The sequence below is a fragment of the Anolis sagrei genome, chromosome 1 (genome assembly GCF_037176765.1).
Source record: "Anolis sagrei isolate rAnoSag1 chromosome 1, rAnoSag1.mat, whole genome shotgun sequence".
Classification (NCBI taxonomy): Eukaryota; Metazoa; Chordata; class Lepidosauria; order Squamata; family Dactyloidae; genus Anolis; species Anolis sagrei.
Genome location: NC_090021.1, coordinates 276,090,342 through 276,212,237, shown reverse-complemented (window position 1 = coordinate 276,212,237; position 121,896 = coordinate 276,090,342). Strand labels below are relative to the sequence as shown.

Genomic DNA, 121,896 nt, shown 5'->3' with positions numbered 1-121,896 from the left:
GCAGTTGTACGTATATGAGACTAATTGGTCCAGAAATGTTTAAATTAAAACAAAACAGCATCATCCTCTCAAAACTCCATATTCATGGTGTTGGAAAGAGCTTTAGAGGGCAGGTAATGTGCACAACAGATTCTGCAATGCAGAATGCAACTCCATTATCATTGAAACACAACTGTCTAGACAGTTCAGTTGCAAACACTTTTCGCAACACTTTAAAGTCTCACAATGCTCTTAGACCCCCCTGTCTCACTTTTTATTATTTTATTCCAGGTGAATAACTGCTTTCAATGTGCCCCACGGCATCTACAGGAATAGCTGTAATACTAAAAGCACACCCTCCCTGACCCCTGGAAAATAGCCATATATCTCTATATGGAATCTAGAAGAATTGTTGCCACTTTACTATGCAAAAGGAAGATTTTTAGATATTTAATGTCTGTGAGGACTTATTTAAAATGAAAGCTTGGAGAAACATTTACGGTGGCTAAGATTTGAGCAGAGAAACATGTGAGCCCACCAGTCATTTATATAAAAATATGGGAAGTGTACACAAATTAACAATATAATCTGGGAAGAAATCACGCACATTATCCTGTTAATATGTAAACTCTTCTGGTTAACAGACTTCATTCTCAGAGAACCGAGCTCTACCATGTTCTGACTAGGAGTGCCAGGATTTGATATTGCGCTACCACCCTCTAGTGGCCTACTATTAGAAAAGCATTCCAACGACAGACAATATTACATTTATGACTGTCTTATAGTTCAATGTCTTGGTCAGATTCCTTCTTTTTGTTTTTTTATACAAAAGTTTAAAGAAGAGGTGTTTTTCTTTAATCAATTACTATCTTCTGTAAGTTGTCCAAAACGTACACATTTTTATGTCTGGTTCAGACATTACTTCTGAATAGGCAATAGCACATGGCCCCAACATCCATGTATATTCCATCCATCAACTTCATGTATCGAGCATCATACATAAAAAGTAGGTGCTAGAAACAATATCATATGAAAGCTTACTGCCACAACCTGGGGATCACAACCAGATACAGTGAAGACATCTGCCCTTGCACTTTGCTACTCTGCTGCTGAGTACGCATGCCCAGTGTGGAATACATCTCACCACGTTAAAACAGTGCATATGGCTCTTAATGAAACATGCCACATTATCACAGGATATCTATGCCCAACACTGCTGGAGAAATTATACCTTTTAGCTGGTATTGAACTGTCTGACATCAGTCAGGAAGTAGCAGCCAGTAATGAAAGGACTAACTGACATCTCTGGCCCATCCTCTATTTGGATATTAGCCAGAAAGGCAACACCTTAAATCAAGAAATAGCTTAATAAGATCTATAGAGATACTTGCAGGAACACCTCAGCGAGCGAGAGTCCAAAAGTGGAATGCCAAAAGCCGGAACTAGAAACCTCCATCAGTGGCTGATACTGAATGAGAAACTCCCCTCTGGGCACAGAGAAGACTGGGTGACCTGGAAGGCACTGAACAAGTTGTGCTGTGGCACCATGAGAGGCACAGCTAATCTTAAGAAATGGGGCTTCAAAGTGGAGTTCACAGCATGTGAGTGTGGAGAAAAGCAAACCACAGACCACTTAACTACAAGGCAGCCTGAGTTCTGCCACATGCACAATGGAGGACCTTCTCACAGCAAAACCAGTGGCACTCCAAGTGGCCAGCTTCTGGTCAAAGGTCATTTAGTATAATGCCAACTTTTTAACTTTGTTTGTGGGTTGTATTGTTTATTATATCTGTAGTCTCAATTCACTTCTGACATGATAAATATTATATATGTATCAAGCAAGAAAGTCCAAAGAAAATTCTACATACAGCTGCTTGTTACATATCACTGCAACTGAATTTTTGGCTTGCTTAGATTTCCTAGCCATGCAGAAGTTTGTACATGCCTTCAGCTGGACAGATATAGAGGCCCTCTTCAGGCAAAAAAATGGGTACCTGATATAGGAAAGTTGGGGTGGAAATAGAAAGATTGTGGGGGCACTGAAGTGTGGCCCACAGTCCCCTTCATGCCGTGCTTAAGGCATAATTTTATGGTTTAAGCAAATCCATAACCCCCAATATACAAACTAGTTCTGTTTTTGAAAAGAAGGTATAAGCAAAAATGTATTGTGTTAGTTTCTATATTGCAGAGTCTCATTGGTTTTCTTAACATCGTTCTTTTTTTTAAACAAATCTTCTAACTCAATTCAAAAACATTCAAAAGTAGAAAGATACAGAATCTGCAAGCATTTTTTTTTAAGCAAATATTTTTATTACTGAAACACCCACCCATTATTTGTTTAAATCTGTACATGCATTTCTTCCATTTGGAAGAGGTTTCTAAAAACAGGAAGAAATCCAGAATGGGCTCAGCTTTGCTTCTGTTCTGAGCTGAATCCAAGAGAACAAGAACCATCGCATAAACAGCTTTTCAGTGAAGCAGCTTATCAAATGAAGCACAAGAGGTGAATATAAAACCTAACTTTACAATCAGTTAAAAAAAAAACACCAGGCTTGAGGGAGGAAAAATAAAGAGCAAAATTTAAACACTCACTTCCAAGAAAATCCCTTTTTCCAACCTGATTTGCCAGAACCAGAAGGGGAAAGGAAGCTAATGATGGATCAAACATTTTCCATGACTTACCCATTCTTCTTACTTCAATATATTCTAGCATGATAAATTCTTAAAAAGTGACAATTTCTTGCATTTATTACAACCACTTTGCAACTCAAGAAAGAGTAGCATGAGTACTGTGGATAAACATATATATTGAAAGAGAGAACATTTTCTTCACAGTTACCTCTAGAATTACTACCATAGGACTGTTGAATTCTTCACTCAGGGCAAATTGTCTGATTTTCTTCCATGTTGTACCAGGATTCCAGCTACAGTGCACAGGCTTACCAACCTGCATGCTGGAGGAGGCTTATGAAAGAATATGATCATTTATCCAGATTTAAGGATTTCCATATCTGCTTTCTTAAAGTGGAAGCTCTCCTTACAAGAGTCACTGCTATATGGTCAGTTGCTGATTGAAACGTGATCCCTAATTTCCCATAGGTATTTCTCTCTTCCTAAGGAATTCTGTTTGCAGGACTGTACTGCCCTCTCTGCAATCACTCCACAAAGAGAACTTGCTACAGCTGCTAGGTTCAAAAGCTTCTCCATTAAAGAGAATATCATAGGAGACATATGTCTCTGGATCTGCTGGCAACTGCAGCAATTTCCAAGACAAGGTGCAAAACAACAGGGAAGATTCACTGCTTTTATCAGCAAAGGGAATCTAATGCTCCAGAAGTGCTGCCCACCATCCACAGTACAAGACATCAACTCTAGAGATCCTTTCACCATGACAGAGAATAGAACTACAATAAGAATCATACGGGGACAAAATATATAATCTCAATTACTGCTTCTATAAAAGTTGGCAACCCAAGAACATATACTGGTGAACCTGTGCAGACTCACCCATGCTATACACATGCAGTTTCTAAAGTAGTGGTTCTCTACCTGTGGGTCCTCAGGTGTTTTGGCCTACAGCTCCCAGAAATTTCAGCCCATTCACCAGATGTTAGGATTTTTGGAAATTGAAGGCCAAAACATCTGAGGACCCACAGGTTGAGAACCACTGCTCTAAAGTGTATCCAAGAAAAAGAAAGGAGGAAGTATGTGGCAGAGAAGAAAGAAATTCAACATTCCCAATGGGCCACACACCCTTTGACCCTAGGATAGCGGATGTAATCTTAAAGCTTGTGTCTGGATCAATACTTAACCTGACTAATGTCAACCATTGAGCAGTTGGTGACTGAAGATCTTTGCTCTGTGTGTGTGTGATGGGAAAAATATAGCCAACAATGCAAAAGCAATTTCAAGAGACAACTCAATAGATTCAAAGAAGTGACAACAAACCAGGCAGCGAGACATCAGATTAACTAGACTAGTGGTTCTCGCCTGTGGGTCCCCAGATATTGTTGGGACTACAATTCCCACTAACCCTAACTATCAGCTGTGGGAGTTGTTATCTAATAACATCTGGGAACACAAGACTGAGAACCAGAGAAAAGATTCTCCTTTCTACCATGTATGTATTCACAAGAAAACCCCAAGCCAACGAAAGTACCCACAGCCCTGGAAAAGAATTAGTTATGTACACATATCAATGGAAGCAAAGAGCTTCAAAACAAGAGGGGAAAAGAAGTATTCTGAGACATCTCACAATGGTCAGAAGTGGATAAAAATAAGAGGCTATCTCTAAGCATAGTGCTGGCAGTACAATTGCAGGGTATCACATGAGTAAAAGAAGATTTAAATGGCCTGCTTCATAGAAGAGTCAAAACTGACAAAGGGACTGGCCCAAGCCCCTGATCCCTTAGAGAATCCGTGTCTGCAGCACAGCCCAAATGATCTGCAGCAATGTTGGGTGTCAAAAGAGGAATGGTGAATGACGAAGACAGTCTGAGTATGAGAAGGAAGGAAATGTTGTGTTTGCTCTAGGGCCACTCGCTAGGCCAACAGTCTCTCAGTACTTGGGCACTTTGGTGTACTCTTCGGTGTGTATATTCTTGCAGAGGCAGATAGAGAGCACCATACCCAGGAGCTGTGGAAAAAGGAAAAAGGAGAAAAGATTAAGCAAATTATGGACAGAACACAGTCTTATAGTGAGTCCTGGAACTGAATCCTTTAACTCGCACCCATAACCAGGGCCAACCCAAGACATTTCACTGCCTGAAATATTCCAAATACAATGAGAAGGATATATAGATATAGATATATAGTAATTTTTTAAACAAAAATAAAAGAACTTGGAAGATTATTTGAATCTGTGGGGTTGGGGGTTAAATCAGTACAGAAAGAAAAAAAAACCCCACTCCTTCCTAATATTTGGCAGTCTTTCAGTGAGAAAAAAAGTACTGCTTAAGGAAATTACATGATTGACATCATGGTGGCAACATCACTAAAGACAGGATCTTCTGGCTATACAAGTAAGACAAAGACTTCAAAAGAGGTGTGAGAGAAATGATGGCCCTGAGAATATTAGTCTATATATTTTCCCCAGTTCAGGACTCAAGGGAAAAAAACAGACCTAACAAGATAAAGAGGAAACATTCAAAGGAATCCCAGTTACCACTACAGATGGGAAGGCCTGAAAAAAACCCCAGAAAAAATGGGAGAAAAAGAGGTTTCTTCTCATTTTTCCAAAGCCATTTTTTCCAGAAAAATTGGAAAAGAAATGTGTAAAAACAAAAAGTATCAGGAATCTTTCGTTAAGGTCTTCATGTTATATATTTTGAATACCATGTCACAGATATTTTATTTATCATTGGAAAGGAATATATTCTATACACTTTTCAATTTTTCCAGAAAAAAACAGCTTTGGGGAAAAAACGGGGGGGGGGGGGGGGGGGAGGGGGCGGACGACTGTTTTTCCCCCTATTTTTCTATTTTGTTTTCCAGGCTTTCTCATCTCAAGTTACCACACAATAGTTGCATGCCCCTGGAGGCAATAGGCAAATGGGGCTATTTATTTATTTACTTCTTACATGAATATGTAAGGAAGAGCATGTCAGCATCACCCCTTCTTTGTGTTTCTATCATTCCCTTCACTTTGGGAAGAAAAGTGGCTACACATGTAGGAGCTTTATGTGATTCAGAATCAGCCCAAGATATTGTATGTAAAACAAAAGGAAAAACAAAGCATACCTCAATGACAGCAACGCCTGTGCAGACACCAAGAATGATGCCAAGGTTCTCCTGTAACCAGTTCTGCACACCTTTCATACACCCCTGGGAAAAAAAGAAGTATAAAATGATGACTTGGATATGAATCCCCAAATGGGCAAAATGCCTGAGAACTAAAGCCAAAAGTAAAGCTTCTCTTTTGAAGACTGATTGTTTTAGATATGATCCACTGTCTTGTGCCACTAGTTAATCTAGCACAATGTACTCTACTCTGGATGTTTTTGGAATCACACAGACCATTCTTCATGTCTACTTGACAGGTGATACTTCTAAAATGGGAGATGCAAGGTCTACTGAAAGCTAAGGACTTTCTGAAAGCTAAGGAATCGCACTACTACTATGCAATGGAAATCTAAAACCATCTCCCGTGTTTCGTCTTAAAAACAGACCCCACAACTTTATCACACAGCATCTCCCTGCCCCATATCAACCCGCCTACCACAACAACCTTCAGCTTTGTTTGTATGGCATTCTGATGAAAAGCTCCTTAAAGCCTATTTTGTGCTGACCTGGTTAATAAACAATTATCTTAATATAGATTTTGATTTCTTTTTAAGAAGAGCTCTTGATTCTGGGCTGGTTGCTCTGGTAAATTAGGTGCATATAGAAAACAAGATCTAATGACGTGCATGTTCCGCTGTGCTTTTGAGTAGACAATTCCCCAGATAGCTAGGACCCCAAATTTTGTCCTCGCACTTTACTAGTGTACGGTACCCAGTTATAATACTCTATCTTATACTGCCCTTTATCTCTACTGCTGCCATATGACCTATGCACTTTATCCATCCATCAGCACTATCCTCACAATTGTTTTTGCACCAGTCCGCCCAGCAACTGATCATTATCACAGAGCTCATTTATTATTGATTTGATGTTTTCCTTTTATATATTGTTATAACGTTATTGTTTATATAATTTAATGTGCTATATTTTAACCATGTTGATCAGGCTTGTTCCCATGTAAGCCCCCCTCAGTCCCTTTGGGGAGATGGAGGTGGGGTAAAAAATAAAGTTGTTGTTGTTATTGTTCTATCACAGCAGGACAGAAACATGGACAGTCATTTGTTGACATTTTCCAACCCAACTGGAGTTTCCAAAGGGGACTCTACTGATTTATGGCACACTCACCTGCTTTCTAACTGGCCAGCCCTCAAATGTGGTGGTGTTGGAAGTGTTTTCCAAAGGGCAGAAGCCCACCTCTGAGTCAACTGATTCATTGCTACAAGAGCAAGGGTAGGATGTCTCATTTTTCTCCTGGAGAATTGTATTGTTTTTCCAATTTTCTGGTCCGACCCATCCGCAACAAGATAGCTATAAAAAAAAATCATAAGAATCAATACATCACAGTATAATTTTGCTTGTATGAGTTGTTCTTGAGTTTGCTATATTTTTCCAATATTCTGTTTAATTTATTGGAGCGCTTTTCAAATACACACCTCCTTTTGATACAATTCTCAGGGAAATTTATAATTAAAATGTTAACAGATTAGCTGAAAAGAAGGAAATAAGATACCCAAGAGAAAAGAGGAACAATTAAAAGCAATAACAAGAAAGTGTTATAATGAGGAAGGTTATCCAATTTGGATGGGTTTGGGTTACAAAGCTAATGACCATAGAGGAACAATATCGGCATTCAAACATATGAGCTCCCATCTTCCATCTAAAGTGGTACAGCCCAGACACGGGATGTTGCTCAGGGATGGAAAAAGTATGGACCTTTGGGGGTTAGTGAACTTGAATACTCATCATCCCTCACTATGTTTTTAAGGGCTGATGCAGTTAAATAACATTTGGAGCACCATACTCTCATTATGCCAGCTGGTTGCCTCAGAGAAAAAAAGAAGACAGAAATTTTTATTTAGTTGCTGCCTCAATAATAATAATAATAATAATAATAATAATAATACAATGGTTTTAATTCTTCTCTCCCACCTCAAGACTATTTTGTTTCACTTCTACAAGTCATGGTAAAATCCAAGTTGCTCAACACTTTATTGATAAAGCTTCCTCTGTGGAGCTGTAAACAATAATTCTATTTAACATACATTCAATTTATACAGCTTATCTTGCTTGTAGAAAGATTACTTCCTCAAAGATTCAGCAATGTCTATAATATAATATTACTGGCTGCTGAGAAAGACATGAAAAAACAAAACTTCCAAGTCTTTATGCTACACAGCAGCTGAATTCCTCTTAATGTCTGTAACAAATGTAACAAACTAGGATCTGTTACTTGGGAGTGGGTTGCCTCTGTTCTGGTTAGATCATTTATTTGGTCCTCCAGTTGTTTCAGACTTTAACTCCTAGAATCCCTAGCCAAGTTGGTGAATGAACAGGAATTCTGGAAGCTGAAGTTCAAAAAATCTGGAAGATTATTTAGGAAATGTTGCCCTAGAGGTGCTTTGAAGCAAGCTCATCTCACAGCTCTTAACGTCAGCTGTACTGCAATGCTAGGAGAGAGGTTGACTTAATGTCCACCTCCAAGACATCTCCATGTAGGCAAAGTCTATCAAGGATGCTATATACAAAATTGAGCTGTTTCACTTGGAGCAATTATTCATGCATACATTTTACAACCGACACAAAACTCTCCATAGATTATTAGCATGTTGCATATTTGTAAAATGTATATGCTGCCCATCCCTGTAATGATTGTGGTAGTTAACAATAACATTGCTTCTGCTGTTGTTGTTGATGCTCCATGTCTTCACGGTAACTTTGTAGTTATCCTTGCATAGGGTTTTCTTGAAAGGTTTGCTACTGAACCAACATTCAAACCACTGCACCACATTAGATCTTTGAAAGTAATATACAAAGTGAAAAAGGTAATAATAAACCTTGCAATTGAAATACAAATAATTAACAACCGAAACCATCACAAAACATATACATCAACTAAATAATAGACAATAAAATATATCAAATAATTGTGCCCTATTAAAATTGTGTGGGGAGGCCTATGAAAATAATAATAGGCTTTAAACATCATAACCACAACTTTGAATTGCGCTGGAAAACAAACTGACAGCCAGTGAAGCTGCTCTAACATGGGGCTGTGTGATCCAGTTGTACACTTTCATTTGCAGAAGGAGTTATAAAAGGTTTGAATCGCAACTGACAGAAACATACCATTGGCAAAATTTATTCAGCTAGTTGGTATCCAGCATCAGTCCAATGCTCTGAATTTCCAGAATGGTGGCCATTGTAAATGTTATCAGGGAAATAACAATAGTTGTTCAGTTTAATGCCAAGTCAGACTAGTTTCTTAGCACATTAGTGCAAAGTATCAATAACAGTAAATCTCCAAAAGATGGAGCTCTTGTATTCATCTCCTTTTTCAACAGTTAGCTGAACTGTGGAATAAGCAGAGCTTGGAAAACTTTTAGCCACAACTCTCATTGGCCTTACTGATTGTGGGATTGTGGGAGTTCTATTCCAAAGAGTAACAATCCCAAACTCTGGAAATCAATGACAGGGAGAATACTTTGCATTTGTGGAGAAAGGCAAACTAGCATCCAGATGGGCTGTCATAATTTATACCAATTAACTGGCTGGGTTGCTGTGAGTTTTCCAGGCTCTATGGCCATGTTCCAGAAGAATTCTCTCCTGACGTTTCACCCACATCTATGGCAGGCATCCTCAGAGCTTGTGAGATTTGTTGGAAATTAGTCAAGTGGGATTTATATATCTGTGGAATGTCAAGGGTGGGAGAAGGAACTCTTGCCTGTTTGAGGCAGATGTGAGTGCTGCAACTGATGGCTTGATTAGCATTGAATAGCCTTGCTGCTTCAAGGCTTGGCTGCTTCCTGCCTGGGGTAATCTTTTGTTGGGAAGTGATTACCTGTCCCCGATTGTTCCTTGTCTGGAATTTCCCCGTTTTTGAGTGTTGTTCTTTCTTTACTATCCTGATTTTTGAATTTTTAAATACTGGTAGGCAGATTTTGTTCACTTTCATTAATTGGCTGGTAAATTAATTTGAAGGACTATTATTGGGAAGCAAGTACTAACTACATCAGTAGTTCCCAACCTGTGGTCTGTGGGCCACCAGTGGTCTGCAAGAAAACTAAAATACGGACCACTAGCTGGCCTCGCGAAACCCTCTTATAGTGCTGTATAAATAAATTTTAAATATGGTTTTCTGTGGGCGAGCAGATGGTGACTTCTGGATGGCATATGTTCTGTATCAGAAACTAGAGTGATGTGGTCTAGCCAATGCAATTTTCTGAATCAGCACCCCAAACAACCAAACCGAATCTAAAGCTGACCACAAACTAATCTGTAACCTTTTTACTATTAATGCTGGAGAATGGTCCCTGATCAAAGTGGTCCTTGGTCAACAAAAGGTTGGGAATCACTGAACTACACAAATCAACTGCAAAGCCATTGAAGTCTAACAATCAAGCCACAGTTTGGTTGCTATGAATATGCTTCATGTATGGAAGCCTCTTCAACTTCTTTTTTTGCTGGTTTTCATAAACTATAATTTTCATTTCTGGGTTGGAAGCAACCTATGGCTTTTGCATATTAGGATAAAGATAACTATTCTTTTAAGCTGATTAGCTTCTTTTGTAGCTTTTCTCAAATTGGACCTGCATTTTCCCGATCATTTGTAATTTGAGAATGAGAGTCACAAGCACTAACTTTATGACTCTGATTGCAAATGATGAAGGTCTGGTATCAGTGGACAAAAGTTCTAACATACATATGCAATGAAAGCTTGAGAGTTTAGAGGATTTTACTGTGAGCCTGGAGAAGTTCAGATTGTATTGGCAACAAGAGTAGAGAAAGTGAATTTCTGGTGTTTCTGGTGTGACTGGCATGTAACTTGAACCAGGACAATGGTTTGGTGACTACCCTCAGTACCAAGACCTAATCTACATAGTTTAAATGGAACTTACTTGAAGAGACTTAGTTACAGAGATTATTTTAGTCACAAGAATAAAAAAAACCCTGTATAAACAGTATGAAAAAGCATTCAGACCAGTCAAAATAACTACATATTCAAGTATAGCTATTTCATGCTATTTTAATTGTTGTGATACCATTTTATGAAATCCTGGGATTTGCCATTTTCTGAGGTACTTAGCACCCTCTGCTGCTTTGGCTCAGGGAAATACTGGGAGTCTCTATTAGAGAGCACCAAGTATTTCACTAAACTACACATCCCAGGATTCTGTGGAATTGGGATTTGGTAACTAAAGTGGTATCAAAATATAGTTTGTAGTGCAATTAACACTGTGTGTCTGTCAACAACCAAAGAAAAAATAGATATACACCCACACAACCTAATCTCAAATGGTACTGCCAAAATGGGCTGAAAAGTACCAAAAAAGGCAATGAGTTAGAAGAGGTTATTTTGCAGATATTCATCAGGATGACTGTATGCTGCCTTAGAACTAGATGTTTTCTGGGAACTGAGTGGGTATCAGAGTAGATAAAGAACTGAGATCTGACTTCAGAAAGAATCACTTCAGCATCTTCTCTATCAAGCACACTTTCTGAGATAGGAAGTGAATAAGTTCAGGCTTGATTTCCTCTTTGGCATAATATTTGATCATTTTGGAAATTCATGGTATTCATAACTTTTCTCCAGCACGTTTCAAATGCATTGATCGTCTTCTGGTCAGCTTTCTTCACTGTCCAGGCCTGAAGGATACCAAATAATGGCAGAAGAACAAACTATCCTCATCCAAACATCAACTTCGAGATTATTTCTTTATTTATTTCCTATATTTCTATCCCGCCCTTTTCACCCTCAAGGGGGGACTCAGGGCGGCCTCGCGAAAGCATCATAGGATGCTGAACATCATAAAAACAATCAACAATCAGCAATGCATAAAAATATTAAAAAACAGTAATTAAACAATAGATTAAAAGCACGCCTGTTAAAACCAGAATCCAAAATCCAATCCAAGGTCTAGTCCGGATCAATTCATTATCCCAAAAGCAATACCTTAGGATTAATATGAAAAGTACAAAGACATATGTTTTCAGCAGCAGAGCTAGATGTAACAAACAAGGATCAATATATCCAGGTAAGATTTCCAGAGCTTTCCTCATATTAATATTCTGTCCTTAGTTATTCAAAAGCCCCGTTCATAAGGGCTGGCCCCTCCATATAGGAGCTGTCCTTAAACTGACAAGAGACTGAGCAAGAGAAGGTGTGGAAATACATTGACTTAGACTTACAAACCGGAAACCTAGTTTTCATAGTGCAGGCCGAAAGCAGCAGGATTAAAGAAGCTAACCCCCAAATGAACTCAGCTCTTAATTCCAATTCACAGGTTACATAAACCATTGAGAACTTTAGCCTACTGACCTGTCTTGCACAAAGATCTAAGCCAGGCCGGCACAGCTTGTGACCTACCAGGCCTGCTTATGGAGATCACAAATCATGGATGTCAACCCAAATGCCCTCTTTCTGCAAGTTTCCTGCCAGCCAAATCCCATGATCCATAAGAAACTTCAAACGCACAGAGGGGATACACCAAACATCTGACAAATCAGATGGCGAGGCATGTTCAGCTTGGTGAGTCCCAAGTTCTGCAGAAAACTTTTGCCACGGAACCAGATGGCAGTCGATACTTTCTGCCTTCTGAAATTAACTCTCCAGTTGCAGAATATTTAAATAAATGAGTTCCAATATACCCAGAAGTGAAAAAGTAGGCCTGTTAACCCTCAAAATCAATATCTACATTTAAGCACCTTACTCTAAAAGAGTAAACATCTTCCAGCATAACAAATAATATTCAAAAGATGAGTTAGAATCACAGAACATGAAAATTCAGTCTTCAGCAGCAGAAAAGAAACAAAGGACTGCTTCACATACATTTTGCTGGATTTATAACTGCTTCATGATCTGGGGGCAATCCATGCTACTCTTCAACCCCACACATTTCTTATGCAGAAGTCTCCTTCATTAGAACTGGCACCTCTTCATCAGGGCTGCTTGCTGTCATTTGCAAAACCATGGTGCTCAATACAGGCATTCATGTTCATGCAAATGGTGGTGGCCATATGTACAATCTCTATCCCCATCAGTTCATAAATCTGGTGCCTTCTAGCTTTAAGCTCAGTGGTAGATTTGTGGTCCCAAATAGAAACCACTGGCTTATGTACCAACCTACATTAAAAATACGACATAGGTTGCTCCTGAAGTATTGTAAAAGATCTATCTGCCTGTGGGGCTAAACCAATGATGGGAAATAATGCATGGGAGTCATAATTAGAGAGCTGGTATACAATCAATAAATATATACAAGTGGAACACATATATACAAATATGCTTTCTTAAAAGTGTTACTATGCAGACATATGATGGCTTTCATTTTGCAGCTCTCAGAATAGTTTTCTTGTGTAGGTTGTGCACATGCTAGTGTCCTTTCATAATTGTCCTCGCATAACAGAAAACACATATGCCATCTCTAGAGCCAAGGTAATCACAACTGCCAACAGGTGAAAAGAAGAGATGCAAGTAAACAATAAATTAGGTGAAATGGATCTAGTTCAGCATTTGCAAAGTTCACAGCGCTACATAGGGGAAGCAAAAGATAGTCTTATCACAGCATGTCAATTCATTACTAAGACCCCACTTTAAACTGCAAAATGTTATGTTTTGTTTCAAGTATAATTGGAAAGTGGTGTGTAACGATCATGTGAGGACACTACTTTACAATTCACTTCCACCAAAACATACCCCTTGTAGTAAATTAATACTATTATTCAAATGGCAGTATTAATTGATAAATTTATGTTAGTTGACATAACAACAATGCTTTCTGAGCAAGTACTAATATTACACCCTTTATCGCCAACATTTGCATGGCAACTTACCTGTGTCTGGACATAATCCCATGCAGTCTCAAGGTTCCTATTGCTTTCATCATAAGGGTTGTAATTCTGGATGAGGTTACCAACAATCTCTGACATTTCTGTTTTGAGCTGATGAAGAAGACACAAACAAGCTTAAGTACTGATTTTTCAACATTTATAAAAAAAAACCTACTCACTGCTGAACACTACAAAGAGAAGCATATACTATGTAAGAACTTCAAAAGAGGCAGATGTCTATGGTTTTTGTTTCACCATGATAATCAAGACATATTATGGTTGCCAGTCCCTCTCCAAGCACATTCTACTTCACTTTCCATGTCCTTTTCCCAAGGAAGGACCAATGGACAATGTAGTTGGGGGGGGGGGGGGGGGGTGTCACCTATTTTGCAGATGTTCAAGGCACCAGAATCCTCACATCCTACTGCTTTTCCCAAGTGAAAGACAAATGGAGATTCATTTGAAGGTATTTTGAACACTCTCGGGCAATGGCATCCAACCCTCTCCATCCCCTTAGCTCTGCATGACCAAGTCTCTCCAAGCACTATGGTCACACCGCTGCCAACAAAACCCCAGAGTTCCTCCAAATGTGGACAGTCGTACAGATTAAAAAAAGATTCTCCAGCTTTGTGGATTCAAATTTTGGACAAATACTAGCTAACTGTCATATTCAATCTTCTGGTGGCACCTCTCTGACTATGGTGAGTATAACCATTGGATTTTATTTAAAATAAATTATTAAGATTCATATTAATCCAAAGAACAAACCTAGCTTACATTTTAGCCAGCACAAAACATGGGTTCTTGTCTTTTGTGTTCTCATCAATATGTGTGAGCTTGGGTTCTACCTTTGTTTCACAGGGAATTTTTAAAGGAAATTTCAACCTATAGTAGTCTAAATTTAACTTGCTCCATCATAAAATCAACCCAATGCACAATGGGCCTTGTCCGTTGCGGTAAACAAGTTCACTGCTTCCATAGAAGGAAAAACCTATTGTTTGACAACAGCATTCCTCTATGCCAAGGGAGTCATAAGATACTGTGTACAGTTCTGATTGCTGCAGAGCTGCAAATGTGCAGAAAAGGGTCTGCCAAAATGACAAACGGTTATAGAAACTTTCACACACAAAAAAGGTACAATTGTTAGGACTGCTGCTTAGCTTTGAAAAAACAGCAAGCAAGGAGAGCAAGGATGGTGCACAGTGTGAATATTTTATTTGGGCTTGTGAAAGTTTTCTCCCTGTTTCATAATATTAGACTCCAGTGTCACTTGCTGAAACCAAATGGCACTGAAAAAGCACTCAATCTCACAGCACACAGTTGAACTATGGAATTTGCTCCCACAAAATGCAATGATGGCCATCAACTTGGGTTGTGGTGGCTATATTTTGCTTCCAGTATCGGAGGCTGTATGCTTCCGTAGGCCAGTTTCTGGGGAATATGTGTTTGTGTTCATGTCCTGCTGTGAGTTTCCCATTTCCATCTGGTTGACTACTGTGAAAATAGAATGCTAGACTAGGTATGTTTGTGGTCTGATGAAGCATTGCTCCTCTTATGTTTGTGCACAAAGAGGCTGCCCTTTGTTAGCAATGCACTTGGTTCACAGGTTTCTTCAACCCTTTGCGTCCCAGTCTCACACTGACATTTATTCCAGTAAACAGATTTCTCTACCCCTGAGCTCATTAAGTCAGATGACTAATTGCTCTTAACTATCGAGCCAGCATGTTCCTATTTAAGGAAAGCTCTTCTTCCAATTCTTCAAAACTAACTGAACAATTCAACAGTCCAATGCAAACAGAGAACCAGGTAGTGGTGAAAGAGTTGCTACCCTCAGCGACTTTTCACAATTAGACAAAATTTCCAAATGCAATCTTTAGCATTTGGGGATTTGCTCACAGCCTTGATAAACCTTCCACTTTGCCTAGGCAGACAACTGAGCAATATGAATTTACCGTGCAGACTGTTTCACAGTAAAGCTGCTCTGAAGGAAGCTACAACATCTGCTCATGAATTCCTACTAGCAAAGCAATTGGATGGAAGGAAATTATACAGTAGCTCCCACTCCCCACCTTCTTATCATCACAGCTGACATCTAGCCCTCTTGGCACTCCATTTGTGTAGCTAACCCCCCCCCCCCCCCCCAATGAGGGTGAAAGGGATGAGAAGCGAAGCAACTTGACCTGGTTCCTGCTGCTAACGTGATTGGTCTTGGCTGCCTTTGTCACAAGTCATAGAAGGCAGTAAGCCAAGGGGCTTTTGTTCTCCTTCGCTGTGTGGTGGGAAGAGAAGAGTGGTTTCTTTTGCAGGCAAATCTAAAAATGCTGTTTTCAAAAATGTCAGTGGGAAATGGTGTTCCCCACCCAGTTTAAAGTATAATGCTCAGTATGATTGTTTAAGCATGGCTGACCATGGATTACTTTGTGGTTGGGTTCACCAGAGTTTAGTCCCTCAAATCTATTTTTCAACTGTTATCGTCGAATCATGTGAATTAGAATAGGGTATTGAACTACAAAAGAGTGCCATTTCCACATAACTCGAGCCAGTTTCCACTCTCTTACACACAGATGCTCCTCATGCTTGGACAGGTGACATGTTTTCCACATGGATGAAGTCCTGTCTCTTCTAATTAAGTACTGTCATAGATGGGACTTGCTTCCTTTAACAAGTATAAATATTCCATCAACCACATCCCTTATGTACTAGCTCAGAGCTTTCCAAACTCTGTGTTACAACATGTTAGTGTGTTAGCTGAAGCATGTAGGTATATTACACAAATGCAATAAGAAATGACAAAAATCTTGGAAACGTATATTTCCTTACAAATCTTAAAAATATAAATTAAAGGTTTTCATGAAATATGTTGTGTTCTCATGCATTTTGTCATTACAATTTATATAAGTTCCATATTTCTAATAAGGGGTTGGTTCAACCTCCTGTTTGCTAGTAAAACTGAATTACTATGTCACAAAATGATACATGTCTAAAAAGTGTACCAGCAATATTAAGTGTTTGGAAAACTCAACACTAGCTACCATGGTGAATTTCTAAAAGTGTATCTCTTTGACACACACACACACACACATCTCTAGTGCAAAGTCTCTTTAAGTAATTTGGCTTATAGTTCTCTTTAAAAAACTTTTAAAAAACCCCTTCCGTTAAACAAAGAACATACATTGTGTTATGCGTACGAACTTTGTACCTGCACATTTCCTCTCCCACCCAACTTCATGGGCTCATATTTTCCTGGCTTCCTATACTTATTTTCATTTATTTGCCATATTTATACCCCACCCTTCTCAACCCTGAAAGAGACTCAAGGCAGCTTTACACATAGGCAACTATTTGATGCCTTAAAACAGCATACAATTAAAATAAACATTTTAAGATAGAATTTAAAACACATTAAAACATATAAATCATTACGTTCACTCTTAACCATGCTATAACTTCCTATAGGTTTAGAACCACATTGTTGTGTTGCTTCAGTAGAAATGGAACAAGAAATCACAGCAATAGATATACATGGAACTTCAAGTTTTTACAATTTTATCATCCAGATAATGTGGAGTTCTGAAAAAAAGGAAGTGCTCCTAATGGTGAGTTGAAAGAATTAGATCCAGTATTTTAATGAACACCTAAGCAGTGGGGTACTTATTGGTGGCAGAATAACTTGGGAGCATATGTTTTGGATTGTAACTTGTAGAATCCCTTCAACCAGAATGGCTATGATGAGCTGGGGGATTCTGGGAGCTACAATCCAAGATAACGTCTACTCTCTGGATGATATTTAACAGAGCAAAAATATAAGTGCGGAGAAAGTTCAACTAACCATGAGCAGGTCCTTCCTGTAATATGGAGCTATTAAAGTGAAGAAAGATGGCACCCAGACCTAACCCAGCCCACAGAGATTCCTCATCTGGGCCAAAAAGAATTCACAGAAGCCTCTTTCTAGAGATTTATTCCACACACTCTTCTAACCAGAAAAGTCAATAAGTGAACCCTGCTTATCCTCTCTTCAGCAATATTAGTTAGATTCTTGGTCTGACTTTACCTGTCCCCTCAACAATTACCAAAAAAGAAAGTGACTGAGTGTGGGTCTAGAAAGCAATGAAATTTCAGGGCTCAAGCAGAGCAGAGCTTTTAGAAGGTACTAGGTATTCCCTGACATGCAGCGTGGTGTAGAGGTTAGAGTGTTGAACTCGGACACAAGAAGACTAGGGTTTGTATCCCTGCTGGCCATGGAAATGCATGGGATGATGCTGGGCAAATCACATTTTCAAAGGAAGAATTCTGAACAAATTCTGCCAAGAAAACACCTTGACAGGTTTGGCTTAGGGTTGCCCTATGTCAGAAATGTCTTGCCGATAACAGCAGCAGCAGCAACGTGCTATTTTATGCATTAATTTGATAACCCAACAAGTTATTACATCCCAGTTCCTGCAGGCTACTCAAGTCATTCACTGAGTTGCTTGCTAAAAACAAGTACCATTACTTTTGCTACTGTACTATTGAAAAATATAAGAAAGAGCTCTCTGGTTCCTCCAAACAGTCAATTCACTTCTTTCAACAAAGTGCAAAAAAATCACAAAGCAATCCTGTCCAATGATTGCATGAGGAACTCATGTGATCTTTCCCCTAGACTCAGACTGAGACAGAAAGCACACTTGGTAATCTGTAACAGACATGCCTTCTGCTAATAAACAAATAAATAATAATCATGGCTATCATAGGAGAAAATGACCTTGATTCATTACTGCAGAAAGGAACTACTGTAAACTCATTAGAAAAACATGTCCCACAGCAAGCTTAGCCTGTGTCATTCTGATCCCAACTGGAGAAAATACAAAGCAGGTAAAACTGGCTACATTTAGTCAGCCAAGAGCCAATGGCATTTAATAAGGCAACTTGGCATCATTTGGGCTATAGAGGAGACCTGTTTCTGTACTCAGTCATTGTTTCTCACTCCTTTTCTATAGGATACTGCCAACAGGTAGACATTTCAGAAAATGCTAGCCTACTTTCTTTTTCCTAGTTCATGTCAGTGGAAGCAGACCCCGCCCCCTGAACTACTCAAGCCCAAAAACTGTCAAACTAGCAAAATGCCAACCTATCTCATAAACTGTGTATAATACAAATGCCTGGGTTACTGTCTCATGGCCCCAATTATAAAGTCAGCTAGAAACAGGGGAAAAGTTTCATAATTTCCTCTTGACAAGAGCCTGTGCACTTTGGAAAGTGACATAGAGGTCAATGTTTCTGTTTAGAGCTAGCTTACTGGATTACAAGTCAAAGTTCAAGAGCTTCTGTTTCTATTTCTGGTTCCTTTGTCTTCATGTCTTCACAGTTATCTGTTGACATGTTGTGATACCCCAAATTTCATAGGGCTTTCTTAGGCAAGGAATACTCAGAAGTGGCTCTTCCATTTCCTTCCTCTGAAAGAACATGGCATTCGTTGGCAGTCTCCCAACCAAGTACTAACCAGAGCTGACTCTGCTTAGCTTCCAGGATCAGACAGGATTTGGTGCCTTTGGGATATATTTAGGTACTTGTAATAAATATGTCAAGTTAGGTATCTCTTAAAACTTCCATATGGACACATAGTTAAAATAACTCAAATCATGTAGTACTACAGGGGAGCTTTGAGTGGAGAGACCTGGGTTCAAATGTCAGTTTATAACATTAAGATTATATGAGATTAACACCCATACATAGAGAGTTAGCTCACAGAGAATTTAACTCCAAGAGAGTGGAATGCTAGTAGAAACCCTGTGGAGAATTCTACAATTCATGAGTCTATCCACTCATGGAACATAGTTGGAAGGTATAACATTTTCAAGACAAGTCTCATAGATGGTAGGTAAAAAAACCTAATACTAAATATAGACATCTGTAATAAAGCCTTTGTTTGAAAGCTAGAATTTAATTATGGTACAAACTAAAGGAACATTGCCTTTTCCCCATATTAACACACTGAGCTGTGGAATGTTGTGACTCAGACCTGTGGAAGAAAGAAGGGGATAAGGATGACTTTCTCTTGTAGCAGACAGAATTTTAGCTGGAAGTGAGCCCAAGTGGGGAGTACAGATTGGTGTGCCAGATTTTTCCTGCCAAGAGGAGCTCTGTGGTGTTTCCAAAGTTGCTTCCCTACTATATGCAGGAAAAAAACCCCTAAGCTTCCTGACCGACCCCTGTTACTAGAGCAACCCTGCAGCAACATCTGCACATATGGGTCTCTATCTTTACCACATGGAGGAAAATATGACAAATGAAATGAAAATGAAAAGTTCTGCAAAAGAGGAAGGGAAGGGAGACTAGTTTCACAGAACCTCTTAAGGCCTACTGCACTTCAAAGACTTTCGAGACAGAGAAAGAAAATGCTCAGAAAACAGCAGTAATAAATGAGTTTACTCACGATAAAGAAAATCTATTGCTGCTGAAAGGAATAGCATGTGGTGGCTCCCTGCCTTTCAAATTAAATTAGGAAATTAAATTAGTACTCTCTCTTCAGGCCTTCCAGGTGAGTCTAAAAACATGGCTCTTCAGACAGGCCTTTGATCCTGAGTAATCCATGGCCAGTGTGATCAGTCATTGGTAGTACTGGCCTGCACTTTGTAGGAATTTTAGGAATTTTATAATTTTCAATTTTTTATAATTTTATTAATTAGATTTTTATGCACTGTTATACTTATGTCATAGTATTTATACTTACGTATTGTTGTCTGCATGTGGCACTTGAGAGTGCTTCTGTGAGTCACCCCAAGTCTCTTTGGGGAGATGGTGACAGGGTACAAATAAAGATGATGATGATGATGATTATTATTATTAAGTTCTCCCGGGATTGACTAATCTCTTACTTTTGCCTTCCTTCTCAGAGAAGAGAATGGCTCCATTTTCAACAAGAGTTAAGTACAAGGCTTGCATTGACCTGTGGATAATTCAACCTCACTTTGGGAGTTGATTTTTTTAGCTAAAGTCTCTAGACTTATACATGAGTATATAGGGGGTTGTTTGTAAATTGTTGGCCATTGAGCCTAAAATCTCACAAAAGACTATCTGCATTCTTCCAGGTTTAAATATACAGTGGTAATTGGTGTATGCAATCTGCCTGTGTTTCCAGTTCTATCATTTCTGTTGCTATTGTGAAGGAGTGGTTAATCTGCTGCCACCAATTGTAAAGAAGACCGTTTTAATGCCACCGAATGCCACCAAATGTGAAGTTGCGAGTGGTAAAACACCCACTGCCACCTAATCTATGAGAGAAGCCGGGCAACGATCTATATCAACCTAGGAGCTATCTTATAAAGGGACTGTGAATTACAGAAGGCTTTGTTTCAGTGATAGCGTAGCGCAGGGGTCCTCAAACTTTTTAAACAGGGGGCCAGTTCACTGTCCCTCAGACCATTGGAGGGCCGGACTATAGTTAAAGTAATACATGTAATAACAATAGAGAAAAGACTGACTGGGGAAGGGGGTGAGAGAGAGAGAATGGGAATGGGTGTTAGAAAAAGTGGGAAAATGAGGTGAAAGGGTGATATCTGGAAAAGCACAACAGATTAGGGTGGGAAGGGGGCAACTGGGGAAGGAGGAAAGATTGAGATGGAAAAGGGGGTCTGGAAACTAGGAAAGGTTGGGATACAAAGGGAGGCTCAGGCTGGAAAGTGGGAAACTGCAGTGGGAAAGGGGGCAAGACTGAAATGGGAAAGAGAGGCTGGAACCTGGGAGAGGCTGGGATGGAAAGTGGAGTGAGAGGGACTGGGGAATGGGGGTAGTAAAGACTGGGATAGGAAGGGGTAAACTAGAAAAAGGGAATACTGGGGTGGGAAAGGGGTGCTAGAAAAGTGGGGGGGGGACTGAGGTGGGAAGGGAGGAAGGTGTTGTCTGGCTCAGCCAAGGAGAGAAAAGCCTGGGGTCGCCTTCTCCTCCTCTCCCCCATCCCCAGAAGGGAGACCTGGAAAGCAGGGGGGCAGCTGCTTGATTGTGGGAGGGGGCTCTCCTCCACACTTCCATTCCCCTCCCCACTTTCCAGGTCTCCCTTCTGGTGGGCAGAAGGGAGAGAGGAGGCGACCCCAGGTAGCTGGTGGATCACGGGAGGGAAATGGAAGCACTGAGGAGACTCCCCCTCCCGCGATTCACCAGCTCCCTACCTGCCTGGTTGGCCAACTGGAGAAGGAGGAGGAAGAAAAGAAGAAACGGCAGCAGCACCCTTTCTCCTCTTCTTCCTCTTCTTCCTTCTCGAGAGCCAATTGGAGGAGGAGGAAGGAGAAGGAGAAGGGGCGCTGCTGGGTTTCTTCTCTTCTTCCTCTTCTTCCTCTTCAATGGCCAGTTGGAGGAGGGGGAGGAGAAAGGCAGCAGTGGCCTTCTCCTCTTCTTCCTCCTCCTTCCTCCAACTGGCCATCGAAGTGGAAGAGGAAAAAGAGAAGAAGTTGCAGCAGCGCCCCTTCTCCTCTTCTTCTTCCTCATCCTCCTCCTCGATGGCCAGCTGAAACAGGAGGAGGAAAAAGAGAAGGAGAAGGGGCGCTGCTGTGTTTCTTCTCTTCTTCCTCCTCCTCTTCAATGGCCATTTGGAGGAGAGGGAGGAGAAAGGCAGCAGCAGCCCTTCTCCTCTTCCTCCTCCTTCCTCCAATTGGTCATCGAAAAGGAAGAGGGGGGAGAAGAGAAGAAACTGCAGCAACACCCCTTCTCCTCTTCTTCCTCCTCCTCCTCTTCAATGGCCAGCTGGAACAGGAGGCGGAAGAAGAGGAGAAGGGGCGCTACTGCGTTTCTTCTCTTCTTCCTCCTCTTCCTCTTCAATGGTCAGTTGGAGGAGGGGAGGAGAAAGGCAGCAGCGGCCCTTCTCCTCTTCTTCCTCCTTCCTCCAACTGGCCATCCAAGAGGAAGAGGGGGAAGAAGAGACGAAACTGCAGCAACACCCCTTCTCCTCTTCTTCCTCCTCCTCGATGGCCAACTGGAACAGGAGGAGGAAGAAGAGGAGGAGAAGGGGCGCTGCTGTGTTTCTTCTCTTTTTCCTCCTCTTCCTCTTCAATGGCCAGTTGGAGGAGGCGGGGGGAGAAAGGCAGCAGCGGCCCTTCTCCTCTTCTTCCTCCTCCTTCCTCCAACTGGCCATGGAAGAGGAAAAGGAGGAAGAAGAGAAGAAACTGCAGCAACACCTCTTCTCCTCTTCCTCCTTGATGGCCAGCTGGAACAGGAGGAGGAAGAAGAAGAGGAGAAGGGGCGCTGCTGCGTTTCTTCTCTTCTTCCTCCTCTTCCTCTTCAATGGTCAGTTGGAGGAGGGGAGGAGAAAGGCAGCAGCGGCCCTTCTCCTCTTCTTCCTCCTCCTTCCTCCAACTGGCCATCGAAGAGGAAGAGGGGGAAGAAGAGACGAAACTGCAGCAACACCCCTTCTCCTCTTCTTCCTCCTCCTCGATGGCCAACTGGAACAGGAGGAGGAGGAAGAGGAGGAGAAGGGGCGCTGCTGCGTTTCTTCTCTTTTTCCTCCTCTTCCTCTTCAATGGCCAGTTGGAGGGGGGGGAGAGAGAAAGGCAGCATCGGCCCTTCTCCTCTTCTTCCTCCTCCTTCCTCCAACTGGCCATGGAAGAGGAAAAGGAGGAAGAAGAGAAGAAACTGCAGCAACACCCCTTCTCCTCTTCCTCCTCCTCCTCCTTGATGGCCAGCTGGAACAGGAGGAGGAGGAAGAAGAGGAGGAGAAGGGGCGCTACTGCGTTTCTTCTCTTCTTCCTCCTCTTCCTCTTCAATGGTCAGTTGGAGGAGGGGAGGAGAAAGGCAGCATCGGCCCTTCTCCTCTTCTTCCTCCTCCTTCCTCCAACTGGCCATCGAAGAGGAAGAGAAGGAAGAAAGAAGAAACTGCAGCAACACCCCTCCTCCTCCTCCTCCTCGATGGCCAGCTGGAGAAGGAAGAGGAGAAGGGGCGCTGCTGCCTGAGCAGCGTAGATAAACGTCTGCTCCAACTCCCAGAGCAGGCAATGCTGCTAGACCAGCCCTGCGTGAGCTGCCTGCCGGAAGCTAAAGCCAGGAGGGCCGTGTGGAGAAGGGGAGCCCAGCTTTGCTTCTTCCTCCTCCCCAGCCTCCTGCTCCTCCTCCTCCTCCTCCAGACACCAGTGCCCAGCTCTCCCCCCCCCCCCCGGGCTTTGATGGCGCCCATTTATCCGGCCCTTTCTTGCTGCCCTTGGGAGGGGCAGCCCTTCAGGGCACGGTGACCCGGCGCGGGCCGGATAAATGCCCCTGGGGGGCCGGATACGGCCCGCGGGCCTTAGTTTGGGGACCCCTGGCGTAGCGTTTACTTTCCTGGCTTGACTTTACTATTGCAGGCTGTTCAACTTAGGAGAAACTGTATCAGGCAAGGCTTGAGGAGAACAGTAACAAGTTTATTTTAACATGAGTATAATAAGTTTAACTGTTTCTTCACAAGAGGCACAAATCTTGATGGTGTCATTGGAAAGGTTTCATGAGTAATCTCAGGCACAGTCTTCAAGAAGTTTCTTTAAGCAGATGTAACCCTTCTGGACAACTGCCCTAATATAACGAATAAGCTAAAAGGCTTATTTTAACAGAATTCCCTATAGCACACTGGCTAAAGACACATTCCCTGAATCTCCACCCAGAGACCCAGTCCTCTCAGCAGCTCACTGACATACTGACTAATTCCCTGTTTCTCCCACTAGAGAAATCAGTCCCTTCCTGTAGCTCACCGGCTTACAACTGGCTTTTTAAAACAGCTGCGTCCTGAAGAGGCAGTTGGCTCCGCCCGTTGCTATGGCAACTCAGCTAACGCCAAGCCACCATCTCCCACAAAACATAATCTCCCATACTTACCATCCCTAAACCACTGTCCAAACTACACATACCCAAAGAAATAAAACTTATACATCGTCACAGCTTTATATTCAGTTGCTGTCCCTGTTTGAAAGCAGCTTTGAAAATGGGAGTAAAAATGCTCCTTACAGAAACAAAACAACAAAAAATACTACACCTCTTCACCCCAACCAGTCCCTCTTCCTATTCCATCTGCTTTGGAAATGCTAAAATCTTGAAAATGAACACATCTTGATGCAATCCAGTTTTGGTTAGTTTGGGATCAACATTGTATTTCACTTTTGACATTTCTAGTACTTAAAAGTCAGTGGAAACTGCCAGATGGTTGGCCTACAATTTAACTGCCTAGCACTGGTTCTACAAATCACAGGAGAAATAACTCAATATAATCAGGATACAATTTCAACTGTTCTATGAAAGCCATGTAAGACTGTGTACTGCTCACAGTAAACCCTTTTTTCTTCTACAAGATTTCCTAGAATAATCACCCCTGAAAATTAAGTTCATGTTGATCTTCTAATGACCATTTACAAAATAAAAAACACATTATGTGATAAACACATTTTTTACCACTTGAAGGAGCATCTCTTCTGAATACAAACTATCTATTACCTAGTTTGACACAGCATTGTATTACCTGATAACTTTATTTTGAATTCATGTCAACTTTGCAGAAAGAGTAGAACTAGAGCCATAGAATTATTTTGAAAGGAACAGTGATCCAATAGTGATGTTTGTTTAAGAACTGTATATAAAAACCTGACTACTAAAACTTGCTCAGAATGGAAGATAAATGTGAGTTCTGCCTCAGAACTAGGAGCACACACTAGGAATGTTTTATAAGTACGATCTCAAGCCCATGAGAAGCAGATTGAGAAAAGAGCATCACTTACTGCATTCCGCTGGAAGTAGATGAGCAGACCGGCCGCTACCTGGGCTATTAGGATCAACAGGAGGCAGGTAAAGTACTAAAGAAAAAGTAATGAAAGGTGTTACTAACACTGGGTACACTTATCTGTATGGACATCACATTACAACTCCACACATTCCAGAGTGTGCGAGTGTTTCAGTGGTATAGAAATTAGAAGTAGTTACTTAGGTTGAAAGCCAGTCTGAACTGGGCTATTTAGATTAGCTCAAAAGTGGGTTGGATCAGCCTGATTTGGACGTAAAATGGACCAGACAAGTTTGAAATCACTTAGTCAGCTCTAGAGAAAGACTAATTTAAAATGCCAATGCTTGTCCGACAGCATCTTATCAGGAAAATACCACAGAGGGATGATGAAGAGAGTGGAGTTGTGGACTTTTCTAATTCAGAGCTCTGGTCACCTATGGAATTATAATGAGGTGGAATGGTGCAAAGTCATAAAACAATGTATATTAAACGTTTTCATACAGGTTTGTACCAGTTGTCAGATCTCACTCATAGCAAGAAATAACAGTTTGCCTTCTTGCCTAACTCAATCAAGTGCAACTGGTGCCTGGCCACCGATTGCAACCCAGTAAAGGTTTCCTCTGACATTAAGTCTAGTTGAGTCTGACTCTGGGGGTGGTGCTCATCTCCATTTCTAAGCCGTAGACACCTCCTTGGTCATGTGGTCAGCATGGCTGCATGGAACGCTGTTACCTTCCCGCAGAAGCGGTACCTATTGATCTATTCAGATTTGCATGTTTCTGAACTGAAAAAAATTGGCAGGAGCTGGGGCTAACAATGGGGGCTCACCCCACTCCCAGATTTGAACCGCCAACCTTCCAATCAGCAAGTTCAGCAGCTTAGCAGTTTAACCCGCTGTGCCACCACAGCCCCATAATAACCCAGACCGAGCACAAAACTAATCATACATATTACATTTTATTTTTTAAGGGCAAGAAGCACAAAATCACTTGGGGTTACCTATCTGAAATGGATAAGGACTGTCTGCTCTGAACGGGTTGCCATATGCCCCAATTCCATGCTTTCGTTACAAAATACAAAAAAAAATTGTACCTATGTACCTTTGAAACAAGACTAATTTTGTATTTAGACTTCGGTCCCATCTTCCTAATGTATATGTAAGTATTCCAAAATATGAAAAGATCCAAAATACAGAACACTGCTGGTACAAAGCATTTCTTATAAAGTATACTCAGCCTGCAAAAGAGTTCTTACTACTATGCTTGTAACAAAGGGAATCTGGCAAAAGTATGATAGCTGGGACTTGGTGCTGGTAGCTCTGTGCTGGTTGCACAACACAGCTCTGAATTAGAGAAGGGAACACGTGCGTGAGACAGTGCACCAAGTGAGAGACACAGCTGCGGCAGGATACCAGTGAAGTATTGTAACGCAGGTTGGACAGGATAACAGTGAAGTAATGTAAGAGTGACTGGATTTGATTCATTTTTCACCACTGCTCGTATTTCTCCCCTCCTTTCTATCCTTCCATCCAATGCAACAACGTTTTTGAACGTGTTTGCATAAGATCTCTGAATAGCCTACATCAATATGCTTGGCTGTTTTACCTCCCTCTTTCTACCAAACTACGTTGCATAGTATCTTCGGATAGCCTACATCAATATGCTTGGCTGCCCCCCCCCCCCCCCCCCGAAACTACCTTGTCGATGCTGTCGTAGCTGCATCTCTCACTGCATGTGGTCTCTCGCACACATGGTACTCTGTCTGGCACACGAGTTCCCTTCTCTAATTCTGAGCCACGTTACGCAACCAACGTAGCGCTACCAGCACTGGGGCCTAGCTATCATACTTTTGCCGGGAATCTTTTCTCTTTTTTTCTTCCTTCTCCCTTTCTTCCTCTTTTTTATGCTACCAGAGAATAACACATGTACTTTTTTGAAAATCTATGAAGTGTAATCTAATTTATCTATCACCTGCTAATTTACCACTTGGAGTCAAAAGCATTCCTACAAGCCTTGTTTTCTAACTAGTCAGGAAGAACCATCAGACAGCAGCAGTAAGAAGGGGAAATCACTTAAGGCAGCATTTATCTGTATCACTTACCAGTCCCAAGAGACATCGAATCTCATTGACTGCTCCCACACAGCCAAGGAAACCCATCAACATTGTGACAGACCCAACTCCAATGAGAATATATGCCCCAACCCTTAATGAGTATGAGGAGGTCTCTGGAAACCAAGAGAGAAATAACTGAAATTAAAACAAATTCCTTCTAGATTATTTTGTACATCCTGTCATTCCCAAGAAACCAAGATAGTGTTTCAGAATTACAAGTACTTCACAGTAAGAAGCTAGTTGAGAATTTTATGCCCAGGTTTTAAAATATTGTTTAAGTCATTAACTAGTTTTAATTTTGATAGTTTAAGTCTGTTCTATTTTTTTGTATTCTGTGAATGTTAATTGTGTTTCTTTACATGTTGTAAGCTGCTGAATTCCAAATTGAGAAAAAGCAGGATATAAATAAATGTCATCTTCACTGTCATCATCAGAGTTCTGTGTCAAGAAGAGCTGGATTCTATTGTATGTACAGAATCAAAGAATTATAGACTTGGGATACACCACATGGGCCATCTAGTCTAACCCCCTGTCATAAAAAACACAATCAAAGTACCCCTGGCAGATAGCCATCCAGCCTCTGTTTAAAAGCCTCTAACGAAGGAGATTCCACCACACTCTGAGGCAGAGAGTTCTACTGCTGAACAGTTCTTACTGTCAGAAAGTTCTTCCTAATGTTCAGGTGGAATCTCCTTTCCTGTCATTTGAACCCATTGCTCTGAGTTCTAGTCTGCAGGGCAGAAGAAAACAAGCCTTGTAATATCCTTTCAAGTATTTAAAGATGGCTATCATGTCTGCTCTTAACCTTCTCTTCTGCTGGCTAAACACACTAAGCTCTTTAAGCCGCTCCTCATAGGGCATGGTCTCCAGACTTTGGATCCTCTGGACACCTTCCAGCTTGTCAACACATCCCTTAAATTGTGGTGACCAGAACTGGAAACAGGTGAGGTCTGACCAAAGCACAATTGTTTCCCTTGATCTAGACATGATGGAAGTTAGGGTTTTTTGCGGGATCATTTGCCTCTCTAATAAAGCTGGGGGTTAACCATACAACTGTTTTAGGCACAATGAGAATATGAAGGGAGGAAAGGGCATTTTAAGGTATTCAAAAATATAACAGCACCCCATACTGTAGGGTAAGACCAACCAAGCTTTGCTGATTATTTGGCTTCAGGTAAATGGCCCTGTTGCATTGGCTGAATTGGGAGTTGTAGGTGTATCTGGAAGGCTACACATTCTGCACCCTTGCTCTACAACCAGTTCAAAGTTTTCCTAGCTGTCAGTGGTCCAGATCAGTGTTTCGGAAGCTCTGTGATGTGGGAAACTAACAGCACTGCCACAAGTGGTGGGGACTGGTACTACATTTGTGCCTACTGACTACAAATGTTTATTTCCTGGAAGTATTATGTAGATGAATTGTTGAAAGCTCAAACACTGGTACTGGTCTGTAGACTACCACAATGAGCCACAGTGATCCAAATGACGTGATATGACCACTCTCACCTCACTGACTTTCTAATTGTTTAAACTAGGGGTGGACAATCAGATTCTCTTCATTTCTTTTGTCCTACATTTCCCATGATCCATGCAGGCCTGGATTGATTCAAGCTGCCGTCCCAAATAGCTGCAGGGACCAGGGGTACTTCCATAATACATAACTGTATCACTTTAACTGCCATGGAAACATTTTATGAATTCCTGAGAGGTGAAGCTCTCAGGCCTGCATGGGAGGAGTATTTAGAATTTCACCAAACTACAAGCCCTAAGTATTCACAGGATGCAGCCATGGCAATTAAAGTAGATTCACAACTATATCCACAGCTTGCCCACCTATGAGATAGGCTAAGCCTTTACAAAGATGATTGCAGAAAGATAGGGCATCTTTAGCCTATTCCCCCTAGCTTTCCAAGAAGTTTCATATGCCCTGTTTGCAAATTGCTTCTACTCCCTTTTGCACCATCTTTTTTCCTTCTTGTTTCTGGGAGGAAAGCCAGATAAGAACAAGAGAGGGAGGGAAGGAGGGAGGCCTCTCTGGTATGCCCAGCTGTGTAAAAGTTCCTTCCTAGACTTTGCTCTTAAGGTTACCAAGGAAAAAGTGGAGCGGGAGGAGGAGAAATGAAGAGAGCTGAGAAAAGGTTCCATCTGGAAAATGCAAGGAAAGAAGCAGAAACCTCTGCGTGCCCAGTCAGATTGCAAGCGGGGAGGACAGGAATGAAAAGGAATCCACACACTGAAGGCTCCAAAGCCTTTGGCAGCCCAAACAGGCAGAAATCTCAGTGGCTCTGTGGGCAAGAGAGCTGTTCGGCATATGCAACTGTCTGTTCTGGTTCCAGACCACAGGGGGAAATCCAGGTCACAAATCAAGCCCTTAGCTATTTCTGCAGTCTAAAATTGGCTGCACACATTTAAAGCGCAGGGGGGGGGGGGCTCGGTTTTACACACCTTTTAATTCATTCACACACACACACACACACACACACTTTTTTGGCTATTTCTGTCTTCTGAGAGAGCAGTGATTCAAATAAAAATAAGTAAAAGTGAAAAGTAGAAACAACACAGGGGACATGGAAGTTCTTTTAAAAAATGCTTTAACTTGCCAGATTATTTCCCCTCATATTTGTCCTTTGCTGAAGTGAATCAAAGTTACTATAGAGCAGAGAACTTTTTGAGGCTAATGCTCCCAGTCTGTCCTGGTGTAGCCTCGCAAGCAAAAAAGCTGATTAGCTATTGAAGGCTCATCTAAGTCTACCAGGGGACCACCTATGTTTCCAAACACAATCAGAAAATGATCTTGAGCTCAGATCTGCTTCCTTTTGCAATTTAGTAAGAATTGTATGACATTCATTTTCTTCCAGAGAATACAGCAAATGAAAACAACCACAAAAATCAAAAAAGTTGTCTTACGTAGAACTGAAATGAAGCTATTCTTGTCAACCAAAATCCATATTCCGAAGCCAAGGATCACAGCACCCAAGATCTGGAGAAAAAAAAAAGATTTGGTTACTTTTGCTACATACATTTTGCATTTCATATCATATACTTGTGCAGCACTTCAGCAAAAAAATGTTTTATTATCTATAATACCATTTTTTTAAAAAAAAAAAAAGGTACAGGAAAGTGATTCATGAATAAGGTGATGAACTACAATAGCTCAGAGTCTTTTCCAAGTTCCTACTCTTTTGTCAGAAGTATTGCTATATATACTTCATCCCAGATGCATCAAAGTATTTCTGTGGCTGTGTAGATATATAGCATGAACTGCGGGATACTGAACCTATCTGACCTTCTCCTAGGACAAATATAGAGGACACAAATATAGCTTAAAAGCACAAGAGGACAGAGTTATAATTCCCACATCAATACAAAAAGATTTCAAAAGCGGCCAGTTTGTAGATTAGCAAACACTTATCTCCCAATTTCCATTTAAGAACCACTTTACTAGGTAAACTTACATTCTCTTTCATACAGAAACATTTCTAATTGTTTCAATGAGATACCTCTGGAAAGGGGGAAAACAAAACAATATTCCTCTACACCAGTACAATTTTGTTATTCAGGAAGTAAAATGATTATCTATACTATAAGGTCACCCTAGCCAATGGGGAGAATCAGTACAGTGTGGTGGTTTTAGTGTTGGACTGTGACTCTAGAGATTGAAATCTGTATCTCCATTCAACCATGCAAACTCACTGGGTGACCTTGGGCAAGTCACATTTTCTCAATCTTAGTAAAAAGAAGAGGCCTCTCTGAACAAACCTTGGCAAGAAAAACTCAGTGATAGGGTCATATCAGAAATGACTTGAAGACACACAACAACACTTCCCCTCATTCCAGTCAGTTTTATTATGTGCGTAAGTTCTCCTGACAATTTGCTACAATATTACAGATATATCACTAATATTAACCAAGGGCTTCATTTTCTTTCAGATGTTGTGAATCAAACTAGTTTTCTTCTAATAACCTGAATCCATATCCATTAACTTTGATGGCTTGAGCTTCTGGGAGTTAGATTTCAAAACTTCTGGAGGTTGAAACCACTTGTATGAGGTCTTGCAGGAATTCATTAGCTTAGTTCAGCTGTGGGGACTCTTTGCCTTCTTGATGTACTGGAAAATCATTCCCACAGTCCTTTATCACTGTTTTTATCATCTGGGGCAACCAGAATGGAATGCAAACATTAAGCACCTCAGAGTTTTTTGGGTTTTTGGCTTTGTCACCGTAGTCCAATGCGTGTGTGTGTGGGAATATACAAAGATTGGGTTGTTACATTCCAACTTCTGAAAATTCAAAGATGAAAAATCTAACTAAAAAAATGATTCAGAAGTCTAAGCATCGTTTTTACTTAATTGATGAGCACCCATGAGTTTTATCACCATAGTCCAGTGATGGGCAAACCTTTGAGCTTGGTGTGTCAAAATTTGCCAAAAAAATGAGCATAACTCAGGTGGTGTGTCACTTTGAGAAAAAAAATAATTTCATGCTATTTATAGTTTAAATAACAAAAATGTACAATTGTAATATATAACTGTATTTAACAAACCAAAACCGAATTATTTAATTTGCCTGCTTAGTGACTTTTTTGTTCATCCGTCAGTTCGATTCTTTTATTGATCTTGATAATTTTTTAACTTGTGTGGGGTGCCATGAACTAGTGAGGGGGAAGGGGGAATTCTTTAACTAACCGGCCTATTAGTGACTTTTTTGTTGCGGAATTCCATTGGCTAAATCTTCAATTGAAGGTTAGCATTTTGTACACTTTAAGCCCAAGCAAGCACTACTAACTTCACCTGTCAATCTGCCCAGGCCCTCGCCTCTCCCAGCCTCCCCCTCACTTATCTCAGTAATGACGGTCAATTATAAATCCACAACACCCCAGAACAATAGATTGGATGATGGTTGCTGTGGTTATGTGGTTGCTGGTAATGGCAATCACAGGGCCCTCAGAGATGCGTCCCCCATGCCATTCTGCTGTTCTTGCTCCCCCAGCCGGAAGTGAAGTCAAAGATCCCCTAACGGCCTAACCAGAAGTTCCAGAACTACATGCTTTGCGCCAGACTTCTGTTGTTTTAGCCTACAGATCTCTGGCACAGTGTGTCTACACTGCACTACAGCAAATGTTTCATCCTCTGCTACTGCACCTGGTTGTGCAGGAGTCGAGGATAAAACTTCTTTCTCAAAATGCGTCCTCATACTTCTCTGTATGTGGTCGTGTGTCATAAAAAATGGCTACACATGTCAGTGCTGGCACGCATGTCATAGATTTGCCATAATGGCCACGGTCCAATGTAGCTTCTCCCATTCAAACTGAATGTAAGAGGGAACATAACAGAATTTTTTTCCAATCAAAAATATAAAATATCTCCCTTAAACAAAAAAGAAGAAAGCTAGACACTAAGGAGAAATGTTATCAATAGCTTTCACTTCAACACCTATTATTTTGCAGAGAAACATTTAATTTTCCATGCTTTCATGGACAGCATTACATTTAAGAGAAGCAAGCTTATTATCTCAGACAGAACTATATCCATGTGTGTCAGCCCTCTGGTTTTACAGAAAAGGAAAAAAAAATCCACCTTTGCAGCAGAAAGCATGAAATAGGGATATGGAGGAACACATGGTCCGCCACATGTTAATAAACTGTAGTTTCCATCAACAAAGGCTACCATCAGGCTCTTCATAAATGTTCAACAGTTTTATTAAGACACAGGATTCTATGATCAATATGTAGGCTAAAGTGGGGGTGGGAGTAATGCCTGCAAATAGAATCAGATGAAGCTACAAGTCATACAACATTCATATGGCAGCAAAACCTAGGGCACAGAGCCAGCACTCGGCAAGCAAACTGCAAACACTCTGCAGTCCAACAGCGTTCTGCAGAAGGATGCCAGCTGGCGGCCTTCAACCATCATCAGGAGACTGCAGAGATGAGAATGGGGCAATTATGGGAGCACCATAATCCAGCTTTGCTCTAGCTAATCACAAAATATTTCTGGGATAAAAGGAATAGGCCTGGACAAACCTCTAAACATCCGGGTCAAAACTCAACTCAGCTAAGCTAAAAGGGAGATTTTTTTACAATTAGGACTTTATCATAAATAGAAGGTATTACATTTAAGCAGCAACAATCAAGTTCACAAATATAGGATGGCTGACACCTTGCTTGAAAACAGTATATGTGAAAGGGATCTAGGAGTCTTAATAGACCGTAAGCTGGACATGAGTCAACAGTGTGATACAGAAGTTTAAAAAGCCAATACAATTCTAGGCTGCATCATCAGGAGCACAGTGTCTCTAGACTGAAGGCAGTAATTGTAGCAGTCTATTCCCTTTGGGCCGACATGCCCTGGAATACTATGTCTAGTTCTGGGCACCACAATTCAAGAAGAATATTGACAAGGTGGAAGGTGTCCAGAAGAGGGTAACCAAAATGTTAAAGGGTCTGGAAATCATGCCCTAGGAGGAGTGGTTTAGGTAGCTAGGAATATTTAGCCTGGAGAAGAGAAGGCTAAGGAGTGACATGACAGCCGGACACAAATATTTGAAAGGATGTCATAGAGAGAAGTGAGCAAGCTGGATTTCGGTTGCTCTTGTGACTAGGACATGGGGCAATGGATTCAAATTACAGAAAAAGGTATTTTATTTAAATATAGGGAGGATTTTCCAATGATAAGAGCTGATTCCATTTAAATATAGAAAGAATTTCCCAATGGCAAAGGCTGTTCAACACTGGAACTGCCCCAAAGTGTGTGGAATCTCCATCTCTTGAGCTTTTAAACATGGGCTGGATGTTGGAAGGACTTTGTGTATTCTTGCATGGCAGGCTGTTGTGTTGGATTGGATGGCCCCTGTGGTCTCTTATGATTTTATTTTTCTATGATAAGATAAAACAGATAATATATCAATCATGAGTTGTGTACTACAGACTCTTTTCTTCCAATTTCACCTCTCACACCCAGCTTGGAGCAGAATAAAAAAATGTGAAATGGAATTTTTATATATAGCATATTTTGTATGGTTAAACAGAACCAGAACTATCTCAAGAGTGGTAACTCTACAAGAGAGTCCCTCAAACCAGGATGGTGAGCCCAAAAGAAAGCATTCATCAAAGTGGGTGCTAAAGCATTCCAATAGTAATCCATGAAACATCAGAGATATCCAACCAAGTTTGAATTTGGGGTGAACCTGTCTTGCTTAATAATGTTCTCTGTTCCTCCTATCTGTCATGGAAAAGTGATCCTATTTCCAAACCTGTTGAATGCTAAGGTACAACTAAGCTAAGTCACTCATCTGGAAATCTGAACTCAAGGAAAGCATGACCTTGCCACTATTGACATTTAAGCAATGACCCCAAGCCATTAGCTAAGCTGGCTGCTGCTGACAAAAGCCAGAACTCCTGTTGAGTTGCATTCCTGGCAGGCTGTTTGTTGCCAAGCAAACCTGTTTAAAGTCTTTTTTTTTGCCATTTCATCCCACCAGAGCAGTCTTCATTTAGTGGTCAAAGCCAAACATTGCAGTATAGCAGATCCTGGTTCATGACTCTAGCTTCTCTTCTCCATCTTCTGGCTTGTAACAAGTTGTAACAAAATCATTTCTCTCCAAGTCAATGAACCCTCCAAATCTGGAGGAAACTCTGTGAGTCATAATGTAAATTGATAATCCCTAATCTGAAAAAGTTCTAAAATCTGAAAGTGGCTATGATAGTGACACCTTTGCTTTCTGAAGGTTCAGAGTACACAATTTTATTTTATGTAAAAAAAATAGTAAAAATGTTATCTAAAGTTATTTTCAGGCTATGTGTATAAAATGTATATGAAACATACATTAATTTTGTGATTGGACTTGCATCCCATCTCCAAGATGTCACATGATATATATGCAAATATTTGGAAAAACAAAAAATTCAAAATCCAAAACATTTCTGGTTCTAAGCACTTTGTATAATGGGTATACAACTTGTGTTTTCTTCTTGAATCAGTTTTGTATAGTCATACAATTTATTATTTATTAAAGAGGTGAATGCATTGTTTCAAAGTGATGATGTCACAAAGAGTTCTGTTGCATTTGGCCATACAGAAACCTGTTGTGATAACCCAAATCTCCTGATAATAAGTGATGGCACTAATACAAAGTACACATTAAGAAACAATTATCCAAATTCAGACCTTTGTGTGCATTGTTTTGGCTACATAAGGACTGGCACCAACAGTATGAACATTAAAAGCAGATGAAATAGTGATTTGTCCAACACGCAAAGGAATGGTTAGCAAAGCTGCAGCAAAAGGTAAGATTTTAACTAGAGCTAGATGAGAGAACTTCCTCCTTGGCAAGAATTCTTTTGAGATAAGTTCACCAAATAAACAAGCAGCACCAGCAGGAGTTAACCCATGCTCCTTTCTCTTCCTATAAGGCATTGGCTGTTCCTTGCAGCTGCATCCATGTATTAACCCACCACCTTATATATTTTTAAATAAATGTTCTAAGAGAGTGGCTAGAAGGGAAAATATCAGCTATTATACCATCTGTTAAACAAATAGCAAAACATAACATGTTGAATATATGTAATGGAACAAATATAAAACAAAACAGCATCTAGGAGAGAGAAAAAATTGGAACAATAAACAAACTGGGAGGAAGAATGGAACAATAGCTTTAATTTTGCCATTGTCCAGAAGTACAGGAAATGTACCTTTAATGACACACAAGATTACAACTAGAATCTGCAACACAGCTTTTTGAAGGAATAAAGGAAAGAAACAGAAAAAGACAGGCATCACACTACAGTACAGAGTACACCATCTTGTATGATAAAACCTCTGAAATCCTGAATGCCTGTCCTTTGCAAGTAGAATAGCACACTGGCATGTCATAGGTGGAGGACATGGGGAGAAAAGGCATCTCAAAGACCATCAGTTTTTCAAAAACACTGCAGTGGAGCGCATACTGAATAATTCTGACAATTCTAGATAGTGAAAATACCAAATGGCATTATAGTATGCCTTTTAAAAAAGAATTACCTGTAGCTCATGTAAATCATTTTGCAGGAAGAGACCAGGGTTTTTTTTAAAAAAAATCTTCAGACTATTTGATATTTATTTATTATTTAAAACATTTATATTCTGTCCTTCTCACCCCGAAGGGGGAGTCCCCGGTGGCGCAGTGGGTTAAACCCCTGTGCTGGCAGGACTGAAGACCGACAGGTTGCAGGTTTGAATCCGGGGAGAGGCGGATGAGCTCCCTCTATCAGCTCCAGCTCCTCATGCAGGGACATGAGAGAAGCCTCCCACAAGGATGATAAAAGCATCAATTCATCCGGGCGTCCCCTGGGCAACGTCCTAGCAGACGGCCAATTTTCTCACACCAGAAGTGACTTGCAGTTTCTCAAATCGCTCCTGGCACGACCAAAAAAAAAAAAAAAACCCGAAGGGGACTCAGGGCGGAGCACAGCATATATATGGCAAACATTCAATGGCAAGACAAGAATTCATTATATGCATACATAAACATTAAAAAAATCATCTCAATGTTAAAATACACTGTTTAAAATACACGTGTCAAATCTAATTGACGTGGTAAAGTTTCCTATTGCTGCTTTATTGTCCTGTCCCGAAAGCTTGGTCCCACAGCCTAGTTTTTACCATCCTTCTGGATAATAAGAAAATTTTATTTATATTCTGCTCTATCTCCCCAAAGGGACTCAGGAGGGAGGGGGACGATCTGATCTTACCAGGAAGGGAGCTCCATAGCCAAGGGGCAATCACAGAGAAGGCCCTCTCTCTCGTCCCCACCAATAGCGTCTGTGACAATGGCGGGACGGAGAGCAGGGCCTCTCCAGAGGATCTTAATCTTCACGATGGGTTATCATAGGGAGAAATATACAGATCCTTTGTTTTGTCACAGAATGTCATTGGTCAGAGCCTTGGTCAATTGTGGCAGGATTATTTACTATGTCAGTAGAAACACGGTTTCTTTTCACTAGCCCAAAGTTGATGTTGCACACTCAAAAGTGCAGAAAACCAGAAAAACCTCAAAAGTGATTGGATTATTCAAAGGACATCTTCAGTTCATATATGTATAGGAACCTGAAGACAAGGTGTGGTTTTTGCAAAGTCAGTACTGGAACTCAGCAATTATAAGAATAGCCAATAGTACAGGTTCAATATTTCTCATCCAAAATGCTTGGGAGCAGAAGTCCTTTGGCTTTGGATTTTTGAATACCTGTATGTGCATAAGTACACAAGGAGATATTTTGGAGATGGGACCCAAGTCTAAATACAACATTTATTTATATTTCATATAAATCTTATACACATTGTCTGAAGTTAGTGCACACTGGACTATCAGAAAGCAAAGATGTCACTTTATTAAGGGAAGATAATTTGTTTTAAATGGTGGTGGTTAGGTGTATCATTTTATTAGTATATTGTGAAGTTAATTTTGGCATTGTATTAAAATGTTAATAAAAGTTGAGGATTAAAAGCAGGCCAACCTGAATCCCTTATTCTAGAAGTTAAATACCCATGTGTCATTATTATTATTGAAGATGATAAATGATGGTGCCGCAAGGATTAACTTTCCTTTCCTTTCCTGGGATGTCATATTTTGCTTTATCATATGTAGCATCACTAATACTGAACAGCAGTCTTATCCCCCCCCCCCCCTTTTTTTTGGTGGAAGATATGTCAGTATCAAAGCAGAAAGAATGTTCTGTAGATTTTAACAGAGGAATTATGAATTATAGTCACTAGAAAACAATCATAACATTTATTTAGTGAGCAGTTTGTACAAAGCAGCTTGCCACAACCACTAAGCAGCATTTAAGCAACAAAGGCACCGTTTGTACAAATACTAACAAAGACTTCTTCACATACCTAGATTCTTCCTTGAGTATCTTGTGATAATAATCATCAAGATTTCTGCTCTATAAATATTTAGATGGGGAGCAAGCCTGTTGAACTCCGCAAGGATCACTTCTCAGTTTCCATGCCTAATTTTCACACTGAAGAGCTGCATATCCAAGATAATAGGATAGTTTGTATGACCTGTTATTATGGATGTCTATTCCCACAGCCTATCCTTCCCCCCTAAGCTGCCCCCTTTCCCCGCCATTTGCTTCCTTCTTTGGCCAGCCCTCAAGAGGTCTTCCAATTCTTTCTGTACAAAATGTGGGAAAATACTTTGCTGCTCAGAACTGGATTCATTTAGCCAAGCAGCTTTGGTCCGCCTCCTGTCAGCTCAGAGCCATTCCATCAGGGCTCCAAGAACATACTTGGCTTTACTAGCTGAAAGCAAAGGAGAAAGTGCAGGGGGGGGGGTGTGTGTGGAAGGCCTGCGATCCATCTAACAGTAAAAATATATATATCCACTTTACTGAAGCAGGGTGGCAAGCAGAGGATACGCAGGGGTTACCACAGGGCAAAGATTTTCTGCAAGCCATTGTAAATGCTGAGCTTCTTCCCCCACCTTGCTAGTATTACGTTTCGTTGAGTGCCTCTCGCCTTTTGTCATCTTTGAAAAAAGTTGCTATAGAGACTGCTGGACTGTACACTTGATTGTGCCAGATCAACTCACCTGAAGCCTTAAACCCAGGCCAGTTCATAATTTCTGCAGCAATAGTTTTGATGTGTATTGATTACAGAATCACAGAATCCTAGAATTGAAAGAGACCCCAAGGGCCATCCAGTCCAACCCCCTGCAGGAACATACAATCAAAGTACCCTTGACAAATGGCCATCCAGCCTCTGTTTTAAAACCTCCTAAGAAGACAACTCCATCACACTCTGAGGCAGCATATTCCACTGCCAGACATCTCTTACAATAAGGAAAAATTTCCTAAAGTTAAGTGGAACCTCTTTTTCTGTAGTTTGAATCCATTGTCCCATGTCCTAGTCACTAGAGCAGCTGAAAGCAAGCTTGCTTGCTTTTCAGTATGACACCCTTTGAAATATTTGGACATGGCTGCCATGTCACTTCTTAACCTTCTCTTCTCCAGGCTAAACCTCCCCATCTCTCTAAGCCACTCCTCATAAGACATAATTTCTAGACCTTTGACCATTATTGTTACCCTCTTCTGGACACCTTCCAGCGTGTCAATATTCTTCTTGAATTGTGGTATTCAGAACTGGCCATAGTATTCTAGGTCAGGTCTGACCTAAGCAGATTAGAGTTGAACTTTGATTTCTCGTTATCTAGAAATGGTAGATGTCTAGAGGCAGCCTAGAATCACATTGGTTTGTTTAGCTGCCACATCGCTCATGTTCAGCTTATGGTCTACTAAGACACCTAGAGCCCTTTCACATGGACTGTTTTCAAGCCAGGTGTCACCCATCCTATATTTGTGAATTTCATTGTAGGTGCCGAAGTGTAATAGTGTACATTTCTACCTGGTGAAATTTATTTTGTTAGTTTTGGCCCAGCTCTCTAATTTGTTAAGGTCATATTTTTTTTATTCTGATCCTATCCTCTGGAGTATTAGCTACCTCTCCCAATTTAGTATCACCTGCAAATTTAATAAGTATGCTTTCTATTCCATAGTCCAAGTCATTGATAATGTCAAGGAGATTGTGGAATAAGGTGTGAAGGAATGTGTAGCACTCTAGAAACTGCAATTCCCATTAATTTTGGCCAGCCTAGCCAGTGAAAAACAATGGGAGTTGCAGCCCAATATTATTTGTTTGACCATATGTTCTTCTATTTCCTGCTGGAGAACATGATGCAGAATCATGTAAATATAGCAATGCAAGTGAGAACTGAATTATCCACTCTTGTCCTTTGTAAAATGCACTGGAAAGAAAAGATTCCACTGTCCCATCCTATCCCCAAATCTGAGGATTTACTGTCAATCACAGAGGATTTACATCTTTGCTCATCCCTCCCCACCCCCATGGATCTGTTCCCATAACAGACCATAGCACAATGTTGGAGCTAAAATACCATACCATTTGACGAAGTCAGTTCTATATAAATCTAGCAGCACTGCCCAGATCACTTCTCTTTGTGCAAAAGTCAGTAGGAAAAGGGGTAGAAACCACCTAATAAGAAGGGGGCATTGTTACAGTTATTTTTACAGCTAGCCACACCTCCTCCTCTGACACCAATCATAAAGGGAAAAAGAAAGCTCATGCAAAGCAGCAGCGCTATGTAACAACTAGTAGCATATAACACCCTATACAGAGTATAAAAACTGGTTATGCTAATCAGATTTCCCTCCCTTAGTCTGAACAGGAGGCCAGATGAAATTTTCAATGAGTTCTGCATCTAAGATTTGGAAGTTTAAGCACATTGCATTACCCTCTTGTAACAGGGGATCTTTAACGGAGAGTCCTCCTTTGTATGCTAAAACCATACAAGACCTTTGGTCTCTGGCAGCCTTAACTGGAATGCTGATTGCTCAGGAGATGGAAACAACAAAGCACACAGCAAAGGGGGGAAAGGAATGACGAAAGCAAGTTGAAAATCAATTCCAGATGTATCCCAGATGCACCATCTGGGCAAGCTTTCCTAGATGCAGAGCTGACATGGCACTCAAAAAGAAAAGGGTAGAGAGAGGAGCAAACCATATATACACAAGACTCTCATTTTAGTTTATGATTTGCAGGAATCTGGAAAACAGAACACTCCGTTTTGCAAAAAAGAGTTGTTGCTGTTGGTTTCACTGGTACTGTTATCCAGACCAAAAAGATGGAGATATACGTGCAGATATACAGAGAAGCATCACACTAGAGAATAAATCCACTTTAAATCCAGTTGCTGCCTCTTGCAGAATTCTGGGAAGGAGGAGCCTTTAACAGCCTCACTAAACTACAAACCGCACAATACTGCAGGAGGCAGAAACCAGATTTAAAGTGGATTGATTCTCTAGTGTGATGAGGTCCACAGTAAATAGCTGAACTGACTTTGAAGCAGCAGAACAACCTGGTATTTGTAAGTAGCAACTCTGATTGCAGGGTTGGAAGGACAGTTTAAAATTTAAATGGAACAGTATAGAAAACTGTGAAATAAATAAATAAATAAATAAATTTTGCCAAATGGGGAGAGTGATGGAAGAGGGGACGGCTCCCACATATCTACTTGCTCCTGCCCTCACCATGCTGTACCTCGCTTAGACTGAGACTGGTGGAACAGTGCTGTTCTCACATCATCTCCAGTAATTCAAATTGCTCTGACATGTAATAAAGTCACTCAGAAATAGAGTGGTAGCTCAATAAGCACCATAAAGAGCACAGACAATGAATTTTCTAAATACAAATAGAATTAAGAACAACAAAATTACTAAAGTGCAAGAAAGAAACCAATACGCCTCAGCTTACTTTAATAAACTGCCGAACACTGTGAGGTCTGCTATCAAACCGGATCTCTTTTGGGGTTCTTTAAACATCACATTCTGGAAACATTGTTCTAGATGTTGCATCCACCACCTCATGGAAGGCACAAAAGTACTGGAGGTCTGAGTACTACAGACTTTCCAAAATACAGAGTATACTGCAGCTGTCAATTCAATTAGCAAACTTGTCTTAATAGAGCTTCCAGGAAGGGATGAACAACCATTTTGCTTCTGGTCTCTGTCACTTTTACATGTGTCTGCTCTTAAATCTGCTATGGTTTGCTTCTACATTCACCTGCAATTTCTTTTAGAGCACATTTTCAAATTGCTATTTGAAATGTATTATTTAAATATCTGGTTATGGCATCCCCCCTCCCTTGGCCATCTGCATGTCAGCTGGTGCTCACACTGGCCTTATATCAGCATCAGTTTAAGCCCTAGGTATTTCTATAGGCTGTTGTCTCTTAGTGATCATAATTTGATTCCACTGTAGCATTGGTGATTTTATACTTGATTGTATATTACTGTTGTCTTCAGATGGATTTTTACTGAATGTATCTCATTCTGAGATCTATTTCCATAGGTCAGGTTAAAAACATTTTTAGAATTTTTAAATAGATACTTGAACACTTTCTCTCTCAAAAGAGCATTTTAATGCATTTTGCTACATGTTAAGCTGATAAATATGTGTGCTTCCTGTATGCCACTCCGGTGGGCAATCTGGCTGCCGCCCATTGGACTTGAAAGCTTCCGAACAGCCTTCAAAGGCAACCCCATGTAAAGCACATTGCAGTAGTCTATTCGAATAGTAGATAGCTTGTATAGTAGCAATACTTTAGCTTTGCATTGCTAGACACTATCTTAATTATTGAAATGAAGTTCTTGCTCAGATTTTATTCCCTGAATATAGCCTGAATAATCCCCTAAAAGTATTTAAAATAAACTCATTTCAGTTTATTCATTTTTAAAAAATTAATGACCGAATTACTGGACCAGAAACATTGCAATGTCTGTAACCAAAAGATATATTGCAACAGACAAGATCAGCAATCAGTTGTATTAATAGCATTATGCTGATCCAAGCAATCCCCTTGAAAGAACAGGTCTTATAGAAGAAAGATGAAAGGATGTCTGTACATTCGAAGAAAAAAAATAAATTAAGATCAAGTATTTTGAAAATGTGGAGAAAGTACAAAGACATAGTAGCCCTGGGGATATCTCTCATTTCATCTGTGATGAAATGTATTACAGTGGGGAAATATACTACAGTAACTAGAACTATTAATGATATTTCTGGTTGGATTTAAATAGATATTGTGGCATGTTTCATGAAAAAGACTTATTTTCTAATACGGGAAGAATTGGGTTACAAGAACAAAGCTCTCCCATCCCCCAGGGTAAGCTATACAATCAGGAATATGGTTTACATGAGTGCAAGAAGATGAAAGGATTTTGAAAACACCAATCAAACCATAATTGAATGGACAACTGTTTTATAAGATTTATGCAGAGTCTTCTGTAGAAAAGCACAAATGAAATTGAAAGAGTAATCTTCCATTCAACATTTTTAAAGAGGAGCAATAACCTGCAGTGGTATCCACTAGGAGAAGATCTGAATATCATACATGAGTAGCAGTGGTAGCAGCCTGCTAGCTGATGTTAAGCTATACGTTTCAGCAGCCCAGCCATCATAGCCAGCGGTGAGGATTGGCAGTCAAACCATTTTGGGAAGCCTGCACAATTTCCACCTCTTCATTGGAGGAATTTTGAAATTGGGGACCTATGCAGGAAACACATTTCAAGATTTACTTGGGGTAGAGGGACTTTTTAATTGTATACACTTTGCTAAATCACTTGACTTCTATGGAAATTACAAACTAACCCCATATGAAGTTGACACTCTGGCACTTTATTTGTGAATGTTGTTTAATATCTACATGAAGCCGCTGGGAGAGATCATCCGGAGTTTCGGGGTACGGTGTCATCTCTACGCAGATGATGTCCAACTCTGTCACTCCTTTCCACCTGCTACTAAGGAGGCTGTTGAGGTCCTGAACCGGTGCCTGGCCGCTGTAATGGTCTGGATGAGGGCGAACAAATTGAAATTGAATCCAGACAAGACAGAGGTACTCCTGGTCAGTCGCAAGTCCGAACAGGGTATAGGGTTACAGCCTGTGCTGGATGGGGTCCCACTCCCCTTGAAGGCACAGGTTCGCAGCTTGGGTGTGATCCTGGATTCATCGCTGAGCCTGGAGCCCCAGGTCTAGGCGGTGACCAGGGGAGCATTTGCACAGCTTAGGCTCGTGCGCCAGCTGCGCCCGTACCTCAGGAAGTCTGACTTGGCCATGGTAGTCCACGCTCTGGTTACATCCCGTTTAGACTACTGCAACGCTCTCTACGTGGGGTTGCCTTTGAAGACGGCCCGGAAGCTCCAACTGGTCCAACGGGCGGCAGCCATGATACTAACTGGAGCGGGACGCAGGGAGCATACAACCCCCCTGCTGTACCAGCTCCACTGGCTGCCGATCTGCTACCGGGCTCAATTCAAGGTGCTGGCACTGGCCTATAAAGCCCAAACGGTTCTGGCCCAAGATACCTAACTGACTGCCTCTCGGCCTATGAGCCCACGAGGACTTTGAGATCTTCCGGGGAGGCCCTGCTCTCGATTCCGCCTGTTTTTAAAATTGTGCTATTTTATGTTATATTATATGTGTTGATATTGGTTGTTTTTTTATAATTTCTATGTAATATTGTTTTATACTTATGTATCATTTACTGGTATGTTATATGCTGCACCTTGGAGTGCTTTTGTAAGTGCCCTGAGTCCCCTTGGGGAAATGGTGGTGGGATATTATTATTATTATTATTATCATCATCATCATCATCATCATCATTTGAAACACAACAAGATGAGTCCACAGCAAACAAAATCACTCTGCTGCCTGTTGTATTGGATCACACGTCGGACACTTCCCAGGTGTCTAGGACTGTGTGATGTATCGGCAAATAATGCAAGCAGATCCCTGTAAGGTGGCCTTTTGCAGCTGGCAGATGGTAATTTTGTCAGCGCCGATTGTGTTTAAGTGCAGGCCAAGGTCTTTAGGCACTGCACCCAGTGTGCCGATCACTACCAGGACCATCTTGACTGGCTTGTGCCAGAGTTTTTGCAGTTCAATCTTTAAATCCTCATATCGTGTCATAACAGAAAGTCCCATCGTCAAAATCCAAACTTGTTTAACCATAATTTCCATGTACACATATGGTTTTTCATTTTAAACTCATTAAAATCATAACAATGTCATGATCAGAGGAATAAAAAGCATTTGCATCTTCTGCTAATCATGGGATTAGGCACAGGTTTGTTGTAAAAAGGAATTGCTGATGTTGTGCCTTCCAGTATGGCAGCCCTATGGCAAACCCAACAGGGGTTGTCGTGGCAAGATTTGTTCAAAGGGGATTTGCTTTTGCCTTCTGGGTTTCTATAATTCCATGGAGTTTTTTTAGCAAAAGCTGATGGCCATCTGTTGGGAATGCTTTGAGGGTGTATTACTGCATGGCAGGAGGCTGGACTGGATGGCCCTTGTGGTCTCTTCTAACTCTATGATTGCTCTGAGGATGAGATGTCACTTTCCCAAGCTCACCTGCTTCTTCTCTCCCAAAGGAGACTCAAAGCGGCTAGCACTAAAAATAACATTAACATTTTATTATGTTAGCATCAACATCTAGCCCTAGTTGAACCATCTATGATTATCTCACTAGTATTAAGATGAGTGGCGCCCTCAGTGGCACAGCTGGTTAAATCGCTGAGCTGCCAAACTTGCTGACCGAAAGGTTGGCAGTTCAAATCCAGGGAGCAAGGTAAGCTCCCGTTGTTAGCCCCAGCGTCTGCCAACCTAGCAGTTCAAAAACATGCTAATGTAAGTAGATCAATAGGTACCACTTTGGCAGGAAGATAATGGCTTGCTCCGTACAGTCATGCTGGCCACATGACCTTGGACGTGTCTACAGACAACACCAGTTCTTTGGCTTAGAAATGGAGATGAGCACCACCCCCCAGAGTCAGACACGAGTAGAATTAATGTCAAGGGGAAATCTTTGCCTTTTATTAAGATGAATGTGAGTGTAATGAGGAAAGCCAAACAAAGATGTTGAGTATTAAAGACTACCAGAGGTTTTCATTTCCTAGTAAACTTACAGCTGAATATGAAGTCTTTCTGGCAATTCTGTATTCCAAGTGCAGATGACACTTCGAATGAAGAAAAATCATAGAATAGAGTTGGAAGGGACCACATGGGCTATCTAGTCCAACCCTCTGCCATGGGAATCAGAATGAGCCCTGTTAACTGGTTAATAGCATGTATTCACTACACACAAGAAGTGAGCACAAGTGTACTAAATTCACCAATATCCCATCCCCTCTTTCATCACAGTCTATCTATGTGTGCAGGGTGACCATCTGCAGTAGAAATAATCTTCTATCCTTGGAGGTTGTACATATTGAAAGCAACAAAATAGGAATGGGGAAGCAAGCCCAATCCCCCCTGCCCTCCCATTTACAGAAAATGTTTGGACTGGGCTTATACTTCATCTTCTTTTCTATAAACTATGGGCTTCTACCATAATAATAATGTTACAAATTCTAACATTGAATATGCAAGAGGAAAGTATCTGAAACAACTTTTATGCAAATGGACTTTGGGATCATTTGGTGTTTAAGTCTATTTCCCTCCTAAATGTAGACTTGCTGCTCATGTTGGCACCATTTTATGGCAGTCTGAAAATTGCACTGCTGACTCACAGAAAAATCTATTCAGCCATGCCCTGATTATAACCATACATGTTGTGGCTGGTTGTACCCATAAATTAGCAAATCTCTGCTGAAGCAAAGGACTGGATTAAAATTGTCTGTGCAGTGAATTCATTTGTATTTCCCCAAAAAGAGGACATACAATACTTCAAACATTTAAAAATCCTCCCACCATTCAATATGCTTTGTGCAGCCAGCTTCTCTCTCTCTCTCTCTCTCTCTCTCCCTTCCTTCCTTCCTTTCTTTCTTTCTTTCTTTCTTTCCTCTGAGCATTTGCAAGCATGTAATAGGTTGAATCAGTTTCTGTCACAGCTATCTAAAAATGCACCGAATAATTAAGTAAGTTGTTTAATTAATTATGCACAAGATTATTTGCAGAAAGCCAAGAAACTGCACAGAAATGTAACCATCCTTTTTTTGGTACTTGGCTAGCTCAGTGCAGAAACCGACATCTCCTTGATCATACATTCTCTTTTGACCAGGAACAAGTAGCATACATTTTAAAGGTGTCAAAACAAGACTGAGCAGATGCCTAGAGCAAAAACCATAAAAATAGACTTTTACGTGTGGCTTCAGGAAGGCAGATTTGGCTTAAACCTTACCTTTAGAAAATGAAGAATGTGCCCATACTAATGAGTGTACTTATATCTATTGCTAAGATTCTTTCTTTGTTTTTCTTCATAAAGCATCAAATTTGCAACAGCCCTGTGATATTTGCCTATAGTAATGAGGCTGTGAGATAGTTTGAAAGTTGGAGAGCAAGCTCAGTTTCGGAGCGTTTGTAACTATCTCCTGATGCCCACAATCAACTCTTGCTAATACATTTCAGTCTTTTCTACCAATACTTAACTTAGAAGCAGACAATCCAAAATTCCGTATCTGAATACTTACAAAAAAGAGGAGGTTGAAGAGGAAAAGGAAGTACTTTGTGACCTTCAGGCAGCCGGACCCCATCTTCTCTTTTCACAAAATCTGGGAAGAAATCAAACAATCACATAAGTAATAATCTACTGCACAGGAACAACTTGATGATTGAGGCAACTCTTTGTAAAGAGTTGTTCCTCCTTTCTCAGGGGAGGAAGTAGGACGGATTTAGTCTTGTCTCGTTAAGAAAGATTATTGTTTTGTTCTGATCTTTACTATCAATTCAACTAACATTTCCACTCATCTAGTGCAGCACAGCATCAACTCCAGAAACAAAGGTCAATGCCAGCAGAGCCCAGAGTTTGGAAATTCCCTTGTTACAATAGCTTCATTGGCTACTGGACCATTCCTGGACATAATTCAGATGTTGATCATGACTTATAAAGCCTCCAGATGACTTCTCCATATGTGAGCTGTCCTAAGATCTGCGATCACTGGGGGAAGGCTTTCTCTAGGTCCTACCACCATCACACCATCTTCTTAATTATCTGAAAGGAGATTCCATCTGAATATTAGGAAGAACTTCCTGACTGTGAGAGCTCTTCAACAGTGGAACTCTCTGCCCTGGAATGTGGTGGGGGCTCCTTCTTTGGAAGCTTTTAAACAGAGGCTGGATGGCCATCTGTCGGGGGTGCTTTGAATGCAATTTTCCTGCTTCTTGGCAGGGGGTTGGACTGGATGGCCCATGAGGTCTCTTCCAACTATATGATTCTATGATTCTATGATTCCAAGCTATACATTCTCACGCCCCATAACAAACTATGTTAGAGTTCTTGCTCCTATTCTGCTGTCAGGCAATTTTTATCATTTATTTAGAAAGATTTCTGGCCATTAAGTGGTAATTGCAGGAGGATTTGTAATGGGATTTTTTTCTCATCTGTTTTGTTTTAAATACTTTTAAACTTTTTAAAAACTCAGCACTGTTTTAGTATACAATGTAATTGTTTTCATTGTTATTATGACTATTTATTTTAGCTGTGTTCTCTTTGAATTAAGTTTTCAAGCCAACTTGGATCCTTCACCAGAGGAAAGGCATGATTAAACAAAACAAAACAAAAATATAAACATAGATTTAGTGATCTCTTAGCTCTATAATCTGTTCTTCCTCTTTTGGAACAAACTCTCTTTTTGAGCCTTTACTAGTAAATGGCATTGTCTTTCAAGCACTCTTTTGTGTCTAAACTGGACCCACAGACAAAGGTGTCAGTAGGGAAAGTCGTTTTTTTTGTGTGTGTCAGGAGTGACTTGAGAAACTGCAAGTCGCTTCTGGTATAAGAGAATTGGCTGTCTGCAAGGATGTTGCCTAGGGACACCTGAATGTTTGATGTTTTACCATTCTTTTGGGAGGCTAATCTCATGTCCCTGAATGGAGAACTGGAGCTGACAAAGGGAGCTCAACCTGCTTTCCCCGGATAAGAACCACTGATCTGTCGGTCTGTAGTCCTGCTGACACAAGGGTTTAACCCATTACGCCACTGGGGACTCCTGAAGAAAGCAGTGGCTGCAGCAAAGGCCCCCCACCCTAAGCAAACAGTGAGAAGGGAAAAGTGTGTTCACATGTGAAATTGGCCTAGGGCTCTGGGAAACCAGTGTAAGTATTTCTGTTCAGTCAGGACAACCCACTAGATTGGAAACACTGGGCAAGTTTCACTTTCTCAGCCCAAGAGGAAGGCAATGACAAACCGCATCTGAGGAATTTCTGCCAAGAAAACACTACCATAGATAGGGTCACCATAAGGCTGTGTCAACTTGGAAGATACATAACAACAGCAAAGTTCACCAGCAAGGTTTCCACTCTGGTCAAAGACTTTCACTTTCTTCAATAAGTTTCTTTCATTTCCTTCTCACAACACAGGATGCAAGGTGGCAATTCCTATAATAGTGTTAAGTGGCTTGCATCTGACCACATCCTTAATTGTTCTGTGTGACAATGCAACAGGAAACAAAGCAGGACAAGACTAAGAGCAGCCAACCTAGGCAGGCCCGTAGCCAGGATTTTGTTTCGGGGGGGGGGGGGGGGGGGGCTAAAAAATTTTCAGGGGAGGTTTCGGGGGGGGGGCTGAGTTTCGGGGGGGGGCTGAGTCTGAGTGAAAGAGGGTCTAGCCTAGCAAACCTTTTGTATCATTACCCCAATACCCCCATGCATATGGGATATATTGAGTATGGTGATCAGATCATGATATGAATAAACATAACAGTTTAAATAATGCACCAGTAAGACCTTTTCGCGAACCACCATGAGAATTTCGGGGGGGGGGGGGCTGAAGCCCCCCGAGCCCCCCCCCCCCCTGGCTACATGCCTGAACCTAGGGCAGACCTGCTCAGAGCTTCCTTGCTCTAAACTGCATTCAGCAAAGGGCCGGGAACAAAGCAAGTTATTCTGTTCCAGTTTAAATCCAGCTTCTAATCCTATTAGGTTATTTAGGTCAGTACCGAGATCAGGATGGAATTGGAGCATCATTCTAATTGGATGGCGCTCTAACTGGCCAACAGCAGTTTTCAAAAATATATCAGCTTTGTTGGGTGGGTGGAGCATGGAGGAGACAATATTTCAGATATTCCAGAAGGAGGAAGAACATTAGTATTTAATTCTGGAACAGTGAGACACATGTCCACACTTTCACCCAAATATATGCTTCCTGAGGAAGGAGTCTCCCCATTGCTCACCTTTGTTTTTAAACTAAAAGGCTAGAGACTGAACCTGGAACTACTGTACACAAAGAGTATATGCAACAATCAAGGTATGATCACTCCCTCGTGTAAGCTTTGCTGAGTAGTAGATCTTGGTTCTTAGATTTTCAAGGAGAGATTCTCTGTTTAAAGTAGACTTAAGCAGACATCCATCTCAAGACACATGCTTTGCAACATGTTGCTGCAGAATTTTTTTAACTGTACCTGCTTGCATGCTTTCTCGAATATATATGCCTTTATGAATTTGTATTCGTGTTCATTCACAAATACCATGTCTCTACATGAATGCAGGTATTCAATACCTGTATCAGTTGAATAGGACTGGAAGGCACGGTTTTCAACTTACTGAATGAATTTACAAACCACAAGTTAATTCCACATATTCCTTTGTTAGATAACTAATGGTTTTCACAAAATGAAAGCACCTCAAGGACTTTCCCCAGGCTTTCTGGTCCCAGTCTCTATGTATGTTCACCTGCACAAAATTGTAGATTATACATTCTTGAGAATGCCAAAAGAAACACAGTCAATACAAAATCAGTTTCACAGTAGAAAACGACAACTGTTTACAAACCATGCCTTGCTCTGGAAGAAAAAAATATGCCCAAATGGGAAAGACATAAGACTTCTCTTCAATAACATGGCACCTAGTTTCGACCCAAACTGGCTAATCAGACCTTGAACCTGGGTTGTTGTAGGTTTTTCAGGCTGTATAGCCATGTTCTAAGAAGCATTCTCTCCTGATCTTTCTCCTGCATCTATGGCAGGCATCCTCAGAGGTTGTGAGACCTCACAACCTCTGAGGATGCCTGCCATAGATGCAGGTGAAATGTCAGGAGAGAATGCTTCTAGAACATGGCCACACAGCCCAAAAAACCTACAACAACCCAGTAATTCTGGCCATGAAGGCCTTTGACAATACAGATCTTGAATCTTCCTTTTTAAAAAATATTTTAATACAAACAAGGCTGAAGAGTTAGATTTCTGAGACTAAGACTTCAGAAATTTCAAACCAACAACATCTGATATCTAAGATGCTGTGTGAAAATATGCATGAGGTGTGAAGAATGCTTTCTTTTTATCAGGAAATTGTAGGAAACTGATTTTTCTACAGCTCTCCAATGCATACATTATGTTACTATTTAGTTATTAAAGTGAGGAGGATGAAGGACATCTGGACATCATATTAAATTCACACAGCTAAATCATTCTACAGCAATTTCTCTATAGTGTGGCTAATATCAGTCAATTAAAAGTAAGCTTTTAAAAAAGTTTTGAAAATGCATTTTTGTACTAAAAGTACTGAAAAAGCATTGATTTTCAAATTCAAAAATCTGTAATTTAATTAGCCAAAAATGTGCAGATAAAAGACACCTTAGCTGTGCAGATAAAAGACACCTTAGCCATTTCTCCATTCCTACTAATTTAAAATACTGGAATCATTTTGGTACAATGGTTACATGTAAAAACATGCCTTTTATTTCAATAGAATTAATTCATCTACAATTTGTATTGCTAGAAGAAATGTACAAAATATTTTACCTGAAAAGGTAAAGCATTTGTTAGTGTTGGCTACTGACCGAGAGGGAATTCAGACTTGACAGAGAAGAGACTGAGGCCCTTTCTACACTGCCATTTAAACCAGATCATCAAAGCAGATAATCTACACCAGCGTTTCTCAACCTGGGGGTCAGGACACCTGGGGGGGTCAAAAGGGGGTGTCCGAGGGGTCACCAAAGATCATCAGAAAACACAGTATTTTCTTGTATTGTCGAAGGCTTTCATGGCTGGAATCACCTCCCAGCAACAGATTTTCCCAGGCTCAGGCAGGCCTTCAAATGCTAATGAAGGTGATCAGCTAAACATTCACACCTAACTGCATCAGGGAAGAGCTCCTTGCCCCACCCCAGCCATTCCACAGATATATAAACCCATTTTTCCTACTTCCAACAGACCTCACAACCTCTGAGGATGCTTGCCATAGATGCAGGCGAAACGTCAGGAGAAATGCCTCTAGAACATGGCTCTATAGCCCGAAAAAACCCACATGAACACAGTATTTTCTGTTAATCATGTGTGGGAAGTTTGCTCCAATTCTATCGGTGGGGTTCAGAATGCCCTTTGATTGTAGATGAACTATAAACCCCAGCAACAACAACTCCCAAATGTCAAGGTCTATTTTCCCCAAACTTTTTTTTTTTTTAATAATTTTTATTGGTTTTGCGCTTACAATAAATAGAGGAGAACAGTGAAACAATGACGTGACAAGGACGAAACAGAACTACGAATACAACCTAGTAATGAGTACGCCTAGAGGTACAGCGAGTTACACCTAGGTGTGGAACACATACATATCTAGCCAACAAACGTATATACGGTGCCCCTTGGATCCCCCCTCCCCCCCTATAAAACCGACTTCCCCTCACCAATCATTTACAATGGTTAGTTCCCCCCAAACTTCACCAGGATTTACATTTGGGTATATTGAGTATTCCTGCCAAGTTTGGTCCAGATCCATCATTGCTTGAGTCCACAGTGCTCTCCGATTGTAAGTGAACTACAACCCCAAAACTCTAGGTCAACACCTATCAAACCCTTCCAGCATTTTCTATTGGTCATGGGAGTTCTGTGTGCCAAGATTGGTTCAATTCCATCATTGCTGGAGTTCAGAATGCTCTTTGATTGTAGGTTAACTATAAATCCCATCAACTACAATTCCCAAATGGCACAATCAATCCCCATCCTACCCCACCAGTGTTCAAATTTGTGTGCATAGGTATTTGTGCCAAATTTGATCCAGTGAATGAAAATACATCCTGCACATCAGATATTTACATTACAATTCGTAACAATAGCAAAATTACAGCTATGAAGTAGCAATGAAAATAATGTAATGGTTGGAGGTTACCACAACATGAGGAACTGTATTAAGGGGTTGCGGCATTAGGAAGGTTGCGAACAACTGATCTACTGCTTTGAACTGGATTATATGAGTCTACATTGCCATATAATCCAGTTCAAAGCAGATAATTTGGATTTTATATGGGAATGTAGAAGTGTCCTAACAATTACAAACCAATGGAAAAGTATTCATCAACAGGCAAACAAGGCTTTGCTCACAAACCAGTTTGAGTTTAAGAAATGGTGAATGCAAGAAACATTCTGAAATGTGTAGTCAATTCACATTACTACAATAACTATTTTCTAATACCAATAGTTCAGGAAACTAGTTTCCCCCTATCCAAAGTGAATACATAAAACTGGGGAGAAAACCCAGCTTGGGAAATCTGCTCTGTTTTTGGAAGCCTTTTTAAAAATCTGTTTTGTATCTAAATAGCTCAGTTTAACCATGGGAGAAATGGAAATTGAAGAGAGGCAATTTAAAATATTACTGACTATATAAGCCTTAGACTCCAGAATCTCCCATATAAATATAGATCGGAGACAGAAGCAGCAAGTTGCATTACTCAGAACAGTACCAACCACAAGGGTGCTATTAAGTGCAGTGAACCCAGTCTTTGGAAATTCACAGTCAACCAGGTTCTGTTCTTCTCTCGCTTTTCTCTTTCAGAACAGAGGCCTTCTTGTTATTGGCTGGAGAAGGCAGAGTTGTGACTCAGTTCAGCTCAGTCCTGTAATGTGAACCCAATGAGCTTCCTTTTTAGTGGGAAGATACCTGAATAGGGCCAGCACACCATGTTTCACCACCCTATTTCTTCACTTGCTTCCAAACAGCTTAGCAAAGAACTGTAAAAAGATACTGTGGGAAAGAGAGAGACGGATGTGAATCTGCAGCTTCTCTTTCCACTGGAAAAAATGATTGTCTCCACCAAGACTTTTTTCAGAATCCTTCCTAGAAGCATGCATACACATTCCATTAATATTTTCACCTCCGGCTTTTAAGGTTATTACATTTTTTGGTTCAAACACACACCCTGTTATCAACAAGTACAAGAACTATGAGAATATTGTTTGCTTTCATCTCTGTCATAATGATTTTCTTCATCAAACATCACCTCAGACATGTATACAAGAACTAATATCCTTAAAATTAGTAGCAATTTTGTATTTGAAAGACAATCACAAATACTTTCCACCAATAACATTATTATTGCACACTGGTGATCTCTTCTGACACTTTTTCAACAAAACCTAAACCAATGGTTCTCAGCCTGTGGGTCCCCAGGTGTGTTTGGGCTACAACTCCCAGAATCCCTCAGCCATTTTACCATCTGTTAGGATTTCTGGAAGTTGAAGTCCAAAACATCTGGGGACCCACAGGTTGAGAATGATTGCCCTAAACACACATTGTAATGTTTCCATTATTAGGCTACTTGGAAAGTTGCAAAATACATTTTCCCATCTTTCAAAAGTCAATAGCTGCTTCAAACATACATCATTTACATTATTCAAGCACTCCTGAGAGCATGCAGATTTGAGTTGATGAGCAAACTGGCCCTTCTACAGTCATAAAAAGGATATTTCCCTATAGGCGTCTTGTCTGAATATTTGCTTAAGCTGCTGTTTAAGATGACCTGGAGGAAGGGCTGATATGAGTAGAGTCCACACAGGACGACTGGGGACAGAGGCAGCAAAAGCCAGGTCATAACATTTCACCTCCATTAGCAGGAAAATCAATTTGTTTGAGACCTAGGACATCTGGGAGTGAGCAGTCCACTGGTTGTCAATTAGTACAAAGTGTTGTTTTTGATCTTTAAAGCCCCACGCGGTTTGGGTTCAGGTTACCCGCAGGATCGCCTTATCTCATACAGGGAAGGATCATTTTTTGTTGTTTGATACTGTTTTTTATCGATGATACTGAATTTTTGCAAACACTGTGAACCACCCTGAGTACCTTCGAGGTTGAGAAGGGCGGTATACAAATACCACAAATAAATAATAAAATACAATCTGCCCCAACACTTCGGTCCTCGGGGGGGGGGGGTGTTGTTGTTGTTGTTGTTAGATTTATTTATATCCCACTTTCTCTCTCCATAAAGAGACTCAAAGCGGCTAACATCAAAAGCACTGCAATACAATTTAAAATATATAAATATTTAAAAAGTATTAGTATAAAAACAATTCAGATTAAATCCATTAAAAACATATAAAACCACAACAGCCCTCAACATAATCTTATAAACCTTCTTCTTTAAAAGCCTGCCTGAATAAAAAGGTTTTAGTCTGCCGCCATTCCAACCAGCCAGAACCCAACTGGGCAACTGTCACCCAGAGGACCTTTTCATCAGCCACCCCAAGACTATGGAATGGTCAGCTCGAAGAGCTTCGACAGCTAAATGATCTGTCATAATTTAAGAGACAACTGAAAACCTCTCTCTTCTCCAGGCCTACCCAGTCAATTTTTAACAATGAATTTTAATTTTGACATGCACTTTATTATGTGGATTTTACAGAAACGTATTTTAATATACGCATGTTTTTATGATGATGTTTTTTAACTATGTGTACCCAGAGCCATGGCCAACACAAATATCCTGCTGAAGTGGACTCAGATGCCTCTACACCAGGCATGGGCAAACTTGAGCCCTCAAGGTGTTGTGGACTTCAACTCCTACAATTCCTAACAGCCTATCAACTGTTAGGAATTGTGGGAGTTGGAGTCCAAAACACCTGAAGGGCCCAAGTCTGCCCATACCTGCTCTACACTATAGAATTAATGCAGTTTGACACTACTTTGCCATAGTTCGATGCTGTGAAATAATAGGAATTATAGTTTCACAAGGTCTTTAGCCTTCTCTGCCAACAAATGCTGGTGCCTCACCAGACTACAAATCCCTGTATTCCACAGTGTGGAACTATGGTACTTAAAGTGGTATCAAACTGCAGTTATTCTACAGTGCAAATGCACCCTCGGTCTATGAAAGGTTATACTACAAAAATCCTTTTCTAAGTTGCTATAAAATCCCTTTGCATATTGATTCAGATTAACACAGTTATGTCTTTGAATATTACGTTCCCTATTGCTGTAATGGCTAATAGAACAAGTCACTTTTGGCATAATGTAACAAGAACAGAGTGAAGTGCTTTTTGGAAAAGTAATTTTCCAACAGATATTCATTTAAAGATAACAGGGCAGCTATGTCTGTAAAAGAAATTCATAGTGACTGGCTTCCTGATTTTTCCTGAATTTCATCCAAACTTGCATAGGATCCTACTTCTTTATGTTTAAAGATGGTGCTGTAACACAGCAAGCAATATGAATGAGAGCAAGCAATTTGAGAGAAAAGCTGCCTCCACTTATGCTACAGAACATTAAATGCCTAGGCACAGCTATTTTATCTTCACGCCCTACAGAAGGCCATTAAATAGTTATGGGAAATGTACCGAAGAAACAGGTATACTGTTTTCTTGTACAAGCAAGTTATACCTTCACATTACCTGGTGCGAGCTAAAGAACAGGGGCAGAATTAATGATCCTTTTGTTTACTAACAGCAGTCAGCACATTCCCTAGAACAGGTCATCTGTGAAGACTCCCGCTACCAATCAGGTTAACTTTGTCATATATACCCATCTAAGTGTGTACCGTCAAAATTAATTATCCAAGGGCAGCAGATTTATACAGGGCCCCAGCCCATCACTGTTTTGTAATTAAAAGGACACTGCCTGAGCTGTGCCATCATCTACCAGCACTGACACGGCCCACAAAAAGCAAGCTTTGAAGTTCTATTTAAAAATGCCTCACTCCAAATACTTTTGAGATGGTTTCTGGGGAATTATCAAAGTGGACACTGTTCTACCTGGAACACTATGCTTTAATTTATCAGCTTTTATATAGCTAGAGGGAAGCACAGGTGCTTGTCCTTTGACGAAGAATTGTCCATCACCAACATGACATTTTGCAGAAAATATCAAGAGCTAGGGGCTGCGGTGGTGCAGCGAGTTAAACTGCTGAGCTGTAGAACTTGTTGAGAGGAAGGTCAGTGGTTAGAATCCACAGGACGGGGTGAGCTCCCATTGCTAGCCCCAGCTTCTGCCAACCTATCAGTTCGAAAACATGCAAATGTGGGTAGATCAATAGGTACCGCTTTGGCAGGAAAGTAATGGCACTCCATAAAATCATGCTGGCCACATGGCTTAGGAGATGTCTACAGACAATGCTGGTTCTTTGGCTTAGAAATGGATATGGGCACTACCCCGAGTCAGACTTGACTACACTTAACGTCAAGTGGAAACCTTGACTTTACTCATCAAAAGCTAACTTGGAAATTACTTTAGACGGTGGCTTCTGCTGCTTTGTTTCTTTATATTTGCTGTTCATTCAACAGCCCTACATACATTTTCTTTCATAGTCATCTCCCTGTTAGGAGTGATTCATCCAGATAGCCACCTCAACATGGCCACCTGTTTTGTGCCTACTCTTTACTTCTTCTCTTTCATGCAAATTGACCCTTCTACAGTCATAAGGAGGATGTTTCCCTATAGGCCACAAATGTGTAGCATGGTTTTCAGGTTTCTGAGACCTCGCACCACCCACTTCCCTAACTGCATTCTGTGTCCACTGAGAAATGTTCAACAGATGTTCCTAGGAATGTTTTTACACACACACCCCTATACGCATGAAGAACTCCTACATTTGAGGAAGTATCAGTATGGCATTCACCAGAAAAGAAAGCAGGTGGTATGAGGTTCTATAGAAATTGACTCACATGATGTCAAGAACGTAAGAAGTGGTCTCAGTGAGTCAGAGCATTCTGTCCATCTATTCCAGTACTATCAGCTCTAACTCCATGGCTCTTTGGATGATTCAGAGATTTTTCTTTTCTAGCCCTAAGCAGAGATCCTAATGGTTCTTCATCTAAGTTCCAACCCAGATGACCAGTTTTTCAAGGGTTCACTTAATACATTCATATTTTGACAAAATATTCATTTTTAATATATGTAACTTTCAAATATTTACAGCCACATTTTGTTCCTTTGATTTAGATCCTACTAAGTAAAAAGCTTGTATCTCTAAGGAGAACAAGTGTCAAGTTTATAACTTTTGTAAGTACCTTAAAATGTGTTTCAACATATGATATTTAATGGATATATTTGCAACTAATGTTGATGTATATAATAAGTGCTAAGTGTATAACTTTGCAAGCATCTTCAAATGTATTTCATTACATGATGTTCAATATATATATATGCAGCTTATTCTGATGTATATAATAATTTTAGTCCACCAGAGGAAGGCCTGGAGCAAGGCCGAAACCGGTTGTGGATGGTTGATTCATATGCAACTCAACATAAGAAGACACGGCATTGATACCATTTCAAAGTGATTGTACAAAAATTCATATAATATTGTTTGTGATCACTGTGAATTTGAACAGTATGACAAATTTATACAATTATACATTGAATTCTGTTATTTTCGTTTTTCTGTATAAGTGGGATATTTTTTGAGCTTACTAACTCAGGAACCCATTCATATTGTATTGTTACATCAGATATGTCAAAACAAGCCAATATGTGGGGTATCACTGGTCACTAAGCATGCTTGATTCTCATTTGACTGAGCCCTGTTCTCATAGGGACTTTCCTATGGGGTTTTTACACTTCTGCAAAACCAGGTTTCCTCCAAATGTAGAAATACTTCGGCCTTTTGTGTGGGTGGTACCACTTGGTGAAACAACTAGAAATAGAATGAACAAATATTGTTCTCTCTCTCAGACCGGTTTCACTACCTAGCAAAACTGGCTGTGTCCATAATGACCACTCCCCTTAACCAGCTTATTTAATATTCGATAAGTTCAATTTTTCTTATCCTAGATGCTTGGGACCAGAAGAGGTTTGGATTTCTTTGGATTTTAGATTATCTGCACATAGGTAATGGGAGATAGGGGAGAAAGGGGCTAGTCACATGTCGAGCACCTGCTACGTTTTTCTTGAAGAAACTCTGACAGAGGACTCCACTTACACAAGGTTTCTGTAAAAAAAAAAAAAAAAAAAGCTGTCCTAGACACTTCCCTGGTTGTCAGAACACCTTTACTACCTTTTAACAAGGTAGCCAGAAAGGGAAGGGAATGTTCTCCCCCATCACAGCTATCTCTTGTGAGTCTTTTCATTCTCTCTGACCTAGCTGCTTTTCAGGGCACCTACTCTGATGTGTGGCACCACTGACATGCTCTAAAAGTGTGACTAACTCCCTTTCCCCAAAGCTGGCAGTGGGTGGTTGGCAGCAAAAAGTGTTGGGTTTTGGTTTAGTTCCGATTTCAAATTTCCAGATAAGAGAGATTCCACCTGAACTAGTATAACGGAAAGTATCTGCAGACTCAATATTCATGGTTTAACTTACCCATGCTTAAAAAAACACCTCCTTTCCTCCAGAAGTGTTTGTCAGCCTCTCAAGGTCGTCTTGTGCAATTGTTTGGTATACATCTGGCCCAGGCATAGCCAAAATATAGCCTACACTATTATCCATGATTTCAGCTATCTGGTGAGGGTGGTAGTGGAGAAGGTCTTGTAATGTATCCCCTGAGGATACAGGGGTCATACCGTACTAGTGAACACATTTATCATATGGTAATTTAGCACAAATAATTTTTTACTTAGACAGTGAATGAAAAGAAAAAGGTAAAAACACTTGCCTTTTAACTGTTAAAACTCAGAATCCATTCCTACATAGCAAGAAAGGTGTTGGCAGGAGATACAAAGGAAAATGCACAATGGGAGTGTGAAGAATAGTTGCAAAATTTCCTGTTCTCCACAGGAGAAGCTATTTTGAGATAACCTGTGTAGAAACTGTATGAGAGTACTAGCCTCCAGAATGAGCACAAGAAATGGACTGTGATATTCCCCCTCCCCCAATCAAGCTTTCTGAATTATATACATATCTGGAAGTAACCATGTTGACCATATAGCAAAATACAGCAACATCCAAAATCCATGAAATAGTATTTTTATTGGAACAACCAAAAATTCAAAAAACTACAGTTTGCATGATGTATTTTGTGCATTTTTGGTTGACCAAGTAAAGGTATTGCTGCTTGGTGGCTTCATAATTTATGCAAAAAATCTCTGTGTAAAACTACCCCTTCTCTTCTCTGTGAAGAAAGGCATACAGACTGGTTGCTTGACGTAAAAGACACCACTGCCTCATTCAATGCTTATGATTTCCACAGAACAAGAAAACAAGTTTCATTTTGTGCAATTTATGCACACACAAAAAAATCACAGGCGTGAAAGCTCTTGCTCCAATCAATGTCTGTTAGGAGAAATAGGATTCGCTGGGAATTTGACACAAAGCAGTTTAGCTAAGCTAGAAATAGTGCAACAGTAATCTTGGTTCCAAATTTTTGCCCTGGGACCCTTCAGTGGTCACAAAGATAACCAAAACTGCCCCATAATTTGAAATCCTCACACAAAACAGTAAGGTACCAAACTTTACTTCCAGTTCTGAAAAATTGGTATTTTTCTCGATAGACATTGATTGGAGCAAAAGCTTTCACACTTTTTTTTTTTTTTGCATAAATTTCTTTTACATGAAATCAGTGGCGAAGAGGACTAAAGACTATTGAACCTGAACATCACTTCCAGGAGACATGTTTTACCCTGTTTGGTAAAAAGGTGGGGAGTCTGGAATTGTTAAGGCAAGGTCTAAAAGCACAGGCTAGAAAACTGCTTCTGGTCATACTTCACTCCTGCTCTGGATGTTCTAACACAAACTAAGAAGAATAGCATTAAAAAATCATTTTTTATGAATCAAAAAGTCATTTTCTCCTCCTTACATGGATGTTGATAGCTCAGCAAAGCCCACTTACTAAATGGAAGATTTTATTTGGTATACATACAAGCCTCCTAGACTGGTTTCTGCTTGCCCTTGCTTTACAATGAAAAGACACATCTGGCATCCCACACTATGTACAATGTGCTCTGGCTGCCAGGTCAGTGTTCTGGAGGCCCCAGAGTGTCTCAGCGTGACACAAATCCCACTGTAAAGTTTAGAGCTGCATAGAAAATGCTAGCCCTGTTAGTGACTTAATGTGGTTAGGTGTTTACGTGTTCCTTGGTATCCCACCACTGAAATAGATTAGCTACAACACTCAGGCCAAACATCTAAAGTTTCTTCTGCCAAAGACACAGGCTTAAATCCAATGCAGACAGAGCCACAGAAGTTTACCTATGCTGGTACATCTTATGCAGGGACACATAATGAAATACTAGACTTCCATTTTTATTGACTTAACATTTTTAGTTCTCATACTTCATCAGGAAAGGAAAACATTCAGGACTTTTCACAGGCCATTGAAACAAGACTAGGCTACGGGTGATAAGCCCCACTCCAAAATATTCTGACAAAATTAGACCCTCAAGACTCCTATGTCATTGAGCCTACTCTGGAATCATCGGAAGTATAACAAAATGATCCAGCACTTAGAAAGAGCCCTGCTAGGAATAATAATGAAGACTGCCTACCATCTATCCAATGTACACTTTCTTATTTGAACACATGGAGATAGTTCGAAACAAACATAATGTACTTGTCAGAGTTTTGATAGTTAAAGCTGTTTCAATAAAAATGGATGGGGAAAAGAATTTGCTCTCAAAATGAAATTATGCAAAACTACCAACAACCTGCCTGCCAATATTGAGCCCTATTAAAACAGTTCCAGGGTCCCCCAGACTTCTTAGAATGAAGTAACATAAAGATATTTTTAGAAAAATGGAAAAATCTCACGTTAAACTTTCTGTGACTAATTTTGAAAAGGGCTAATTCTTTCCATATTTCTTTTCTTTTAACCAGCTCTCACTCCTACTCCACACCTTCAGCATTTCCCATATTCTCACTACTGTATCTGAAACAATCCACCTTCTAACAAAGGTTATTGAGCTTCAACAACCCATCTATACATCTAACATAGGTTGCTCTCATCACAAAGAGTTATGATGTGATTTATGTCCAAATTCAGCTGCAGAAATGAATATAGTGTAGGCCAGCATATTGTATTTGTATTTTGTGGTTTTAGTTATATACAAAGACCCTCTCTGTTGAAGAAGGCATTGTGAGACCAGAATTCTCACACTGAGCTCCTGGAAGAAGCATCCTGCCCTGGGTATCAAATCCAATAGGAATCCCGAGTGTACTTATTTTCCCAGAGAAGGAGTTTTGTCTTCTTTCTCTGCCAAGAGAAGCAACAGTAGCCTGGCTCTTTTTCTCTCGTCAGAGGAAGGAGACCAATGCCTTTCTTGGTGGAGGGAAGTGACAGTCCTAGGGCTGCACTTCTCTTGGCAAAAGAAAAGGAGTATGGCTCCATGTCACCAAGCTTCCCATCAATTTTAACACCTGTGGAGGGGTACTCTTTTAGGAGCTCAGCATGGGCAGCCTGCAATTCAACATGTGAGTCTCTGTGGGGCAATAAGTGACTGGAGGATGGAAGGTATTTTGACTATGCGCAGTATTTTCACCTTTCAGCAGCATGCCGATTGTGGGAAGAACACAATCAGTAACATCTCTCTCTGGAAAAAGGGTTCCAGATTTTATACAAAAACCATATCATGCCAAGAATCCCATAATGGACAGCTCATGTAATATGCAGACCAATCAAAATGATTAGGAAAGTCTTCTTAGCCACTAGTTTCAAGAAAGACTTTATAGGTTCCTTGTACCTGGGGATTAGGGGCAGAATCATGCATGTTACCTGCTAGGTGGGTGATCCTAATGGAATTAAGTAGAGCAACATGAGAACATTACTCATTTCCAGATCTGTCAAATCCCACACTAGGCCTTGCCACTTATAATTTGCATCATCCACCCTCCCCTACCGTTCTCTATATTGTGATCAGACAATCATGAGAAAGCCAGTTCATCACACTGCCCAGAAGAGTCCGTGCAAAAGAAGTTCTGGCAAGGCTGCTATAAGCTAAACTGGGGAGAACATACATATGGGATAACTTCCACAGGAATTTGGCAGCTGAAGAAGCAAGCAGAGAGAATTGGATTTGTTTCAGGATATGTGTGTTGCAAGGAGGGGGAAGGATCCCAAGATCTCCAGACTTACATATGTGGTGTTCAATTTCAGCTGCTGATTGTTTGGAAATGGATAAACCAGAAACAAAAGCAGACACGGTGGCCTCTCCTAAGTGCTGAGTTGCCTTATGTTCCAAGTTCACATCATGGAGACTACAGTAATCTCAAAAGCAGAACAACACTGGATTCAACAGATGCCCTCTAGAAACTCACCTCTGAGAAGACAGGATGCTAGATATTATGTGAAAATTGCTATGCATTAGCCCCTCATCTAAATCAATAAGGTGGAAACCGAGCATTCTGAGGGTCTAGGAGTTTCAGCCTCTTTTGTTGTTTGTTGTTCTTAGAATAAGAAACTTATAACATATAGCGAAGTCTCATAATTTCAGTTGAGAAGGACCAACCGCTATACCTTCTGTCTCTACTATTGACATATAAGTGGATGTACTCCGAAATTCTGCATTCGCTATTTTTAACCAATGAAAGTGACCTCACATCACTTCCAGTTACATTTAGGGCATTTTATTGTTTGTGGTTTTTGGCTATTTGGGGTTGTCTCCCCATAAAATAGTCTTTTAAAAATGGGAACCCTCAAAAAAGGGGTAGTTTCCACCACTGCTTTTGGCATTGCTTCCCATTTTACATCCTATTTACAGAGCAGGAGGAACTCTTAGAATCTAAGAGTTGGAAGAAGGAGCCTCCACCACAATGCGGTTCAGAGAGTTCCATTGCTGAACAGCCCTCACAGTCAGGAAGTTCTTCCTAATGTTCAGATGGAATCTGCTTTCTTGTAGTTTGAAGCCATTGCTCCGCGTCCTAGTCTCCAGGGCAGCAGAAAACAATCTTGCTCCCTCCTCCCTATGACTTCCCCTCCCCTGGACACATTCCAGCTTGTCAATACATCTCTTCAATTGTGGTGCCCAGAATTGGACACAATATTCCAGGTGTGGTCTTGAGCCCGAAACTGGGAAAGTTAAAGCTTTATCATGGAATACGTTGCCATAAGAGCTGCCATTAATAACTGATTTAAATGGTAATTAGATATATTTATGGATGATGGCTGTTACAAACCCCATCAGGCAAAATCCCATCTCACTCTTCTTGACCATATCGGAGTTCAGAAGTCATTTCTTCTGGCTAACTTTTTCATTCAGTCAATTGGGAATGATGGTTAACATAAATCATGGATGAACTCCAAGCAAATGTTTCTAAATGCCCCCTCCAAACATTACAAGATACAGAAGCTTGAAAGAGTCACACTTTTGTAACACATCCCCCAGAATCCCCTAGCTAGCATGCACTGCCAGGAGGATTTTGGGTGTTGTAATTCACAAAAATAACTTTTCTGAGCTATAGAAGAAAGAAAAGAGCAGGGGCCTGGGGGGATTCTCAGTCCAAACCATAGTAGAAATAGATTATGATGGAAGAGTAATGCAGCTTAAGCATTTGTTTCCTCGCTACTATGGCTAGTGAAAACTGCAGATCATCAGTATCTGAAGGTCCACACAATACTCATCTAGATCTGACCCTATTTCAGGCTGCCTAGATGCACAGTGCACTGGAGGTTTTATATAGAAGGAAAATTGTATTAATGTAGGAAACCACTCATTTTTTTTCACTGGATACTAGTGAACAGTATTTCAGCCAAAGCCAGATTTCTGTACACCACATTTGAAATGTGTGTTGTCTTGACATCCTTTGGGATCCTACCCAGAGCTAAAAATACAGCTCCCATTGCCCCTGGTGTAGACAGAGACTGAGCTGTTGTTTCACAGTGCTTGAAGGATGGCTGGTTAGATTAATGTCCCTGAGGTGCATTCAGCCCCTGCCAATATTTGCTCCAGGACACAAACTTCAATAGGCTACTCATAGCGTAGCTCCTGCCTGGCATTTAACTCACCATGCAAAATACTAAAGACACACATTAAAGGGACAGTTAACCTATCCTATCAGAACAGAAAGACTATAAACACACAGCAGAGATGCAGAGAAGTTGAAAGACTCATCACTGTTCCAACTTTTTTAAATGTTTGGACTCTGACCTGTAAACAAAGAAAAAGAAAAACAGTCTAAAAATACAAATAAGGTGAAATAGAGCTGGTAAAATGAGCCTTCTACTGTAGAACAGATTGCATCTGTATCACTGAGCATCTTGTGTACAACAGAAGCTTGATGTCCTGTATGAATGACAGTTTATGTTCAGTTGCTGCAGTCTATGCAGAACAGGCAGTTAACGCCGGACTGCTAAAATCAGCCTTGGGGTCAAAGCCTGTTTTTTTCTATTTCCCCAGTTTTACCACAGAGCCAGTTCTAGCTAGACAGGGACAAATCACAAACATCTCAGATTTGAGATCTCAGATCCCTATATATATCTGCCCAAGGACTGAGCTCTGCAGGAAAGACCTTCATCCCATAGAAGTGTCCCACCAATGGGAGTAATATAGTACGACGTCATGGGAGAAGGCCTTCTCAGTTGTAGTGTCCTTAGTTTGTAATGCCCTCTTCCTGAAGGTCTCATCAGGGCCAATATTGGCTTCTACTAGTGCCACATCAAACATAATTTTTAAATTAAGATCTTTGAATGTGAATTTTGCAGGTTTTCATGTTTTGTAAGGCATTGAATTTTACTGTGAATATAATAATAATAATAATACCATAGGGTTGTTGTAGGTTTTTCAGGCTATATGGCCATGTTCTAGAGGCATTCTCTCCTGACGTTTCGCCTGCATCTATGGAAAGCATCCTCTGAGGTAGTGAGGAGAGAATGCCTCTAGAACATGGCCTTATAGTCCAAAAAACTTACAACAACCCTATAGTATTATTGTTATTATTATTATTATAAACGATTCCAACCATGAAAGCCTTCGACAATACAATAATTCTATAAATCAACTTGTGTCAGTAAAATAATAATAATAATAATAATAATAATAATAATAATAATAATAGCTTTATTTTTATACCCCACCTCTATCTCCCCGAAGGGACTCGGGGCAGCTTACATGGGGCCAAGCCCAAATAACAGAATTAAAACATAGCACATCAATATGCTGGAAACCCCTGGGATGAGAAAAGCAGTACATAAATGAAGTAAGTAAATAAATAAAGGATAGCACAAGTCCTATAGTTGCAGGGGATAGATTACAGAATTTGGTGTGGATACCTTAAGCCAGGGGTCCTCAAACCTTTTAAACAGAGTGCCAGATCACAGTACCTCAAACTGTTGGAGGGCCGAATTATAATTTGAAAAAAAACCCGAATGAATTCCTATGCACACAGCACATATCTTATTTGTAGTGCAAAAACCACTTAAAAACAACACAATAATGAAAATGAATAACAATTTTAACAAATATAAATTTATTAGTATTTCAATGGGAAGTGTGGGCCTGCTTTTGATTGATGAGATAGAGTTGTTGTTGTTGTTGTCATGTGCTTTCAAGTCGTTACAGACTTAGGTTGACCCTGAGCGAGGGCTGGGTAAATGACCTTGGAGGGCCGCATCCGGCCCCCGGGCCTTAGTTTGAGGACCCCTGCCTTAAGCTTATATACTAGCCTTTCCTAGGCCAGAACCATACCACAGAATTGCACTGAAGGACCTAGAGAGGTCCACAAACACTTATGGGGAAGGGTGTTTTTTGAAGCCTAGGTAAATGAAGCCACAAATATTGAGGCTATGGATAAAGGGATCATTCTGTAATTTAAATGTGTATGATTTTTAATGGCTATGGTATTTTATGCTATTCTAACTTTCATGTTTAACATGCATTTAAAAAAATTAAGCTTTTCAACTGCCATTATTTTTAAACTGCATGTTCTATCTGGATGCTGCACTACTAAAACCCTATGATAAAGAATCGTATGTAAACATTGTACTGCACGTTTTTAGGGGAAATGTTTTGTTTTTTTTTTAGATTAAATCACTATTCAATTCTCTCTATAGAACTCTCTCTCGTTCTTCATTCATTCTAGTTTTCAATATAGACTAACGTTCCCCTGAAGGAATCTCTGTTTTGTAGTGAGTGAATGGAATGGGCCATTTTAATTTTTCTGCTTTGTTCATAAGCACACAGTCACCTCACCTCCAGGCTGCATCCTGTGCAGCAAGCTGTCTTCTTCCAGAGGATGAAACAGCTGCTTTATCATCTTTAACCACAGATAACTGCTGTGAGAAAGCTGCATCCGCCCCATTAACATTTCTTTGCTGTTATTTTTTGTCCTTGCCTACTTTGTGAGAATAATCGTGACACAGGTCCATGGAATTTATTGATCTAAGTAATAATAATAATTATTATTATTTATTTATTTATTTATTTTCCGCTCTTTCTTCCCGAAGGGACTCACACACACAAATGCACACAGATCCCTTGGGTATCCATAAGAATTTCTCATTCAAGATGCACAATATGAAATTGAAGTTTCAATTCCCCTTGTCCAAAAAAAAAAAGTTATCTCTAGATAATTTTAGGTCTTCTGGTGCAATTCTATGCAATTCTAAGATATGTTTTCATTGGGACTCGGCCACAGAATCATGCTAGAAGACCTAGCAATTCTTAGGTAGATCATACAGTAGAATCCTAGAGTTGGAAGAGACCTCGTGGGCCATCCAGTCCAACCCCCTGCCAAGAAGCAGGAAAATCACATTAAAAGCACCCCCAACAGATGGCCATCCAGCCTCTGTTTAAAAGCCTAGAAAGAATGCCTAAAAGATGTTTCCTTTAGGCATTTTCTAGTCCCTCCAGTGTGATTCTTTGCTATGCTTCCACTGGAAGACATTCATTCCAGTAGGATTTGCTACTATAGTTTTGCATTTCCATGATAACTCCAAGTGTATCCCCGTGGACCTGTCCACTATACTGTATGCTCAAGGTCTCAGTGGCCACAGCAGAACTAGGGGCCAAAAAAGAAGAAGAGCAGCCAAAGAAGCACTCATAAACTGCATATTAGCCAAGGAGTTCTTTTGTAATGGGGCCATCGAGCAGTGCTTCAAGGAGCTACACTGAAAGTGAAAAGAAAAAGAAAAAAAGGAGCTCTAACATCTGAGGGCAAATAAAATCTGAACTCTTACTAAAAGCAAAGATAACTACCCCATATACCCAGAATTTTTAGTCAAAGCAAAAATCCCAAGAACTTCATTCACATTATCCTCGGATCAATATAAATTCGGTACCTTAACCTTTTTTTTTAAAAAAAGGAAACATCCCAGTATCTGAATAGAGTAGCTGGAAAGAGCTTAGCTCAGCTCAGGTAAACCTAAAAGAAGCCCTGAACCATTCTACTATCTCAGCCACAATGCCGCTTTTGACCTTTTTGGAATGTCTGGGCAGGAAAATTATGGGCGGGCTAGCTGGCCCTTTGTGGCAGCTTTGGTGCTTTTCCCTCTACACAGAATGACCCTTGCCTTATACTCAAGTTAAATAAAAATCCATAATTTTGGTCCCAAAACCTGCCCATGACTTATACATAAGGTTGACTTATACATGAGTACATATAGTAAACTGATGCTATCGTACTTTTGAAGCCTCACGGGACAGTGTGACTCACTGGAAGAGAGAAAAATACATGGCAAGGCAAGGAAAAAAGGTAAACCACACTACAGGTGGGTTGTTACAATCAAATGAAGCTGCAGTCATGAGTTTGCAAGATCTGAGCCATTGATGACTGAACTCCTGGAGACCTCTTATTCAATAACTCAACGTCATTTGGACAACAAATAACAATAGCAAGACAGCCCAACGTTACCACAATCACAGAGCCTACTTATCCGGTGCCACACATTTATTTGTAAACTCAGAAGGGGAGCACTAAAGCTCACAGAATTCAGAGGAATTCAGTCCAAACAATGGAACTTTTCCAAGCTCCACTTTGTTTGTCAGAAATCCCTGGAAAAGAGGAAGGCCTTTACAGCAAAATATGAATAGCCTGTGAGCGTTTCCAGAGAGACCAGCTCCCCATGCTAACAAAAGACACTGAGCCGCTTTTCTGCCTTTCTTTTTCAATAAGAGATTTTTCAAAGAAATCAAAAGGAGGAAGAAACCAGTAGAAAAACAAGGAAGGGTAATGTCATATGACACCCTCATGAATTTCAGTAAAAGAGTCAAGGCATTGGTGGGATAAAATGCTTTGTCAGAAACTGCACTGTGAAAGGCCATTAAGAGAAGGGAATTCTTAGAAGTGGAGCATCAGTCTTTGTAAAGTTGTGAGCTCTCTCCTCCCATGTTAATCTGAGAACTGCCTTCCCCAGACCAGGCTGGCCTGGGATGTCTGGAGTCATAGTATTTAGAAGACCACAGGTTGGGGAAAGCCTGATTCATGATGTTAGGCAGCAGAATGAGAACAGAGAGACATAAAACACCATGGTGGGGATTGTATGGATCTTCAGATGTTGTTGGACTGAAAATCCTAGCATTCTTTAGCAATGGCTGACCAGAACTCGAGGACACTGCAATTCAATAAAAGCCCCCCTTTGTAGCAAATAGTGCAGACAAACATAATTCCATCCGCATCTTAATGAAAGCTGTTCTCTTTGTTGTCTAAAAGGGAAGAGTCAGTACTTTCAAGGATTAAATACGACTTCCAGACATACAGTAAAAGCCTCTTTGCTTGGTTCATTTCCAGCACTGTGCCTTAATATCTCTATGCAAATCAGAGAGATGTGGGGTCTGAGCCTACCCCCAACTCAGCAATCTGATTTAGCCAAAGTGAAAAGTGCATCTAGCAAATTATTTGCAAAGAACATACCCATTTTAAATTTTCAAGCCAGATTTCACAAGCACCACTTTAAAGGGCTTTGACACCTCCCACTACTGGTGTACATTTCTGGCAATGACAAAACTGCTGTTTTAAATGCACTGCAATTAGTTTGTTTTGTAAAAGAAATATGAAGGTCACTCCAAATTTACAGCTGCCATTTCAGGTGTTTTTCATTTCCAGTGTCTGTGAAGATAGGTGTTCTCTCCAGCTGAAGTGTAATGTCAGTCCAACAGCAAATACTTTTTTTAACTTTTAAGGAAGTATACCAAAAAAGTGGGGAAATGTCCATTTCATCAACAATGGGAAAACTAGATTTTTCCCCCTTCCTCTCCTTTGAAAAAGTACAAATGCGTCCATGCTGATGTGCTCAGTAACATTTTCAAAATAATCTGATAAGGCAATGAAACTGGCAAGGCTTTGCACAGACCGTAATGGATGGAAAGAACATTAAAAACATTCATAAATTAGCCAAAAACATGTTTCTTAAGTGCTGGAAAACCATGACAAAGGAGAACTCTGGACTGATAAGAACTTTCACAGATTTATTCTGGGCAAAATTCTCTCATATGCAGTCTTTTCTGGATGGGAAGAAATATTTCTGTGTAGATATATTATGTGCAGAAAAAAATATATTTTCTGTGCAAAAAATGATGTTTTCTGTGCAAAAAAGTGTGTGAATAAACACGTCCTTAAATATTTCTCTGTGTAGAAAATGTTGCCATTTTTCATACCAATATTTTATATGCAAATTGTGAGGCAGAATAAGTTCCAGTCTGCAAACAATCTTTGAAATCTATACAGGTTTTGAAAACTTTCTCACAGTGGGAAAATTGGTAAAAAAAAATTTGGCTCCTTCAAGAAAGAAATTAGTGAAAATTGGCTTCACCAAAGAGCTGAACATTATCTACCTGTGATTTGTACAAAACCTGGCACCCATACTCTGTCTCACCTGTCCCACCTATCATTAAAGGCCGGGCTTTAAATTGATTGTATCTACGAAAGCAGTGGATTTTTTAAAAAATGTCATACAAATATACCAATGATAATGAAAGAAACTATATGGCATGGCCTACAAGGTCACCTGTGAAACTGCAGCTGAAAAAGCATAGTTCAGCAGAGAATTTGGAAAACTAACATGCCAACTAGGGGATTTTGGAGGCTGCAGTTCAAACTAGAAACCTAGGATTATTGGAGAAGGGAGGAATAATCTTCCCCTGTACTTTCCAGAGGGGATCTGGAGACATTAAGAACATAAAAAGTATTAAGATTATTCCTGCATGCTAATTCATGCAGGAGCAATCTTAATTGAAAATGTGTGTTATTTCAGTGCCCTCCTTCCTTGAACTCAGAGATATATCTTACCATATATGATTTCCCACCTACGCTCAAAACCTATCACAATTCAATTCGTAGAACTTTTCATGTCAAACTATTTATATTCAAAACCAACCCAAAGTATTATTCTGGCTGCTAATCAAGCACAATGCAACATCTAGAATAGAAGGTGTGGCTTGAGATGAAGCCATAAAGCTTCTGGCAAGCATAAGAGCCCACCAGTTATGAGGCCAATGTTCACCTCCTCCATCTCAATCAAAATAGACAACCACCAGTCTCAAAAGTTCCAGTTAAGCAGTTCAACAGGACTTAGAGGAAAAATGTACTGCCTAAAGGGCAGAGTAGAGGCAGACTCAGAAGAAGGTATTCAGTGCACAAATACAATAAGAAGATCAAGGGCTGGGCTCATCATTTCCATCACACCCAGATAGTTTCATACCAGATATAGTTATCATTAACAGTTGAAGAGGTCACATGCTGAAATATGTAGGAAAGTTGTTTTTTAACGCCAACAGTTGATGCATGTTGATGCTGAGATAAATGGTATCTAGAAAATGCAGTTGGACCTCCATATCCACAGATTCAACATTCCATGGCCTGAAAATATATTTTAAAGGTTTTTTTAAAAAACCTAAAAAGCTATTTTATATAAGGGACGCTGTGCTGTCGCACGCTGGGCCTGTGCGCATGACTGTAGACAGGACATAAATTCTGTGTGCCCAACAGGACGCCGGGGCTGCCTCAGATTAAAGGCCCTTAGATTCCTGCAAACAAAGTTCTGTAGAGGCTTAAAGTAAGTCCAACAAAGTTCTTTATTGATGAAAACAAACAGGTACTTTAAAGGTTTCTTAACTGTCTATTGGCTCTTGCAATCTTGTTCACTGGGAACAGGCACTGTCTTCTTAACTGTAATTAACTAATGGGGAAATCCTAACTTCTAATCTGGGCAGTCTGTACTTGCCTCTGTTGACGTGGAGCCCCTGCACCCGGTACCAACTGCGTCTGGCTTCCGCGAGCGACACTTGCCCCAACAGAGCTTTGTAGACCTCCAGGGAAAAAGAAGGAGTTCAGGTTGCTGTGATGGCCAGCTGAAGTCCCTCAGCCAAGCTGTGGCTGTATGTCTCCCAGCCAAGCTGTAGGGCTGTATGACCCCGGCCAAGCTGTAGAAGACGAAGCTTTTCTACAGGAGCCACTTCGTTTTGTGTCCTGTGCGAAAGGCTTCTCTGCGAGAACAAACACAAAATGGCTCCTGTTCCCACTAAAACTCAACAAGGGGCGGGACCAGGGAACCTAACTATTATTGACAGGGTGACTTGCCCTATGAATGTAGCCAAAGGAAGCCACTTATCTGCAAAGTCCCTGCAACCTAGAACTATGAACAAACACTCAGTGCAAAACACAAAATTGGAGCTCCTGGAACACCCGTTCTAGAACAGACGCCATTTTACTATGCCATTGTATATAATGGGACTTGAGCATCCACATATTTTTGTATCCACATAAGTCCTAGTATCAAACCCCAGCATATATCAAGGGCCCATCGTATGCTCCTTTCATTTGGAGTGGATAACCCTTTTCTATAGATATCTATACCTCCACAAATAACTAGATTCTAAACGTTTAGTCTATAGTTAGAAAAAGTATGTACATGTGCTTAATTTCTGGAAGACTACAATTTGGGCCTAAAACAGTGGTTAAAAATGGCAAAACTGACCCAACATTTCCCAAAGGTAAAAAAAAAAAAAGTGGGGAGCCCCGGGAGGCTGCCAAAGTAATCCTGGAAAGCTTTCCCCACCTCTGCTCAAGAGCATCTAACTAGAAAACAAGACTCCTTTGGGGCCACTAAAAGAAAAAAGCAGTTAGTGAACTCACAATGGTTCAAGAAAAGATGGTCTGAGCAAGCAAAATCGGAGGACTGAATCTGATACAATATGACCCTCTTATCTATGTGTTAGCTACACTCCAAAACATACTTCCACATAGAAGCATTTGTCAGCTTTTTTAGGTCCTTTAGTGTTATTCTACTGTATGCTTCTGCCACAAGTATACTTAAAATATAGAGTTCAGTTATCCATTGTTTCAGTTATCCATGGAATGTGGGGGTGCGAGTCTTGAAATATATCTGCTGTAGAAAGGAGGTCATACTGTACTTGCACATGGATGAAACCAGTGTTATTGCAATGGACAGAAGCTTGGTGCTAGAAGAAATCTGATCTTTACAATGCTGTGATTCTCTGCTTAAAGTTAATGCTCCCAGTGTATTGGGTGGTTAGAGTGCTAAAGTTAAGAGGTAGTAGCCCAAAGAGGTAACAAGATGGCAAAAATAGAGTCATTCCTCATGGTCAGATACTAGAGTGACCAAGGCAAGAAGATTAAGGGAACGCTTGAACCAAGACTGTACAGCTTGGAAAGCACACTTACTGCCAGATCTATTAAATTATGAGCTGCATTTTTATACCAAGGCATTCAGTTCAATGAAGTTTACAGTTAAAACCACAAAACGTTTTTTGTATAATGATAAATGCAGTAAGAACAAAGGTATTTACAGAAGGCATGCTGACCTCAGGAGCTGGTTACATAAGTGTGGTGGCCTAGGCTTCTCTTCTCCTGCCTTCTCCTCAGGGAACAAGACGGAAACGTGCTTTTTAACTGTAGTAATATGTGAAGGTTCTGATCCCAGTTTTCTGCTTTAAACTGGAATACACGAGTCCGCGTTGCCATGTAATTTGTTACAAGGAAAGATTACAGTGAGCATTTGGTGCTTTGGAGGATTCAACTAGAGATGAGGAACAAATAATGTGCTATCTCAAAAGGCAATTTTGCCCATAACTGTCTCTAATGTAGTTTGGGTTCCCAGCAAAAAGAAAAAAGAAAAAAAAGTTGAAATTCTATTCACAAAGCTTTAGCACTCAGAACATACAGGAAGAGCATATGGCAATAATTAAAAGATGCATGTGTGAAAGACAGTTGGCGGCACAAAACTTCCCTCTTTCCCTGCAGGAGAACAGTGTGCAACCGCTTTTCGTCTCTGCTAATGATTTCATAACTTCCAGATCTTTGGCTAGCTTGTAAATATTTTCCAAATGAATTGTGAGGAGGCAGCCATGAGTAACTATAGCAATAGCTAAGAATGGTTTGATGTGGAGAGTTAGGCCATAAGACAACCCGAATGCTTAAAGGGTGGCATAATGACTATTGGAATAGCCCTGGATTACGATTGTAGATGTAGATGTTTTAATAGTGAATGAAATGTTTTAATGTGTATTAATTTTAATTTTAATGTTTATTTTAATTCTATGTTGTTTTAAAGGTATTGAATAATTGCCTGTGTGTAAAGCTGCCTTGAGTCCCCTTCGGGGTTGAGAAGGGTGGGGTATAAATATGGTAAATAATAAATAATAATATGGTTGCCAAGATATTAAATCAAAATTCAGTATGTCATCCTCATGTCCCAAGAAGGGTGCAGGAGATGCTATAACAAGGAGAAATAGCTGGCTGAGAAAGAATGGCTAATGTAGCAAAAGTTCTAAATGGAGGTATGTAGTTTAGTACCAGATGGGAACTGGTTATTTAGCTAGCAGCACATTGGTTTCACTCTGCCTTGTTTCCACTTGATATCACTGATACAAATTTACTTAAGTCACATGTTCTCATTTGGTGTTCCCTTCTGAACATACTGATTTTCAAAAGCTTAAACCCAATATATCTGTTGTTATTGTTTATTTGTTCAGTCGCTTCTGACTCTTCGTGACCTCGTGGACCAGCCCACGCTGGTTCATGTCGGCCGTCCTCACCCCCAGCTCCTTCAGAGTCAAGCCAGTCGCTTCAAGGATATCATCCATCCATCTTGCCCTTGGTCACCCCTCTTCCTTTTTCCTTCCATTTTTTCCCAGCATCATTGTTTTCTCTAAGCTTTCCTGTCTTTGGCTCACTATGTGGCCAAAGTACTTCATCTTTGCCTCTAATGTCCTTCCCTCCAATGAGCAGTCGGGTTTTATTTCCTGAAGTATGGACTGGTTGGATCTCCTCGCAGTCCAAGGCACTCTCAGAATTTTCCTTCAACACCACAGTTCAAAAGCATCTATCTTCCTTCACTTAGTCTTCCTTATGGTCCAGCTCTCACATCTATAGGTTACTACAGGGAATACCATTGCTTTAACTATGTGGATCTTCTTTGCCAGTGTGATGTCTCTACTCTTCACTATTTTATATATCTGTAAATATATATAGATATAGATATATAGATATATTAAATATATTAAATATATCTGTAGCAGGCCAAAATAACCACAGTACCATCTTTATTAAGTTTGTAAAAAGGATGTAAAGGATGACACATCACAGTGTGTGCATGTGTGTGTATAATGTGAATCCTTCCATATCACATATTTTTTATAGTGTTATGTTCCTCAGTCATGTCAACAGTGCCCTTGGATGTTATCAGTTGTTCAAATGCTACAAAATACATAAAATCTCAGCCTTCTGTTCATGAGTCCCCCTCGGGGTGAGAAAAGTGGTATAGAAATACTGTAAATAAAATCTCAGTCCTCAGTACAGTAGGACCTTAATATCGTTTGAGGTTTGATTCCAGGACCCCAGTGGATACCACAGTTTATGGATGCTCAAGTTCCATTATATGTAATTACATAATAAAAAGGTGTCCCATATATAAGTGGAGAACATCTCAAACAAATGCCAGATACAGCCTGAGGATTTCTGAAATGGTGGTGGGCTATGCCAGAATATGTCTACACATCAGTGTAGTGCTCAACACATGGCTAAATCAAGGTTTGCTTTTTGAATCCCCCCCCCCCCCGAAATTTTTGTGCCATTGTTGGTTGGATCCGTGAGTGCAGAAGCCATGGATATGGAGGACTGACTATAAATAATAGTGGAGTTATTTTGATCTAAATTTTCTTCAGGCTTTTGCTAGGCATTTTGCTAGATGCAAAGTACAAGCAAGCGGTGAGAGGATTTCTGCTGTTTAGATGCCGTCGTTCTTTCTTCAATTGCACATACACCTGAAGAAGGCTTTAAAACAACCCCCCCCCCCCCCCAAAAAAAAACCATTTGGGGCTTTTAGCTCTTAACTTTATTTTTTACTATCTTGAAACATGGGCCCCTTCTCCTTTACCCAGAGGTTTTTTTGGACTCTCTCGCCTTTTCTCCTTCTCTGTTCCCAACTGGCTGTTCACCAAGGAGACAGAGGTCTGGCTACCAAGACTTTCACTGTCTACTTTTAAGTGCCTCATATTGGAAGCGGTTCTGTATTTTTTTTTCCTTTCCCCTTTCAACTTGGAGAACATGGGCTATAGAACATGTCTGGAAGGGGCCTGAGAAAACTGTGCATTATTTATTATTTATTTATTTATTATTTGCACTTGTTAACCGCCACTCTCAGCCCAGAGGCGACTCGTGGCGGTGTACATAACACAAAAAAGACAACAATTTACAGTAGCATAAGACCATAACACAACATATAAAAATCCGCTTCGTCTAGTTTGGGTCATAGCCAGTCTCATAGTCATAGTCCATTCCGGTGGTCATTCCAAAAACATATCCCTAGTTGAAGGCCTTTTCAAAGAGCCAGGTTTTCAGGCCCTTGTGGAAGGCCATGAGGGAAGGCGCCTGTCTGATTTCAGCAGGGAGGGAGTTCCACAGCCGGGGGGCCACCACCGAGAAGGCCCGCTCCCTCGTCCCCGCCAGGCGTGCCTGTGAGGCAGGCGGGACCGAGAGAAGGGCCTCCCCGGATGATCTTAAGGTCCTCGTGGGCTCGTAGGCCGAGATGCGGTACTCAAGGTATTTTGGGCCGGAACCGTTTAGGGCTTTGTAGGTTAGCACCAGCACCTTAAATTGGGCCCGGTAGCTGATCGGCAGCCAGTGGAGCTGGGACAGCAAGGGCGTTGTACGCTCCCTGCGTCCCGCTCCGGTTAACAACATGGCTGCCGCGCGCTGGACTAGCTGGAGCTTCCGGGCCGTCTTCAAGGGCAGCCCCACGTAGAGAGCGTTGCAGTAGTCAAGGCGGGATGTGACCAAAGCGTGTACCACCGTGGCCAAGTCAGACTTCCCAAGATACGGGCGCAGCTGGCGCACAAGCCGAAGCTGTGCAAATGCTCCCCTGGTCACCGCTGAAACCTGGGGATCCAGGCTCAACGATGAGTCCAGGGTCACACCCAAGCTGCGAACCTGCGCCTTCAAGGGGAGTGCGACCCCGTCCAGCACAGGCTGTAACCCTATATCCTGCTCGGCCTTGCGACTGACCAGGAGTACCTCTGTCTTGTCTGGATTTAATTTCAGTTTGTTCGCCCTCATCCAGACCGTCACAGCGGCCAGGCACCGGTTCAGGACTTCGACAGCCTCCTTAGTAGCAGGTGGGAAGGAGTGACAGAGCTGGACGTCATCTGCGTACAGGTGACACCGCACCCCGAAACTCCGGATGATCTCGCCCAGCTGCTTCATGTAGATGTTAAACAGCATGGGGGACAGTATGGAGCCCTGAGGGACACCACAGGTCAAAGGCTGTGGTGTTGAACAGGAGTCCCCCAATAACACCTTCTGGGTGCGACCCTCCAGAAATGACTGGAGCCACCGCAAAGCGGTACCCCCAAGGCCCATCTCTGCAAGGCGTCCCAGAAGAATACCGTGGTCGACGGTATCGAAGGCCGCTGAGAGGTCCAGGAGCGCCAACAAGGACACACTCCCCCTGTCTAGCTCCCGGCGGAGATCATCCACTAAGGCGACCAAGACCGTCTCAGTACCATGTCCCGGTCTGAAACCAGACTGTGCCGGATCCAGATAATCCGTGTCTCTCAAGAATACCTGGAGTTGTGAGGCCACCACGCTTTCCATGACTTTGCCCAAGAAGGGAAGATTGGAAACAGGCCGAAAGTTGTCAAATTTAGTGGGATCCAATGATGGTCTCTTCAACAGCGGCTTTATAATAGCCTGTTTTAGGCTCGCTGGAATTGTGCCTTCCCGAAGGGAGGCATTAACCACCACCGTTACCCACTCAGCCAATCCCCCTCTGGCCTCTTTCAGAAGCCAGGATGGGCAGGGGTCTAGGATGGACGTGGTAGGCCTCATTCCTCCAAGTATCTTGTCCACATCCTCGGGTTTCACAAGCTGAAAAGAATCCATCAAAATAGGACAAGCAGGTGCTTGTGTCACATCCACGGAGACTGCATTTAAAGTGGCGTCCAGCCCAGAACGGATCAAAGCGACTTTGTCTGCAAAGAACCGAGCAAATGCTTCACAGCGCGTGGCCGAGTTGTCAGGGCTCCCACCTGAGGTAGGGGGAGTTAAAAGACCTCTGACAACCCGAAACAACTCCGCCGGACGGTTTTTTGCAGACGCAATAGTGGCCGCAAAGAAAGTTTTCTTTGCGGCTTTTATTGCCGTGGCGTATGCCCTTAAAAAGGACACAAACCGTGCTCGATTTGGCTCGCTTGGGTCCGAGCGCCACACGCTCTCTAGTTCCCTCTTCCTTCGCTTCATCGCTGCCAGCTCCTCAGTGAACCAAGGAGCTGGTTTAGCTCGGTTACTTGAGAGGGGACGTTCCGGAGCGATCCTGTCAATTGCCCTGGTCATCTCCCCATTCCAGAGAGCGACCAAGGCTTCGACATGGTCACCTACCGAGGTGGCGGGAAAATCCCCAAGAGCCGTCAGGAATCCATTCGGATCCATAAGCCTCCTGGGGCGGACCATCTTAATGGGTCCTCCACCTTTGCGGAGGTTAGGGGGCGCAGTGAGCCTAAATCTGATCAGGAAGTGGTCGGTCCATGGCAACGGAGAGATGGATACCTCCTCCACACCGCCACCCTGCTCCCATCCCTGGCAGAAGACCAAATCCAATGTGTGTCCAGCACAATGGGTGGGGCCAGTTATTCGTTGGGACAGCCCCATGGTTGCCATGGCGGACATGAAGTCCTGAGCCGCTCCTGTGAGGGCCGCCTCGGCGTGGATGTTGAAGTCCCCCAGCACAAGAAGCCGTTGGGACTCCACCGCCAGGCTCGAGACCACCCCCGCTAGCTCAGGTAGGGAGACTGTAGTGCAGCGAGGTGGACGGTACACTAACAGAATCCCTATTCTGTCCCGGTCACCCACCCTCAGGTGGACGCATTCAAAATTTGTGGTCTGCGGGATGGGGCTCCTGATCAGATGGATGGAATCTCTATAGACCACTGCGACCCCACCTCCCCGTCCTCCGGCTCTAGGTTGGTGTTGCACGGAGAAGCCTGGAGGACAAAGCTGGGAGAGGTTCACGCCCCCCGCTTCATCCAACCAGGTCTCCGTGATGCACGCCAGATCTGCCCGCTCCTCCAGGATTAAATCCTGGATCCAGGTCGTTTTTCCGTTGACAGATCTGGCGTTCAACAACACCACCTTCAAACCAGAGGGTCCGCTCACCTGGTTACACCAATTTACCTTAGGAGACCGGTTGGGGGTTGTTAATATGGATAAGCGGTCCGAATTAGGCCAAATTTGAGGTCTCCTTTTCCCGCATCTCCTCCTTCCCACCACGACCTCTATGGGGGCCCCTCGGCTAGTGGAATACCTCCCCCCCTCCATGCCGCAATCCTGAGCCAAGAAATTGCTTTCCGCTTTGTTCGTTATTGGATTTTTTGGTTCTTGCCAACATCCTTTCTCCCCCTCCTCCCCCCTCCCTATCCCATTTTCATTCACAGGCTTCAACCCGTCTCCCCTCCTGCCCCCTCCGCTACACAGTAGTAACAGGGACAATACAAAAAGGGGGATGGGGAACCACATGGGTAGCAGCAATACAGAAAGTAGTAGATGTTCCGGCCACACCAGTAGGTTAGTTCTTAAAGTGCACAAGTTATAAGAGCAACACCGTCAATAATATTCACTCAGCAGCAGATGTTAAGTACCTTCGGCATATTTATAAAGTGCTAGATCTAAAGTGCTCTGTTCAACAATTATTAAAGTGCGGCATGGAGGGACAGGAGAGGGAGTAAGTGCTGGTGCAATCTAGCAGCAGACGGCAGGTGCCTAAAGTGCTCTGTTATGCTCTTATCACATTAATATTAGAAGACAACCGGGAATGTCCTGAGGGACATATATAATCACCCTCCTATGAGATGGAAATAATGACACAATTAGCTAAATGTTGTAAGCCCAGGTGAATCTCTAGACGGTTGGAATACAAGCGGATGGGGCTTCCGGAGTTGACAACTCAGCGGTGGGTCAGCACAAAGGTCTATACAAAGGGGCTAGCACACAATATCTCACAGAGGTCTACACAAAGGAGGCCAACACAGAGGATCTACACAAGGTCTACACAGAAGAGGTCAGCACACCCGGTATACAGCACAGCAGGTCTATACCGAGGGCTGTGTAACTCAGTCAGACCCTCTGTGGGCCTAGTAGAGACTGCGGCTTAGTAGAGACTGCGGCGGCGGCTCGGCGCTGGACTCCTTCCGGTTACAATGGCGGCTGCAGCTTCGCAGCGGCCTGGCGGTAATGGCGGCTGCGGCCTGATGGGGGCGACGTCGGCCCGAGGACGACCCGTCAGCCACGGTTGCAATGGCGGCTGCAGCTTCCCAGCGGCCTACTGGCAGTAGCGGCTGCGGCCTGCTAGAAACGGCGTCGGCCTGGCGGTGGCTCAGCCCCTGCGGAGGGGCGGCGATGGATTCGCCAGGCCGCGGTGGCGGCGGCAGCGGCCCAGCGGAGGCCCGACGGCCCAGAGATGGCCGCTGCGGCCTGATGGGGGCGGCGTCGGCCCGGCGGTGGCTCAGCCCCTGCAACGGGGCGGCGATGGATTCGCCAGGCCGCGGTGGCGGTGGCCCGGCAGAGACGGCCGCTGCGGCCTGATGGGGCGGCGTCGGCCCGGCGGTGGCTCAGCCCCTGCAACTGGGCAACTGGGCGGCGATGGATTCGCCAGGCCGCGGTGGCGGGCAGCGGCCCAGCGGCGGTGTCAGCTGCAGCCCAGCGGCGGCCCGGCGGCCCAGAGGCGGCAACTGCGGCCTAGTAGAGACTGCGGCGGCGGTTCGGCGGCGGTTCGGCGCTGGCCTCCTTCCGGGCGCTGGTCTCCTTCCGGCGGTGATGTCGGCCGCGGCCTAATAGTAATGGCCGCGGCGATGGCGGTGGCCCAGCGTCTGCCGCAGCCCAGAGGTGGCTATGGCCCGGCGGCGGCCGCGGCGGCGACCTCCGGCAGCTGCAGCGATGGAAGCCCGGCGGCGGCTCGGCTCCCACAGCGGGCAGCGACGACCCCGTCCGGGTGGCGGCCCAAAGGTGATGGCGGCCGCGATTCAGCAGCTGCAGAGGCCCGGCAGCGCTCGGAAGAATGAGGGTCCGATGGTAACAGCGGCAGCGGCAGCTGCGGCTCGGCTGCCCGGCGGTGGTCCGGCCAGCCAGCAATCCTTGGAAAGTTCTTTGGAAAAGTTCGCACGGCTCTCTGAGGCCGTGGGGCCGCAAGGCTGCAGGTAGGTCGGCCGCGGTGTAATGGCGGCGACTGCTTCTTCTGCCTTTTCCCTGCCTTTCTGCCTCTCCTCCCCAGTCTGCGACCCTCTATGGGGACGTCAGAGGCTCGGGGTCTCTTTCCCTCTGTTTTTAGGTGGATTATTGAAGGAATAGCGTCGGATTCCCTCGGATTTTAAATATAGGTAGAGCAGCTCTGCATTTCCAGCTGCTACCCCCATGCCGGAACCGGATGGGAATAGCAAGTTCAAGAAGGGCAAGATCACATTTTATGTGATCTTATGAGAGTTTAGAGAAGAATGACTAAGCCCCAGAAGTAGAAAGATGAGGAAGGTAACAATGAGGAAGGTACCAGAGAAGTACTATGATTTAAAATACAATAGAGTGTCATACTTCAGTCAAATCTCAGGGGAAATAATAGATAAGATCTGCCAGAGTGGTTGTGAATTGGCAGCATGTCACCATAACCTCACCGGCCAGCACACTCATTACAAATAAAGCCAAACTCTTCCTAGAAACCAAAATAACTAAACTCAGAGTATTCTACATCAGACGTATCATGAGACAACGTGGCTTATTAAAAATAATGATAATGTTGGGTAAAGGGGGGGGAGGAAAAGAAGAAGATAAATCTGGTGGGTAGATGAAATCAAGGGAGTCACAACCTTTAATCTCAGAGGTTTCTCATTCACTGGATTCCTGTAAGACCCCTTCTACACTGCCATATAATCCAGATATGGCAGTGTAGAAGGGGCCTGTCAGAACTGAAAATGGCAACTAATAACAATAACAACAACATGTATTCTCTTCCTTATCTTCCCATACTTGTTAGTGTGATCCTTTAAACATAAGCAATATACTTACTACTCTCTAGATGTCATTGGCCCCTTCCATATAGCTGAATAAAATCCCACATTTTCTGCTTTGAACTGGAATATATATCAGCATGGACTCAGATTACCCAGTTCAAAGCAGATATTGTGGAATTTTCTGCCTTGATATTCTGGGATATAAGACTGTGTGGAAGGGCCCATTATGGTTTAATTCCAGGCCTCTCCATAGATCTTACTTCTATGACCCGGAGGTTTACAGATACATCTCTATGTAAGACTAACCTGAAATGGAAGCTTAGGTAAATAGTATTTTGTCATTTGTTATATGCCTTCAAGTCATTTCTAACATATGATGACCTCAAGGCAAATCTACCACAACATTTTCTTGTTCAGAAGCAGTTTGCCTCTTCCCTTTTTTGGGTTGAGAGTGTGGCTTTCCCAAGGTCATCCAGCTTCCATGGTGGAGAGGAGTATCAAACCTTGGTCTCCCAACACTGTAGTCCAAAGCTGAAACCATTACACAATGCTAGTGAAAGGGATGGAATTATTTATTTTATATCATCAGATCTTGCCAAGTTTTAGTTCATATGGTTAAATGAGCATATTATTTGGGCAATGTCATGAATCTCTACAATAAGATGACCAATCTCTGCTCCAAGGAGGAGTAAAAGGATTAAGTCAAAGCATCTCCAGGATCTACACAGTCACTACAGTCAACCCCTCCGAATTGTTGTTTTAGTTAAGAAAACCGCATGAACAGGAAATGTTTATGGATTTTATTAGATATGGCCTTGGCTGGTCTTCAGAGGGTGCAGCACACAATAGTCAGTAGAACTGCCAAAGTCAGCTTGAGTGCTGACCCTGTTTCATTCCCTGGATGACTCTTCTGTAAAGTGGAAGCAAGATGTGCCATCCTCAAAAATGCTGGAAGTGTGTGTGTTGGGGGGGGGGGGGAGGTAGTTGTCTAACAGGTTGTTATAACTTAATGCTATGCAGCAGGTTCATGTGTTAGATAAACCCTGCAGACTCTTGCACTACTTTAAAGACTACTAAGTTTAACATGGCATAAATTTCATAGACTGCATCCCACTTTGCAGAGCCACAAGACACTTCTGTAACAGAGTTACTTCAGAACTCACCCTCCACCCACAAGCAAAGGCAGAATATAGTTCCCATCTCCAATATGTAGGAAATGAACACAAACACAGCCTTCCCATGACTATTCTTCACTTCCTTTTTAAGGATGCTTCCTAATATTCTTTGCATGGGTCCAACAAGTAACAGTTGGTTTTTTTGTTGCAAGAACTGTTTGTGCAGGAAAGGTCAGTTTGACATCAGAATATAAGATCAAATTATAGATAGAGTCTTCTGCACAATATTAGTTTTACCACATGCTGTGGCACTGTCAACTAATCCAACCATCAAATCCAATACTTTCTACATTCTAAATCTAAAGCATGCACTGAAGCCAGACGAGACAAAGAGACAGATGGGGAAAAGTGGGTAGTGTGGAATGAGAAAGCCTCACTGAATGAATAACTATCTCCCTTTCCCATCCCAGTCTTCATTTTATTGTTGGAAGCTCTATCCAGACATCCTACATTAGCAGAAAAAAAGCAACAATAGCCTATTTAGTCCTAAATTGTATGGGCAGCTATACACTTAAGTATCACAAAAATGATAGCAGATGAAGGCCATGTTGCTCACCTTTACCTTTAAGTAAAGGTAAAAGTTTTCCCCCAGACGTTAAGCCCAGTTGTGTCTGACTTCTTCCTTCCTTCCTTCCCTCCCTCCCCCCCCCCCCCCCATGTAAGTTAAAAAATACATAGCTAATAAAGATAAAGGCAATGGTTTCCCCTTGAAATTAAGTCTACTCATGTCTGACTCTGGGGGGTGGTGCTCATCTCCATTTTTTAGCCGAAGAGCCAGTGTTGTCCGTAAATGCCTCCAAGGTCATGTGGCTGGCATGACTGCACGGAGCGCCATTACCTTCCCACCGGAGCGCTACCTACTGATCTACTCACATTTCCATGTTTTTGAACTTCTAGGTTGGCAGAAGCTGGGACTAACAGCGGGAGCTCACCCTGCTCTATGGATTTGAACCGGCGACCTTTTAGTCATCAAGTTCAGCAGCTCAGCGGTTTAACCCACTGCATCACTGGGGGCTCCTCACATATTTAGGCATGTCATAGTTTAGGTGCTTGGCCTCTGCCCACTATCTACCCCAAACCTTAGCCTAAGGATATCTACAGATTATAAAAATACATACTCTAGCATACCACTTATACTTCGAATTAAACAGTTTCTTCCTATGGGACCACTGTTCCATCTTATCCACTACCTTATCTGAAATTCTGAAATACTGTACTCCAAAACTGTCCGTGTGGATGGCTGAGATATTGGCTAGGCATGGCCAGGTAACGTCGGAATCTTCATAATTTGAAATCAAGTCAGAAAAATTACCTTTTTGAAGCTATTTCGAAGCTTTTAAGAAAACCAGAAGTCCGGGACCAGAACACTTCTGGTCCCAGAAAAGAATATTCAATCTGTAGTTGTGGCTTACTGGTTGTGATTCAAATGGGTCGTTATTTTTAATAAGGTTACATTCAAAGGGACAGCAGGGATTAATCACCACATATGGCATATCACAGAAAGGCTCTTCTCTCAAATCTATCACTTTCCAAAAATGTTTGTTGGGGAGAAGGAAGAAGGCCTTTTTAATAACTGCTTCCATACTTTGGAACTCTCTCCCAAGGGAGCTAATATGGCTCCATCGCTTCTCCCACTAGCGAGTGAAATCTTTCTTTTTCTGTCAGGCTTTTAAATGATTTTAAAAGATCGAGTTTTTAACTGTTTGCTGTCCTACATGCCTTCTCTCATGACTGACCAAAATATCTTAGTGGTGATGCTCAAGTCCTGTTATGAATAGTTTGACTTCATAGGGCCCTGATCTATGAACAATAAATAGAGGCTCTTTGCAGACATGAGCCAGACCACCGATTGCTGTGCTCAATCTTCAAAGAGAGACAGAGGAAGCCTAGCAATCACTACAAGCCAATTGCTTTATAAGCAGGATATCAGGTGCTTAATGGGAATTAACTCACACAAGGTCCAAATATACTTTGTGATTAGAACAGGTGTCAAGTTCACTCAGGGCGCGTTTACACCTCTTTTCACAGATAATTTCATCTACTTTAACTCGGTACTACTGGGAGTATGCATACTTTCTAAACATACCCACACCAAAGGGTTTGGCTTCCCTTGATATTTTAAACAGCAATGCACAAGTTACATTAATATATTTTAAAAAATCCCAAACATCTTAGATATGTGGCCACATAAATCTTTCTGATTTTTAGGCAAGTGAACAATATGGACAAATCTGTGCATACTCATTTGATGCAGAAACAGAACTGGAAGGGGTAACTCATGTTCCATTCAGTGCCACACAATACTGCAGAAGTATTGGGTGTTTCATTGCTCAGACTCAGATAGTAGCTTGAGCAAACTGCAAATAAAGTATCTCAAGAGATCTCTCTAGCTTGTGGGTATTAGATTAGTTTGAGCCTGCATTTAATATTAGCTCAAGCACTGCAGTGTTATTTTTCACTTTAACACTACAGGATTTTTTTTCAAAAATGCAGCAGCTGTGGAGTTTTCAGAATACTGCAGTATGGGTCCAAAATCTCAATTGGGATTAATATATTCTGCTGAAAACGAATGAACCAGCTCAGGTAACATGTCTATTCATGTGGACTAGATGGGCCACTCCTTATAATTTTACTGTACTGATTCATAATAGTTTGCTATATATCAGGACTACAGGATATGTGACCCTTCAGATGTTGGACTGGAACATCCATCATCCTGTACTACTGACTTTGCTAGCTACAGGATATGTGACCCTCCAGATGTTGGACTGGAACATCCATCATCCTGTACTACTGACTTTGCTAGCTAAGGCTCTTGTAATGTCCAGTCCCACTTCAACAAGAGGGCCACGTATATAGGTGTCTTGAGTGACCTAATGAGATTTTGGATCCCATATATTTTGATGTAACATCATCTCTATTTCCAGTTATTTCTGTGACAAATCCAAAAGTTCAAAGTGGTAAAGAGATTAATCAATGCTTATACAACGAGGACCTACAAAATATATGAATACAGTGAATGCTTGTGAAACATATAGAAAAAATACTTGGAGAGGTGAGACCTAGCACTAATATACTACTAATCAGCCTTCGTGGTTCATTAAGCAGGCCAAAGGGGGACTGCCTACGTCAGAGGTGTCAAACTTGTGGCCCTCCAAATATTTGGGCCTCCAACTCCCAGAAGCCCCAGCCAGATTGTCCAATGGCCAGGAATTCTGAGAGCTGAGGTCCAAAACACCTGGAGCCACAAATTTGACACCACTGACCTAAGTGGGTGAAAGAAATAGTCAATGCCTGCTTACAACGTGGGAGAGTTCCAATCTGCCTTTCAGTGGCAGTGTTTAGGTCTTGTAGAAAAAGCTAAACTCTTCTGTAATTGATAATTATCAGCCAGTATACACTCATGAGCAAGATATCGGATTGTGTAGTGGTATACCAGCTCCAGAGTTTGGACAAAGCAGTTTATCTAAATCCATTTCAATCTGGTTTTAGGCTTGGTTATGAGAGATAGCTTTGCTCACCATGGTGGATGCCCTATACTCTGGCAAAGTCCCTGCTGGTTCTAATATATCTCTCAGGGCCCTTCCACACTGCCATATAAAAATCCAGTTTATCTGCTTTAAACTGAATTATCTGGCAGTGTAGACTCACATAATCTAGTTCAAAGTGGATAAAGTGGATTATCTGGATTATATGGCAGTGTAGAAGGGGCTTCAGTGACTTTCAATACCATTGACTATGGTGTTGTCCTGGCCTGCCTCACTCAGATGGGACTCGAGGCACTGTTTTACTATTTATTTATTTAGGACTTTTGTATTCCGTTCTTCTCTACCTCCATGGAGGGACTCAAAATGGCTAACAGCAAAGATTCAATGCTATACAATATAATAAATAACGTCATAAAACAATATGCAATAAATAAGTTCTAAAATGCATATAAAAACATCATTCAACTCATCATCAAACTCAATCCAATTGTTGTTGGGCTCCATTCCTTCCAGGAGGACTGAATCCAAAAGGTGATGATGGAATACTACTGTTTAGCCCCTTGGCTGTTGAACTATGGAGTCCTCCAGGATTTTGTTTGGCCCTGCATGCTATCTAAAATCTAATGAACCCACTGGAAGAGTTTTGGTGTGCAGTGTCATCAAAATGTAGAACACAACCAAATCTACTACTGCTTTCCACTCCAAGATGAGGAGGCTGTCTTTTTAGGTTAGTGAAAAGTAAAAAAAAAAAAGCCTTCTTAAACTTCAAATCCTGAGAGTTCAGCATTTGTTGTCATGGAAGTTAAAATGGGATCATGGTGCTATAATTGTGCAGTGTGAAAGGGCCCCTGGTTTGAAATCCTTGTGGTTTTTATAATATGTTTATGCCCTGTATACTTTACATGCCAAAGGCACAATCTCAGGAAGTTCCTTGCCTTTCAGTTACTTTCCTCTGAAGCATTCGGCTCTGGCCAGTGCCCAAGTCCATCCATAAAACAGCACAACCAGCCAGGCATTAGTTCTTAAAGTTTCCATTTCAATTTCATGCTTTTGGGACATTCTGGAAATTTCAGACAACAAATAGCCAAGACTACAATAGCAAGGAATGAGAAGCTGGGAGGGAACCTCAAGAGACAATTCAGTCTTGGGCACCAAGGGACAAGATGTCAGATTGGAGGCACATGATGTGGAGATGTAAACATACCCGCTAGTGAAAGGTATGGTGAAAGATTAACTGGAAGAGATAAACAACAGTCTGGCACATACAAAGGTCAGACAAATGAACAAGGTAAATACATGAATTCATGTATTAAGAGGGTGCAATCTAACTAGGAAATAGAATACAGAGAACTGTCACTTTGAAGAGAGTAGAAGAGATATTTCTGCACTTTCAAGTCTTATACAGGCATATCTCAGGTAATAAACTTCAGGCACCAAAACTTCTTTTTACGAGTCATTTTTTACACACACCCTGCAACCCTTTGCCTCCCCATTCTCTGTCTAGCAGCCTCAGCATTAAGAAGGTGGTAAAGAAGGGCTGGAAAAACACAGACTTTTGATGTTGGGTTATAGAAGCATGCCTGCAGGAGACAATGCAGTAAAGCTGCAGCTGGGAAAGAATGGGATTCTACTCCAACTGATCTTGGAGTGTGTGCATGTCTGCTAGAGGCAAGCTGCTTCCAAAATCCCTCACTGAGCATGTGTGAAAAGCAAACAAGAGGAAAAAAGGGAGAACTGACATGTCTGCCTCCCCAGCTATGCCCAATATGTTAAAAATATCAGTTGAAGGGAAGTCTTTTAAACCTCTCCTACCCATATACGTGGCAAGTTTGCAATGCATTAGACCCTGTTTGCTCACTTGGGAAGAAAAATGCACACCACACATTTAATATAGCAAGTCACTTAACCTAGAATTTACAAACTTAAAACAGGGCTCCATGCTAAAGACTTGGCAGCACACTGCAGCTGTCACATTCCAGTCAACACAAGAAAGTTTCTTAACCAGTTACAGAGCACATCTCTGTTTATGATCCCCAGTTTTCTGTTACAGTTCTAGCAATCACAGATTCCTTTTGTAAACAGACATACTCTAGAACAAAAATGGCACCTAAGTTCAGTCCTAATGTTACAGCCATGGAGATATTTGGGAGAAAATGGATATTCTACCGAAGCTGTCTAGGAGGAAGATACAACAAATACAGGCAGTTCCCCCAATTATGAAGATAGGTTTGTTTAAATCCTGTTAAATTTAACCTGTGTGTGCCTTTATGATATTGTTAGTTTAGTCTGCAGTGTTTTTGATTTTGACGTTATGTGTTATGTTTTTATTCTTGCTTGATTTTATATTTATTTGTTGTGAGCTGCCCCAAGTCCTTTTGGAGAGGGGGCGAGATAGAATTTATTATTATTATTATTATTATTATTATTATTACCACTACTACTACTACTATTATTACCATTATAATTCTTAAGGTGAATGTGTTTGTTTCTGTGATAATTGGATTTTGAAAAATGTGGCTTGTTGTGGAAATCAGGATTGGTGATAATGCTTCAGTAGAGATACCTTTTCCCCATGAAAACTCCTTCAGGAGTAAATTTCCCTTCCTGTGGTAGATTTATCTCACTTCCCATTGTCACACTTGTTCTTAAGTACAAGTCGTTTGGATGTTTATAACTCAGCCTCTCCTCCTTATTCCCGAACCTCCTTCTGCCACACTCTTTTGAGTTCTCTAATTCAGGGGATATTGCCAGAGAGAAAGTCAAGCAATGGAGGATAGCACCTGCTTCTATCTTTGCACTCTTCTTCACCATCACTGCAAAGTAGACTACCTATTAAGGTTGTTCTTAACGGGAGAGAGTTGGTCAATGAATGAGAAGTCACTATTCTTTCTTTCTCATGTCCCTATTCTCTAGTTCAGTGGTTCTCAACCTGTGGGTCCCCAGGTGTTTTGACCTACAACTCCCAGAAATCCCAGCCAGTTTACCAGCTGTTCGGATTTCTGGGAGCTGAAGGCCAAAACACCTGGAGACCCAGAGGTTGAAAACCAATGCTCTAGTTCTTCCAGTGTTAAAGAGTACAATCCATCCACACCCTCATAAGAGAATGAGCAATCAAGGGTGGGTCAGTAGGTTGCCCTTCCAAGTCTACAGCTTCTCCTCCATATTTGCTTCCTTACTCTGGATGGCAAAGTCCTATTATTGTAGTAACAGTTAAAGAGAAAATATGTCTGTGGGAGATCAACTATTATTCTCCCGCCCCTTGCATTACCAAGGGCTGGCACACCTATTTGTGCCTGCTTGGCAGCAATGGCTCAGCAACCACTGCTGCCAAGGGACCACCACCTTGATTTGCACTGTTCTGGAAGATAGGTGAGCAATCATTGGAAGAAGCAATTATCACTTGCCCAAATATTCCAAAGCAAAGAAAGGTAAGAATGAGCAATTGCACAGAGGCAATGGCTACTTCTACTCATTTGGTCATGGTCTTTAGTGAGCAGGCAAGCTTTGTGAAGTCATCAAACATGAAAAAAAGAGAGGAGCAGTAGTTACTCCTCCACCACCACTCTTACCTTCTCTGGCTCAAGAATGGATTGGGCCAGTAGCACCATTCAGTGGTTCAGTATCTTGGATAAATTCCTTAAAGTTCAGACTAAAACCCAGATCAGATCCACCACTCCACTGGTATGGATGCTACCCACTGTCCGCTTATGCTGCTCAGAAATAGAGCTGCTCTGCTTGCTCACTCATCCTCTGGGCTTAAGGTGACCAGAACTGATCACAGGGGAAGGAGTCACCTCACCCTCTCAGCTGCTGAAAGATCACTCAGAAAGAGCAGAGAGGTGAATGTGTAGGCAGATGACGTGGCTGTTCTTTTGGGGAACTTAAGATTCTATGCTGCACTACCCAGAAAAGGAGAAAACAGATAAGCAAGCAGAGCTGCCTATGCAAATACACTCTCTAGCCAAGAGCGTGGGCATAGTTCTCCCTGCCATGGTGCTCACAAGGGGGTCTGAAAGAAAGAGTGGCTAGGAATGATGACTGCAGAACTAAGAGGAGCTATGGGTTTGGGGAAAATCCTCATGACTCCTGAGAATTCTCTTCCGTAATCCTGCAAGAGCCAGTGTGATGTAGTGGTCTGAGCATTGGGTGACTCTGTAGACCAGGGTTCGATTCCCTGCTTAGATATGGAAATCCACTACATGAGTCACACCTCGCCAGCCTCAGAAAACCCTATGAACAGTTTGTCAAGTTGTAAAGGCAGACAACAATAACCACCACATTAATCTTCCAGGTCTACTTGGAAATATGGGAAATATGAGGAAAATAGTGGGAAAATATGAGATATTATTTCACAGATTGGAAAGGCTATTCTTTTTTTCTTCTTTGGACTATAACTATAATCCCTGCTGGCCATAATAGGATGCAATAATCTTAAAAGCAAAGTTTTCCAAGCTCTGTGCTCACTCCAATCAGCTACTTCTGAAAAAAGTGCAGCAACATGAAACACCTTTTGTTCAAATTTGTATGCAATATCCATACACAGCGCTAGGCTCTCTCACTCTCTCTCTCTCTCTCTCTCTCTCTCTTACTCACACACACACACACCCCTTCAGATTCAGGCCAATGACCTAGAATCATAAGAGTTGGAAGAGATCTCATAGAGCATCCTGTCCAATCCCCTGCCAAGAAGCAGGAAAATCCCATTCAAAGAACTCCTGACAGATGGCCATACAGCCTCTGTTTAAAAGCCTTCAAAGAAGTTCTGGCTTACCCATCCGAATGTATCTCTCCTTATGAACCATCTAGGACTTTAAGATCATCTGGGGAGGCCCTGCTCTCAATCCCGCCTTCCTTGCAGATGCGTTTGGCAGGGACGAGAGACAGGGCCTTCTCAGTGGTGGCCCCTCGACTATGGAACGCCCTCCCCAGGGATATAAAATCAGGTGTCCCCTCTTCTAACATTCTGCAAAATGGTTAAGACCTGGGCTCTTTGAGCAAGCTTTTTCTACTGGAGAATAATTAGACATAAACGAATACATGGAATGACTGACAATGCAACTGGACAACAATTTTAGTAAGGAGACGCTGAGGATCTTGTTTTTACAGATATAGTTGCTTTTTATATTACATTTTAAATGTTGAATTGTTTTTATCATTGTTTTAACTGTATTTTGATATTTGTTATGGCATCAAATCGCTGCTGACTATGAACTGCCTTGAGTCACCTCTGGCTGAGAAAGGTGGTATACAAATGCGGTAAATAAATAAATGTATTTATTTACAGTATTTCTATACCGCTTTTCTCACCCCTAGGGGGACTCAAAAATAAATAAATAATAAATAAAGAGCCTTCAATACACTCCGAGGCAAAGAGTTCCACTGCTGAACAGCTCTCATAGTCAGGAAGTTCTTCCTAATGTTCAGGTGGAATCTCCTTTCCTGTAGTTTGAAGCCATTGTTCAGCATCCTAGTTTCCAGGGCAGCAGAAAACAAGCTTGCTCCCTCCTCCCTATGACTTCCCCTCACATATTTATACATGGCATTGGCCACCATTTCTAGTCTCAGCCTTCTCTTCTTCAGGCTAAACATGCCCAGCTCTTTGAGCCGCTCCTCATAGGGCTTGTTCTCCAGACCCTTCTCTAAACCTCTCGTTATGATGAACAGAAAAAAGGGGCAGCAAATCTACACTTTGGCATCAAAACACATAAGTTTAGCCACAGGCTTCTGGCTAAAACACAAAAATGTTTGTGGTGTGTGTGTGTGTTAGCTCTCTCTCTCTCTCTCTCAAGTAAGATTAACATGAAGGCAGTAGCTTTAGAATGCCATTCAGAGCAGAGGAGCAATTGAAGGAATCCCTGGGAAAGACCCGCGCTGCTATAAAGAGGAAAACTCACCCATTATCAATGACTAGTACCCACCCAAGACTGTGTGTGTTCAAGGGGAACTAGCTCCCTTTGCATGTGGGAGGGGGAACTCAGAGAACTTCATTCTCAAGTCATGGGCTGCATTGAAAACGTCCCCTTGGCGCCCACAGTGGCAACCAGGAAAGTCCCCCCTGAAAGCGAAAAGGAAGCCTTTTCTCCCAGCATTGCCTCCTTGGGCTGATCATAGGAAAGATCTTCACCTGCTGAACTTCGCCCTGCTGTGCGGTCAGGGAAGGGAAGGACAGAAAGGGGAACCGGAACGGTGGTGCCCGAGAGAAATGGCACGCCTCCCCACCAAGGGTTTTTCCACTCCTTCCTTCCTTCCTTGCAAAGCCAGCCCGCTTCCCCGCTGCCAAGGCGGAACAGCCTCAATAAATAAATCACTAGGACGGCTCCTGGGTGCGGGAAGGAGGGAGTGTATGCGTGTGTGTGTGAACGGCCAGGGAGCCCGTGTTAGCTGTGAAGGTGGAAGGATGCCTAACACGTAGGCGTGCCCACCCACCCACACAATTGCCTTCATGCCCCCCTTGGACTGAGCGGTCTCTCGACTCGCAAGGAAACGCCGTCGCGTGCGAATCCACAAAAGAGTGGCCACGTAGGAGCCCACCCCGTTCTGCCAGAGCCCCAATCCCCTCCACGCAAAGCATCGCAAGCAACATTTCCCAGCCGCCGAAAAAGGAACGGGATTTCAATATGGGAGGGTTTAAGGCAGAAGGAATTCCCACTCCCACGCCCTTCCTGAGTGGAAAAGAGAAAGACCCCGATCCCTCTCTCTCACACACGCGCGCGCCACTCGCAGGAAGCAGCCGAAAGTCGTCCCTTGAAACCTCCCAAAGCCCAGCCCCGCAATCCCAGGGGGGCTTTTTGGGGGGGGGAAACCCCCTCCTCTGGGTCCCGAGACGGGTCGGGCGTACCTGGGCTGGGGAAGCCTTTGGAGCGAAGCTGAGTCTGGCGGAGTCTTGGCGAATGCCTGCGATGTGGATCAGCAGCGGCGGCGGCTCTCGGTCCTGCCTTCGGAAGGAGGAGGAGGAGGAGGAGGAGGACGGCCCCCTGGGGCAGCCCCAGACGCCAGGCTGGGTTAACCCTCGCCCGCCCGGAAGGAGGAGGAGGGGGAGGAGAGGACGCCTTTGACTATAAAACAAGCCTCTTCCGCGACGTGGAAGCCCACCCAGGGAGAAACACATACATACATACATACATACATACATACATACATACATACATACATACATACAGTAGCCTCCCTAGGGGGGCATCTGCAGCACATTACAGGGTAATAGTATGAAAGCTGGGTCCGGAAGCTCTGAGCATTACGCTGTTTCCGCTTCGCTCCTTCGAGAGCGCTGTTTGCGCAACGCAGAGCGGAACACAGATATTACAGAAGGAATGTAAGAGTTCTTTCATGGTAAAACCCTTACTCGAACCCTAACCCTAAGACTAAACCCTAACCCTTACCCAAAACCCTAACCCTAATGCTAACCCAAACCCTAAACTATAACCTAACCCTAACTCTAACACTTAACCCTAATCCTAACCCTAATCCTAAACCATACCCTGCCCCTAACCCCTAACCCAGGGGTCCTCAAACTTTTTAAACAGGGGGCCAGTTCACTGTCCCTCAGACCATTGGAGGGCCGGACTATAGTTAAAGTAATACATGTAATAACAATAGAGAAAAGACTGACTGGGGAAGGGGGTGAGAGAGAGAGAATGGGAAGGGGTGTTAGAAAAAGTGGGAAAATGAGGTGAAAGGGTGATATCTGGAAAAGCACAACAGATTAGGGTGGGAAGGGGGCAACTGGGGAAGGAGGAAAGATTGAGATGGAAAAGGGGGTCTGGAAACTAGGAAAGGTTGGGATACAAAGGGAGGCTCAGGCTGGAAAGTGGGAAACTGCAGTGGGAAAGGGGGCAAGACTGAAATGGGAAAGAGAGGCTGGAACCTGGGAGAGGCTGGGATGGAAAGTGGAGTGAGAGGGACTGGGGAATGGGGGTAGTAAAGACTGGGATAGGAAGGGGTAAACTAGAAAAAGGGAATACTGGGGTGGGAAAGGGGTGCTAGAAAAGTGGGGGGGGGGGACTGAGGTGGGAAGGGAGGAAGGTGTTGTCTGGCTCAGCCAAGGAGAGAAAAGCCTGGGGTCGCCTTCTCCTCCTCTCCCCCATCCCCAGAAGGGAGACCTGGAAAGCAGGGGGGCAGCTGCTTGATTGTGGGAGGGGGCTCTCCTCCACACTTCCATTCCCCTCCCCACTTTCCAGGTCTCCCTTCTGGTGGGCAGAAGGGAGAGAGGAGGCGACCCCAGGTAGCTGGTGGATCACGGGAGGGAAATGGAAGCACTGAGGAGACTCCCCCTCCCGCGATTCACCAGCTCCCTACCTGCCTGGTTGGCCAACTGGAGAAGGAGGAGGAAGAAAAGAAGAAACGGCAGCAGCACCCTTTCTCCTCTTCTTCCTCTTCTTCCTTCTCGAGAGCCAATTGGAGGAGGAGGAAGGAGAAGGAGAAGGGGCGCTGCTGGGTTTCTTCTCTTCTTCCTCTTCTTCCTCTTCAATGGCCAGTTGGAGGAGGGGGAGGAGAAAGGCAGCAGTGGCCTTCTCCTCTTCTTCCTCCTCCTTCCTCCAACTGGCCATCGAAGTGGAAGAGGAAAAAGAGAAGAAGTTGCAGCAGCGCCCCTTCTCCTCTTCTTCTTCCTCATCCTCCTCCTCGATGGCCAGCTGAAACAGGAGGAGGAAAAAGAGAAGGAGAAGGGGCGCTGCTGTGTTTCTTCTCTTCTTCCTCCTCCTCTTCAATGGCCATTTGGAGGAGAGGGAGGAGAAAGGCAGCAGCAGCCCTTCTCCTCTTCCTCCTCCTTCCTCCAATTGGTCATCGAAAAGGAAGAGGGGGGAGAAGAGAAGAAACTGCAGCAACACCCCTTCTCCTCTTCTTCCTCCTCCTCCTCTTCAATGGCCAGCTGGAACAGGAGGCGGAAGAAGAGGAGAAGGGGCGCTACTGCGTTTCTTCTCTTCTTCCTCCTCTTCCTCTTCAATGGTCAGTTGGAGGAGGGGAGGAGAAAGGCAGCAGCGGCCCTTCTCCTCTTCTTCCTCCTTCCTCCAACTGGCCATCCAAGAGGAAGAGGGGGAAGAAGAGACGAAACTGCAGCAACACCCCTTCTCCTCTTCTTCCTCCTCCTCGATGGCCAACTGGAACAGGAGGAGGAAGAAGAGGAGGAGAAGGGGCGCTGCTGTGTTTCTTCTCTTTTTCCTCCTCTTCCTCTTCAATGGCCAGTTGGAGGAGGCGGGGGGAGAAAGGCAGCAGCGGCCCTTCTCCTCTTCTTCCTCCTCCTTCCTCCAACTGGCCATGGAAGAGGAAAAGGAGGAAGAAGAGAAGAAACTGCAGCAACACCTCTTCTCCTCTTCCTCCTTGATGGCCAGCTGGAACAGGAGGAGGAAGAAGAAGAGGAGAAGGGGCGCTGCTGCGTTTCTTCTCTTCTTCCTCCTCTTCCTCTTCAATGGTCAGTTGGAGGAGGGGAGGAGAAAGGCAGCAGCGGCCCTTCTCCTCTTCTTCCTCCTCCTTCCTCCAACTGGCCATCGAAGAGGAAGAGGGGGAAGAAGAGACGAAACTGCAGCAACACCCCTTCTCCTCTTCTTCCTCCTCCTCGATGGCCAACTGGAACAGGAGGAGGAGGAAGAGGAGGAGAAGGGGCGCTGCTGCGTTTCTTCTCTTTTTCCTCCTCTTCCTCTTCAATGGCCAGTTGGAGGGGGGGGAGAGAGAAAGGCAGCATCGGCCCTTCTCCTCTTCTTCCTCCTCCTTCCTCCAACTGGCCATGGAAGAGGAAAAGGAGGAAGAAGAGAAGAAACTGCAGCAACACCCCTTCTCCTCTTCCTCCTCCTCCTCCTTGATGGCCAGCTGGAACAGGAGGAGGAGGAAGAAGAGGAGGAGAAGGGGCGCTACTGCGTTTCTTCTCTTCTTCCTCCTCTTCCTCTTCAATGGTCAGTTGGAGGAGGGGAGGAGAAAGGCAGCATCGGCCCTTCTCCTCTTCTTCCTCCTCCTTCCTCCAACTGGCCATCGAAGAGGAAGAGAAGGAAGAAAGAAGAAACTGCAGCAACACCCCTCCTCCTCCTCCTCCTCGATGGCCAGCTGGAGAAGGAAGAGGAGAAGGGGCGCTGCTGCCTGAGCAGCGTAGATAAACGTCTGCTCCAACTCCCAGAGCAGGCAATGCTGCTAGACCAGCCCTGCGTGAGCTGCCTGCCGGAAGCTAAAGCCAGGAGGGCCGTGTGGAGAAGGGGAGCCCAGCTTTGCTTCTTCCTCCTCCCCAGCCTCCTGCTCCTCCTCCTCCTCCTCCAGACACCAGTGCCCAGCTCTCCCCCCCCCCCCCCGGGCTTTGATGGCGCCCATTTATCCGGCCCTTTCTTGCTGCCCTTGGGAGGGGCAGCCCTTCAGGGCACGGTGACCCGGCGCGGGCCGGATAAATGCCCCTGGGGGGCCGGATACGGCCCGCGGGCCTTAGTTTGGGGACCCCTGCCCTAATCCAAACCCTAAACCTTACCCTTACCTAACCCCTAAACCTAAACTTTAGCCCTAGTCCTAAAACAAACCCTAAACCTTACCCTACCCCTAACCCTAACCCCCTAACCCTAACAGTTAACCCTAATCCAAACCCAAACCCTAAACCATACCCTACCCCTAACTCTAACACTTAACCCTAATCCTAAACCTTACCTTAATCCCTAACCCCAACAGTTAACCCTAATCCTAACCCTAAACCTTACTCTTACCATACCCCTAACCCTAACCTTTAACCCTAATCCTAACTGAAACCCTAAACCTTACCCTTACACTTAACTCAAACCATAATCCTAACCCTTACCGTACCACTAACCCTAAATCTTACCTACCAAATGCAACTATGAAGTATAGTCCCGCTAGGCATGTAGCCGGGGGGGGGGGGGGGCCTCGGGGGGCTTCAGCCCCCCCGAAATTTTCATGGTGGTTCGCGAAAAGGCCTTAATGGTGCATTATTTAAACTGTTATGTTTATTCATATCATGATCTGATCACCATACTCAATATATCCCATATGCATGGGGGTATTGGGGTAACGATACAAAAGGTTTGCTAGGCTAGACCCTCTTTCACTCAGACTCAGCCCCCCCCCCAAACCCCCCCTGAAAAAAATTCAGCCCCCCCCCCAAACAAAATCCTGGCTACGGGCCTGAGTCCCACCCTCAGTGTTGTTCACAAGCGCCGTTGCGGAATGTGCGTAATGCTCAGAGCTTCCTGACCCAGCTATCAAACTTATCACCCACTACAGAATAAATGCAGCCGTGCATCACTTTAACTGACTGGGCGCAGTGCTATGGAATCCTGGGAGTTGTACTTTTACAAGGGTTAAACCTTTGTGCAGGCAGGACCGAAGACCAACAGATCGGCGGTTCAAATCCGGAGAGAGTGTGGATGAGCTCCCTTTGTCAGCTCCAGCTCCCCATGCAGCGACATGAGAGAAGCCAGTAATAGTATGATAGCTGGGTCTGGAAGCTCAGAGCATTACAGAGATGCTGCATCTCTCTTTCGGGAGCGCTGTTTGCGCAAGAGAGATTTAGCTAATGTAAGCGAGGCCAGAGAGAGATAATATAGAAGAAATGTAAGAGTTCTTTAATGGTGAAACCCTAACCCTTACCCTAACCCTGAACCGTACCATAAGCCTAAGCCTAAACCCTAACCATAACCCCTTAACCTAACTGTAACTCAGACCCTAAACCTTGCCCTAACCCTTACCTTAAGCATCCCCTCCTTTCTATCCCTCCTTCACTCTCCCTGCTCTGACTCCGCCTCCTTTCTTCCCTTATTCACAGCCATCTTTGCAGCATTTCTGTAACGCTCAGAGCTTCTGGACTCAGCTATCATACTGGCACCAACCCTTGTGTGGGCAGGACTGAAGACCAACAGGTTGGAGGTTCGAATCCACGGAGAGCACGGATAAGCTCCCTCTGTCAGCTCCAGCTCCCTATGTGGGGACATGAGAGAAGCCTCCCACAAGGATGGTAAAACATCAAAACATCCAGGCGTCCCCTGGGCAATGTCCTTGCAGAAGGTCAGTTTTCTCACACCAAAAGCGACTTGCAGTTTCTCAAGTCGCTCCTGACACGAAAAAACAAAACAAAACTAAATTGGGGTGCATCTGCACTACACTATAGAAGGAATGCAGCCCTACATAACTTTGACTGACCTGGATTAGTGCTATAGAATCCTGGGAGTTGTACTCTTTCAAGGGCTTTGGCCTTCTCTTACAAAGCACACTGGGGCCACATCAAAGTACAGCTCCCATCATTCCATAACATTCAGCCATAGTAGTTAAAGTGGCACCATACTACACAGCACAGGTCTCTTCGATATTGTCCTATAAATGTTTCGAATGGAGTTATTAAAAAAATACCAGTGCTTTTGGAATAGTCCCATGTAGTGTGTGTGTATGTGTGAATATATATATACACACACAAAGTAGAGTCTCGCTTAACCAACCTTCACTCATCCAACATTCTCGCTTAGCCAACCTTCACTCATCCAACAACGCAGCCTGCCTCCCACCCGGTTCCACAGCTGTTTTAATACTTGCAATGTTTTGGTGCTAAATTCATAAATACAGTAATTACTACAAAACATTACCGTGTATTGAACTGAGTTTTCTGTCCATTTGTTATTATCTTTTTGTGCTTAATTTGTAAAATTGTAACATAATTTGACATTTAAGAGGCTTTTCCTTAATCCCTCTTTATTAGCCAGCATTTTTGCTTATCCAAAGTTCTGCCTAGAGTTTTGTTGTATAAGCAAGACTCTAATGTATATAATATATTTATTGCATTCATATGCCGCTTTTCTCACCCCTAGGGGCACTCAAAGCTCTTCACAGCATGATGGGAGCGAAAGGCCAGGAGAGAATGTTTCTGGAACATGGCTATACAGCCCAGAAAACTCACAGCAACCCAGGTTCACAACATAATCAATGGCAAAATTCAATTCCTCACATAAATAAACATCACATCTCAAATTGACAACAAATGATAATAGATCAAAACTATAAAACTACAGCAACAATCACAAATACAACATAAAACATTTAGGCCTTACATCAATCCTGGAGTCTTAACTACTTCTATATTTCCTTATTTCTGCCACTTGCTGAATACCTCCTTGAATAATCAAGTCTTAAGTTGTTTCCTAAATGCTAGGAGGGAAGAAGCCAGTCCAATCTCACTGGGGAGGGAGTTCCACAGCTGAGGGGCCACCACTAAGAAGGTCCTGTCTGTCTCGTCCCCAGGACCCTCCTGGCAGATCTTATGTGTTCTACCTGGCTCATAAAGGGAGATGCATTCGGACAGGTAAGTTGGACTGGAACCATTTAGGGGTGTATAAGCCAAAGTCAGCACTTCGAATTCTGCTCCGTAGCAGACTGGCAGACAGAGGAGCTCACACAAAAGGGGTGGTTGTATACTCCCTGTATGCCCCTCCAGTGGGTAATCTGGCTGCTGTCCATTGGACTACTTGAAGCTTCCAAACAGTCTTCAAAGGCAACCCCACATAAAGTGCATTGCAGTCGTCTATTTGAGATGTAATGAGAGTGTGGGCCACCGTAGCCAAGTCTGACTTCACAAGGTGCGGGTGCAGCTAGCACACAAATTTTAATTGTGCGAATGCTCCTCTGACCACTGCCGAAACCTAAGGTTCCAGGCTCAGCGATGAGTCCAGGAGAACTCCCAAGCTGCGAACCCGTGTCTTCAGAGGGAGTGTAACCCCATCCAGCACTGGCTGTAACCCTATAAACTGTTCGGCCTTATGACTGACCAGGAGTCCCTCCATCTTGTCTGGATTCAATTTCAATTTGTTCATCCTCATCCAGACCATGACAGCTCCAAGGACTGGTTCAGGACCTGAACAGCCTCCCTAGCAGCAGGTGGAAAGGAGTACAGTAATAGTTGAACGTCATCTGCATTCAGATGGCATACACAAACACACACACACACGTATATACATGCATGTGATATAGATACTGCATTGTAAGCTACTCCTGCTGCCGCTTCTTGAAAAATGTGCAATATGGACACTCTATACCCTATCTTGTTTCCCATAGCTTATGATGCCAGTGCCTACACCCATCATCCCACTCCTCTCATGGCTTTTTGATGCACCAGCAGCATTACAGCACCTATAAATACCTTCACACTGAGGTACAAAGTCTTAGCATGTTGCTGTTGGTCTTGTGTGCATTTTGTTATATGTATTTTAATAATGTGTTTTATCTGTCTTTTTAAACCTTGTTGTAGCCCATCTAGATCAGTGGTTCACAACCTTTTTTATTTTTTTACCAGGGACCACTGTCCAACATGAGTACCAAAAGGCTTACGAATCAGTTTTTGGTCAACTTTAGATTCAGTTTGGTTATTTGGGGTACTGATTCAGAAAATTACATTGGATAGACCACATCAGCTCTAGTTTCTTATACAGAACATATGCCATTCAGTAGTCACTGTCTGTCTGCTCACCAACGGAAAACCATATTTAATAAGCCTCAGTACTATAAGAGGGTTTTGTGAGACCAGTCACTTTCGATGCAATGGTGTAAGTAACGGTGAGGCCACAGACCATATTTTAGTTCTCACAGACCACTGGTGGTCCATGGACCACAGGTTGGGGACCACTGGTCTAGACTGGTGAGATAGGGCCCAAGCTTAAAAGTCATCTCAATTAAAAAAATGTTATCTTCCTCCTGTATTCTAAGATGTGCCTACTCACTTGGAGAACAAAGAAAAAAGTCTGGAGATAGGCATCACAGTTCCCTTCAGTATTCCCTTAAGACGTAGCAAGAAGACCTCCTCTGCTGCGTCACCCCAGCCATGGAATATCTACCAACATTGCTTTCATTCTATCACCATGAAAATGTGGTTGTTCACTGAAACATTTGGGGCCTAACTGGTTTTACATAGACCCTCGCATGTGCATGGTTTTAAATTGATTAAAACTATTTAACCAGCTTGATTTGGTCTCTTGCAACTTGTCAATTTGCTTAACACATTTTAGCCTTTTTAATGCATTTTTATTGTTCACGCTGTTTTAAATAAATCAGGCTGGTTTATCGTCTGCTGACCTGAGATCTTTAGGTGGCAGGCAGGATATAAATATTTTAATGAATAAAATCAATTAATAATAGGCAGTGCTGAATAGCAGGGGAGAACACAATGGAGTCCAGGAAAAGCAGCCAGATTACTGTTGCTTCCCTGCAGCATTTGCCACCTTAGGCATTGCCTCATTTTGCCTAATTTGAGGGGTGCCTCTACAAAAGATAAAATGCCACCTCTGCTTAGATGCAAAACTGGAAAAAAAAAGCTGGCACAAAGCATGGAAAACATCCTTTGAAGCAATTAAAGATCACTAGTTTCAAGAAATAATGGTTAAAGAGCCAGTGCAGTATAATAAAAGATAGATGACCTTGCAAAAGTCACACTTTCTCAGCCTTGGAGGAAAGCAAAGCCAAATCCACTCTGAACTTATCTTGCCAAGAAAACCTCATGATAAAGTTGTTTTAGGGTTGCCATAGGTTGGAAATGAGTTGAAGGCACACAACAACACGACAAGAAGTAATGGTTATAGTATCTTATCTGTAGGTGCCTGATGTTCCAAAGCAACTTCCTACTCCTTATCTCACTTTTTGAAATGTATCTAGGTTTGGTAAAGATACCAAGAAAAACTTAACCTTGATACAATTACTGAGATTACTGGTAACTCCCAGTTCTGCTAATTCCAGATGGCTAGGCTCCAGCCCTACTATTCATCTTCTGTTGCTCCAAGGCATTTGGGAAAAATAAAATAAAATGGCACATAGAACTATTTATGCCAGAGTTTGAAATACTAAATCTGTTTTTTGAAAATGTTGGGGAGAGGACAGAAACCAGCTGTGGGCCCTGCCAGCACCCAAGCATCTGCCAAAGAATGCCAGGTGCAGAATATTTTGCCTACAAGTATAAGCCTGTGGTAACTGGGAGAAGCTTTTACTTCTGAGGCAAAGACACCATACCTATGTTGAGGGGAAGACATCTTTGTTATTGCCTCATAAGGCATGTAGTCGGGGGGTGGGGGCTTCAGCGTGGGCCACCTCTTAATATTATATTATTCAGGTTAAATATACCCAGCTCCCTAAACTGCTTGTTATAGTGCATGGGTTCCAGAATTTTATTTATTTATTTATTTATTTACCACATTTGTGTACTGCCTTTCTCAGCCCGAAGGCGACTCAAAGCGGTTCACAACCAGCAACAATTCAATGCCTCAACAATTATAAAAACTAGAAAATAGAATTAAAACAAGTAAAATACAATTAAAACATGTAGCATATAATAAAAACCATACAAGCCATAAAAACAGAATGTTGGTCATTTTGATTTTCCCTCCTCTGGACACATCCCAGCTTGTCAATATCCTTCCTGAATTGTGTTGCCCAGAACTAGACACAGTATTTGAGGTGAAATCTGCCCAGACCAGAATAGAATAGTATGATTGCTTCCTTCAATCTAGATGCTATGCCCCTATTGCTGCTTAATGATAACAATCTTAGCATTCCAAGAGCTTGACCCTCCCATAGAGCAAATGCAAATGAAAAAAATCCTAGCAGTCTAAGGGCACTTCAGTTTTTTCAGAAATGCAAAAAATATGAGGGAAGCCCTCAGAAGATCCTGAACCTTCAATTACATACCTTTTCCTCTTCAAAAAATGCTCAGTGAGAATGGATAACTAGGTAGGAGAAGAAGTAGAACAAAGCAGTATATCTCATTCATGAGAGACCCTCATGGGCATAAAGGACCAGCAAGTTTTCCCAGTGTATCAGGGACAACCATATTTGTGTTCATTAGCTACAATAATTTCTTTTTCTTTTCTGGATACAGATAGTGTGTGGATTCCCACTAGGCCAGGGACTAGCACCAAAATGGGAGCTCTTCATTCTGCAACATTTTGCAATAAGGCCACTGTGTTGGTATTGCAGTATTCAGTACTTGCAAAAAGAATGAAATTCTGATCAGAATTCATATTCATTTTTTAAAGAACTGTCTGTTTCCAAAACTACTGTAATAGCAAAAATAAACCCAAAATGGCACAGTCCACCCAGTGCGCTTTCTTATTATTTCATGTGCACCACAAGAATCCACAACTTTTAAAATGTGTCATCAATGGGGCCTATTCTTCAGTCATCAGGAGTGCACGGCAGCTGCCGTTTTCTTCCATCAGCCAGACCGAGTTTCAGCGGCACCAGTCCTGGATGCATATGGCAAAATCAGTTACTAAATTCATTCCACTCCACTTTTTATGTGACACACAATACAAACACAGAACATGTGGCAAAAGGCTAAACTGAGCATTTGTCATCCTCATGAACACAACAGCTGGGTGAAATCTGTGGCTGGCCTGAGTAAAAATAAGCTTTTGTCTCTGGTCTCTCCAACAAGAAACAACAGGATTTTCACCCACAGAGAACATAGGTTTCTCTCCTTCATTTGTAAGTAGTGGCTGTAGAATTTGTGAAGATTCAGAAATGCAAATACGTAGCTGGTTGAGAAAGTGAAACCTTTGCTTTCTTATGGTTCAATGTATACAGACTTTGTTTCCTGCACAACGTTATTAAAATATTGTGTGCAAAATTGCCTTCAGACTGTGTTTAGAAGGTGTATATGAATCATATATGAATGCCATGTTTAGACTTGGGTCCCATTTCCAAGATATCTCATTATGGAGATGTGTGTATTCTACAATCTAAAAAAAATCCAAAAAATTAAACAGTTTTATTCCCAAGCATTTTGTATAAAGAGTACTCAGCCTGTACTATTTCTGCCATAAAAGCTTATTAGTTTATTGAAATTTTTAAATATCCTTGCATAGGCCCTAATGCCAGCACTGGCCCAATATATTTTGCTGCTTGAGAGAATGGACAAAATAGCATCTCCTCTCCCATTATCTCTTCAAGTATAACAGCTGACCAGAGTAGCACTTGAATTGTATGTCAACACTAGTGTGTCAGTACTAGTGGGCAAAAGCTATACTTTCTGATTAAATTTATAGGGGAAAAATGAAATTGTGGTTTTGGAATCAGGCTTTTGGCTAGCAGGCACGGCAGCACTTTGGACACTGAACTGGACCATGATTGTTATGATAATGGAAACAGCTATGTGACTGTATCATTAATGTATTGTTTTTAATTTATTGCATATTTATGGTTTTATATTGTTATATTGATATTGCAGCATCGAATTAATACCTAGAACTCTCATCATTGCTGTGTTTGCATTGCTTTGGTAACTTTGCCTGTCCCTCTTCTTTGGATGCCTAAACAGTATCTCTCAATATCCAACTGAAGTTTTACGTTACTGCAATGCTAGAAATTTAGGGAATTAAGGAAAATTTCATTTGCAGAACAATGTCCTCGTTCCACCCCTATCAACTACTCCTTTGAGTATACAATTATGTGAACATGCATAGTGTGGGTCAATGTAACAGTTTCTCAAATAAGCAGTTTCTTTTCTTTCAAGAAAAGATTTAAAAATTAGTCCCAAAATATATACCTATTTAGTCTATGCCTTAAAGTTCTAGCTTACAAGCTTTATACTCAAAAATAATTGTTTTGGGAGTATGCTTGTTTTCTCTAGAGTATTGCTCAGCTCTAGAACTTGACTTGCAAAGCCCAGTATTTGGATCCAATTTGGCAAAGAATCACAACAACTAGTGGCTTAAATGTTTATTAGGTCAGGATCTAAACATGCTCTTGAATGTTTCTGCAGCCCAGACAGTGAGAAATGCTACTCTTGACCATCGTGTGTATTGTTGGATATGTAATAGAAGTCTGCTGCTTTGAATAGACAGTGAAAACTGTTTAAAGTAAGAAGGAAAATAATATTTATGATAGGAACTCCATCTGAGATAGAAAGATAAAAATAGGCTTCTATGCTAGCAACATGCTTGGGAAAGAGAAAATATGTGATTGAGGGAGGGAGGAGATGAGGCCACCCGTATGATATTAGTTTACGCAGAGGGAGGAGACAGATGGGGCTAGATAAAAAAAAAAAATCTGTTCCTACTATTAACACCCCTTGTGGATACAGTTAGGGTTGCCAGATCTCAGGTCCTGATCCCTCTCTCCAATCCTCAGGGAAAGAAGGAAAAATCTCAGAGGGAAAGTCCTGCCTTGGTGTGTAAATATATTTTGATAGGGAGTGCATGCACGCAGTGGCTAGCTAATAGGATCTATGGCAGCATTGGCTGTAGAAAATAAACTAAACTTTTATTATAGGAACTCTATCAGATAGAGGGAATTCTGAGGCTGCTAAATTATGATAGATTAAACTAGAACAGGAAGACAGCTAAGCTAGTTTTACTTTTGGAGCAGTAAAATTGGAAAAAAAGGAGTGGGGAGAGAAAAAATGGAATGGTCCCTATGGTCCCTAAAAGTGTTATCACACAACACCATTCCTCTCCAGGTATTGGTGTGTTGCGGGCAGGGCCATAGCCGGTGGGGGGGGGGGGGGGGAGTTAAATGTTCAATCCTGCCCTGAAATGTTTTAGGTTAAAAAAGAAACCTGGTTTACTCATAACTTGGTTAACCAGTTAAAATTCTTGAGTAAACTAGGTTTCGGGGGGGGGGGGGTTAGAACCACCCTTAAAACCCCTCCCCCTGGCTGTGGGTAATATTGAAAAGGTGTTTTTCCCCCATTATGGAAATAATTTGTTAATGATCTCCTTTTCCCACCACAAATCTGTACTATTCTGAGTGTAGATTTCTTTCTTCCATTACAATTTATTAGTGTGCATCATGTGTCTGTGGCCAGGTTATCACTCCCTCAAGGATTCCCTAGGAAATCTCTGAGAAAAAAATGCCACAGACCACTTTTGGTGCTCTAACAAGTATATTTTAGTATGTTTAAACTTAATCCCCTATTTTGGTTTCTAAATTTGTTTGTTTACTGTTGTATTGTCATAACATTAAAGCATATCATATTATTGTGCCACCAGAGTGCTATTAGATGAACCAATCAAGAAATGGGAATGGGTACAGGAATCAGTAATAATGCCATTAATGTTGACAAAAAACGTACATATGACACTCTTAAACTGTAAATGAGACAGGGGTGTGGGGTGTGATAGATTATCAACAATCTTCTTACCCTCACAAGACTGACTAGAGTGGATTATAAATAATACAGCATAAAGGAGTTGTGTGATAATGTCCTAAGAGAGTTTAGGATATGTGGCTAAGACATGAAAAGCTTTAAAGTCATTGAAATCCTCATTAAGCCTCTCACCTCTGCTCTCTTTAAGATATATTTAATTATTTGCAACATATATTTAGCCTCACTTCATAGATGTGATGTTTTTTATTTGAGCAGTATAACATGTGCAATGGTTGATGCTTAAGGTATCATTTTTAATGACTTCATCAGGACCTGTCCCTTGCAAAATCCCCATAGGCCCAATTACACTACAGAATTATAGTGCTGAAATTCCACTATAATGGCTCCATCCTTTGAAATCCTGGGATTTGTAGTTTAGTGAGGCACTGGAATGCTGATGACTGAAGGGAACCATGTCAGTGAAAGTAAAAGCTAGCACTATAACTGTGTCATGTGAATTGGCTTCTGGTTCTACCTCTGGGACCATCACAAATTATTCTTTGTAGGTCTCAGGTTTTGGTCTTGAAATCTCAGGGCGTATCTTAACAGCATTACCTGAAGTCCTTACTGCTGACGTTGCTGTACTCCACACATATTAAAGAATAAATCTTACAACTCTGTAATTATAACAATGAAATAGTGGTAATGTAATATTAATTATGATCTTTCACACATATTAAATAATAATTCTCACAACTCTGTAATTATCACAATGAGATGCTGGTAATATAACATTAATCATGATCATTTAGACTTGTCTGCTGTATTTCCCCATTTTAATGTCTCCTCCAAGGGAGTTTATTTCTTATATTTTGGGATTCCCTGCCCCCTCCCTGCCCCCAGGCAAGAACGAGGGATTAAATTTGATTAACAGCTCATTTTTAAAGCACATCTGTTCAGAACTAATGACTTTCAGGCTCCACTTCCACATGTACTTGTAATATAATATAATTTCAGTAATCTAATATAAAACTTTGTTTATACCCCACCACCATCTCCAAAAAAGGACTCAGGCTGCCTTACAGAAGCACATAGAAGTGCCATAAATACATGAAATACAGGTAAGATCACATCAACATACTTACCACTAACTTGGGAGTCGTTTCCACTGATTTTGGGATTTGAGTCAAAATTCATAGGTTTGGACAACAAGGTTAGAATGCTCACTTGGGAAAGTTGTTTTTGTTTTGTTTTGTTTTTTGCTGTGATACTTCCTCATGAACAAGCTTTATGAGACCAGTTCTCCTCTGGAGAAAATACAATGTGGATAATATAGTCAAATAGATACTGCATAACCCAGCAACCAATAGGAGCCCCCAGTGGTGCAATGGGTTAAATCCTTGTGCCAGCAGGACTGAAGACCAATAGGTCAGAGATTCAAATCTGGGGAGAGTGTGGATGAGCTCCCTCTGTCAGCTCCAGCTCCTCATGCGGGGACATGAGAGAAGCCTCCCACAAGGATGGTAAAACATCAAAACATCCAGGCACCCCCGGGGCAATGTCCTTGCAGATAGCCAATTCTTTCACACCAGAAGTGACTTGCAGTTTCTCTAGTTGCTCCTGACACAAGAGAAAAAAGCAACCAATAAATGCTTTTCCATTCTATTTTGTGGGTAAAAAGAAGTGCTGCTTAATTTTCCACTTTGATACAAAAGGGGCCTGCTATTAGGATGTCTGTTCACCATAAAAATTATAAGAGGAATATTAAGAATATGCCTTTGGGTTGTGCCATGAAAAAGAGAGAGGAAATAGTTGAGTTAAACCAGTTGTTTAGAGAGGATGCAAAGCCAGGCTTAGTTTTGTTGCCAAATTCAAAGACCAGCCATCCTTTTCCATCATTCTTCCCTATTTGGCTGTAATATGCATATTCCATTTCCTGCTTTAAAGCTATTGTTAAGCATTGCTTCTTGATATTCTCTGATCCCCGAACTGCTTAATATTAATGAAAGCAGAGGCACCAGCCCTCAATTCCAACATAATATTTATTTGAACAGACATTTCTGACTGGCATCCTCCAGAGATTTATGATGATCAATTATGATGATGCAACCTGTGTACACTTCCATGGGAATTAAACCCATTAAACCGGACTTAATTTTGGCTCAGTAAACAAAGCCCAGATATTGCTGCATGTGATATAAATTTAAAATGTTGCAGATCTGCTTCCCAACAGCTTGAAAGTAACAAGCTTCATTTAATCCAATTCCTTGTAAAATTACTTTTCTTGATAATGAGGACATATTAAAGGCACATTTAAAACTTAATGTGATGTATGGAAAGTCAGTATTTTTGTGGTATCACTGGTAATGTTACTTAGCTATTTTAAATGGGGTGGGGGGAGTCACAGGAGTTTTTGTGACATCCTCTTATGAATCCGATGGAGTTTTTCAAATAAAAGTAGGGAGTCTCACAACAAACAAAGTAACAAGTTGCCTTTTAAATGCTGCAGTAAATGGCAGCAATTAATTAACTTTAAAACACTAAAAAGTAGGACTAAGCATTTTTGGCCTTCAGATAGTGTTTCAATGGTTCTCAAACTGTGGATCTCCAGGTGTTTTGGCCTTCAACTCCCAGAAATCCTAACAGCTGGTAAACTGGCTGGGATTTCTGGGAGTTGTAGGCCAAAGCACTTGGGGACCCACGGGTTGAAAACCACTGTTGATAACTCCCATCAACTCTAGCAAACCTGGGAACTGTAGTTTGTTTGGGTTTTTTTCTGTGTCAGGAGCTACTTGAGAAACTGCAAGTCACTTCTGGTGTGAGAGAATTGGCTGTCTGCAAGGACACTGCCCAGGGGATGCCCAGATGTTTTGATGTTTTGCCATCCTTCTGGGAGGCTTCTCTCATGTCCCCGTATAGGGAGCCAGAGCTGACGGAGGGAGCTCATCCGTGCTCTCTCCAGATTTGAACCTGCAGCCTGTTGGTCTTCGGTCCTGCCAGCACAAAGGTTTAACCCATTGTGCCACCGGTGGCTCCAGGAACTGTAGTACAACACTAGAGGGAAACATGTTGTCCTCTTTAAGGAATAATGGGACAAAATACTTTTTAGAAAGGTAACCATCCTCACTTTTTGCCTTCACCAACATAGGCTATGGTAGCCAGCCAGGCATGAAAAGACTGCTATAGATACCCCATAACATATAAACGTCTTGGAAGGAGAGGATTTGCCATGCTTGTGGCATATTTTATTATCCGAATGAGACTCACATTACATTGCAAGATCTAAAAATGTGCCATACCCAAAGGAGTGTTTGTGTGAAAGAAGCCAGGTGTGTTCCAGCTAAATTTCCAGAGCCAGAAAACACAAAGTTGAATAAAAGAACGATCAAACTAGGTGTATACTAGTTATATTGTGAGATATTTGCAGAACCAACAGAATTTCAGTGCTTTCTCCTGAAAGAAGTTTCCATTTCCCCTTGATGAGGCCATTCCCCCAAGTGACCAGAGCACATTACTTTAGAATCTCTGTATTACTACTCAAGGGCAAAACTGTATCTGCCATAAACTTAAAGGATTGGCTATTTCTCCATTCAATTTTGGGCCTGTGTCCTTTAAATATCTTATAATTAGCCATTATTAAAGGACTCATGTCAGGAAACAAACTAAATACCTTTGGGAGGATTTCTTCGGTAGCTGGATTAGTGAATTTCATGGCCACATGTACAGCAGAGGTGGTCAACTGTGCTTCTTTGGGTGTTTTTAGAAGGATGAAGAAGACCTGGCTATAGGACCAAGCCTTTGGGGCAGTGCAATGAGGCAATAATATAATGGTGTCCTGAGATGGTTTTAAAGTGGATATAAGTTATTTTAATGTTTGTATATATTTATTGTTTTATGTCCCGGCACTGAATGTTAGTGGTATATATGTTGTGCTCTGCCCTGAGTCCCATGCAGGGTGAGAAAGGCGGAATATAAATGTTTTAAATAATTAAATGTTTTCCCCTATAACTCCCACTACCCCTAGCCAACATATGTAGTGATGCAGGATTATGGAAGTTGTGGTCCACATATGTCTTAAAGGCCCTGGGCAAGAATGTTGCTTTTAGTGGCTGCATCGCATAGTACAAGCATATTGCAGTTAACAAGTCCATGACAATGAAGGTCCATTTTGTATAGTCTTTTTATATCTTTCCATACTTTTCCTTCTCAACTTCTATCTAGATGTCAAGTTTTAGGAGCATCAGCATTATGGTGGTTGCAAAGAAGGACCGGAGAAACAAAGACTACCTCCCATCAGCTCTAACCAACCAGACCTATGGTGATTTTGAGTACTTTAATTAAAAAGCAGAGATCTATAAATTTGGCCACCAAAATAGAAATCTTAAGAAAAATGGAAGCTGATTAAAGAAAAGTCATTCTTGGATGCATTTTGTAAGAAGTTTTCAATTGGTTGTTGTAGGTTTTTTTCGGTTTATATGGCCATGTTCTAGAGGTATTATCTCCTGACGTTTTGCCTGCCTTTATGGCAAGTATCCAACCAGTGATTCCGGCCATGAAAGCCTTCGACAGTCTTCAGGTGGTCTCTTGAAGGTTCAGGATATTTTTATTTACTTATGCAAGACTTACCTGAACTGGTTGTTTCATTTGACACATACATATTGTTCATTTTGAATAAAAAGTTTGCTGAAACATGTTGAAGTATCCTTTTATTTTTTGAGATTTTGAAATGTATGCTTATCCATTCCATGTTACGTTTACTTCTGGTTCTAAATTTTCTGTTAAGTAATGCCCACAAACACATCTACATTGTTAATTGTAGTACATCTGCATTTTGCATCACCAAGCTTCTGATGTACATTACAGGAGGCATGAAGTATATCCAGATAAAGATCTCCTTTTGGGTTTTCACAGGAAACCACTTTAGTTATAAAATGACTAATGATATGCAAATACATTCTGCAGAATAAAGAACTAGAGATGTTTTTAAACCAGCAGTGCCTCAGAACTTTCTGTTCACACTCAGAGCATTCACACTATAGGTGGTATTCTCAATTTATTCTGAGTTTAGAGACACTACCTAAATAATCAAATCTGGGGCCCCATCAACACTGCCATATAATTCAGTTTCTGAATGCAGATTATCTGCTTTAAACTGGATTATATGAGTCTACACTCAGATGGGACTTACACTTGTATAGGCACATACGGGCGAGTACTATTGTTTTTATGTGCTTTTCAATTAACATTTTAAATAGTCTTAATTTTAATAGGCAGTTTAATGCTTTTTTTTCACATGTGTATGGTTCGAGTTACATGTGGTCCTACCTGCATTCCTTTTCTCTTGGGTGCTCCCTTGTGCTCCAGTTTTAGGGGAAATGTGGAGCATAAAGAGCGCAATTGATTGATTGTGATGTTCCAGTATGCGAATGAATATTCACACCATATCTTGGACCAAGGGTGTCTTGAAAGAGCTACCTCTATTTCCCATTGTAACTTTTCAATTAAGTTGGGATACATCCTCCATTTAAAATTATTTGTTTATCACCTATCAGCCCCTTGAGGCACTCATGACTGAACCAAGATTTAGCCACTTTTCATCTTACAATCAAGCTCACTCTCACTTATTCCACACAATGTATTTAATTTCTGGCTACCATAGGTAGATTGCATACAGGGTGATTAAAGAATACCTCACAAGAACAAAATCCAGTTGGAACATTCTACCTCTTACTACAACTATGCTCAAAATATAGAGAAAAAGTAGGATTCTGTGAAGAAAGCTCACAAGCCCTGCTTCTTGACTTCCCCTGTTCCAGTTAAATTGTGCTCCCATAGCCTTCTACAAGCAGGAAATAAGGTACTGCTACACCTTGTAATTCAAGCAGTATTATCCTTATCTACAAGACATTGTTGGACATGTCACTGGACTACAGTCTGCAAAAACTTGTACCCCTGAAACAAAATACAGTGCATCCTCCATACGGTGCAGGACTGATATCTGCATTTTCATTTATCCATGTCTGACAAAATGTATCCTCACTAACATTTTTTCAGCATGACTGTATGGTATTCATGGGCCAGAAGTCCTTCATTTTAACAAGGTTCAATATTTTCCATAGTTTTGTATATCCACATGAAGTTTGGACACATATCCCCAGCAGATACAAGAGTTGTACTGCATTTATTTATTTACTACAAATTAAGAACCTTAACCATATTGCACATATCAGCAGAAAACAAACATATACATTAAAATTGCATCATTAAAACATATAAATTAAAACAGTTATTTAAAATCACACAATCCAGTAAGTTACATTTTAGCAATCGGGGGGGGGATGTGTGGTCAGAATGAGGGGGGGGGAATAAACCAGTATCTTCTCAAATTTGGTAAATTGAAATGAAAAGTTCCATTGTTGTGGGAATGTGGGGTTACCCACTATTTGTGGTTCTGCTTGTCATTGTGAAAATGTAATATGTGTGTACCAAACTATAGAATACCACAGTGCACTCTGCATTCCATTGCACTAGCAGTCTAACACATTAGAATCCTTGCTTGGTCTTTTTAATACCTTAAAAAAAATCTCACTTAAAAAACAATAACATAACAATGTATGTGATATCTCTATTACCCCCCCTCTCCAACAGTGAAAGCTCGGAGATGATAGGAGTTGCAGTCCAATCTCTGGAAGGCCACAGTGCCTCTAGTTATGCTTTATAAAGTAATCTGTAAACTCCTCCCTGTAGTCTGGAATTATTCTGTTTAGAAACAGGTGTACACCTTTACATGCCGCTGGCAAAAATGCCTTTAAGCCACTTCAGGTTGTGCTAAGAGATTATTAATAACTGGGTATCTAACATGAAACAATAAAGCCCCAGGGGATGAAAACCTTCCACTCGTAAACACACATCCTTGGAATTAGTATGGTAGCAATAAATCTGGGAAATATAGATAGAGCTGTGCAACCTGTTTCTTGCTGCAGCTTGCAGCTAAATATTTGCAGAAGGGCATTCAGATCTTAGAAATTTATATCATATTTGATTTCTACCACATAATTTGAATTACATTTGCAGTGCCAACTGGATGTGCAATAATGGTTTGTGTGTAAAGTATTGCCTGCATCTTATCACAGTAAATTGAAGAGGTTCAGAGCTTTGAGTTGTTTTAGCTCTTCAGATACGTAGAAAATATCTGGATGTTGTAATTTCTTTTGCTAAGAGTTCTGGTGAGTACTCACATCTGTATTTTTTATCATCTACATATAGATATGATTCTAGATATGACACATTTCCTCCTCATATTGGCTTAGGTTGGAAGACTGTACATCACCAAATGCTCTTGTCTGTTCTACAGATATCAACAAATAAAGTGTTTTGCAGTATGAAGATAGCTGCTTTGCCTGCTAATGTCTGACATCCAGGTTGCTTTGCAAGATAAAGCTATGGTGGTTGAACACTCTAACCAGGAATCTTGCAGAATAGACAGATATGGGTGCTCAATGTAGAAATCTGAAAGGATCTGAAACAAGGATCTGTCAGTAGGGCTGGAATGGAGAACTAAAGCATTAATTTCTGTGTATGACTGCTAGGACCAGCCCTACTATTGGGCAAAATGAGATAGCGGATTCAGGAAGTAAATTGTCACAAAAGCACACCAAATATTGTTGCCATTGCATGCAATTACTTATTCATGAGAGACTTTCAATGACCAATGACAATGGCCTTGGTCAAGTTTTTCAAACTCAGGGCCATTATTTCCTTTATAGAGTCTGCTGCTGAGCTAGTGTTTTTGTTTTGTTTTATTTGTCCTTCTGGAGAATGAGATTAGATTATCCTTCTTTCTTTATCAAAATACCTTGAGCAGATTTGGGGAATCTGTAGCCTTATTGGGCAAGAACAGTCACAATGAATGAATATCATTATATATTTTTCAGCTGTTATGAAAAGGTGGTCATTCTCTTTTCCTTCTGCCCTCCTGTTCACCAAGCATTATTGTATTTTCTTGTGACTCAGGTTTTCCATGATATGGCCAAAGTATACTAGCCTAATTTTAGTCATATTGGCTTCTAGGCCTAATTTGCTCTAGATTCCATTTATTTTTCATTTTGACAGTCTAGGATATCTGTAGACCTCCAGCATTACTTTTCAAAGCAGTTGATATTCTCCCTTTCTAGTTTTTTCACTGTCCAGCTTTCACAACTATATATCGAAATGGGAAATACAATGACATGGGCAACCCTAACTTTAGTATTCAATGATATACTTTGACACTTTAGGATCTTATCTAGTTCTTTCATAGCAGCAATTCCCAATCCTAGTCTTCATATTTCTTGACTCCGTTTTAATTCAATGTTGAGCTAACGTACAAAAACCTTGAAAGTATTTCAATGTCATTATTCTCTGTTTTAAAGTTATGGAAATAATATGTGATAAATATTTTTGTTTTCTTAATGTTCAACTGTAAACATTTCAACTTTTAAAAATCTTTTTTGTCACTTTATTAAGTGTTATAACTTCAAAGCATAACAATGCAACTTACAATATACTGCAGACAATTTTAGATAGCTACTGGTTGGACTTCTGCCACTGATTTTAGGGAAGTCCATCATCATCATCATCATCATCATCATCATCATCATCATCATGTAACCCAATCTCTGGTGATAAAACAAATAAAGGCACAAAGCAATATTGTTCTGTAGGGCACGACAAATATACTTCCCTAACTGTATATATCACTAGCTACTCTATATGAGTAAGAAATAGCATCACATGCACTGAATATGATTCAAAGTGACACACAGTGCACTGAGGTGGATATAATCTGAACCAAATATGGTCTGCTGTAGGGTTTCAAAGACATATGAATGGAAAGAGTGAGGCAGACACACAAGTTTTCCTAACACCTCGGTCTGTGTTACTGTCACCCTCTGATCAAAGCACACTGAAAAGCAGTTGCATTTGTTCAGAATTTCTAAAAGGACTGTTTATTATGCTATTTTGGTTGTAGTCAAGCATAAAAGTAGCATTAAAGATTATTACAGTGGGCCCTTGCTATCTGCTGGAGTTTGAGTCCAGGATCTCCCATGGATACCAAAATCCATGAATGCTGTATTCCTAGTATAAACAACAGCATAGTTAAAATGGCATCCCTTATATAAATCAGCAAAGTTAAAGTTTACTTTATAGAGTAAAAAATATTTTATGGTGGATGGTTGAATCTATGGCTAGAACAGTCTGACTATTTCTGCCTAGTATTACAATGGATTTCAAAGCCTTGGAAACTATTTTTTGCTTTCCAAAAAACGGCTATACTGAAACTCCTAAGCAGACATTTGCAGAACTGAACTGTGTTTTGCTTGCCTATGTGTTGAAATGTAGTAAGATGACATGCATGTTAGGTCCCTTCTACACAGTCGTATACAATCCAGATTCACATATGCTACACAATAAATGAAAACTAAACCTCTCTATCTGTAACTCTCAGTGAAACTTACTCACAAGTAGACATGCCTATGATTCTGTTGTAGGTTATTCTTTGGCTCCTTCTCACGGCCATATATCCCAGGATCTGATCCCAAATGATCTACTTTGAACTGGGCTATATGAGTCTACACTGCCATATAATCTGGGATAAGAAGATAATTTGGAAACCTGAGCTATAGGCAATGTAGATCAAGTCCTACATTCTGGACCTGATGTTTTTGGGGTTTTTGTTTTGTTTTGTTTTTTGAAAGATGCATATTTGCAAAGAAAATGCGTTTTTGAAAACAAAAAATGCGTTTTTGAAAATAGAAGAGAAACAAAAAGCTATTTTTGCTTCATTTTCAGATTTCAATAAAGCCAGTATTAACTCTGAATAATATTTATCCTTTAGCTTTTATAGATTGTCAGGCAAGGCAAGGCAACACGCTTGTCAAGAAATACTGAGCTAAGTCATGTCTGGTAAACATGGGTATTAAATTCACATAGTTTTGAAATGAAAAGTGTAAACATAACTCTGAATAATACATTTAGGTAATCGATAATGAAAGAGTAGAATAATTATTCTCTGGTGTAGACTTGTAGAGTTCATTAATTAAGCATGACAGTTCCGTGTTTGAAAGATAAACCTATATGTAAGAACAACAGCATACATATTTGAAGTTGAGATTTTGGGGGAAGTGACTAGAAGTATTAACACGCTGGGACTGAAAAATAATCCAACCATTATCAGTTATTTTGAGTTGCATCTTTGCTAAGTAGCTTATGTTTGTGCATGCTTTTAGCAAACTCATGCATTTTTCACAGGGCTTCTTATGCAAGAATACTCAGAGGTTATTTTGCCAGTTCCTTCTTTAGAAATATATCCTATAGCACCTGGTATTTGTTGGCAATCTCCCATGCAAGTACTAATCGGGCTTTTTAGAACAGATGTGTGTTTAGGCTCTAAGTTTACTATATGAGAAAAGTCAACCTACTTTTATCTCCAAGAGAAATATAGAAATACACACAATTTGTGTTATCTAATAAATACTAGTATCACTACCTGTTGAGCTGCTCTCCAGAACCACCAGTATTGCTATGTGAATCATATTCATCTCTCTCTCTCTCTCTCTCTCTCTATCTATCTATCTATCTATATAAAAATGCTCTGTGCATAATGAGTACTTTAAAAACAAAAGAACCAATGAACAAAATCACACCAAATTTGGCAACAAAATGTCTCACAGCACAAGGAGTGACCATCTCTCCAAAATTATGATTTTGTCATTTGGGAGCTGTAGTTGCTGGGATTTATAGTTCACCTACAATCAAAGAGCATTCTGAACTCCATCAACGATGGAATTGAACCAAACTTGGCACACAGAACTCCCATGACCAACAGAAAATACTGGAAGGGTTTGGTGGGAATTGACCTTGAGTTTGGGAGTTGTAGTTCACCTACATCCAGAGAGCACTGTGGACTCAAACAACGATGGATCTGGACCAAACTTGGCACAAGCACTCAATACACCCAAATATGAACACAGATGGAGTTTGGGGGAAATAGACCTTGACATTTGGGAGTTGTAGTCACTGGGATTCACAGTTCACCTACAATCAAAGAACATTCTGAACCCCACAAATGACAGAATCGGGGCAAACTTCCCACACAGAACCCCCATGACCAACAGAAAATACTTAAGGCCATCCAATCCAACTCTCTTCTTCAGGGCAAGAAAACATAATCAAAGTTCTCCTGACAAAGAGCCATCCAGCCATAGATATAGATAGATAGATATGATTCACACACAGAGAGATATATTTATTTATTTATTTATTTACCTTACTTATATACCGCTGTTCTCAGCCCGAAGGCGACTCACAGCGGTTCACAACAAATACGAACAGCAAAAATTCAGTGCTACAGTATAGAAACAGTTAACAACCTAACACATTACACAATTAATAAACAGTTACTACAATACCCATTCACTGTCGTCTCGTCATCAAAAACATGTTCCAGATTCGTCATCCATTGTTCCATTCCAGTGTTCATTAACCAATCATTGCACTAATTATTCGAACGCCTACTCAAACAGCCAGGTCTTCACTTTTTTGCGGAATACCATTAGAGATGGTGCTAGTCTAATGTCTGTAGGAAGGGCGTTCCACAGCCGAGGAGCCACCACCGAGAAGGCCCTATCTCTCGTCCCCGCCAGCCGAGCTTGAGAAGCAGGCGGGATCGAGAGCATGGTCTCCCCAGAAGATCTCAAAGTCCTGGTGGGTTCATAGGCAGAGATGCGGTCGGATAGGTAGATTTGAAAGGGATCCTTAAAGAAGGACAATGATATGTTGCATGTTCCAGGGTGGGCAAACCAGACACTCTCCACATCAATACTGACAAAGAAACAGCAAGAAATACTCCCCTTCTGTTTTAAAGTTATGGAAATAATATGTGATAAATATTTTTGTTTTCTTAATGTTCAACTGTAAACATTTCAACTTTTAAAAATCTTTTTTGTCACTTTATTAAGTGTTATAACTTCAAAGCATAACAATGCAACTTACAATATACTGCAGACAATTTTAGATAGCTACTGGTTGGAAGAAGCATAAAGAAATTACATATATTAGAAACCAACACTTTCTCATTACTTTATTTTCCAGATCAACAGACTGGGCCACAGCAATGAGTGGCAGGGGACAGCTAGTAGAATTATAGAATCATACAGTTGGAAGAAACCTCATGGGCCATCCAGTCCAACCCCCTGCCAAGAAGCAGGAAAATTGCATTCAGATCACCCCGACAGATGGCCATCCAGCCTCTGTTTAGTTGTCTCAACATTGCATAGATCTATGTGAGGGTGCTAGAGACTAGAATGATGAAAGCTAAAATGCATGCTACCTTGCACATGTAGTGTGGATATTCATGTTACTTCTTTTTCTTCCAAAAAAGCAGACAAATTGAACTGTACCATAGATTTAAACCTCACCTGAAAAATTTCTTCTTATATCTCCCTTGTGAAGTCTTAACTCTGCCTTTTCCTCTCCTCTGTTTCAGTCCCCTCTGATCATAGACTTTCCCAGTAGTGTAGATACCTTCCTTTGTATCAGTTTTTGGGTGGAGCATAACACCCCCCAGAGGCTTGCCTTAGATGGTCTATTCCATTTCCCGGTATAGAGCTCTTTTCTGGACTCCTCCCTCTTTTCTACAGCAGAACTACTGTGATTTAGCTTGGGGTTGTCTGGTAATCCTAGGCCCAAGCAATTCAAACAGGCATCCTTAGGACCTGCATTCAGCAGTATTTTTATACCAGCAGTCAAAAGGACAACAGAAGCTTATGACCAGCTTATGCTTCACAAGAAAGAAGATTGAGACAGTTTATAACCATAGCTTCGCACCAGAGGCAGAAGACTCCAGAGAGGTGACTGTAGCCGGCAAAGGCTCCTTTTGTAATGTATTGTTTTAAGTTACCTTATGATAGTTCCAGGTGGAGTTAACCCTCTATTCATCTTGTTTGCAGTAAATCCATTTGGTTATCTTTTCACCTTGCCTAAAGTGCTTCTCTGTGTTAAAGTGTCTTAATAGAAGGTATACAGATAGCCCCCAGGTAAGGCCAGACACTATAGTTTTCCCAAAGGCTCGGGCGTGCCATCACATCCCCTCCTGTGGGTGAAACAGAGGAGAACAAGAATGAAAACAGCCGTTACCCATTCATTGGTATCAATAAAGAGTTATTTTCCTCAAGTCCAACCTTTTGAGGAAAAATATAGTTGCAAGTTAGGTTATTGCCCAATCCATTCTTAGTAAACATTATAGGTTTGTTACCATTCTCTGTTGAAATCATAGTGCAAGCTGTACTTAGCCGGGGGAGGAGTAGTACTCTCTTTTTGGCCTGGTGTGATATTTTCCATTACAGGACAAAGTTACTGTAGTGGTGAAAGAAACTGAAGTTTTCCTACTGTCAGTTTTTAAAGTATAGGGGCCCTTTTGTAAATTCTGTGTACTCTACTGTCACCTGCTGTTTAGTTAGTTATAATAACTTAATTCAAACGGAGAACAATCACAGCCTCCTCAGAATCATATTCGGTTGGATTCACCCAAATTTTGGGTGAATTGAGATTATTGAGAAAAAGATTAATAGCAGGAATCAAGGAATCGTATATCTTTTCAGCAAAGCTGACTGGGAAGTCAATTCAGGCAAACCAAAACTTGCTGGGACTGGAATTCAGAACTCAGAAGCAGGCAACAAATTTGGAGAAAAACCTTTCTGGAAGCTTTAAATGAAGGCTTCAGCAAGGAAGTCGATAAGATTTATCAATAGGTCTGGCTTGATGTCAAACAAAAAAAAATGCATCAAAAAGCAGCAGTTAACTTTGTAAGATGCCAGGTTCATTACTGGGCTATTCCGAGGGAGACTACTTGTGGAAAGGGAATTGAAGGAGAAGACGGACGGTTTCCTGATGCAGATCCATCTGGGAGAGTGAAGAAAATAATTTTTGATAATGTCTAACAAAGGTTTGTGAACTAACTGAGATGGACAAAAAATGTGTTTTAATATTTTATTGCTTTTTAAATTTTTGTTTTAATTTACATGTTTATTTTATTATTTGTCTGTTGATATGGCATCAAATTGTTGCTGATTGTAAGGCCGCTCTGAGTTCCCTTTGGGGTTGAGAAGGCCAGGATATAAATACAGTAAATAAATAAAACACATCTAACTGGTTTCTTACTTTTTTACAAAACAGCATACTTTATTGAAGGCATGAAGCAGAATGTGGAAAGCAGTGCATATTTGTATTTTTCCAAATTGGTAAATATATGCCACCTGCTGGTCAAATCTAAATCTTCACACAGAATTTAGTTTAGGTGGAAGTATTAATTACAATGTTTCTACAAGGAGCGTTATCCTAACAAAATGCCCACACAAACAAATACAATTGAATTCCTAATATTTTTATTTCCTTTCTTAGTCTCTCTCACACACAAAGGCACAGTTTTTCCTGTTAACCAGGATTAAAAGGAACTGTTGTAAGTACTTCCAAAATTACAAGGTATCTTGATAACTATAAAGCCTGAACCTTCTCTATTATTATTATTATTATTATTATTATTATTATTATTATTAGATGCACTTATTGATCTCACTACAATATATTGCTCTATCACTTCTTATTCCTGGTTATCTTGTTTTAATGATGTAGGAACACCTTTAAGGGCTTGTCTACATGGACAAAAAATAAAAATCATACTTGCCTCATAGGTATTCTGATCCTGAT

General features: G+C 41.6%; 1 protein-coding gene across 1 annotated transcript; it reads right to left on the bottom strand.

Moving 5' to 3' along the window:
• Positions 1-2,268: 2,268 nt before the first annotated feature.
• On the bottom strand, positions 2,269-94,137 carry CD82 (CD82 molecule). The gene is made up of 9 exons (XM_060764360.2): positions 93,955-94,137; positions 47,422-47,502; positions 30,308-30,380; positions 27,392-27,516; positions 25,290-25,364; positions 13,591-13,698; positions 6,886-7,068; positions 5,719-5,802; positions 2,269-4,615 (listed from the first exon to the last, which is right to left on the bottom strand). Exons 2-9 carry the CDS (start codon positions 47,482-47,484, stop codon positions 4,538-4,540), a joined length of 789 nt encoding a protein of 262 aa, XP_060620343.1. The 5' UTR covers positions 47,485-47,502; positions 93,955-94,137; the 3' UTR covers positions 2,269-4,537.
• Between the last annotated feature and the right edge of the window lie 27,759 nt (positions 94,138-121,896).

Excerpts from the sequence above, each read along its gene's own strand:
- CD82 (XM_060764360.2), bottom strand. The coding sequence starts at position 47,484 with ATGGGGTCCGGCTGCCTGAAGGTCACAAAGTACTTCCTTTTCCTCTTC. Across the intron at positions 25,365-27,391 it reads TTCGATGTCTCTTGGGACTG|TACTTTACCTGCCTCCTGTT; the intron begins GTAAGTGATACA and ends CTTTTTCTTTAG. Across the intron at positions 13,699-25,289 it reads TCTACTTCCAGCGGAATGCA|CTCAAAACAGAAATGTCAGA; the intron begins GTAAGTGATGCT and ends CTTCTTCATCAG.